At 53.7% G+C, this 118,226-nt stretch overlaps 8 protein-coding genes and 1 long non-coding RNA gene across 28 annotated transcripts in view; 4 read left to right on the top strand and 5 right to left on the bottom strand.

Annotated features, from left to right (window-relative positions):
• Positions 1-12,278: 12,278 nt before the first annotated feature.
• Positions 12,279-18,742, bottom strand: HINT2 (histidine triad nucleotide binding protein 2). The gene is made up of 5 exons (XM_083403248.1): positions 18,624-18,742; positions 16,724-16,867; positions 15,004-15,108; positions 12,766-12,838; positions 12,279-12,434 (listed from the first exon to the last, which is right to left on the bottom strand). The coding sequence occupies exons 1-5, from the start codon at positions 18,684-18,686 to the stop codon at positions 12,343-12,345; spliced, it is 477 nt and encodes a 158-aa protein (XP_083259374.1). The 5' UTR covers positions 18,687-18,742; the 3' UTR covers positions 12,279-12,342.
• A 638-nt stretch (positions 18,743-19,380) lies between these two features.
• LOC310659637 lies at positions 19,381-21,560 on the top strand. Its single transcript, XR_014502892.1, has 2 exons — positions 19,381-19,918; positions 20,335-21,560. It is a non-coding gene; the product is annotated as an uncharacterized lncRNA (long non-coding RNA).
• TAF1C (TATA-box binding protein associated factor, RNA polymerase I subunit C) lies at positions 20,618-35,242 on the bottom strand. 2 transcript variants are annotated; one of them, XM_083402749.1, is made up of 14 exons: positions 35,072-35,242; positions 34,806-34,905; positions 33,912-34,024; positions 33,716-33,811; positions 32,954-33,024; positions 31,906-32,144; positions 30,952-31,080; positions 30,735-30,852; positions 28,953-29,024; positions 27,417-27,552; positions 27,092-27,220; positions 25,568-25,745; positions 24,892-25,029; positions 20,618-22,944 (listed from the first exon to the last, which is right to left on the bottom strand). In XM_083402749.1, exons 1-14 carry the CDS (start codon positions 35,225-35,227, stop codon positions 21,773-21,775), a joined length of 2,847 nt encoding a protein of 948 aa, XP_083258875.1. In that variant the 5' UTR covers positions 35,228-35,242; the 3' UTR covers positions 20,618-21,772. The 2 variants fall into 2 exon arrangements, with proteins under 2 accessions (XP_083258875.1, XP_083258876.1); XM_083402750.1 differs by lacking the exon at positions 28,953-29,024.
• Positions 32,329-107,945, top strand: LOC310659500 (beta-1,3-galactosyltransferase 5-like). 3 transcript variants are annotated; one of them, XM_083403150.1, is made up of 3 exons: positions 32,329-32,511; positions 104,323-105,064; positions 105,583-107,945. In XM_083403150.1, the coding sequence occupies exons 2-3, from the start codon at positions 104,696-104,698 to the stop codon at positions 106,249-106,251; spliced, it is 1,038 nt and encodes a 345-aa protein (XP_083259276.1). In that variant the 5' UTR covers positions 32,329-32,511; positions 104,323-104,695; the 3' UTR covers positions 106,252-107,945. The 3 variants fall into 3 exon arrangements, with proteins under 3 accessions (XP_083259276.1, XP_083259275.1, XP_083259274.1); XM_083403149.1 differs by lacking the exon at positions 32,329-32,511 and adding an exon at positions 99,028-99,899; XM_083403148.1 differs by lacking the exon at positions 32,329-32,511 and adding an exon at positions 101,457-101,752.
• On the bottom strand, positions 38,202-45,753 carry FAM221B (family with sequence similarity 221 member B). Of its 11 annotated transcripts, none has more exons than XR_014503329.1 (7): positions 45,029-45,627; positions 43,853-44,041; positions 42,557-42,674; positions 41,771-41,881; positions 40,613-40,816; positions 39,359-39,478; positions 38,202-38,457 (listed from the first exon to the last, which is right to left on the bottom strand). XR_014503329.1 is itself a non-coding variant. In XM_083404588.1 (7 exons), the coding sequence occupies exons 1-7, from the start codon at positions 45,630-45,632 to the stop codon at positions 38,258-38,260; spliced, it is 1,542 nt and encodes a 513-aa protein (XP_083260714.1). In that variant the 5' UTR covers positions 45,633-45,753; the 3' UTR covers positions 38,202-38,257. The 11 variants fall into 11 exon arrangements, 10 of the variants coding, with proteins under 10 accessions (XP_083260714.1, XP_083260717.1, XP_083260719.1 ...); XM_083404588.1 differs by having other exon boundaries at positions 40,613-40,812; positions 45,029-45,753; XM_083404591.1 differs by having other exon boundaries at positions 40,613-40,812; positions 43,898-44,041; positions 45,029-45,691.
• TMEM8B (transmembrane protein 8B) lies at positions 53,098-80,136 on the top strand. 4 transcript variants are annotated; one of them, XM_083402791.1, is made up of 13 exons: positions 53,098-53,177; positions 58,860-59,046; positions 62,590-62,797; positions 63,901-64,034; positions 65,048-65,319; positions 66,560-66,912; positions 69,269-69,365; positions 69,541-69,664; positions 70,395-70,537; positions 71,716-71,894; positions 74,450-74,596; positions 76,343-76,459; positions 78,142-80,136. In XM_083402791.1, the coding sequence occupies exons 1-13, from the start codon at positions 53,102-53,104 to the stop codon at positions 78,484-78,486; spliced, it is 2,382 nt and encodes a 793-aa protein (XP_083258917.1). In that variant the 5' UTR covers positions 53,098-53,101; the 3' UTR covers positions 78,487-80,136. The 4 variants fall into 4 exon arrangements, with proteins under 4 accessions (XP_083258917.1, XP_083258916.1, XP_083258915.1 ...); XM_083402790.1 differs by lacking the exon at positions 53,098-53,177 and adding an exon at positions 53,889-53,994; XM_083402789.1 differs by lacking the exon at positions 53,098-53,177 and adding an exon at positions 53,889-53,994 and having other exon boundaries at positions 58,857-59,046.
• Positions 88,500-100,763, bottom strand: LRPAP1 (LDL receptor related protein associated protein 1). The gene is made up of 8 exons (XM_083403139.1): positions 100,525-100,763; positions 98,856-99,000; positions 97,294-97,418; positions 94,275-94,395; positions 93,105-93,269; positions 92,113-92,195; positions 90,162-90,338; positions 88,500-89,241 (listed from the first exon to the last, which is right to left on the bottom strand). The coding sequence occupies exons 1-8, from the start codon at positions 100,687-100,689 to the stop codon at positions 89,176-89,178; spliced, it is 1,047 nt and encodes a 348-aa protein (XP_083259265.1). The 5' UTR covers positions 100,690-100,763; the 3' UTR covers positions 88,500-89,175.
• On the bottom strand, positions 107,898-113,396 carry LOC310659504 (uncharacterized protein). 3 transcript variants are annotated; one of them, XM_083403156.1, is made up of 5 exons: positions 113,152-113,396; positions 111,344-111,715; positions 109,965-110,114; positions 108,996-109,145; positions 107,898-108,426 (listed from the first exon to the last, which is right to left on the bottom strand). In XM_083403156.1, exons 2-5 carry the CDS (start codon positions 111,687-111,689, stop codon positions 108,083-108,085), a joined length of 990 nt encoding a protein of 329 aa, XP_083259282.1. In that variant the 5' UTR covers positions 111,690-111,715; positions 113,152-113,396; the 3' UTR covers positions 107,898-108,082. The 3 variants fall into 3 exon arrangements, with proteins under 3 accessions (XP_083259282.1, XP_083259284.1, XP_083259283.1); XM_083403158.1 differs by lacking the exon at positions 113,152-113,396 and adding an exon at positions 112,765-112,834; XM_083403157.1 differs by lacking the exon at positions 113,152-113,396 and having other exon boundaries at positions 111,344-112,612.
• A 4,331-nt stretch (positions 113,397-117,727) lies between these two features.
• The window catches only part of LOC310659478 (B-cell differentiation antigen CD72-like), a gene marked incomplete at its 3' end in the record, with an annotated part of 5,830 nt that continues 5,331 nt past the window's right edge, over positions 117,728-118,226 (top strand). For both annotated transcript variants that reach the window (XM_083403106.1, XM_083403107.1), the window contains exon 1: positions 117,728-118,195. In XM_083403106.1, coding sequence (XP_083259232.1) covers positions 117,772-118,195 — 424 coding nt within the window. In that variant the 5' untranslated portion in view covers positions 117,728-117,771. The remainder of the gene's footprint in view (positions 118,196-118,226) is intronic.

Here is a 118,226-nt window from a genome sequence, read left to right as displayed (position 1 = left end):
CCCTCCTCTGGCTCTTCTCAGAGGGCCAAATATTATGTCCCTCTCATGTGGAGCCTCCAGTGTCCCGGTGTTTCGTTTAGTCTTCTTTGGCGATCGCTGATAACTGAATAAGATTGTCTTCCACGAACACGGTCTTAACGTTGAGTCTGTAAGTGACTTCTTGTTGTTTAGTCGTTTAGTCGTATCCGCCTCTTCGTGACCCCCAGAGCACACGAGGCCCTCCTGTCTTCCACTGCCTCCCGCAGCTTGGTCAAACTCATGCTGGTAGCTTCGAGAACACTGTTCCACCACCTCGTCCTCTGTCGTCCCCTTATCCTTGTGCCCTCCATCTTTCCCAACATCAGGGTCTTTTACAGAGAGTCTTCTCTTTTCATGAGGTGGCCAAAGTCTTGGAGCCTCAGCTTCAGGATCTGTCCTTCCTGTGAGCACTCAGGGCTGATTTCCTTCAGAATGGATCGGTTGGATCTTCTTGCAGTCCATGGGACTCTCAAGAGTCTCCTCCAGCACCAGAATTCAAAAGCATCCATTCTTCGGCGATCAGCCTTCTTGATGGTCCAGCTCTCACTTCCATACATCCCTACTGGGAAAACCAGAGCTTTAACTATACGGAACTTTGTTGGCAAGGTGATATCTCTGCTTTTTAAGATGCTGTCTAGGTTTTCATTGCTTTTCTCCCAAGAAGCAGGCGTCTACAGCCACTGTAAGTGACTGTGGAGGCCAATTCTGGATCCACACGTCCTTCCACAGTGGGGACATAGCACCAAGTGAAAACAGCAGCATAAAACATCACCATGTGCTGCTCTATGTTATTAATGTTTCCCTTAAAAAAAATTAAGCTAGTTTGTACTCACTAATGCCTGAAATAGAGAGCAATTTTATGTAATATATATTATACTACTGAGAAAATCTGTTAGAAATATTGAAGCCACAACAGGGGAAAGGGGCCAGAATTCTTGCATTTGTTATAATGGTTACATTTATAATCTCTGTATTGACAGATACCCTTTTGTATTTTTTCCATAAAATCAATTTTTAAAAATCACACAATCAACAGCTGAGCAAAACTAAATAAAAATGCACTCAGGGCTCCAACATAAGAAATGCCCATCAGAACAAAACAGTCTTAAGAGCCTTTTTAAAATCAGAGCAGGCTAATTGGTGGGTGACAGCCCCACTGTGCCAGACGGGCATCGCCAGAGTTTAAGGTGCCCCACTTTGAAAGCCCCCCCTCTCAGCCCAGGCTGCAATTCAGCTGCTTAAGGCACAGCAAACATTGACATCATGGTGCAAAACAATAAAAACTATTTATGCAAATATTTCAAATGGCAGGAGAGTGACAGAAGCTTCTGCCCTTGCAGCAGAATGTCAGACATATTTAGAGGCCGAAATGGGGGGCTCCCATGTGGTTCTTGCTGGAAAGACCCCCCCCCCAATTAACAGGAGAAGTGTGGCAAAGCTGCCTCTGGCTCCTGCTGATTGATTGCATGTGTGCACGTCATGAAAAATGGTGGCTGGGTTTTTGTTGTTGTTTTAATGGAGCCTAGAAAGAGAGTTCTGGAAACTCCACCCGTCTCCCAATTGTGCCCAGCATGGTGGAGAGGCCAGACAGCCCCACTTGCAGCCTGGGGGCGGTGGGGGGGGGCAGGGGCAGCTGTTTGGCAGTCAATTGTGTGCCTGGTGGAGGAGCCTGTTGCTGCTGCTGCTGCTGCTGCACTCTGGACCCCCCAGGCCTGTGGGACTAAGAATAGCCTGGCCTGGCCCTGCTGGGGAAATGTGGTCTGCAGAGCCTAAACCAGCCGCTCTCCCTCTGCTGTGGGTCGGAAGGAGGAGGAGGAGGAGGCAGCTGGCCTGGCACAAGGAGGTTTCCGAAGCCCTTGCTTCTGAGGCTGCTCCCTCGCTCGCCCCGCGTGCGCCACAAAAGTGGGATGGCGGGAGGTCCTGCAGGTTCTCCCTGGGAGGAAGTGGCCCTGGCAGAGGCTTGCCTGCTTGCACCAGGGGGCCACTGCAAAGCAGGCCATGGAATCTGCCCCTCGCACCTGGAAAGCCCTCTCTGGGATGGAGGAGAGTCTTTCATCTACAAGGACAGAAGCCACAAGAAGTTCACTCTTCCTCCACCTCTGCCATTGTTCTCCCAGTTCAATGACCATAAAACACCAAACCCCGTCCTGGGCACTGTGCATAAACAAGCAAGCCCCCCCAGCCCCCCCCCCAGATCCCGTGTCTCTGGCTCAGACTGCAGGACCACCTGAGTCAAAAGGGGGCTCCATGTGTGGCTTTGGGATCTCGAGAGTCCAGCTGGTGAGGGTGGAGAAGCAGCCACTCCTTGGCACTGAACTCATGCCACTCTTTCAAAGCACCCCCTCCCAGCACCCTTTGTGCCCTTTCCAGCTTCGAGTTAAGGAACCTTAAACCCACACACAGCACTTGGGGGGGGGGGTGCCTGTGGGGCAGGGGACTCACTCGAAAGGGAAAGGACTCTCCTTCACGGGAGATTTTGGATGCTTCCGTCGTGGTTCCTGAATTGCAAGGAGTCGGACTGGATGGGGATCCCCTCCCCCTCAGCTGCTGGCATCCATCTGTCTCGAGAGACAACGGAGTGTGCCTCTGGGGGCTGGGGAATAACAGCGGCTGCTGCGGCTGCAGAGACTTGTACCTCCTGCCTCCTGCATCGTGTTGGCTGCATTTGCAGCACCCAACTGACCACCCCAAGGGGCAAGCTTGTGTTTAGAGGTTCTGGGCTGCCAAACAACCAGCTCTCCCTCTTCCAAGCAGCCAAGGGAAAGCAGAGCAAGACGTTGGCACCAGCTCAGCTGCAGGAGTTGCCCAGAGGAGGAGGCATACCAGGCACCATCCCACCCCTTCAGGGACTCCAGGTTTCTGAAGAATTTACTCCCGAGCCTGTTCTTCTCCTGAAGATGTAATTACATAATTTTGGATGCACCAGGAAGCAGCCTTGGAGAGCCTCAACAGGGAGAGCTGCTGGAGGTCAGCCCTCCAAGCTCCCCATGCCGTGAAGTTTCCCTTTGGGTTGACCTCTGGGGGGCCTTGGCTCCCGGCTTCTCTTGCACAGGCAGCTCCTTCAGGCCTCTCCCTGCTCCCACCGTGTGCTCAGGGCTCTGCTATTTGTTGACTTTGGCTGGAGGAGTCAATGACCGATGGGGCTTGGCAATGCGTGTGTGTGTGTGTGCGTGTGTGTTGGGGGGGGCTGTTTGCCTTTCATTAGGAAACTCCTAACAGCTCACCAGGGATGACGCACGTCCCCAAAGGAGACTGGAGGGGGTGGGGGCGGAGTTCTCCCTTGGTAGCCTCAGCTGCTCCCAGACATCTCGGTGGCTGTCAGGGCCTGGCCTTGGACTGTGGGCAGCTGAGCGGGGGCGGGGGGGGTAATCTCTCGCTTGCCTGGCTCTGGCGCCAACCCCACTGCTTCCAGGGCTCTTCAGTGCTGGCGTGATTCTGCTGTGGCCCCTTTAAGTCTGTGGGTCACTAACCCCTCTCGTATTTTTTAGCTCTACTCCCCCCCCCCCCAATTTGCAGATGGTGTCTTGGCTGCCCCAGAGAACATGGGGTTGGACTAGATCAGGCATCCCCAAACTCAGCCCTCCAGATGTTTTGGGACTACAATAATTCCCATCATCCCTGACCACTGGTCTTGATGGGAGTCGCAGTCCCAAAACATCTGGAAGGCTGAGTTTGGGGATGCCTAGACTAGATGTTCCTTGGGGGTCCCTTCCAACTCTACCATTCTAGGATTGCACATCTGTGTGGGTCGGGGGTGGGGAGAACGTCTGTGCACACCTGCACACAAAACATATTGGAACTGGGACTGGATGCCGTCCCCCTGGGGGTGGGACCAACTTTTTACATCTGTTGAAAATGTGGACGGCTTCCAAGCCTCATGTCTGGGGGGGGGGAGAGGGACCCCATAACCCAAACCCAGGTAGTAGTAATCATAAAGATAATAATTTATTATTTATACCTCGCCTATCTGGCTGAGTTTCCCCAGCCACTCTGGGCGGCTTCCAGCAAAATATTAAAATACAATAACTCATCAAATATTAAAAGCTTCCCTAAACAGGGCTGCCTTCAGATGTCTTCTAAAAGTCAGGTAGTTTTTTATTTCCTTCACATCTGGTGGGAGGGCGTTCCACAGGGCGGTGCCACCACTGAGAAGGCCCTCTGCCTGGTTCCCTGTAACCTCCCTTCTTGCAGTGAGGGAACCACCAGAAGGCCCTCGGAGCTGGACCTCGGTGTCTGGACAGAACGATGAGGGTGGAGATGCTCCTTCAGGGATACTGGGCCCAGGTAGAGCTGTGGACCCCCAGTCTAAAATACTGGAGAGTCCCTGCCACTCAGTGTGAAGGATAGTCAGCTCAATTGACCAAGGGCCTGCCTTTGTATAAAGGCAATTTCCTATTACACCCCCCCGCCCTGTACCCCCAGATCCCCCTTCTCCTCAAGGGAGAACCACACAGCCGCTCCAGAGGTGAACTGTGGCTTCCCTTTGCTCAGTGCCTGGCAGAAGCCAGAGAAAACCGGCCTGGCCCACAAGGGCCTATTTTTACTTCTAAAAGGTTGCGCATCGATCGCTTCCTGATGGCAGCAGCAAAATGTCTCCTAGGTCAGGATTTCTGCTGGAAGGAGAGATGGGCCTTCAACCTGGGCTTGCGAGAACCAATCTTGAGGCGTCCTCAGCAGGCTAAAATTATCCTCATGGGCTTAGAGAAGGCAGAATTAAAAGCAGAAGGAGACCGGAAACTCTGCAATTGTTTGTCAGATTGTGAAAAAGGCAGTCAGCCCTGAACACGGCTGGACTGAGGCAACAATGCTACAACATGCAGGTTTAGATTTACAATCGTACGGTGCAATTATTATTGTACAATCTTGTAATTTTCTAAGCATGTTTAGAAAGGCAGTGATGGAAGGATGGGAGGCTAAAGAGGACGGGGAAAATTCATGGGGCAGAGGGATCTCGAAGGCTGGGAGCCACAGTGGCTGATGCTCTGTCTCCACAACTGGAAGCAGCGATGCGCCTGAATCCCCGTTGCTGGAAACTGTGGGAGGGGGAAGTGCTGCTCTTGGGCTGGGGTCCTGTGTGTTTCCCGTAATGAGCATCTGGTCAGCTTCAGTGAGAGCAGGAGGCTGGGCGAGATCCAGGAGGTTCCTCTGAGGCATCTGGGATCACACAAGACTCTTAATCTCAGGGTTGTGGATTCAAGCCCCACATTGGGCAAAGGATTCCTGCATTGCAGGTGGTGGGACTAGATGACCCTCGCGGCCCCTCCCAACTCTACCGTTTTAGCTGGCCTTGGCTCACACCTCACAGAACATCATTTGGCCTGCTGGGTCAAACCCAAGTGCCCCCCAGGCCAGCAGCACTCACCCTGTTTGCCCAGTGGCTGGTCTGGGCTTCAAGGAAGCCAACCAGCCCTTCCTGCTGTTGTCCCTCAGCAACTAATATCTGCAGGTAGGCTGCCTCTGCAAAAGGAGGTTCATGGCAGAGCTCACGGTCTCCTTCAGAAGCACAAACGGTGCATCTACCGTCTCCGAACTTTATCTGAAGCAACCCTTCCTGAATCCCAAAAAGGTTTTCAACCTTCTAGGGGGACAGGGGACATGATTTTCACTGCTTGACAGCTTCAAGAAAAATGCAGAGAGCCCAACCAACCCCTGTATACAGCTTTTATTGACCTGTCTAAGGCCTTTGACACTTAAAATCTTAATGCCCTGTGGACTGTCCTTCTGAAAATTGGCTGCCCAGATAAATTTGTGAACATCCTTTGGCTCCTCCATGATAATGCGACAGCAACAATCACAGATAACAATGGCTCTCAAAGTGAACCATTTACAGTGGGATCAGACGTTAAACAGATTGTGTTATCGTCTCAACTCTATTTATTATTTCCATTGCCATGATCCTACACTTTGTCGAAGGGAAACTCCCCACCAGAGTAGAAATACATTGAACAGATGGAAAGCTCTTCAATCAGAGCAGGCTGGAAGCAAAGAGTAAGGTTACCATAACTTCCGTCATAGAGCCTCAGTATGCTGATGACAACATAGTGTGCGCACGCTCAGAGGATGACCTCCACACCATCCTAAATATCTTCACAGAAGCTTACAGAAAGCTTGGCCTATCACTCAACATCCAAAAACCCAAAGTGCTGCACCAAGTACAAAATAACCCCTTTGCAGCACCACAAATCCAACTCAATGATGTAACGTTGGACAATGCCAATCATTTCTCCTACCTTGGCAGTTATCTTTCCACAAGAGCCAGCATTGATGCCAAAATCCAGCCTAGCCTGAGCTCTGTGAGTGTGGCTTTCTCCCGATTGATGTGCAGAGTGTTTGAGGTCTAGGGCATTTGCATGGAAACCAAAATGCTTGTTTACAAAACTATTGTACTACCAACCTTACCGGATGCTTGTGAAATGTGGACCGCTTATAAATGCCATCTCCAACCCCTCAAAAGATTCCATCAGTGGTGTATCTGAAAATTTTTACACATGACTTGGGAAGACAGGTGAACTAATACCAGTGTACTAGAAGAAGCAAAGATCACCAGTGTTGAAGCAATGATTCTTCAACATTAACTTCGTTGGACTGGTCATGTTGTTTGGATGCCTGATTGTCGTCTTCCAAAGCAACTACTCTATTCTGAACTTAAAAATGGGAAGCGTAATGCTGGTGGTCAACAAAAGAGGTTTAAAGGTGCTCTCAAGGTAAATATTTAAAAATGTAGTATAAACACCGACAACTGGGAAACACTGGCCTGCGAGCGCTCCAGTTGGAGAACAGCCTTTACCAAAGGTGTCATGGGCTTTGAAGACACTCGAACTCAGGACGCAAGGGAGAAACGTGCTAAGAGGAAGGCACATTTGACAAACCTTCACCGGGATCAACTCCTGCCTGGAAACCTACGTCCCCACTGTGGAAGGATGTGGGGATCCAGAATTGGCCTCCACAGTCACTTACACATTATTAAGACCGTGTTCATGGAAGACAATCTGACTCGGCTGCGAGTGATCGCCAAAGAAGATAAGATTATAAATACTGTATTGATTTGTTAACCATATAATGTGTCTTTTGCTTTAATTGTGATGTTTAGTTTATGTTTTAGTTGTTCCTTTGTTAACGGTGTTTTACAGATTGCTAAGACCGTGTTCATGGAAGACCATCTTACTTGCCTAGGAGTCGCCAGAGAAGACGACAGCTAAAGAGGCCGGTGGCCCGACTCTGAGCCCCGCAGCTTTGAGCCCTGCTCCGGGGCAGCCCTGAGTTGGAGGCGGAGGCGAATTATTATTAATAAAGGCAGGAAAGGGGTCTCTACGGGCTCCCCCCGTCCGGTTTGCCTTCGCCCCCTTTGCAAGGCAGAGCAAAGCGGACCGGCTCCGCAGCGCCACCTGGCGCCCGCTTGGCGCGCCGCCCGCCCGCCCGCCTTCCCGGTGGGAACAAGCGGGTCATTCTCCTGGCCGGGCTGCTCCCTTCCCGGACCCCCGACGAGACCCCGCCCGGCCCACCGCGCGCCCGTGGCAGGCAGGGCCCAGGCCTGGGCACCACCAGCTAAAATTAGGCGGCGGGTGAGGCCAGGCGAGGGGAAGAGAGCCAGCCTTGTCCCTCCGGGGCCCCGACGGCTCCGCGCGCCTGCAGAGTCGGGGGGGGGGGGCTCGCGGGGCGAAAGAAAGAGGGACCGAGGCGCGACTCCTGCCCTGCAGAGCGCGGACCCTCCAGACCTCCCGGCCAAAGGGAAGAGCGCTTGGTGCCGCGCGTCGACCTGCGGAACTCCTTGCCACCAGCTTCGGGGCGTCTCTCGCTTCAAGAGCAGCAGGGGGTCACCTTCCTCGGTCTGCGGGCCGCACCCGCCTCTGAGCAACTATCCGCAGGTGGGGGCAGAGACCAAAGCGGGAGGGGAAATGGATAATAATAATAATAATAATAATAATAATAATAATAATAATAATTTATACCCCGCCCATCTGGCTGAGTTTCCCCAGCCACTCTGGGTGGCTTCCAATCAAGTGTTAAAAACAATACAGCATTAAGTATTAAAAACTTCCCTAAACAGGGCTGCCTTCAGGTGTCTTTTAAAAATATGATAGCTGCTTATTTCCTTCACATCTGAAGGGAGGGTTTTCCACAGGGCAGGTGCCACCACCAAGAAGGCCCTCTGCCTGGTTCCCTGTAACTGCTCTTCTCACAGTGAGGGAAGCACCAGAAGGCCCTTGGCACTGGACCTCAGTGTCTGGGCAGAACGATGGGGGTGGAGACGCTCCTTCAGGTATACAGGACTGAGGCTGTTTGGGGCTTTAAAGGTCAGCAACAACACTTTGAATTGTGCTTGGAAACATACTGGGAGCTAGTGTAGGTCTTTCAAGACCAGTCTCAGCAGCCGCTCCCAGTCCCCAGTCTAGCTGCTGCATTCTGGATTAGTTGTAGTTTCTGGGTCACCTTCAAAGGTAGCCCCACATAGAGCGCATGGGTTTTGAAGACACTCGAACTCAGGACACAAAGGAGAAACATGCTAAGAGGAAGGCAGGCTTGGTAAACCCTCAGCGAGGAACGAGGGGGGCGTCAGCAAATGGGGGGCCTCATGGCAAAGTTGGGCTGTTCTAGGGAATGAGCAGGAGCCCCGCTTCGCCTTCCGCCCTCGATGGATTCCGGGCACCTGCATGAAAAAGTTCTTTAGAGCACGTTTCTAAACTGCTTGTAGTTGTGTTTTCTACAGGATTCGTCGCTGCTGCTGTGTCTGCACCCAGGCCCTCCCTCAGATCCAGCCAGTCACCCCTATACTCTGACCCCCCTCCCTATCTTGTGACTTCCCCACCAAGGGGAGATTTGGGACCCCAAATGTTTTGGTTCTTAGGAATACTCTGCCCCGGTGGCTCTTAAGTGTAGCTGGCAATGGAGATGTTTTTAATATTGTTACAATGTTTAATTCATAGTGGTGGCGAAGTTTTAAAATCTAATTTTTAAATATATATTAACTTGCTTGTAATTTTGAACTATAGCACCTGCGCTGTTTGGGGCAATGAACAAACTGGAAAAATAATCCTTTGTTTATGATCAGATTAGGACAACGGCTTCCTGTCCCACTACCATTAACAAAGCAAAATGGGAGGTTTTATGGCTATTCTTCATTTGACTTTCCCAACCACCTTTAAGGCAAAACTGCCTCTCAAAGCATTTTCCAAGCATACACAATGGAACTCCATAAAATCCAGCAATAGAATCAATGAACATCTAAAATATCCATTTTCATCCAGGGTACTCAGACCAGAGCACCTTTCAAGGAAAGAATAAGCCACTTAGCTTATAAACTAAGTCTAGTTGAGATAGCTTAGCCCTCAAAGGCCATGACAAAAAAGCAAGCTTTTAAGGCCCTTAAAATAAAATTCTCATTTATGTATTTATAATCAATCAATCTATCATCTATCTATCTATCTATCTATCTATCTATCTATCTATCTATCATGGTGGTGTACAATGTATTAGGATAAAACCCAACAAAATAAACGCCCAGGTTTTGGAGATGGAGCCAGATAGGCTCAGGATCTGAGCCCACACCTTGGATGAAGCATGCTCCCCCCCCCCCGCCCCCCGGACTGGAAAAGACCTTTCTCTGCCCAAGACCCTCCGGGGAGCACACCCCCCCCCCCCGGTCAGTGTAGGACACAGATCCTGAGCTGACGGCTCCTTTCACTCCCATCCACCTTCTAACACCACGTTGAGCCTGGGGGAGGGGAGCAGGACTCCCTGGGCAAGCAGTGGTGTAGCGCAGGTTGCCAGCGCTCGGGGCCATGCAAAGCGGGGTGGGAGGGAGGGAAAGGGTCAGAGTGCGTGTGCGCATTCAACTGCTAGATCATAGCAGTAGGGATAAGGAAAGTATTTTCGTGGTCTATAGAGGTCTCTTCCTGGAGAAGCAGTTTTCAACAGAGCCCAGTGACGGAATTACGTAGCTGTGTTGAGGCAGCACCGGGCACTGAAATTTTCGCCCCTAACAAATTTTGCGCCCAGGGCCACCACCTCTGTGCCCCACTATGCCACTGCAGGCAAGGCAGGTCTCCTCACCCCTGGTGAGACGCACATGACGGATGGTGGCCTTGCCTTCTGGTCATGAAGCTGGCCTGAAGCAGCCTCTGCTGCCCTTCCTCCACCCAAAGGGGTCCTTTGCCTCGCTGACATTTCTCAGACCGTTTGCTGTGAGCAAAGATTTTTGTGTGAGTGTACACAGCCAGGTGGGGCATGGGTGGCGCTGTGGTCTAAACCACAGAGCCTAGGGCTTGCCGATCAGGTCGGCGGTTCGAATCCCCGCGACGGGGTGAGCTCCCGTTGCTCGGTCCCTGCTGCTGCCAACCTAGCAGTTTGAAAAATGCAAGTAGATAAATAGGTTCCGCTCTGGCAGGAAGGTAAATGGCGTTTCCGTGCGCTGCTCTGGTTCGCCAGAAGCAGCTCAGTCATGCTGGCCACATGACCCGGAAACTGTACGCCGGCTCTCTCGGCCAGTAAAGTGAGTTGAGTGCCGCAACCCCAGAGTCGGTCACGACTGGACCTAATGGTCAGGGGTCCCTTTACCTTTACCTTAGCCAGGTGGCAACACACCTGTGAGCAGGACAGGGAGAGGGACCCCCTCTGGCAACCGCAGGACAACAGCAGCTGAATGACTTGCTGTTCAGGATGGAGAAGTCCCCCAGATCTTCAGGCGAGGGTCTGGGGGCAACTGTGGCTGACAAATAACTGACAGCACATCTAGAAAACGGTCCCCTAGGCATTCCCTCAGCACAGGCCCAGACTGGCACCCTCCCCAGCTCTAGAAGGGCAAAAGGAGCCACCCACTTTGGCCATCCCAGCTTGATTTGTTCCACGATGTTTGCAGAATGTCTGCCCCCAGGTGGCGCTGATGTCTGGCTTTGTGCTTCTGATCTCACGCCTGCACCTCTGGGTGCTGTGGCTCCTCAGGGAAGCCCAAGGCCGCCTCTCGGCTCACCCTGCTGACTGGGAGCTCACCTGACCTGAACTTCACTTGGTGTGCATGCAGTGCCCCCAGCTGGCCAAAGGCAGAACGACACCTTTGCCCCACAGATGTGGAAACTGGGCAGCTCCTAGGCCTTGCAGAGAGAGAAGCTCCAGAAGCAGAAAACCTTAATGGGGATGAGCCAAGACGATTCAGACCCACTTGGGACCATCCAACCCGGCCTCCCGCTTCCCAGAGTGGTCACTCCAATGCCTGCAAAAGCCCAGAAGCAGGGCAAAAATCTCCTGTAGCAAAGGCCTCTGGGAACTGGCATTCAGGGATAGACTGCGCCTGCGCCTGGAGGCTTGTCATGAGCTAACAGCCATTGGCAGCCTTCTTCCTCCTCCTCCATGGAGATGTCCAGTCCTTGCAAAGCCATCTCGGTTCCTGGCCGTCACCACACCCCTGGCCGTCAGTTTCACTGGCTAAGCCCCCTCCCCAAGCAATCTTTACAAGAGAGAAACGCAGGGGTCTCCTTTCTCCAAGTGGCAGGTCCCACTCCGTCAGTCTTCGCAATGGCGGCAGCTTTCCCTTCCTGCCCTGAATCCTTTCGGCCCCCCTCTTCTGTTTCTTTCCAAGCCCCACACTTTCCTTTTCAGATGTGGGGACCAGACCAGGACACCTTCGAGAAGGAATCGGACTTTGTGGTCCTGGGCTCTGTGTCTGGGCTGCTGCCTCTCAGATGAGGGGGCCTATTTTCCTGTCTGCTCATTGGGGGGAATTGCCGGGGAAACCTCCATGGTGTGTTGGGGGGGGAGGGATGGCACATCTCCTGGCCAAGGGTCTTCTTGTGGCCCCCTGGGGACGGGATGAGATTGCCAAGGGAAACCTGTAGGGACAGGTGGGCAGCCGGAGACAGGCCACTCAAGGGGGTAAAAGGAAATATTTGCATGCCTGGAGAGGGGCAAGGAAAAGGCTGCTACTCGAGAGTAAGGTCCTTGGGGAGTCCAGGGAAGGTGGATGAGTTTTAATATTTTGCTCTTTGGCTTTGATATTTGAAGCCACGGGAGGGAGAGGAGAAAGATCCGGGCAAAAGGTGCTCTAGCAGAAGGGAAGATTGATAAGTCCCACTGCTGGCATTGGACTGAGGACCCTCCCAACTCCACAGCGCCATCATTATCTGATTCTGCACCCTTCTCCGGGGGCAAGAGCAGGAGCTGTGAGCCAGATGAAGCCCCAGCTGCGCTAGGGAGAAGGACCCGTCCCAAAAGGGGGGAAAGCAGGCGCCCCCAGGACCCACACGAAGCAAAGACCAGCCGACCGGGTGCCAGGGCTGCTGCTGCGTTTATTCCAGGGTGGCTCCCTTGTGGCCCAGCTGAGGGTCTGGGGGCTCAGCCGGGGGGCCAGCCCATCTGACGCCCGCCCAGAACGTGGAGGTGGAGGTGGTAGACGGACTGGGCCCCCTGCTTCCCGTCGTTGATCACTGGAAGAGAAGAAAGGGCGGAAGAATGATTTGGGGGGGGGTTCTGATGCTGCAGGGAGAGCGCAGGGGAGAAGGGCCCCAGGGCCCAAGGCAAGGGCCCCAGCCCAGGAGGAGGGAGAGGGCCCCACAATCTGGCTCCCCTGGCAGACCCAGGCCCTCTCTCTGCGCCTGGTCTACCTCGCAGGGCTGCTGAGAGTCTTCACCCAGAGGGATACCTACAGGATTCCCGCCAGCCTCCAGGGCGGACCAAACCCCCTCTCTAGCCCAGGCCAGAGGGGCAGGATTTCGCGGGGCGGGGGGCAGGGGGCTGGTGTTCTGGGCTGCTACTCACCCACCCGGTAGCCGTCCTCCAGGCCCTCGGCCTTCGCTGTCTTGCTGGCCACCAGCAGCAGGTGGCCCAGGAGCTGGGGACAGGGGAGGGGAAGGGGTCAAGGAGTGGCTCTGAGACCCACAGGGCCAGGCGGGACCCCCACCCACCCTCTGCATTGCAGGCAGATTCTTATTCTGATTACTTATTGATTTTTATTTTATATATCTATCTCTATCTCTATCTATACAGTGGTACCTCGGGATGCGAACGGGATCTGTTCTGGAGCCCCATTCGCATCCTGAATGGAACGTAAGACGCGTCTGCGCGTCTGCATGTGCTGCGTTTTGCCGCTTCCGCGATGCGCGTGATGTCATTTTGACCGTCTGCACATGCGCGAGCTGCGAAACCTGGAAGTAATGTGCTCCATTACTTCCGGGTTGCTGCGGAGTGCAACCCGAAAGTGCTCAACCTGAAGCACATTCAACCCAGGTATGACTGTATATATCTCTAGATATCTACAGTACAGTGGTACCTCGGGTTAAGAACTTAATTCGTTCCGGAGGTCCGTTCTTAACCTGAAACTGTTCTTAACCTGAAGCACCACTTTAGCTAATGGGGCCTCCTGCTGCCGCCACACGATTTCTGTTCTCATCCTGAAGCAAAGTTCTTAACCCGAGGTACTATTTCTGGGTTAGCGGAGTCTGTAACTTGAAGCGTATGTAACCTGAGGTACCACTGTATATACTTTGTTGGTTTTAAAAGAAAAAACACATCAAATATGTAGTATTCAACCAAAAGTAATCCGAAAAAGAGTTTACACTTTTGACATCCAGAAGTGAGTTAATTCTTCACTAATTCTAGTCTGACTTCTGATCTCCTCACTGTGGTTCCCAAGTTTCCTTTCACTGCGCACTAAGATTCATCTCTCCTAAATACTCATTGTTTTGGCTCTGTAACTATCACGCAATTCATGCAGAAAATCCATCCAAACCTGCCACAGAATTTATGTCGTTACAATATTTTAAAAAAAGTATTCTCTATATACATTCCACTTAAAAAAAATATTGTAACCACATAAATTCTTATTCTCTATTCTTTTTATTTATTGAATTTATATACTGCTCTGTACCCAGAGGTCTCAGGGCGTTTCACAGAATAAAATCAAGATATAAAACCACAAAATACATAAAAAATAAAAACAATAACCCAATAGCTCCCCCCCCCGACCAAAAAACACATTTTAAAAGGGCATAAGTTGTAAATCGGATCAACCAAAGGCCTGGTTAAAAAGGAACATTTTTGCCTGGCGCCTAAAGGTGTACAATGAAGGCGCCAGGCGAACTTCCCTGGGGAGAGCATTCCACAGACAGGGAGCCTCAAATAAAGAGTCCTCAAATAAGGGACAAAAGGGCTTAGGGCAAATTGGAGCATTTATAATGTGCCCTTGGCAGGGCCAGAGTTAGGTTTGTGGAATATATGCTATATGGTAACTTAAGGACCTAATAGGCCATTTGCACATACCAAAATAAGTATTTTATCAAAGTAATTGTTGAACTGAAACTCAACTAAGAAGTATATTAATAGTGAAATATAGAAATGAGCAAAGCAGTGATATTTTAGGGAGCAGGCTAGCAGGCGGGGGCCGTAACTTACATCACAGGAGCCTACACAACACAAAACACTGTTGCTGGATGTAGGTTTCATTTTATTTGGTTTTTTATCTTATATTTTGTAAAGGGACATCCAGGTTTTTTTCCTTTAAATTTTTTTGGGGCCCCCAAGAGAGAGGGGCCCTAAGCTAGAGCTTGTTTAGCTTATAGGTAAATCTGGCACTGGCCCTTGGCGCCCGTGACGTTTGGCAGAAGCGTAAGGAAATAAATTGCAATGGCAGGTCCCTGCCCCAAGGAAACTACATGTGAAGTTTCTACAAATGGGAAAGAAAGGGCACAAGTGAAAGAAAAAGCACCTCACCCGGGACACTTTTTACTGCTCCCTCTGGAATACGGCCATAATAGAGACTGTTACAAGTAATTTGAGATTCTAATGAGGACTAGAACCCTCAGGCTCCTTTTAGATGACCTGGCATTCCTCCTTAATGAAACTATCATTTCCAAGACAGCTGCCCTCTCACTTCTATGCCATGATTGAGGGTTTCTGGTCCCCCCCCTCCCCGGATCTCTGAAACCAGCTCCCTATTGATCCTCTCCCCCACCCCCCTCGGGTCGGAACCGGGGTGCCCTCAGTCTTGCCCTCGCTCACCTGGGCATCGCTCTCTGCCACACGGCTGATGCGGGGGATGGGGCGCCGGGGGATCACCAGGAAGTGCACCGGAGCCTGGGGGGCCACGTCTCGGAAGGCCACGCACTGCAGAGAAGGGAGCGGGCAGAATCAGGAGCCCCGTGGGCGGGAGGGAGGGGGTGCCCAGGACCCTCAAGTGCCCGGTGCCAGGCCTCCTTTGCCTGACCCCAGAGGGACAGTAATGTATTTTTAATCTTTTGTTGGAAGCCACCCAGAGTGGCTGGGGAAACCCAGCCAGATGGGCTGGGTATAAATATATTATTAGTATTAGTATAATAATTTATTATTTATATCCCACCCATCTGGCTGGGTACTAATTAGTATTAGTATTTTTTGAATGTTCAGAGTGTGAATCTGGGCAACTTGGAAAAAAATGGTTCTACCAAACTGCTGGACTATGCTGAAATGGCAAAAGTGACCGGGAGACTCAAGATTCAAGAAGATAAAGACTTTAAAAAAGAATGGGCAAAAATTCATAACTTATTTAGGAGACCATTGTAAACAAATAAAACATGAGCTGGGCTTTAAAAATAACTTGTAAAAAGGTATCTACTAGAAACTTTACAAGTCTTCTTAAGCCATTCCTGACAGGGTTCTTAATTGCTTGCAATTGTCATTCAAATATTGTATGAATTTACTTCACTCTTTTTGGAATGTTTTTACATATCGTATTTCTCGCCCTATAGGACGCACTTTTTTCCCTCCAAAAATGAAGGGGAAATGTGTGTGCATCCTATGGGGCGAATGCAGGCTTTCGCTGAAGCCTGGAGAGCGAGAGGGGTCGGTGCGCACCAACCCCTCTCGTTCTCCAGGCTTCAGGAAGCTATCAGCAAGCCTGGGGAGCCCGCGGGAGGTCCCGCTGGGCTCCCTAGGCTTGCGAGCAGCAGCCTGCAGCCCGGAGCACGGGGCACCCTCCGGAGCACGCCCCGTGCTTTGGGCAGATGTCCGCAAGCCTTGTGCACCTGGCGGGAGGTCCCGCCGGGTGCGCAAGGCTTGCGGGCGGCAGCCTGTTCTGGGGGCTGGGGTCAGGGGAAGCTCGGGATTCCCCCGCCCCAGCCCCATGGCTGGGGGGGGGGGGAAATATATATTTTTTTATTTCCCCCACAAATAACTAGGTGCATCCTATGGGCCAGTGCGCCCTATAGGACGAAAAATACGGTAGTTATTTTAAAATATGGGAATTGATATGGACGAAATATAAACAGGAAAAAGTACAAATGCTATGATATAGAAAAGAATTGGGGTAAGCATGAGGTGGGAGGGAGGGAGGTCGACAGCTCATTTGAGCAAATACGAACGTGAAAAAATAAGAATGTATTTAATTAATACAAAATGGAAATTTAATAAATATTATATTAATAATAAAATAACTTGTAAAGAAACTAAAGACCTGGATCATTTAGAGAGATAAAAACTGCAGAGAATGTACTGATATGTAGTCTTAGAAAATGTACTTTAAGGACCCACGCAGGGGACGGGGGGAAGTCACAAGATTCAGAGAATCTCTTATATGGATATGGTAAAAGGTTTTTTCCCTTTTCGTTATTTTAAATTGGTTCTTGTAAAAACCAATTAAAAATATTTCACAGAGAGAGAGAGAGAGAGAGAGAGAGAGGAAAAAATGGTTCTGGCACGCCAGCCTGGCACAATCCCAGCCCCTGCCCCCCCCCCCAGTACCCACCTGGTCGTCCTTGTAGATGATGTTGGCAGGGATGGAGCCATCCAGGATCTTGCTGAAGATGGTGGGGCCGGACCCCTCGGCCGCTCGCTGGGCCTTCTCCACCTCCCCGCCGGGGGGCCCTTGGGTGGCCACAAACGCCCTCGGCTGCAGGCAGACAGGGGGGCAGGGGGGGGCATCAGCTGCCATGGGCAAAGGCCTTGCCAGTCTCCGGAGGGTGGGCAGCGCCAAGCCTTCCTGCTAAGGGCTAGGGAGGCTGGGGGGGGGGGAGCCCTCTGAGCCCCTCTCGACCTGGCAGAGGGGAGCACCCCACATTCTCAGTCTAGCCTCCCCTCCCACTCTGCACAGCACAGGATGGATCAAAATGATTTTTTTAAAATGGATTTTTAAAAATTGAATTGGATTTTTAAAATAAAATGCTTTTGGAGGAAAAATCTTTCCAAAGATTTTCTATTTAAATTACATTATAGTCCAAAGGCTATTCATCAGGAAATAAGGATTTGTTTTAAGTTTTTCATGTGTGCTGAGACTCAGTCTCAGTCTGTTTTTTTAAAAAAATGGTTTAACCACAACAGTTAACAAACATGGATACATATGGTATAATGTTATTGTTTTAGTTAAATAAATTGTTATTGGGAATTGTTAAGGGAATTATTATTTTTCTTCTTCCGATAAAGTACAGCAGAAAAGCTGTTCAAATCTAAACAGTTAACTTATTAAACATCACAATAATTTCATAATTCTCTGTCTTTGTATTTCTAATAGTACAACCAAAACGGTAATTTTAGATATAACTGGAAAAACTACTCTGAAATTTTATTATTCCAAAAATGAAACCTTCATCGGGTTGTAAATATTAAGATTATACCAGCAAGAAGGAGTCTTTCTGTAAAAAAATGATGGAAATCAAGTCTTACCGACTAGTGATTTAAACCAAGTCAAGGATTTAAACCAAGTTACCGACTAGTGATTTAAATCGTGATTTAAACCGATTTGATTTAAATCATATCCACTCTGTCACAGTAGTTTTGTTGCCTTTTCTGAGCCTTTCCCAGCTCAAAGAGGTCCTTTGGGGGGGGGGACACCTGCTTTGCATGCAGAAGGGCCTGGGCTCACTCCCTGAAGACCCTCCTTCCAGACAGGGGCTGGGTGAGACCCCCTTCCAGAACCCCGCAGCCCAAACTGCTTTCCCACGGGGGGCAGCGGTGGCCTAGTGGTTAGAGCGCCGGACCAGGGTGCAGATCCCCCCATGGCCAGGAGGCTGACGGGGCGACTTGGGGGGGGGGGCAGGTGCTTCCTCTCGCCTAGCCCACCTCCCAGCATGGCTGTCCACCTTTCCCTTTTCTTGCAAGGAGTCCTATTCGGAATAAGGGAATTTCCCTTTTAAAAAAGGGGAAAGTTGACAGCTCTGCCTGGCAGGGTTGTTGTGCGGACGAGAGGGCCGGGCTAGGAGCGAGCCTACCTCGCAGGACTGTTGTGAGGATGAACTGGGGAGGAGGAGGAAGAGGAAGAGGAAGAGGAAGAGGACCACCCAGGTCGCCTTGAACTCCTTGCAGGTGAGAGACGCAACAAATGAGCCTCGCGCGCCCCCGCTTCCCCGTGCGCGTGCCCGTGCCCGCCCCTCCCGTCCGCCGCTGGAGGCGCTGCAGCTGCCCGGGTCTCCCTCGGGGGGGGGGGAGTTAGAGACGCTTCCCGCGGAGAGTGAAAGGCGGACCACCCACCTCGCCCCGCAAGTGAGGAGGGTCTCTCCCCCCCCCCCCGGGTCTGGAGCAGCGGGGACCCCCGGCTGCCGGGACGGGGCGACCTTGGTGCCCCCCTCCGCCCGGGAGGAAAGACCCGGGGGGCGAGGAGAGAGAGCCCCGACGGGGCGGGAGGAGGACCCAGGCGTCCGGCGCCCCCCTACCTGCTGCAGCCGACCGAGCAGCCCTCGTCGGAGCGCCCCCCGCGCCAGCGCCGCCGCCGCCATGCCCGCTCTGCTGCCGCCGCCGCCGGAGCCCCGCCCCTCGGACGCCTGGGTCCTCCCGCCCCGTCCTTAACCCTTCGCTGGCCCCAGACCTCTGCAGGAGGCGCAGAGTTAACCTGCGGAACTCCCTGCGCAGGAGGCAGTCAGGGCACGGCCGGATTGAGGCCCTCAGCTCCTGAAGGGAATGGGGCCCATTATATGCCCAGCTGTCCTTTGTCAACAAGAAATGGTCGCTGCTTCTTGTGTTGAATAGATGCTAGATGGTCATTGATGGACCTAAAGTCATTTGCACATGCAGAGTATTGGCATCCTATATATAGAAATGAGCAAAGCGGTGATATTTTGGGGAGCAGGCTAGCAGGCGGGGCCCATGACTTACATTATAGGTGCCTACACAACACAAAACACGGTTGCTGTATGTAGGTTTTATTTTATTTGTTTTTTATCTCATATTTTGGAAATGTACATCCAGGTTTTTTCCCCCTTTAATTTTTTGGGGGGTCCCAAGAGAGTGGGGCCCTAAGCTAGAGCTTGTTGAGCTTATATGTCAATCCGGCACTGGAGGCAGTGAGGGCCTTGGATGGCTTTAAGAGAGGAATGGTGGAGGAGAGGGCTCTCGAGGGCTACCAGCCACTGCGGCTCTGCTGTGTCTAATAATAATAATAATAATAATTTATTTACACTTAGCAGCCATTTTCTCTCTGTGTTTTCTGTAAGATTTCAGAGTCAGTCTGCCTCAGTTGCGAGCAGTAAGTAATCTCAGTCAAACTGTTTGGAACCATGTTGTTTATGAAGAAGTTTATTTTAACTCAGTCAAGCTCTTATTCTTTCAAACTCTGCATTATTCACTTACGCTGCGCGTCAATACCCAACCCATCTGGCAGGGTTTCCCCAGCCGCTCTGGGAGGCTCCCAACAGAAGATTATTATTATTCATAATAAAGCAATAAAATATCAAACACTAAAAACTTCCCGTTTCTGTCAGAGGCAGCAATGCGTCTGAATTCCAGTTGCTGGAAACCTCAGGAGGGGGGGGGGGGTTGTTCCTGTGCTGGACCCTCCTTGCAGGGCTCCCCCCTTGGGGCAACTGGCCGGCCGGAGCGAGAAGAGGAGGCTGGACTTATTGCCCCCCCCGGTCCTGATCCAGCAAGCAGGCTCATCATACATTAAGGAACCTCCAGCTCCAGAAGCAGTCTATCTGTAGATGAGGGCCACTGGGAAGGAGAGGGAAGGTGGGTCCCCTGGGGCCGGATCCGGCAGCTCTCCTTATGCGCCATCATTACACAGCCCAAGCCACAGGGAGGGGGAAGTTGGTGGGGAGGAAATGAAGGTGGGAGCCGCTTTCCCAAACCCCCAAGCCTGGAAAGACCTGCTTTGAAGGGGGTGTCAAATCCTGCATCCCTTCACAGCACTCTGGGGCCCCCTAAGTGGACCAGCCCTCCCCCCCGGCCCCCATAAATGAAAGGGTTTTTTAAAGGGCAGAGCCAGGTGGAGGCAGCAGCCCATGGAAGCAGAGAGCTGTACAGTTGGAAGGGACCCTCAGGGTCATCTAGTCCAACCCCCCGGAGGAAAGGCTGGAAAGGGCAGAGGAATTGTTTATAATAATAATAAATAATAAAATTTTATTTATATCCCACCCTCCCCAGCCAAAGCTGGGCTCAGAGCAGCTAACAACAGTAAAATAATACAACATTCTAAAATCATTTCAGTATAAAATCAGTTGTATGCAACTAGGGCAGCAAGGGCTTGGTTGGCCCAAAAATGGAAGCCACAGGAATTGCCAACGAAAGAAGAGTGGCAGGTGAAGGTGATGGAATGGGCAGAACTGGCGAAGCTGACGGGGAAAATCCGAAAGCAGCGTGATCAGGCTTTCCAAAAAGGCAGTTGCAAAGAATTAACACCACCAGCGGGACTGACTGAAGAAGACTTGCAATGTTGGCGATTCATACCTTTTTATATTTATTTGAAAACATAATAATCAAAATGGATGAAATGTAAACAGGAAGAGGTACAAATGCGATGATACAGTGAAGAATTAAGCCAGGCTTCCTCAGCCTCAGCCCTCCAGGTGTTTTGAGACTACAATTCCCATCATCCTTGACCACTGGTCCTGCTAGCTAGGGGTCATGGGAGTTGTAGGCCAAAAACATCTGGAGGGCCGAGGTTGAGGACGCCTGAATTAAGGCAGGAGGGGAGTCGACCAGCTCATAGGAGCAAAAAATAATGTGAAAAATAAGAATATATTAACAGGTTATAAAATGGAAACTAAATAAAATATTATATACCTTATATACCTGACTATAAGCCGACTTTTTCAGCACATTTTTAATGCTGAAAAAGTCCCCCTTGGCTTATACTCGAGTGATGGTCCTTTCAGGCTGCTCCTTCCTCCGCCGCTGCCACTGCCACCAGCCTCTGGTGTGGTGAACCGGCTTATACTCGAGTCAATAAGTTTTCCCAGGTTTTTTGTGGTAAAATTAGGTGCCTCGGCTTATATTTGGGTCGGCTTATACTCAAGTATATACGGTGTATAAAAAAAGGAAAGGGCAGAGGAGGCAGGTTGTGGGCCCAGCCCACTGGGGTGGGGAGACAGGAGGGGAAGGCCCCACCCCACCCCAGGATGAGACTCCCGTGAGGAGGAGGTGGGAAGCCACTCTTAGGTTTCTGTGTGTTGCCACTGTGCAGTTGCTTGGAGTCACAAGACTCTGTTTTGCATTCCAGGGATTCCCGGCTGCTGGAAGTCTCACGGAAGACGGATGTGATGTTACTGTTTCCTGTTCCTTTGTTGTTCAGTTGGTTCTCTGCTTTCACAGAGAGAGCATGTATATTTCTTTTCTGTCTGCGTAGTTAGGAATAAACCTCTTTGCAATGTAGCTCATATAGTCTCGGCTCCTTCCCTGCGTGCTGGATACTCTGCGTAATGGGGGAACGTGCTTGGAGCCTCATCAAAGGCTCAGTTCGTTAATCATCGTCGGGGGAGATTCCGAAGGACTCGACCGGAGGAGGAGGAGCTCGGTCGTGGCGCAAGTCCGACAGCCATGAGGCCCAGCGGGGCAGAAAGTCAGCTTTATTCCATTGATGGGGAGGAGCTCAGAAGCCCATGCGGGGTCTCTTGCGGGGTCCCTGGGAGCCCTGGGAGGAGGGGAGGGGGCGCTGGCTCCCGCGGCTGGAGGCCTGGCTGGCTGGCAGCTCGGCCGGGGGCTCATCAGGCTCATCAAAGATGGCCAGGTAGTTGCGGAGGGTCTGGCGGCGCTCCTTGGGGATCCCGCGGGTGGAGAGGGTCTGGGACGAGAGCAACTGCGAGGACGAGGGGGAGCCCTGGGAAGCGTCACGGGGGCCCTGGGAGTCGGGCGGGGGGCCCTGGGAAGCAGTCGGGGAGCAGGGAACGGAGACGCGAGACTCGGGTGCCAGGCAGGGGGCTTTCTTGGCGGTGGTGGCAGAGGCCAGAGAGTAGAGGCTTTCTGAGTCGGTGGGGACCTCGCTGGGGGTCTGGCTGCTGGCTGCCCACCAGGAGGAGTCGCTGGCGTCCGAATGGTAGCTGGTGGTGGAGGTGAAGCTCCCCGAGAGGCTGGGGGTTCCCCGCGCCCTCTTGCGCCTCCGCCGCTGCTCCCGCAGCGCCCGCTGCTTCTGCGCCTTGGTGGCGCCCAGCTTCTCCTGCCACCAGTCGGCCCAGCCGCCCGCCCAGGAGGCGACCAGGCGCTGGCCCAGCTCCCCCGGGGGCCCCTCCTGCTCCGGCCCCGGGGGCGAGGGGGCCCTGCCATCCGGCTCCTGGGGGCACACGGCCCGCTTCTCCCGCATGGCCTGGCGCAGGCGCTGCCGGGCCTCCCCGTACGAGGGGGCCGCATCCCCGACTGGCTGCCGCAGCTCCCGGCGAGCAAAGAGGCGGCGCTGGCTGAGGACGGCCGGCAGCCGCTCCCGGCCCTGGGCTGCCTCGGGGAGACGCTTCCAGGCCTTCCGGAAGGCCCTGATCCAGCGCTGGTAAGGGGAGGGGGTGGCCACAGGGGGGGCGAGGGGTGCTGCAGGAGCGGCAGGCACTGGAGGGGAGTCTTCACAGGATCTGGCGGCTTCGTCAGGGCCTTGGTGGGCACCCTCCTCTTCCACCTCCTGCGGGGCTTCGGGGGCCGGCTGTGGCCCCTCGCAGTCTCCATCTTCCTCCTCCTCCTGGTGGAGCAAGGGCTGGTAGAAGATATCGCCGGCCTCGGAGAGCTGGAAGACCAGCAGGGTCTGACTCTGGCCCTGCTGACCCAGGGCGGCTGCGATGCCTGGGGGTGGAAGAGAACCGTCAGTGGGGGGCCGCACTGGCCAGAGGAAAGAGGGCGCGGCAGAGAGTCCGGCCCCTCATTTCAAGGGGTCAGGAGCCCCCAGAAGTCTGATTTTGTGCTGCCGTGATAGATATCCGACAAAGAAGGGTCTATGCTACAATTCAGTCCTAAACTGAAGGCCCATATTATTGGATCCGCACTTCTGAAGCCCACCCCATATAGCTGTGTTAACTGATCTTTTAATTTTTCTTATAAATTTTTACTCACCCCTTATCTGTGCTTAATTAAGTATTCCATGTATATGTTTAAATCTACGTTTGGTTCTTGCTCCAATTTACTTCATAATTATTTGCTTAGATTCATACTGTTATGCTATTTATTTTGCTTATGCTGGTCTATGACCGTAATAAAGCAATAAAGTACAAGGGGTCAGGTCTGGGCTGCGGAGCATCTTCCCACACAAAAGCACAGATAAATACATCTGTCCACACGACTCATAGAGTCACAGCATCTTAAGACTTGGAAGGGCCCTCCAAGGGTCATCTAGTCCAACAGGCTCAAGCTTTCCAAAGAGACACAAGTAAATTTATATTATATTTGAAAGAACATTGTCAGCAATTAACACCACTAGTAGGCTTATAAAATGACTTGTAATGTTCATGATATGTACCCTTTTACTATTACAGTGGTACCTCGGGTTTCAGGTTACAGACTCCGCTAACCCAGAAATAGTGCTTCAGGTTAAGAACTTTGCTTCAGGATGAGAACAGAAATCATGCTCCGGCGGCAGCAGGAGGCCCCATTAGCTAAAGTGATGCTTCAGGTTAAGAACAGTTTCAGGTTAAGAACGGACCTCTGGAACGAATTAAGTACTTAACCTGAGGTACCACTGTACTTAAACTTAAAATCAGAGAACAGAAGGAATAAGGTGAATGGGGAAAATAATAAATGCTAGGATGTAAAGATGTAAATTGAGAAACCATGAAGCGGGAGGGAGGGAGGGAAGTCGATGCTCGGATGAGCAATTTACAGTATAAAGTGGATGTCAAAAGTAGGTTTAAATGAGGGGAAATCGAAAAGCAAAAAAAAAAGAGTTTTTTTTAAAAAACAAACAAACAGCTCCTACATTTTGAGAGCTAAATTATACAGTGGTGCCTCGCAAGACGAAAAGAATCCGTTCTGCGAGTCTCTTCGTCTTGCGGTTTTTTTCGTCTTGCGAAGCAACCCCATTAGCGGATTAGCGCTATTAGCGGTTTAGCGGCTATTAGCGGCTATTAAAGGCTTAAGGGATTAGCGGATTAGCTGCTAAAAGGCTATTAGCGGCTTAGATCAGCTGTTAAGCGGCTTAGGGGCTTGGGGAAAAGGGGGGGAGGGGGAAAAAACCCCAGGAATCGCAAGACATTTTTGTCTTGCAAAGCAAGCCCATAGCAAATTTGTTTTGCAAAGCACCTCCAAAACGGAAAACCCTTTCGTCTAGCGGGTTTTCCGTCTTGCGAGGCATTTGTCTTGTGGGGCACCACTGTACTAGTCCGACATTTCAAAGCCGAATGGTAGATTGCTAATTAAAAGTAATTCCCTGATCTGTGCAGTGGTTTTCAGTTGCCCTAAGCCCTGAAAGCTTTTGACCCTGGTGGGGCCACCTCTCTCTTCTCGTTGGCTAATGGGACAGGATTTCCCCTTGCAAAAGCCACGCTGGTTCTGCTTCAAGCAAGGCTTGTTCTTCAACATTTTCTCTTCAGCAATACCTCCCACCATTTTCCTGGACATGGTCCCCTCCTTGTCCCTGTCCCCACCCCCCACCCCGCTTTCTGACGGATCAATGAAGTTCGCTTCTTTCGGTCGGATTTTGAAAGGACTGGTCTGCACACCTGCCCTTGCTCACCACTGGGGGGAGGGGCGTGTGTCTAAGCTGCTTCCAGTCTGGCTCAAGCCCCCCCCCCCCCGTACCTGCAGTGGGCAAGGCGAGACGCTGGCGCAGAGCCTCCTGCCGGATGGGCACTTGCACAGGGAAGTGGGGCAGGCTCTCGTGGATGGAAGGGACTTTCCGTGGGGGCCCCCAGAGCTGGCAAGGGGCGTCGGCGCCACCTGCGGAAAGAGGTGGGTCAGTCCCCCAGCCCACAACCGCGTCTCCCAGCGCAGCCGGCCCCTCGCGACCCCCAAGGATTCACCCCACCAGAAAAGCTCTGGAGCAGCAAGATTAGGCCAAAGGGGGGGGGGCACCCAATCTTGCATCACTGAAGTTGGGGGGCACCAGCAGACCTTGCCAGAGGGGGCTCTATAGTTTCAGTGCTGCGTGGAGTCCTACTTGGGGGCGTAAGAGCATAACGGCCTGGCCGCTGGATCAACTGGGATCCAGAAGCGTCGCTGACCACAGGAGCATCGCCAGGACACCCGCCCCCGATTTTGTCTCCTCCTCTTTTAAAGCCATCGCTGTCCTTCTGCTTCTTTCAACATCCCACTTCCTGGCAGGAGAGGCTTTTGGGCATCTCTGTTGTGCTAGCCGCCACAACCCCAAGGTCTCTGGTCAGCCGCCACCCACTCAGACCCCAGTAAGTGCCTATGCCAATGGGGGGGTACTCTGATCCACTCCCTGCACCCCCATCCCCTGCCTCGCCCCCCCCACCTGTGTACTGCAGCAGCACGAGTTCTTGGTCGTGGTGGGAGCCCAGGAGGAGCTTGTGGCTGCGCTGCGGAGCGAGGGCCGGGCTGAGGAGGCCGTAGATGGGCGGCCGCTGCATCATGTGCTCCCAGCTGAGGGCGGGCACCAGGGGGAAGCGTTCGTCCAGCACGTAGAGCGAGAACTGCAGAAGGAGAGAGCAAGACTCACAGCACACAGACTCCTCAAAGAGGAGAGCAGGGAGGGACCCCCAGGGTTTGAGGCTGAATCCTGACAAGACAGAAGTGCTGTTTTGGGGGGACAGGAGGCGGGAGGGTGTGGGGGACTCCCTGGTCCTGAATGGGGTAACTGGGCCCCCAAAGGACCAGGTGCAAAGCCTGGGAGTCGTTCTGGACTCACAGCTGTCCATGGAGGTCAATTCTGTGTCCAGGGCAGCTGTCTACCAGCTCCATCTGGTACACAGGATGAGACCCTTCCTGCCCGTGGACTGTCTCACTAGAGTGGTGCATGCTCTGGTTATCTCTTCCTAGGACTACTGCAATGTGCTCTACGTGGGGCTACCTTTGAAGGTGATCCAGAAACTGCATTTAATCCACAATGCGGCAGACTAGACTGGGGACTGGGAGCGGCCGCCAAGATCACATAACACTGGTCTTGAAAGACCTACACTGGTTCCCAGTATGTTTCTGAGCACAATTCAAAGTGTTGGTGCTGACCTTGAAACGGCCTCGGTCCAGTATACCTGAAGGAGCGTCTCCACCCCGGACACCAGGGTCCAGCTCCGAGGGCCTTCTGGCGGTTCCCTCGCTGCGAGAAGCCAAGTTACCGGGAACCAGGCAGAGGGCCTTCTCGGTAGTGGCACCCGCCCTGTGGAACGCCCTCCCACCAGATGTCAAAGAGAAAAACAACTATCTGACTTTTAGAAGACATCTGAAAGCAGCCCTGTTTAGGGAAGCTTTTAATGTTTGATGCATTACTGTATTTTAATATTTGGTTGGAAGCTGCCCAGAGTGGCTGAGCAAGCCCAGCCAGATGGGCGGGGTACAAATAAGAAGTTGTTGTTGTTGTTACTTTTCTCCTTCCAATAATGTACAGCAGAAAAGTTGTCCAAATATAAACAGTTAACTTATTAATCCTCACAATAATTTCATAATTATCGGTCTATGTATTTCTAATAGTACAACCAAATCAGTAATTTTTGATATAACTATAAAAACTACTCTGGAATTTTATTATTCCAAAAATGAAACCTTCTTCTGGTTGTAAATATTACCAGTAAGGAGTCTTTCAGTAAAAAAATGATTGAAATCTAGTCTTACCGACTAGTTATTTAAACCAAATCATATTGACTAGTGATTTAAAATGTGATTTAAATTGATTAGATTTAAATCAAATCCACCCTGGTTGCCCCCATGATTTCCACCTCAGGCATGATTTCCACACAAGTTCATGAACACGCCCCCCCCCCCCCCAGCTTGGGAAGTCTCAAGAGGACGCCTGTGCCCGTCTCTGGAAAGCCCTGGCACTCACCTGCGTGGCAACGAGGTGCTGGTAGGGCTCAGCCTGGCCCAGGTACTTGGAGAGGACCACGCGCTCCCCCCGCTGGCAGCCGGCCTCGCCCCCCACCTTGAAGAGCTCCACGCGATGTGGAGAGGACACCTGGGGGAACCGAGAGGAGCAGCCTGAGCCCCGGAGAGCAGGGTCCCCTGGCACCACCCCTGGGGGCTTCCCCCGCCCGACTCCGCTTGTCCCCCAAACCCGCCTTGGGTGGGGCAGCAGCAGGACGTGCGGAGCCCCCTTGCAGCATCTCCTCTCCCCGCCCCCCCTAGGCCACCTCCCCATCCCAGAGTCTCACCCTCTGGTCAATCCCCACCAGGCCGGTACGGTCGGCAAAGCTGAGCACCCGCGGGTGAGCAGTAAACTCGCTCCATCGCCAAGGGGAAGGGTCCCGGAAGAAGAGGGTCTCGCTGTCCTGGTGCAGCCGCTGCAGTCTGGCAAGGAGAAGGCATGGCAGACTGGCGCTTGGCACAGCTCTTCTAGCGGGGGGGCAGAGTCTGGCTCACCTGCACTCCATGCCAGCCTCAGGGTGCCAGCCCAACACAGCTCTGGGGGATATTCAGAGCCTGCTGGATCCGGCCAGTCCAGCATCCCGTTCTCAGAGGGGCCAGCTAGATGTTTGTGAGAAACCCACCAGCAGGATCCTCTTTTAAAGCCATCCCGGTTGGTGGCCATCTCTGCCTCCTGTGGCAGAGAGTTCCACAGTCTAACGATGTGCTGCATGAATACCGTATTTTTCGCTCTAGAAGACACACTTTTCCCCTTCTAAAAAGTAAGGGGAAAGCGCTCCCTCTTGCTGTTCTAGCTTCTGGCTTAGCCCCTCAGTCCCTTCCCCCACGCCCCGAAAAGCCCCCAAGAGCCGGGCTCCCTTTAAAGAGCAGCGCAGAGCGTGTGTGCCACTCTTGGGGGCTTTTCCCCGAGGAGGAAGAAGGGCAGCCTGTCAGTGACGGGCTCCTTGGGGGGAAGCCTGCAAGCGCCGTGGCTCTTTAAAGCGAGCGCTGAGCAGAGCCTGGGATGCATACAGGCTCTGCTCAGCCCTCCCTTTAAAGAATATTTTTTTTCTTGCATTCCCCCTCTAAAAACTAGGTGTATCTTATGGTCAGGTGCGTCTTATGGCATGAAAAATACGGTAACTTCCTTTTATCCATCCTGAATCTTCCAGGAAGGGGGCAGGAGAAGGGCTGGCTTCTGGGACTGGGCCCGGCGTGGCTCCCGGCACAGACCTCGCCCCGTTGCACTTGGGGGAAGGTCTCCCTTTCGAACGCCCCTGAGTCTGCAGGTCAGAAGTGCACAACTGCATCCCTGGGGCATCTCAGTACATTGCCGGGTTCTTACGATACTCAAACCTGAAGCCCCAAATACGAAGGTTGAGTCGCTGACCACTCCAGCACCTGACTCTCTTTCCCGGGAGGTTTTTCAACAGGGGTCAAATGGCCAGCTGCCAGGATGACTTCTTTAGCTGAGATTCCTGCGTCATGGGGGGGGGGGTCGTTGGACTAGATGACCCCTGGGGACCCTTCCAACTCCACAATTTTTTAAAAAACAGCCCTTTGTTTATTGGAAGAGAAAGTCACACAAGGAATTTCAGCATTCTCTGTTTTGCCTGTTTCAAGGGGGCAGAAATCGGAAGAAAGCTTTTGCAAAGTAACTTCTCATTCCCTTTCCTTTCCTTTCCACACTCCAAAATGTAATCCTCGGGGGCTTTTGAACCCTCCCTTTGCCCACCTCCCCTCCAGAGACAGGGCCAAGCATGTCTTCTCCCCCCCCCCCATATCCATCTTCATCTGCATACAAGACAAGGGGGGCCCTTATTAGTCCCTCCCCCAGTGCTCACCCTGTCTCCACATTCCAGGCATAGAGGGCTCCGTCGTGGGTGCAGAAGGAGAGCTCGCCAGGCAGGTGGGGGCTGCAAGGGAGACGGGAGAGGCATCGTGCGCAGCAGGGGAAGCAGAGACCCCCAGCCCCCTCCCCAGACTTAGCTCCAGCCCCAGGCCTGCCCCACTGCAGCCTCTCAAGTAGCAAGATTTAGTAGCAAGATCTACTGTATATCCCACTAGACTTGCTTGCAATAAAACTGCTAAGGAATATTAAAAGCATCAATTAAGATCAGTTAACCACGAGTAATAAAGAACATTTAAGAGATGATTAGCATTAGCAGTACGCATAAAAAGGGGTTCTGGAGCCACCGGGGGGATTGGTTGGGACGCAGCACAGCAGGGCCTTCTCTGTGGTGGCACCCAGACACCCCTCCCCAGGAGATTCTCTGTGGGCTGGCAATACTTCTCTCTTTTCTTTCCAACAGTTTGATCTTTTAACGAATTTCACAACATGGCGCTTCTTTGTTGAGATAAAAGGGTGATGAATCCAGTGTTCGGGGCATGCAGAGAGGGCCAGGGGGGTTGTTGGGGTGGGGCACAGGACAGTCTCTTGGCCCCGGGAAAGCTGAAGAGACCCCTTTGATGAGAGGTGGGGGGGTCAGGTGGGATTGCAATGAGGAATTATGAAAAATGGAGCACGCCATTGTGTCAGAGTTGAAAGAATTGCTTTGACTGGGCTTGGTTCATTGACAATAATTTCTGATCAAATCCCACAAGCCTCCGCATCTCTGCCCATCTTCTCTACTGTTCATTTTCTCTGCCTCACAGGAACGTGTAAGCATTCTGACTGGTTGCTTCACCAGGCATCCGGAGCCACAAATATAGTATGTAGCTTTGATGTGGTTTGTTAATCTTTAGGTAGATCTTAAGGGCCAGGAAGAGAGATCACAAGGAGATGGCAAATACTACCTGTCCTTCCTTTCCTGTTTACTCCTGGGGTAAACCTCCGGGGTTTGCTAAACGCATTCCTCCTTGATTCCTATTTTATTTACTCTGAACTATGTATGCATGGGACGGGGGTGGCGCTGTGGGTTAAACCACAGAGCCTAGGACTTGCCAATCAGAAGGTCGGCGGTTCGAATCCCCGCAATGACGGGGTGAGCTTCCATTGCTCAGTCCCTGCTCCTGCCAACCTAGCAGTTCAAAAGCACGTCAAAGTGCAAGTAGATCAATAGGTACCGCTCCGGCGGGAAGGTAAACGGCGTTTCCGTGCGCTGCTCTGGTTTGCCAGAAGCAGCTTAGTCCTGCTGGCCACATGACCCGGAAGCTGTACGCCGGCTCCCTCGGCCAGTAAAGCGAGATGAGCGCCGCAACCCCAGTCACGACTGGAACTAACTGTCAGGGGTCCCTTGACCTTTACCTTTGTATGCATGCTCATGTAGGAAATAGTTTCTTTGTAGTTACAAGGATTTCTCTGATCTGACTTTGTCCCACGTGTTTTTGAAATGCTCAGAGGAAATCTGATTGCAAGCGCTGTGCTAAAAGTTCTTTTGTTAATAAAAGGGGCCTGCACCAGGGTGTGACGGATTATTATTGGCACTTCCTCCCAGAGTCTTGCTGGCCAAGCCTCATGTGTATTTTATTAATCAGGGTCCAATCCTTCCTTGCCTTCGGAACGCAACAAGAGGGGCCAAAGAATCGAGGAGGCTGAACCCAAACATGACTTTGCCTCCACATCACAAGGGAAGGTTTTTTAAAAAATTAAAAGGTGGGACAAGCCCCCCTTGCTTCCCTCTTACCTGACTGCGATGGAGGAGCAGGGGGTCTCTGTGCCAACCACCTGGAGAAGGGAGGGGGCTCCTCCTGGGTTCACCTTCCATGCGCCGCAGTGGTAATCTGAGCGCACCCCAACAAAGTCTGCGCATGGGGGAGGCAGAGCAGAGAGACCAGGCTTAGCACCCTCGGAATAATACTGGGGGAGAAAGGGCAGCGATTTCTGGCGGACGCCTCACTCACCAATGCCGTCCACCTGGGCGGCTGCCACCTGCTGGACCCGGCTGTTGAGCTCAAACTGGGCAGGGTGGCCACGGGTTCGAGGCCTCAGGGAGCCGCTGGCGGTGGGCATCAGAGCCACATCTTGGAAGCCTGATGAAGGAGCAGCTAAGGAAGGGGTACGGGGGGGGGGTCCTCGAGGGAGAGGAAGAAGAGGTCTGGCAGGGGGAGGGACATGGCAGACAGGTGGGGGGGGGGGGAGACCACCCAGAAAACCGACATCCAAGATTCATGGAAGTGCATAGGGTCAGGTTCAAGGTGCTGGTCCTTTAAAGCCCTTTGTGGCTTAGGGCCCTCGTATCAACGGGACCGGCTCTCCTGGTCTGCCCCGCAGAGGACCTTAAGGTCCATGAATAACCATAGTTTAGAGGTCCTGGGCCCTAAGGAAGTCAGACTATCCTCCCCCAGGGCCAGGGCCTTCTCAGTGATGGCTCCGACCTGGTGGAATGCTCTGTCCCAGGAGACCAGGGCCCTTCAGGATTTAACCTCCTTCCGCAGGGCCTGTAAGACAGAGCTATTCCACCAGGCCTTTAATTTGAATTCAGCCTGATCTTTTATTTCCCTTCTCTTTCCTCCCCCCCCCCCCCCTTTTATGAAGATTACCCGCTCTGAGACCCCACAGCTAATTCTCTCCTGGCCTCCTCGCTGGCCCAAGTAGGACCAATTCAGCCAGCTAGCCTTGGGGATTATCTAATTGATTTTTGAATTTTATTGTTATTCATGTCTTTATACCGTATTTTATGCTGCTTTTATAATTAAGTGTTTTAAATTTGTTGGTAGCTGTGCTGAGCCCAGTTTTTGAACCGGGAAGGGCGGGATATAAATAAAAAATTATTATTATAAGAAAGGTCAGCGCCCCAGAGCTCTCCCTCGCCAGCTGGCTGCAACCAAGCGCCTCTTGCCCCCGGAAAAGGATACAGAGCTGGTTCATGGCCTCCCTGGAGGGGTACACCAGGCGGCCCCTGGACGACGGCCCCCCGCTGCCCTCTCTGGGCAGCCAGGCCAAGGCCCCCCCGGTTGGGGTCTCGTCGAAGGAAAGGCGCCTCCACTGCTCCGCCAGGTCCTCGTGCAGCCAGTCGGCCATCAGCTCCAGGGGCAGCTCAAAGAGCCAGTCCCGGCACAGGCGCATGATGCTCTTGCCCCCAAAGAAGCTGCAGCTGTCGGGTGGGATAGGAATTCTGAGGTCTTAGATATATGTTCAATGTTCATAAGAGTACCAACCAAGTACATACATAGATCAGCACAAGAAGACCGACCTGGAGCCATTTTGATTCCCAAACTGACCAAATGATTTCTCTGCAAGGTCAAAGTGGGAAACCTCCCCATTGTCTCTTTCCTAACAAATTCTGTCTTAAGGGCACATTTAAGATATGAATAGGGTGTGAGCCTGTGACTTGGCCCAGGAACTAAGTATTTATCATTACAAAAGACTGGCCAGGCTCCCCAGGCAATCCATTCAAGTGACCTGCCAGACAGGAGATAAACAACATTCAAATTTCTGTTTTAGACCGCCTTTTCTGTGATGTATGTATAATGTTTCTGGGGGTGGTCTTGATCTAAAAAGGTAAAGGTAAAGGGACCCCTGACCATTAGGTCCAGTCGTGGCCGACTCTGGGGTTGCGGCGCTCATCTCGCTTTAGTGGCCGAGGGAGCCAGCGTACAGCTTCCAGGTCATGTGGCCAGCATGACTAAGCCGCTTCTGGCGAACCAGAGCAGCGCACGGAAACGCCATTTCCCTTCCCGCCAGAGTGGTACCTATTTATCTACTTGCACTTTGACATACTTTTGAACTGCTAGGTTGGCAGGAGCAGGAACTGAGCAACGGGAGCTCACCCCGTCGTGGAGATTCAAACTGCCAACCTTCTGATCGGCAAGTCCTAGGTTCTGTGGTTTAACCCACAGCGCCAGCCCCAAGACCCGTCTGCCCCACTTTTGCCACCCACCCTGACCAAGGCAAGTCACTCACCTCACGGCATCAGGGGCATCGATGTGCTTCAGCAGGTGGCTCACCCGGCAGACGTTGCGCCGCTTTTTTCTCTGCAGGGGATGGAAGCAGCCAAGAGGGTCCGATGAAGCCCCGAAAAGAGTCTCACTCTCCCCCCCCCCCTTCAGACTAGCCTACCTGGCAGGGCTGTGGGGAGAGTTTGAGGACGCACAGCAGAACTTACTGCTGCTGCTCCTGACGGAGGAGAAGAGAGGGGCAGCCAGGAGGGAACAGTAGAGAACAGGGAAACCAAGCATGCCTCAAGTCAGGACGGCACTGCAGTCTAGTGGTTAGAGTGTCAGACTGGGAGACCAGGGTTCGAATCCCCCATCTGGACATGAAGCCAAGCAACCTTGGGCCAGTCCGTGCCTCTTGGCCCAGGCCAACCCAGCTCACTGGGCTATTGTTGGGGGGATTAAAAGAGGAGGGGGAGATCAATAATAATAATAATATTTTATTTATATCCTGCCCTCCCCAGCCGAAGCCGGGCTCAGAGCGGCTAACAACAGTAAAATAACACAGCATTCTAAAACCAATTCATTCTAAAATCAGTTCAAATCAAATGAATGGCAACTGTTGGGCTAGAGTTCTGTGAGGCTTGCCCTGTATCCAAAGGTGGGCTATCAATGAAACAAACTCCCCACCTGAAGGAGGCTCCTCCCTCCACCAGCATCCCTTTGCTCTGCCCCACACCAGAGGGGCAGGACCCAACTTTCTGGGCAGCGACAAGGGAGGGTCACTCACCTGGACTGGCACATCTCCCAGGTGGAAGTTGTCCTGGAGGAGCTGCCCCATGGTGCCAAAGGCCACGTCAGGATGGTCCACAAAGAAGGCGCCCAGCTGCGGGAGCAGAGAGGGGACAGGCTGGGCCTTTGCCCGGGGTCTCGCCCCCCAGAGATGCCCTCCAACCCACCCCCTCCGGTGGCCCCCTCTTGACTACCTGATCCGGGAAGCCCAGGGCAGCCTGAGCGCCAGTGTTGGTGGCTTCCGAGGAGCGCAGCATCAGTCCCTGCAGAAGGAGATCTTGGGGAGTCACGGGGGGCACCCTGCAGCCTGGGAGAGAAGGAGAGTCCGTCTGCCACCGGCACAGCGGGCACCTCTTGGGCACAGGCTGGGCGCCCTGCCTTTGGTCCCCAGTGTCTCCAGGCAAAGGCTTCCGCCTGACACCCCAGAAGGCAAACGGCCAGTTCACAGGAGCCTGGCTAAACTGTGGAACTCCCTCCCACCGGAGGCAGAGATGACCACAACCTGGAGGGCTTGAGAAGAAGACTGGATAAATTCCTAGAGGAGGAGAGGCCCTTAGCGGCCCCAATGGCTCCGCTCTCCCTCCGCAGAGGCAGCAAAGCTTCCCAGTACAAGTTGCTGGAAACCCACCGGAGGGGAGAGTTGTGCCTGTGTTCTGCCCCCTGGTTTCCCCTGGGCATCAGCTTGGCCCCTGGGAGAACAGGATCCTGGAGCAGGATGGGTCCCTCTGGCCTGATCCAGCAGCCAGCGTCTTCTGATGCTCTTTGGGAGCCTCCAGGCCCAGAGGCAGTCTATCTCAGCTCTTTGGGGCATTTGCCCGCTGTGCCAACAGGATGCGGGACTAGATGGGGCTATTCTAACATTCTGATCAGCGGCATCTATTGGCGCCCACTCCGAGGGGCCAGGGGCTTTTGCCCACCCGCAATAAAACATGCCCACCCAAGCTGATGGGCGTTGCCATTCAAATGACCTGCGTGCACCGTGTCGTGTGGTCTATTCACCTGCCCACCCCCCTTCTAGGATTCAGGTTGGCACCCCGGGCAGCAGCCCCAATGGGCTCCCGCGTTCTCCTGCCCGAGGGCGCGCTCACCGGCGTTGGGCGGCGTCAGGGGCAGCGGGGCGGCTTCGCTGGGCGTCCATCTCTCCCCGACGGCCTTCGGGAGGCGGCGGGGGACGAAGCGCGGCGGGTCCTGCGGGGCAAAGAGAGGGGGCCGTCGGTGGCGAGAGGGGGCTCCCCACTGCCCACCCCCGACGGCAGCCGGACAGGCAGAGGGAAGGCAGGGGGCACGACGGGGGGCCCGCCCCTCCCCCTCCGTCCTGACCCCTCCCCCTCCGTCCTCGGCCCCTCCCCCTCACCTGCCCGGGCGCCGCGGGGTCGGGCAGCACCTGCCCGTAGCAGCCCCACCCGGCCACCAGCGGGCTGGCCCGGGAGGCGCTGCTCCGGCGGCTGGGCGGCCCCGCCTGGAAGTAGCCCGGGAAGAGGGCGCGGGGGAAGGCGGACGCCGCCGCCATCGGGGATCGAACTCGCGGCGCCGGAGGAGGCGAAGGCGGAGGGAGCCGAAGAGCCGAGCGCGCTCGCGGACCACGGGGCGAGCCAGGCGGAAGGAGCGGCCAGGGAGGCGGCGCCGAGAGGGGCCGGGCGGGAGGGCCGCTGGCTCCCCCTAGCGGCCGGAGGGCGCCGCCGGGAAACGCGTCGCTGCTGGGCGAGGCGATTTGTATATTTCATCTGGATGCGTTGCAAATATCGTTCTGCTTGTGCAAACGTCCATTAGCAACCCGTTCATTAGTTGCGTGCGGATTGCTTAGAGAGGGAGACAAGCAAATCTGGAAATGCAGGCGGGGAATCTCAGCTGAAGCCCATGTTTGGCTGGGCCCATTTCACAGCAATGGCCAGTGCTATTTTTCAAGAAAAACTCACCGTGAGCACCTTCCTCATTCTCTTGGAAGGGCAAGGGGGCCCGCCTGGGAGGGGGCAGAACTGAGTTCCCACAAGATCCACCCGAAACAGCCCTGTGCCCAAGGCATGCCAGGTGCATGGAAGGGGGCAGGGGCAGCGGGCACAGAGCCATGTGGGTTCCCCTGGCAGCTCGGTGCTCTTTTCTGTCCCTCTCAGGTCCAGCCCAGACATCTCTGGCCACAAGCAATGTGCCATGAGTGAACCGGGGGGGGGGTCTCCTCTGATGGCCTGGGCTGCTTAGAAAGGGCAAGCGGAAGGTGCAAGGTGTTTGGCCCTTCAGCCCAGAAAGGGGCCCATCCCACAAGGGGGTCTCACCATCAGAGCCATGGCTAGGTGATCTTGCACTTCCTAGCCGATATTTTTATTTCTAGACATATTTTTAGCTGATTTTGCCCCCCTCCCACACCTGGCGGGGGCCTTCCTCACCACCCCCCAGCAACAGCCCTGCTTTCCATTAGGCAGAGGCTAAGCAGGCAGGGCCTCATCCTTCCCCTGCAGCCACCCTCCTCCCATCCTTCTTGCTCAAGAGTCCTGCCATTGTGCTGTTTAGGGTATCCAGTTTCATTTGCATGGCTCTGCAACCTGAGCGTAGGCTGGAGGGGCTCACAGCATCAACCCCCAAACAGTCCCAGCACAGAGCAAGCAGGTCTCTGGGTCTCCTGCTTCCAGCTCAGCTCTCCATCCAACTCTCTGGCTGTCGTGCTCCGAAAGGTAAAGGGACCCCTGACCATTAGGTCCAGTCGTGGCAGACTCTGGGGTTGCTGCGCTCATCTCGCTTTACTGGCTGAGGAAGCCGGCGTGCAGCTTCTGGGTCATGTGGCCAGCATGACTAAGCCGCTTCTGGCGAACCAGAGCAGTGCACGGAAACGCCGTTTACCTTCCCACCGGAGTGGTGCCTATTTATCTACTTGCACCCGGGAGTGCTTTCAAACTGCTAGGTTGGCAGGAGCAGGGACTGAGCAACGGGAGCGCACCCCATCGCGGGGATTCGAACTGCCAACCTTCTGATCGGCATGTCCTAGGCTCTGTGATTTAACCCACAGTGCCACCCGCATCCCTAGCAGCTCGTGAGAAAGGTGGAGGAAAGGCCCACCCAGTGCTTTTTTCCTGCAGCGCACAGTACTGGCAGCTCCTCCCCCCCAACACTCAGCCAAATGGGGAGCTGTGTCACGGGGAAAGCCTTGCTGGGACCAGGCCACTGCCCCCCCCTACCCCGGGACTGGCCAGAGCACACGTCCCACTCCGTGGGGAATTGGCAGTGTGGTGAGTGATGTTCTTCCCCTGCTATGCACTAAGTTCTGTGGCTGGCTGAGTGTACCCTGGTCACCTCGCTGGCAGCGCTCACAAGGGTTGGGGCAGGGCGGGTGCAGGAGCCACTGAGGCGCCCAAGTCACCAATGCCAGTGGGGCAGGAGCCCCGGGTAATATGGGGACGGGCAGGAGGGAAGCCATCTGACTTGGAGGAATCTCACAATGGGAAGGGACCCCGAGGGTCATCGAGTGCAGCCCCCTGCAAGGCAAATGGGGAGGCTGGGGCCAGGGCCAGAACAAGCCCTTCCTGTAACAACTTCAGCTTTTTTCTAGAAAAAAAGGCACTGGGCCCACCCATTGGCCTGGAGGATGGCACCCCCTGGCTCATTCTTTGGGGCCCTGCCCTAGCCCACCTGCCAGCTGACCCCTCTCAAAGGCTGCCATGGAAGCCCCAGCTAGTAGCTGGTTCAGAAAAAGCTGCCCATTCTCCCTGCAAAGCAGCTACTGCGGGAGCCTCATTGTGCGAAGGAAGTCCTTCACGCAGGACACTGTTAATCTGTGGAACTCCCAGCCACAGGAGGCCATGCTGGCCACCAACTTGGAAACGGGAAACTGATGGGGTGGAGGGCTATTGAAGGCTGCTAGTCACAATGGCTGCTGTTATGTACTGAAGTTCTCACCCTGGGCCAGCAGGGGGATACTCTAGATAGTTTTCACTTAGGTCCATATATGCAAATAAGGAATTGAAAGTGACGTTCAGTGATTGGATAGTTACAGAAAGTTGTTACTGTTGCTTTGTAGTTGAGCTCTATATAAGCAGGCTGGCAGAACCGTTCAGTTCAGTTCTGTTCTGGCCTGTGAATAAACAAGAGCTCTTTGAAGAATTGCTGTGTCGTCTGATATGTTCACCCACAACTTAACAGCTGCGCTCTGCCTCTGCGGCTTTCTGGAAGCCACAGGAGAGTTGCAGCTGAGCTCAGGTCTGCTTGAGGGTTTCCCCTTGTGGCATCTGGCTGTCAGAACAGGACACTTTGGCCAAGCTCTTCTCATGTTCCTACGGAACCTCCAGGGCCAGAGGCAGTCTATCCAGATCCCTCGGTTCTTTGGAGTATTTGGCCCCCGTGAGAACAGGACTAGATGATCCAGCCAGCTAGCCTGGTGTTCTTGCGTGGAGGAATCCCATCCTGACCCTCTTCTGCCCCAGAGCCCCCTCTGGCCCTGGATTCCCCGCAGAGCCCACCCCCCAGGGGCCCGGAAGAGACGCCCAGACGCGGCCGGCTAGAGCAGCCTCTCTTTATTGCCTCTCGCTGTGGGGGTCCCGTCCGCCGGCCACCCTCAGGCCTTCTTGTGGTCCTTCTCCACTATCCTCCGGGGCCCTGAGGGGGGAAGAGGCAGAGCGCGTGAGCCAGAGGGGGCAGGCAGGGCCGGGAAGGCCTGGCCCTGCAGGGCTTGGTAGGCAGAGCTGTCCTCGGAGCGCCCCGTCAGGACGGCATCGCGCAGTTCGGGCATCTCGGCAAAAGGCAGATAGGCTTCTCCTGGGGGAAAGAGAGGCAGGTGTGGGACGGAGCCCGGCGGGGGGGGGGGCAGGAGGAAGGGCCCCAGGAAGCCAGGAGCACACAGCACCCAAAGGCTGGCTCTCCAGGAAGGACCGGGGAGGCTTTGAAACCAGAATATTGAGTGGGAAAACGCCCAGATGGTTGAAGAATCTGAATTTGAACATGAGGGTAACTGCAGGCATGAAAATGAGGATGCTACTTTGTTCAAAGAATTGGGACCCCAAAGGGTCATCCAGCCCAGCCCCCTGCAATGCGAGAATCCCAGCTAATACGCAGAGTTCAGAGGCTCCATGGCAAGGCTGGCAGCAGTTTTGTGAAAAGTGAGTGTGACCTCCACAATCTCAGAAGGTAAATTCAGAGCACACAGCTCTGGCTTGGCTTACTGAAGTAAAATATCCAAGGAAAGAGAGCGGCAGAGTGTGTTAATCTATACCATAGGTAGGCAAACTAAGTCCCGGGGGCCGGATTCAGCCCCACCGCCTTCTAAATCTGGCTCGCGGACGGTCCAGGAATCAGCGTGTTTTTACATGTGTAGAATGTGTCGTTTTATTTAAAATGCATCTCTGGGTTATTTGTGGGGCATAGGAATTCATTCAAAATATAGTCCAGCCCCCGACAAAAATCTGAGGGACAGTGGACTGGCCCCCTGCTGAAAAAGTCTACTGATCTTTGCCTCTGCAACCTCAAGGCCAGGCTACTGCAATGCGCTCTCTGTGGGGCTGCCCTCGGTGCTTCATGAGCTTCCGCTGGAGCAGAGCCCCATGGAATTGGGGTGGGAGGACGGGAAACTGGCTAGCTTCAGTTGTGGGCACCAGAAGGATAGGCAGGGGGAAATGTGGCCCCCACAGTGCCCCCTCCCTTGCTCCCCTCCTGCTCGTACCGCACGGCCGGCCCCCCTTCCGCCTTGTCTCCTCCGACTCAAAGAAAGTCTCGTGCTCCTCCCAGCGCCGGTCGCAGGCAGCGCACAAGAAGTTGGAGGTGAAAGCCAGGCAGGAGCAGCCTAGAGGGCGGAAAGAGAGTGGGGTGTCAGTGCTTGGGGGGGTGGGGTGACAGTCTGGGGTGGGGGGCGTCTCTGCAGCAGGGAGAGGGTCCCACACAGCCCTGAATATCACGTTAAGCGGCTTCAAGCAAGGCAGGAACCAACCTTGCAGGGTTGTTTTGAAGAAAGTGGGGGAAGAGGCCCACTGGGGCCACCCATTTCCAGGCATGGGAGGATCTGGTGGGGCTGTGCAATACAGAGAGGGCTGTCAGGCTGAGAGGTGTGAACTGGCCCTCCTCTGGTCCCATACCCGCCAACATTTCCCCAATGAAATTAGGTACATGCCATTCCATCACAATAATTTTACTCTGTAAACCCCACACATCTTACTGGGTTTCCCAGCCACTCTGGGCAGCTTCCAACATATATAAAAACATTAAGCATTTTTAAAATGTCTTCCGGCGGCTCAGGGTCAGAGAACTCCATACCCTCCAACATTTCTCTGATCAAAATAGGGACATCCTAAGGAAAAGTGGGACATTCTGGGATCAAATCAGAAACCGGGACGGCTTCTCTAAGTCAGGGATGTCCCTGGAAAATAGGGAGACTTGGAGGGTCTGGAGTCCTGTCTGGGTTGGGGGCAGGACACCATGTGAGGGTCGGGCTGCCTGCCCCTCTCAACTCTCCTGGGCTCATGGGAAGACCCCAAAGAGGCCCCTTGGGGGGGATATTTCAAGGGTTTATAAACTGTGTCTCCCACAGCAGGAACAAGGGCTGTTCAGAGTGCAGGGCAACAAGGGATTTCTGTAAAACCAGAGGGCTCACCCACACTAAGCTTTTGCCCCACACTTTCTAGGCACAGGTCTACAATTTATAACGCTGTGTCTGACTGCCCTTTTCTTTTTGCCCCAGTCCTTTCTCCGTGAAAACTGCTCTTTAAATCTGAGTGGGAACAAATGGACATTCAGGTTCTGGTTCTCCTGAAATCCTGTTTCTTACAGGAGCAGCCAAGAGACCCTCAAGGATATGGGCTTTGGCAAAGAGAGAAATGTAGAATTGGAAGGGTCCCCAGGGTCATCTTGTCCAACCCACTGCAGAGGGCAGGCCTTCATGCCTGGCACCCTCTCCCCTTCCTTGCACCCCAGGGACACCCACCTCGGGCACCGCAGCCCCGGGCTCCGTTGGGCGTGTGCTCCTCGTGGGTGTGCTTGCAGCGGCATTTGGCCCGCCAGGCCGCTGGGTCAAAGCCGGTTCTCCTCCGCAGCCAGAATTCGCCCACCTCCTCTGGGCGGGAGGGGATGAACATGAAGGCTTGGCATTTGCACCCTTGCAGGGTGCAGGGCACGGTCGCCCGCCTGTCTGGAGAAAGGAGCGGCAGTGAGCTGGTCAGGAAGAGCTGGGGGGACAGAAGGAGCCCAAGGAGGGGCTGGGGAAGTCCTTGGGGGGAATTGAAAGAAGGTCAGGAGCCGCTCAGAGACGAGTTGTGGCAAGAGACAGATGCCCCACCCTGTGGAGCTGAACGTGCCCCATATCCCCTGTGCCATCACTTTGCAAGATTTGCCGCAGCAGAGCCAGCCCTGGGCGTGCCCTAGGTGTGCCAGCTTTTATCTACACTGTAGATGAAACATGACACAGTTGTGAGTTTGGGGTTGGGGTCAGTCTGCATGGCATCCCCAGCCCCTTCTCATTCTGGGCATGGGGGTGGGGGACCGCCCTGGGTGTCACCACAGAGGGGGGTGACAAAATGCCAGGCGGCGCTCACCACGGAGCCTGCAGCATGCCCAAGCCACCACTCTGCACTGCCCAAATGGTCTGCCCACTGCCTCCCCCCCCCCAGCTGTAGGGTGGCTGAGTGGGAGGAGGCAGGCAGATTCCAGAGGGCCTGCAGAGCGCCCCACCCCTATGGGGGGCTTGCCCCACCCCAGGCGCCTGAGCGGCTTCTTCCACCGCTGATTCTGGGGATCCAAGAATTGAAAACTCCTGGAGGATTCCATGATTGAACTCGCCATGGAGTGTTTCTTTGTGAGATGATGACTGCATTCGCCACCTGAGTGCCATCATTAGCACTGGACACATTGACGGAGGGCACATCAAGCAGGAACTGCCATGAGAGCTAAGTGGAACCTCCATGGACAGAAGCAGGAGACCTGCACATCAAGGGTTGTGGACAAACCAATAAGGGGGGGGGAGCTGCCACTTCTGCTTCAGGGCTCAGAATTGCCCTTGGTTCCGGTGCCCGCAGTTCCCTCTGTCCTCTCTCAGACAGGGCCAACGACTTGACTGCCAGCTCCTTACCCCCCCCCCATGACTTACCTACATAGACCTGGTGCTGCTTCAGCAGATGCCCGCAGAAACACTTGGACTCGTCGCCCACGCGGAAACAGTCCCACAGGTACTCTGGGCAGCGCCAGCCGATATAGAGGCCTGTGGGAGAGGCGGCTTTTCAGGCAGACGGGAGGCAGGGGAGCTGAGCCCACCCACTGCCTGGGCCAAACTGGCACAGGTGAGGAGCTTTCCCCCACACTCCTTCCCTGATATCTGGGCCTGGCCACTCCAGACCACCAGGCGCTGCCTCTACCAGGCTGAGCCTAACCTCTGTGGGAAGGACTGCAGCGGCTGAAGGGTAAAGTACAGTCGCTCTCTGAATGTGCTTGAAAGGCATATTGTAAGCTGCAACCTTCCTCTGGGAGCCCAAATGCCTCCTTGGCATAATCCTGACCCCGTGGGAGAGGGCAAGGGCTGCTGCTGCTGCTGCCACCATTCGGGCTGCCGAACAGCGTCTGGGCCGGGAGACAAAGGGGCATCCCATGCCAAGCTGTGCCCGCCCTTCTACACTCAAAGAGACATTGGGCGTGGGGGTGCTGCTTGCCTGAGGAATCTTTGAGGGGAAGGTCAGGGCCAGAGCCCAGCTCACGGGGTCTGCGTCTGCCCCCTGCCCCCTCACTGGATTTGGGGTGGGAGGCTGGGGAAAGCCCTCTCTCTCTGCCCAAGACCCCGGAGAGCCACAGCGGATCCTGCTGTGCCAGGTGGGCCAACAGACGGGACCAGGATCCATCCGCTTCCCCTGTTCATAACCCCACTGCTGGGAATGGGGATTACCTCCTCGGCCAGTATGGTTTGGGGGTGGCAGAAACACTGTGGGGGCCTGACATCTCCTCATGGGGGCTGCCCCTGCTGGCACAGCACAGTCGGCATCTAGGGTCCTCTCGTGTCTTACCTGGGGAGAGAGAAAAGAGGGTTCTTCAGCCCCCAAATGCTGGGCTTCCAGTACACCCACTGGCAGAAATGGTCCCCCCAGAAACCCTCGGAAGCGGAGTTTGGGGAGGCCGTCTGTAGTCCTGGCTCATCCTCGAGCAGCAAGAGGGACTCATACAGGACGAAGGGGATCTTGTGGGAATCGCCAGCAGGTGGGCATTTAGCCTCTGCTCAAGGAACTCCCGTGATGGGAAAGCCCGCTGGCTCCACTGGCAAACGGTTGCCTCATTTGCCCTCGCAGGCAGCAGAGAACCAGCCACAGCAGCCCCTTCTGGCTGTGAGATCCTGTCAGGCCTTGGGAGGAGGAGGAGGAGGAGGAGGAGGAGGAGGAGGAAGAGGAAGAAGACGACTCCTGTCGCCCCCTCTCTTTCTCTTCTCCAGGCTCAGCACACCCAGTTCCTCTGACCTGTCCCCACAGGACTAGCTCTCCATTCCGCTGGAGCCCTCCACCTCTGAAGCTGTTCCAGAACCGCCCAGAGGACTTCAGGTGAGGCCTGACTAGCTCAGAATAAAATGGATCTAATTCTTCTCCTGATTTGGAGACTACGGTTGTATTAATGCAGCCTGAAATTGCACTTGCAGCTGTGTCCCACTGCTGCCTCATAAAGGCAAAAGGTAAAGGACTCCTGGATGGTTAAGCCCAGTCAAAGGCGACTATGGCGTTGCAGCGCTCATCTCGCTTTTCAGGCCGAGGGAGCTGGCGTTTGTCCACCGACAGCTTTCTGGGTCGTGTGGCCAGCGGGAATAAACTGCTTCTGACACCATGATGGAAGCCAGAGTGCATGGAAATGCTGTCTACCTTCCCGCCACAGCGGTACCTATTTATCTACTTGCACTGGTGTGCTTTTGAACTGCTAGGTTGGCAGAAGCTGATACAGAGCGATGGGAGCTCACCCCGTTGTGGGGATTCGAACCGCCGACCTTCTGATCGGCAAGCCCAAGAGGCTCAGTGGTTTAGACCCCAGTGCCACCCATGTCCCAACCTGCTCCCTCATGTTCAGTTTGCAATTGGCATTGATGCCAAGATACTTTCCACATGTGCTGCTGCCCAGGCAGGTGGGTCCCCTCCTGCACAGGTGCCTCGGGTTTTGTTTGCCTAAAAGCGGAACTTTGCACATGTGCCTGTGCATACTCACACACACGTTACAGGTTGGAGCATCTGCCTGGCCTGCAGGCTCCGCCCACCTGTCTCGATGGACTTCAGGGCTGCCTCCTTCTCCAGGTGGAAGAGCTCCTTGACGTTCTTGCCAAAGTTCTCCCGGTGCATCGCTTTGGCCACCGATATTAGCTCTGCCTTCTCAGCTGGCACCACAGGCTTCACTGTGTAGTCTGGCAAGAGAGACAGGATCCGGCCCAGCAGGATTAGGAGAGGAACGGCTTCTGATGGACTGGTTGCCATTTACTCATAAACTCCTAAGCCCAGCCCAGCAAGAGTTGGTGCTTCGTGATCTGCTCAGTTCACTTCAGAAAGGCTAAATAGGAATGGTTTAAATCAGTGCTTCCCAAACTTTTTTGGGGCCCCGCTGCTTTGGTTCCACAAACTCACCCCCTGGGCCCCCACTCTTCAAAAAGCATTATTTGGAACAGCAGTTTGCCTGACTCACTAAGGAAGATGGTAAAGGTAAAGATAAAGGGACCCCTGGTCCAGTCATGGCTGACTCTGGGGTTGCGGTGCTCATCTCACTTTATTGGCCGAGGGAGCCAGCGTCCAGCTTCTGGGTCATGTGGCCAGCAGGACTAAGCCACTTCTGGTGAACCAGAGCAGCGCACGGAAACGCCGTTTACCTTCCTGCTGGAGCGGTACCTATTTATCTACTTGCACTTTGACGTGCTTTCGAACTGCTAGGTGGGCAGGAGCTGGGACCGAGCAAAGGGAGCTCACCCCGTCACGGGGATTTGAACCACTGACCTTCTAATCGGCAAGTCCTAGGCTCTGTGGTTTAACCCACAGCGCCACCCGCGTACCTTAAGGAAGATGGTAACACAGTAGAATTCTGGCACTAAGAGCTGCTCAACAGGGGATCGGTCTCCCTCGGGAAGTCGTGGACTCTTTTTCCTTTTAAGCAGAGGCTGGGTGACCATCTGCCATGTATGATCCAACTGAGATTCCTTCATTGCAGGGGATTAGACTAGTTGCCCTTTGGGGAGCCCTTCCCATTCTCCAGTTTTATGACGCTGTGACTCCCTGTCCTGCAGAGGTTCCAGGGGCCACATGTTGCTCCCCTAGAACTCTCCTCCCCTCCTCCCAGGCACAGCTAACCCCAAGTCCTCCCCAAGAAGCACCCTCCCCTGTGGGTCGAATCCCGCGCCACCTACTCGGAGCTCCCTTCTTGACCATGGGGCCCTTCTTCTTGGCCTTCTTCTCCAGGCTTCTCTGGGGAAGGATGCTGCTGAGCTCCGCCGTGGTCTCCTCCGTGTCCTCCACCTCCTCCAGGGGGTGCAGCTGGTTGTCCTTCTGCCTCCTCCAGGAAACGGGCGACGAGGAAGGTGAGGAGGCCAAGGAAGAAGAGGGCTCAGAGCTCTCCAGAGGCTGGGAAGAAGACCCGTCATTGCTGGGGCTCTGCTCCCGCGGGACCAGCGACTCGGAGGTCTCCCACTCCGAAGGCGGGAGCGACGTCTCCTTGCCACCATCTTCCCCTTCCAGGGATGTGGACACGGGCAAGATGGTTTCCTCATCTTCGTCATCTAAGGAAGTGGAAGCAGGCAGGATGATCTCCTCTTCCACCTCCAGGGCTGTGGAGGAGGTCCTCTGACCCCCCTGCTCTGGCTCTTCCTCCGAGGGCCCCATGGGCACGTCTTCAACGGGCTCCTCTTCCATGCTGGCTGTTTTGGGAGGCAAACAGGGCCAGTGAGAGCAGTGCAGGGGCTGGGCTGACCTGGATTCCCAGGGTGCAGCCGGGGAAGGGAAGGGGGGTGGCATTGTGCGTCACTAGGCAACGGTGCTGGAGACCAAACAGGAAGGAAGGAGCAGCAGCTGGAGACTGGCCAAAAAAGGCAGGGAGAAGACAGAATCAACCCAGGCATCTCACGCCCAGAGGGACACAGCCTGGATGTTTGAGCCCAGGGGGGGAGACCTTTCCTGGAGCCCAACCCTTGGCCACTTAGCTGGGCCTCCTCAGCTCTGATCGGAAGCAGCCCTCCTTGCTCTCCCATGGCAGCAGGAGGCTCAGTGGTCTTTCCCAGCCTCAGTACGGAAGGCCATTTTAGCTGGAGGTGCCGAGGTCCAACCCTGGGACCTTCTGCATACACAGCAGGATCAGAACATAAGAAGAGCCTGCAGGATCCGGCCAGTAGCCCCTTCCAGCCCAGCACCTTGTTCTTTCAGTGGCTGCCCCATGGGAAGCTTGCAAGCAGCGCTCTCCTCCTGTGGTTTCCAGGAGAACTGCTGTCTCCAACTGCATGGAGCAGTGGTCTTCAACCAGCGTGCCGTGGCACCCTGGGGTGCCTTGAATGGTGGTCAGGGGTGCCATGGGCAACACTGTGTCTCTGGCCTCCTTCCCTTCCCTCCCTCCTCGGATGCCCTCTTGTGTCCCAGCCTCCCCCAGGCTTGCACAGCTGTTTATTGCAGCAGCCCTGGCTCTAAGCCCCACAGGCGAATGGTGGCTCGGGAGGCCCCTCTCTTTGGGGCAGGAGGGCAGCTCAGAGACATGGGGCGGCAGCAGCAACTGCCCAGAGGACTCCCAAGGAGAGGGGAGAGAAGGCTGAGGGAACACTCTATGAGGGAGGAAGCTCAAAAAGGGGTGAGGGACTGCCAGCTCTGCAGGCAAGGAGGGCTAACTGGGCTCCTGAGCCCCACAGGGGAGCCGCAGGAAAAAATGTAGTTGGTCAAGGGAGCTGTGGACTCAGAAAGGTTGAAAACCTGTGAGTAGAGCATTGCCCTCCTGGCTAGTAGCCATTGATACCCCCCTGTCCTCTATGATTTTGCCTAATCCTCCTTCAAAGACATCCAAGTTCGTGGTCATCGCTGGAGGGAGTTCCATAGTTTAACATAGGATGCGCTCTGCCACTGAACTCTTCTTATTTCATTTATTTAATCTACTTCTTTTATACCCCACCTTTTCTCCAAGGTGGTGGACATGGTTCTCCTCATCTCTCTTTTATCCACAGCAACCCTGCGAGGTAGGACAGGCTGAGACTGAGTGCCTGGCCCAAGGTTACCCAGGGAGCTCCATGGCAGAGTGAGGACTTGAATCTTGCTCTCCCAGGTTCCGGTCAAGCACTAACCACTACACCACACTGCCTATTGTGATTATGAATATTATTTACCCACAATTCACCCTAAGGCCCCAAGTCTGAGACACAATATTGTAACGACCTAAATTTGTGGAAATGAGCCAACAAGGGGCAGAGGGCAGGGTAAGGAGGTGCGTCTTATAATGAAGGTGCCAGACACTCTGGGGAGGGAGTTCCACAGATTAGGAGCCACCACAGAGAAGGCCACTCTTGGGCCACACCCACCAAGAGCCTCTGAAGGGCCCTCTCTGCCCTACAGAGGGTCTGTAGCGAAGGAAGACGACCTCATGGGGACTGAGTCATGTTAAGCCCTGCTAAATAGATACAAGGGCTGTGAAAGGGCCGCCCCAGAGATGATCCCGTGCCGGGGGGGGTGGGCACAGGGTGCGTCAAGACAGGCTGGTCATTCCGTAGTGGGGGAGCTGGGTCGGTGGGGAGCAGGACTGCCGCTTGGTGGCTGGGCTTTGCAGCTCTCCTACCTCGGCTGGGCTTCTCACAGGGCAGGCCAGACCAGGCCAGCTGTAGCCAGGGAACCCTCATCCCATTGGCCGCAGGGTGGGAGGGAGGGAGGGAGCATTGCCATGGCGACAGAAGACTTGTTTATTGCCACAGCAGCCAGCTGGGTTCCAAGGGTGCCTGCACCAGAGCAAGGGGGTGCCGGGGTGCCCCTCTCTCGGTGGGTGCTGATGCTCTGCTGGGCGCAGGACCACCTTGCTGGGACACGTGTGGGATCTGGCCTTCCTCACCGTCTCGGCCATCGAGGGGTTGCGCATGAACTCCCTGCATCTGAGCATCTGGGCATGAGATCCCTCAGATGACTCTGTGTCTGCCCAGGAAGGTCTGCAGTCGGAGAAGCGAAACGCACTCTGCCAAGTGAAGAAACTTGCTAGCCCAAGTTAGGAAGGATATCATCAATATCTCCTCTCCTGCCACCCTCAACATTCCCACAAAGGGTTATGGGCCCCAGCATAGCGTATTTTTGAGTATTTTTGAAGGATTGCAAAGGATTGAGATCCTAAGCTGAGGAGTATTTTTCTGAGTGTACTTCCTGGTAAGCGCATGGATGTAAACCTGTTTGTAACTTTAAGCCTTAAGCCTGCCTTCAGGGATTCACACTGTCCTCTGTCTGATTGTAAGTAAAACTAGTTTTTGTTACTTATGAATAAGACTGTGGCGTCTTTGTTCTTTTAGGAGGGATTCAAAGGGCCCTTACCAGGAATATTAGAACATATCTCAATATGCACAAGCCAGACTGAATTGCTTATTGTCTTAAGAAACTCAGTCAAGTTTGCAACAAGTTTTCTGCTGTGTAAAGGGGAATCCACTCTGCTAAGGGAAGAGGCTTGCTAGCGCAAGTTAGGAAGGATAATCAATATATCCTCTCCTGCCACCCTCAACATTCCCACATTCAGATCCTTAGGCTTTTTTCGGTTCTAGAAAGGTGGCATAAAGCATGAGGGTGGGCGCAGCACAGACTCAGGAACAGCCACCACCAGCCGTCTTAAAGCACAGCTTATTGCAGATTTATAGATCAGTTTCTTTGCAGAGTGCCCCAGGGTGCTAGACGATTTCTTGTTCAACACACTTCTAGATGTGGGGGTGAAATCATATCACAAATGGGCTACACCGTCTGATTTTCCTGGTGCACATTTGGCACTTTTAAAATTGAATTTTAATTTATGCCTGCGTTGCAGGGGGTTGGACTAAATGACCCTCAGGGTCCCTTCCAACTCTACAATTCTACGGTTCTAATATTTAAATGATTAAAGTAGGAACACACCTTTCCACAATGTACAAGAATAAAGAAATAAAGATGATACAGTGGGATAAAAATGAAATTAAACATGCACATTGAAAATGAAAATTTGGATTGTTTCATTCCCCATCCCTGGGAAAAAGCATTAGTAGTAGTAATATTGGAGTTGCAGGGTAGTAACCTTTTTAAAAAGATTTGTTTCATCAATAAATATCAGGCTACTGTCCTCAGGGTCTTGTGCCATTCTCACTTACAGCTGAAACGTCTTAGAGAATGCCAAATAGTCATCTTTTTCACAGGGGTCTTTTGAACATTGTCATCATCATTTGTATTTAGAATAAATGTTTGCCAAACAGTCGGAAGTGAATATTCTTTGTTCACCCTCTAGTACAGCTTAGTTTTTGAGTTCATCTTTCAGCTATGGACCAGATTTGACTGTACCATAAATCCACCTTTACATTTAGCAAGGCTTGGGCAGTGCAAAGGGCCCTGGACTTGCATGATCAAAGCAAAATTAAAAACAGGGCAATGTAAAAATGCCCCCCGGGTGCTCTGAGGAAAAGTGTGATGAATTATGGGACTGGCAGCCATCCATCCTTGTAAGGTGAGGGGCCTGCAGCGTTCTTCTCCGTGGTTTAGATTGCATCACGTTACAGTTCCTCTGGGGGCTGGAGATGCCAAGGCCAGATTGCCAGGACCTGCTCCAAGCCCCCCCCCCCCCCGCCAGCCTAGAGTGGGTCAGTCATGCCCAAGTCCCAGCCCCCCCCCCATGCGTTTCTTGCTCTGAAGATGCAGGGACCATCCTGCGTGTCAGCCCAGCGTCCGCAGCACCAGGAGTGGTTACTCTCAGGCTCAAACTGCATATGCTGATGACACGAGATTGTTCAGGGTTGCTCAAACAAAAAGAGGTTGCGAAGAGCTCCAAAAGGACCTCTGCAAACTGAGTGAATGGGAAAGGGCAAATGCAGTTCTATGTACAGTCAAACCTTGGTTCCTGAACAGCTTAGCTGCCGAACAAATCGGCTCCCGAACACCACAAACCCGGAAGTAAATGTTCCGGTTTGCGAACGTTTTTTGGAAGTTGAATGTCTGACGTGTCTTCTGCTTGAGTGCAGGAAGCTCCTGCAGCCAATCCGAAGCCACGGCTTGGTTTTTGAATGGTTTCAGAAGTCAAACAGACTCCTGGAATGGATTAAGTTTGAGAACCAGGGTACCACTGTAGTATGCACGCTACATATTACATATGTACATATTACATATGCATTACATAATGCATGCTGGAGAGAAAACCTTCATTTCATGTCCACCCTCCTGGGCTCTGAACTGCAAGTGATGGACCAGGAGGGAGACCTTGGCATCCTAGTAGAGTTGATGAAGATGTCAGTCCAGTGTGCATTAGCCATGAAAAAGGCAAATTCCATGCGAGGGAATATTAGGGAAGTAACTGAAAATAAAACAGCCAGTATCGTAATGCCATTATACAAATTTATGGTGCAGCCACATTTGCAGTACTGTGTACAGTTCTGGTTGCCTCAACTCAAAAAGGATGTTGTAGAGTTGGAAAGGGTTCAGAAAAGGGCAACCGAAATATTCAAGAGGATGGCGAGATTCCCCTATGGAGAAAGGTTGAAGCATTTGGGACTTTTTAAAAAGGTAAAGGTAAAGGTACCCCTGCCCGTACGGGCCAGTCTTGACAGACTCTAGGGTTGTGCGCCCATCTCACTCAAAGAGGCCGAGGGCCAGCGCTGTCCGAAGACACTTCCGGGTCACGTGGCCAGCGTGACATCGCTGCTCTGGCGAGCCAGAGCCGCACACGGAAACGCCGTTTACCTTCCCGCTAGTAAGCGGTCCCTATTTATCTACTTGCACCCAAGAGTGCTTTCGAACTGCTAGGTTGGCAGGCGCTGGGACCGAACAACGGGAGCGCACCCCGCCACGGGGATTCAAACCGCCGACCTCTTGATCGGCAAGCCCTAGGCGCTGAGGCTTTAACCCACAGCGCCACCCGCGTCCCTTGGGACTTTTTAGTTTAGATAAAAGGTGAGTCACAGGGGTCATATGATAGGAGTTTATAAAATTATTCACAGCATCAAGCCTCTGTCTATAATCTGAGAATTCTTGGAGAACAGGTGATGTCCCTGCAGACTGGAGCTGGGCAAATATTGTCCCCATCTTCAAGAAAGGGGAAGATAGAAGACCCAGGTAACTACAGACTGGTCAGCTTGATGTTGATGTCAGGGAAGAGTGGGAACTTGCAGTCAAAATAACAAATGCATGTTTGCTAAATAAGGCTATGAAGGAGTTAAGGCTCACGGAATTCGTGATTACTAGAGTAGGCACTGTGTGACTCCCCTTCCCTTGGGCTTTATGGCAGATGGGAGGGGGAGGGTGTAATCCTTTCTACTTTCTCCTGCCTCACAACTCATTCCCTTTGCCAAAATACTTCTGAGACAGATGGATGTCTGTCTGGTCTTGGCTCCAGCAGAGACTCCATTCTTGAACTAAACTATGCATTTTGTAATCTATAAGTAGAATTTGCCTGCCTTGCTTCTGTTACTGACTGCTGGAATTGAGTGCAATACTTTATGCGAATAAATACTATTTTAATGTTTAATTTACTGTCTGTTGTGTAATTCTTTTATTAAGAAGGAACATGGAAAAAGAAAGCCTGTTGCCACAGCCTGAATAAATAAAAATAAGGTTACACAGCCTAGTCCCAAATATTCCACTTTAATGCTGGAAGGGGTGGTGTTTTAAACTCTGCTAACTAAGTGTATGACTTCTAAACGCAAAACTGATTACTTTAAACTTTATGCTCACAAACGTGAGTAATATGGAGGATAAATTGTAAAATATATCCTTTATTGCCTATAAAATCCATTCAATAGAAAGATCTTAGAACAGATCATTCAACAGTCAGCCTGTGAGCACTTAGAAAAGGTTGGTGTGATTACTATGAGTTTCTCAAAAACAAGTCATGTCAAAAGAATCTATTTTTTTGATAGTTACAAGTTTGGTGGATCAGGGGAATGCTGTGCATGTAGTGTATCTTAGGCTTTTGACAAAGTTCCCCATGATATTCTTGCAGAGAAGCCAGTAAAATGTGGGTTGAACGAGCTGTTAGGTGGATTTGAGGCTGGTTGACTGACTGAAACCCAAGTGCTCGTTAATGGTTCCTCGTCACCCTGGGGGAAAGTGACAAGGGAGGAGTGCCGCAGGGTTGTGTCCTGGGCCTCTTGCTGTTCAACGTCTTTATAAACGACTTGGATGAAGGAACTGAGGGGATGCTCATCCAATTTACAGATGACACCAAACTGGGAGGACAACTTAAGAGGTTGTGGACTCTCTTTCATTGGTGGTTTTTAAGCAGAGGCTGGATGGGCGTCTGTCAGGGATACTTTAGTTGAGATTCCTGCATTGCAGGGGGGTGGACTAGATGAACCTTGGGGTCCCTTCCAACTCTGCAATTCTGTGATTCTATGAAGAAAAATGGATAGAGAAAAGTGTTTATTCCTCTTTCAGAACACTAGAACTCAATGCAGCCCAATGTTGGAAGATTCAGGAGAAATACAGTGGTACCTCAGGTTACAGATGCTTCAGGTTACAGACACTTCAGGTTACAGACTCTGCTAACCCAGAAATAGTACCTCGGGTTAAGAACTTTGCTTCAGGATGAGAACAGAAATCGTGCGGCAGCAGTGGGAGGCCCCATTAGCTAAAGTGGTGTTTCAGGTTAAGAACAGTTTCAGGTTAAGGACGGACCTCCAGAATGAATTAAGTTCTTAACCTGAGGTACCACCGTAAAAGAAAGTACTTTTTCATGCAGCACATAGCTAAACGTGGAACTCCCTCCCACAGAAAGCAATGCTAGCCAACAACCTAAACAGCTTTCAAAGAGATAAATCCATGGAGAAGAGGACTATTCCCACAAGGGCTGTGTTCTGCCTCAGCAGCTGGAGACAGCAATGCTTCTGAAGGCCACTGGCTGGAGCCCAGAGGAGGGCAGAGGGCCTTGGGCTCGGATCCTGCTTCTGGGTTTCCCGCAGGCATCTGGCTGGTCAATGGGAGAGCAGGAGGCTGGATTGGATGGGCTGTGGATCCCGCAGGCTTCCCTTCCAAACACAGCGACTGTCACAGCTCAGCAAGAGACCTTCAAGAAGACCCTTTCCGGCTACTTGAGCAGGATGGTACCCAGGCCAAAGGAGGCTTCACAAGTTACTTTTGTTCGCGTGCGTGTTTCTTTCCGGAGCGTGGAGGGGGCGCGCCTGCCGTGGCGAGTCCCGTGCTCGACACCAGCCCTGCCTCTGCCTCTCTGCCACAAGGACTGGGCTGACTCGGGACTCCGCGCCTCCTTGCCAGGTCTCTGCAGCTGCCGGTGTCTCAGCCGGCGAAGTGAGGCAATGCTCCCTCGGGGGGGTCACACCCAGACGGGACTGTGCAGCTGCTTAAGTCATCCCCGCGAGTCTGGGAATTCAGGTGCCTCATGCTGAGCTGGAAGCAGGGAAGCGAAAGCGTGGAAGCGACGTGCGTGGAGGGGGGTGTCTGTGCGTCAAGCTCCACATATTCCCCTGCAATTGTCACGCGTGGGGGGCGGGGAGGAATCAGTCAAGTTGTTTTGCGGGGGCCGGACCAACCCATCCCCCCCCCTTCTTCAACGTTCATCCTCTGCATGGGCAGGACACTCCGGTTTTGGGGTAGCGACCCGGTCAAGGGAGGGAATGCCCTCCTGCTCCTTCTGTGGAGCTGGGAGATGGTGGGGAAGCCCAGACTCCCCGGTGGGCCCAGCAGACCCTCTCTCTGGGGCAGGGGGAAGGAGGGCTTGGCGGCTCACCCCCCCCCCCCAGAGCCCTCTCAGAGTCTCTCCCTTGCACCACGAAGGCACCCGGAACGCCCCCCCCCCCGAACTTCCCCCAGCCGGGCAGCTCCGCCAGGCGCCCCCCTCCTCCTCCTCCAGCATCTGGCCGGTCTCTGGTCCGGAGGCGGCCGGCGCTGCAGAGCGGCGAGTGACGGGCAGCTCCGGCGGCCAATGGGCCGTGGCCTCCCCAGGCAGCCTCGTGCGCTGGGCCAATGGGGGACGCGCGGAGGCTCCGGGCGGCAGCTGAGCCTGACGTCATGGCTGCTGCTGCTGCTGCTGCTGTTGCTGGAGCGCGGCAGCCCCAGCGTCCAGGCGGGCGGGGAGGCGGCGGCGGCTCGGCTCGGCTCGGTTCCGGGCGCAGCATGGGCCGCGCGGCTCTCGGGCGGCTCCAGCTGCTGCTCCAGCTGCTCGCCTGGCTCAGCTTGGGACGCCCGGCCGGTGAGTGGGAAGGGGAGAGCACGGGGGGGGGAGGGAGGGCGCCCCCCCGAAAGGCGCGGGCAGCGGGGGAGTCTCGGGACCAGCGCCGCCCCCGCGGGAAGAGAAACGGGCGCGGCGGCCGGGAGCTGCTGTCCGAGCGCGGCGTGGTGCTGAAGGCGTCGCTCCGGTGCTGAAAGCGAGCGAGGCCGCGGCTGGGAGGCCCGGGGTGCTGCTGTCCCCCGCCCTGGTGCTGAAAGGGAGGGAGGGAGGGGGCGGCCGGGAGCCGGAGCTGCCTTCCAGCTGGCTGGGGGAGGGGAGGCCGGCCGGCGGCGGGGAGAGGGTCGCCACAGCCTGCCCGACCGGCCCCCTTTGCCCTCTACCCGGTAGTTCTCTGGGGAGTTGCTCGCCACTTTCCGACCGCTAAGGATTTACGCCCTTCTCCTAAAAAAACAACAACCCCAAAGGGCTTTGAAATAATCGAGCAGGGAAGCCTCAGAGGTGTCCCTCTGAATTGTAAACTCGTTACCTGCAGTTCGCGTTTTGTACTGTAAACCGCCCTGTGATCTTCGGATGAAATTTAATGAATAATAATGTTGTTTTCCAGAGTAAAACAAGTGGGCAGATGAGCGCGCGCGCGCGCCAGGTCTCTGCCCTGAGGACATTACAGTGAGGGGAGCGATGCAAAGACCCTCCACGGGTCGGAAGAAGGGAGGGGGCAGCGGTCGAAGGATGTGCAGGGGGGGGGAGCCCCGGTCGCCACGGGGCTTAAGCTTCCCTTTCGCCTGATGCGCGGGTCACACGGACCAGGTGGGCTTTGGGAAGAGATTTACAGGCAAGCGCCTTGTCCTCCTCCGAGCCGCCTCTCAGTACCATCGCTTCTCTCTCCCCCGTGCACAGAGTCCCCTTTGTCTGTAGCCTCGGTGGCCCCTTCCTGTCCTCTCCGTCTAAATTCAATCACGGGAATAAATTACCCGTCATTACGTTGCTGGTTAAATAAACCACGAGGGCTCTCCCCCGGCGCTCTCGTCGCCTGTTCCTCTCCTGGCTCCCGACTGGGGAGCTGCCGCCTCCGCTGCTTTCGCTGGCCCATTTCCCACTCTCCCCGCCCGGTCTTACTCCCCTCCCTCGCTAAATAGGAGGTCATGCGCGCGCGGGGCGGGGGGGCACATTTGCCATTTTTAATGGACACCCTCCTGCCTGGGTCTTGCCCGCCGATCGTTCTCTGGAGCCGGCGGCGTCCGCGGCTTGCCGGGCTTCATAACTCCGGGCGTAGATTTAGTGATACTGTCACTAACATCCCAGGACATTTAATTACCTGGTAATTGATGGCTTTCAGCAAGAATAATGAGATCATTTTCATGGAGAGGGAAATGGCTGGCAGAATATTATATGTGCTCCCTTGAACTTACAAAAAAGTATTTTATGGCGGAGGCTGACAGCACTTAGCCTGATTTACAGCCTGGGCCCTGCGCGACGCGCGGGCTTTGTTCGGAGGGAAGCCCCGCGCTCCCCGGGCAGTGGGCATCCAGCTGGAGCCTCCTCCTCTGTTTACATGCATGCGCTTCCCAACACGCCTCGCCAAGGACGTGCCTGGGCGGGGGGGGCTTCCGCTCCTTTGCTCCTGCAAAGCCCCCGGCTGGGCTGTCTCCTCCGCGCCCCCGGGAGGCTCCGGAATCTGGGCAGCTCCTGCTGGGATTTCCCATTAAGGCCGCTCGCCTGCAGGCTCGGAGGGGATCGCCCTCATTAAGGCATCTCCTCTTTGTCTTCTCTGGAGACTTGGAATGCGCACGTCGCCGCTCTCCGCTCGCTCTCAGCTAGAAGGTGGAGTGTGCCTTTGCCCAGCAAATGCCAGGGGGAAGAAAGGGATTGCCAGCATCGTGGCTGTGAGGTAGCCATTCAGAAGCCATCCTGTCATCTCCTTTCCCCAAATCTGGGTACCCTAAAGGCAGCAGATGGCCTCAGGAGAGGTCGCTAGATTCAGATGCAATGCCATTGCAAAGGGGCTCCAGGCTCGCTTGTTTGTTATATAAAATCACCTAGGTACACTGTGCTTCACAGAGAAGGGAGGGGGTGGCTAGGAAGCTGCCAAGCCAGGCCCTCGGTCTAGCCAGCTTAGTGCTGTTGGCACTGCCTGGCAGTGACTCTCTAGGGTTTGCCCAGCCCTACCTGAGGAAGCGGCTGCTGGGAATTGGCACACCCTTGGCCATCGAACTGAGGCAGCCATGCCCATGCGGCTCAGTGTGGTGCCTTCCATAGTTCTAGTTACAGGTAGGTAGCCGTGTTGGTCTGCCATAGTGGGGGGGGGGAATTAAAAACTCCTTCCAGTAGCACCTTAGAGACCAACTAAGTTTGTTATTCGTATGAGCTTTCGTGTGCATCTGAAGAAGTGTGCATGCACACGAAAGCTCATACCAATAACAAACTTAGATGGTCTCTAAGGTGCTACTGGAAGGAGTTTTTTATTTTGTTTCCACTACGGCAGATCAACACAGCTACCTACCTGTAACTAGTTCTTTTCTGTTGACTCTGCTGGCTGGTGCAGATGGAGGTTCCCCACAGTCAGAGGCAGCAATGCTTCCCAATCTCAGTTGCTGGGAATTTCTGCCCTCCCTTCCCCACAGGTGGGCAGGGTTTGCGGCACCCAGCGGGGCTCACCTGGGCGGGTACCACCCACTTGCTTGAGTAGCGGCATGTAGGTCAAACTCCCGGGACGAGGTCGGTGGAAGGGCATCCTGCGTAAGTTTGCTCTTTTCAGTCCTCTCTCACTGGGCCTCATCTGCCTGCATATCCTCGGCCAGGCGGGCTGAGAGGGTTGCCTGCCAAGGCCTGTGCCAAGTTCCCCACTTCTGAAGCTCAATCAAGTTGTGGCCAATTTGAACCCCTACTCTGGTCTCTGGTCTCATCATTTGGGGTGAAGGGGTGGGCACCACAGACAGGGTTTAGCAACTGCAAGAGGGGAGAGTTGCTCTTGCGCTCAGATCCTGCTGGCCGCTTTCCTACAGGCACCCAGTTGGCCGCTGTGAGAAGAGGATGCTGGACCCGCTGGTCAGAGGCAGCAGGCTCTGTGTTTCTTCTTAGGGGCTCCTTGGGCTGCAAAGCTGCCGGTCTTGGCCTCCCCCTTCCTTGCTGCCCACTTGCAGAGAGAAGCGGAGCAGGTTCCCATCCGTCTTCTGCCAAACAAAGGAAGCCGCTCCAGAGCCATGCTGCTTCTCTCTTCCCACACACCAGCCATGGCAGGGCTCCTCTCTTTGTCAGCTGCTGCCTTCTCTCATGTCTGAAGCTGGAGCATGTTTTTTTCCACCCTCTGCCGAGTAGGAGAGAAATCTCGCTGCTCTGCACAGAATGGCCTTGCGATTTCTTGCTTGTTCCTCCTCCTGCTGGAAATGAGATAAAATGGAGCAGGGAATGCCAGGCAATGCCCACCTCTTAGGCAACAGGTGATCTGTGGAGGCTGTTTGTGGCTGGCTAGGGCAGGAGGCTGACAGAAGGCTCTCTGCCCTGAGGACTGCTGAAGGAAAGTCTCCTTACACTAAACGGCGTTTGAGTCTTATGTCAATGCCACACCTGAAAAGCAGAGGGGCCCCTAAGCTACCCTCGCCAGAGGAGCCAGGGGGGAGAGGTGCAGTTTTTGCGCCCTCCCCTGGACCTGTACCCTTGGTGGGAAGCAAACTGGCCACCCCCTAGGAGGACCTCAAAGTCCCCTCTCTCTCTCCGCTGGAAGGAGACCTGTTAATCTTCCAAGGAAGAGGGCAGATTTGGGCGGGAATGAGGCGTTGGCACCCCCCCCCCAGCACGCTCATGGCTGCGTCTCACACAGGTACACAAGGGGTGTGGTGGGAGGGGCAGCAGCTGGGAAGGACAAGGTTTGTGTATTAATTAATTTGGGGGTGAGAGGGATTCTCATTTCTAGCTTTGGTCTGCCATTTGGGGTTGGCCTACGCAGGGGCGTATGGCAGGGGGTGGGTCAATGGGCCTAATTCCTGGCAGGGCTGGAAAAGCTCATGGGTGGGGCTCACTGACTGTTTGCCCCTGTGAGAGATGTCTGGAGAGGGGCTGGCCACGTGGACAGGGCATTGCAACATAAAGGGGGAGAATTGTTGGGATGGATTTGGAAAGTATAATAGGATATATTATTTATTTATTATCCTTCTGCTTACTCACTTGAGCAAGATTAGAGTCTGGTTTAACAGAGTTAAAAATATACCACCCTTTGCAGCGTTAACACGGAAACGTGGGACAAAGCTATGTCACTTTCTACAATTATCCCTCTGAACAAAGTAACAACACAGAAGTCTGCAATGTAAGAATATAAAAATATTGCTGAATCACATAAAGTTGCAGCTGTGAATCAAGCTGAAAATAACAGTGAAATAAGTCAGGCAAAACAGATTTCTAGATGACAAAATATATGGTTTATCAGGCATCGGCAAACTCCTGCCCTCCAGATGTTTAGGACTACAATTCCCATCATCCCTGACCACTGGTCCTGTTAGCTAGGGATGATGGGAATTGTGGTCCCAAACATCTGGAGGGCTGGAATTTACCTATGCCTGGTTTAGATCAAAGATGGTGTCTGTGCCCAGGCCCTGTATCCTCTCCCTGTGGCTGCATGACGAGAAAGAAAGAAGCTGTTCCTCCGGTGGCAGAAAGTGATATTCCTGTTGTTTCCCTTCCCACCTGGGCAAGCAGAGGAAGGACCTCACAGAGTGCCTGGGACTGTGCAGGAAACGCCATGTGTCTTAATCCTTTGGTCACCTAGCAAACATGGGATTTTGAGTGCTCTGTGCAGACTGGTGGAGAGGGTGGGGGAAGGAAGGGCTACTCTGAGGAGGTGTTCAGTAGCCCAATGCTGATCCAGTGTTGCCTCTCCTCTCCTCTTTCAGAAGGCCTCTTTGTCACCGATTATTTCACCCGGACCCCCCGCAAGCTGAACCCCTTCCGCTCCTTCACCAGCATCGAGCTCTTCCATTTCCGCATCCCAGAGGACACCGTCGTGGCCGTCTGGAACCTCATCACCTTCAAAGAGCAGGGGGGCACCTTTGGGGACCAGTGCCCAGACCGAAGCATCACTGTGTGAGTCAGGGAAGGAGGGAGGGAGGGAGAAAGGGAGGGGACCTCAGCCTCTTGGCTGCACAGACTCCTGCCCCCCCCCCCGTGCCCACAGCTTTCCCAGAGTGGGCAGTGCTGGGTTTGGGACAGGGTCCCGGCTGCTTCCAGGAGAAAGAGCTGGGTGTTGCCTCTGCATTTTGCATCCTCCGGTGGTGTCTGTGTTGCAGTGAGATTGGAGAGGGTTCATGAGCCTGAAATCCGTTAGCCAGGCCTGTCCTGCAACGCCATCCCTCCTGAGGTCAGATGGACAGCCAAGTGCTTCTTGATCTCTTGGGGAATGCTCAGAATGGGGCAGACCTAGCGAGGGAACCTTGTACTCTGTGGTGTAGTGAGAGCCAGTGTGGTGTAGTGGTTAAGAGCGGTGGACTCGTAATCTGGGGAACCGGGTTCGCGTCTCCGCTCCTCCACCTGCAGCTGCTGGGTGACCTTGGGCCAGTCACACTTCTCTGAAGTCTCTCAGCCCCACTCACCTCACAGAGTTTTTGTTGTGGGGGAGGAAGGGAAAGGAGAATGTTGGCCTCTTTGAGACTCCTTAGGGTAGTGATAAAGTGGGATATCAAATCCAAACTCTTCTCTGTGTAGTCCAAATTATTGCTCATTTCATTTTATTGAAACATAAAATTGAAGCAGCCTTTCACCTCGGGTCTCAAAGCAGTTTACAATATTTAAGAGACACACATCAAACTTAGAAATGGCAAAGGCGTGTCAAATGCAGCTGATGACACCTGGTGGGGGCATCTGCCTGGGGAAGGCTGCCCTCATCTCTGATGGTGGAGGCACCTGGAGAAATGTCTCTGATGAGGCTCTCAATGCACAAATGGGGACAGAATCCTTGAGGGGCCCCCAGGCCAAGCTATGCACTGAAAGGTGACTGAGCCTGGAGAAGGACCTGAAGCCAGTGGGGCTGCTGAGGCCCATTCCTTCAAGCTGCCCCAGTGAGGATTCTGGGCTTATGGAAATTTCTGGTAAGACTTCAAAAGCAGCCCTTTGTATAATGCATTGCAGCGATCTACCGTATTTTTCGCTCTGTAAGACGCACCCGACCATGAGACGTACCTAGTTTTTAGAGGAGGAAAACAAGAAAAAAATACTCTGAATTTGCTCAGCGCTCCCTTTAAAGAGCCGAGCTGAGCCTGTGTGCGGCTCTTGCTGGCTTTTCCGTGAGGCGGGGAAGGGACAAAGGGCAGCCCGTCTGTCCCCTCTCGCACCTCAGGGAAAATCCAGCAAGAGCCACACACAGGCTCTGCTCAGCGCTCCCTTTAAAGAGTGCACGGAGCGTGTGTGCAATGCATGGGGGCTTTTCCCTGAGGAGGGAGAAGGGACTGACGGGCTGCCCTTCTCCCTCCTCGGGGAAACGCCAGCAAGAACCACACACACGCTCCGTGCACTCTTTAAAGGGAGCGCTGAGCAGAGCCTCCCGCCTGCATTTGCTCCATAAGACGCACACACATTTCCCCATACTTTTTAGGAGGGGAGAGTGCGTCTTATGGAGCAAAAAATATGGTACTGGAGATTCTGGCGTATTAGGCGACTGGGCGTATTAGACAACCCCCCAAATTGGCAGCTGCCAATTTGGGGGGTCGTCTTATACGCTTCAGCAGCTTCGCTGGGCAGCAGCAGTGGGTGGTGGGCTCCGCACCAGGAGTTAGCCGGCCAGCGAAGCCAGCTTAGCATCCCTGGGCAGCTTTGCTGGGCGGGTTCCTCCCGGTGTGGAGCAGAGCCTGCTGCCCACTGCAGCCATACCTGGCGTATAAGATGACCCCAGACTTTTTAACCTCTTTTCCGGGGTTAACAAGTTGTCCTGTATACCAGAATCTACGAATATTATGGATAGCTATGTCAAGGAGATTTCTGTTGAGGAGAAGTCCCAGCTGTCTCACCACGTCTATGCAGCAGGAGGCGGGGGAAAGGACCTGGGCACCTGAAGCACCCTTGGCCTCTTCGGTGGTCATGGCTTCCCCCAGAGAGGTGGCTCTGGTGGGCATCTCCAGCCAGGCTCAGAGGGTGGAAGAGGCATTGGCCAAGTGGACCATCTGTTGCCTGGAATGTTTCCTGAGTTTTCCAGATAGGGAACCATCTTCCGCATGAGTCATCTTCCTGCTCCTTCCCTTCCAAGCCGCACACACAGAGACGTGAGCACAAACACACAAACACACACACAAACACACAGACCACGACGCTGAAGATCAATATTAATAACCCAGCACTGAAATGAAATTTCGAAAGAATAAGGGGAAGGAAGAAGCGATGGTTGCTTCTCCAAGGCAACCGGAGAGCTCCCCTCCCCCTCCCATCGCCATCTGCTTCCCCGCAGGAGAAAATGGGGATGGAAAATCACTTCCTGCCAAGTCCCCAGAAAGGGGGAGAAGAAACCAGAACCCCACTCCTCCCTCCCACAGGGGCTCACGGCGGGGGAAGCCAGGCCAGGCCGGGGGGGGGGGGCAGGGGAGATTGATGCATGGCAATGGGGGGGGGATCACAGGGTGGCCCACCTGTCACACTTTTGGCATCGCCTGTCAGGCAAACCTGCAGCAGAGGTTCTGCAGCCCCCCCCCCAATGTTGAAGGAGATGGGACTGAGAGAGGAGTGAGCTTCCACAACATTTCCCACACTATTCCAGGCATGGGGGGGGCATGAATGCCCCCAAAGACTCTCGTTGCCCCCAGCAGCCCTGATGGCCTGAAGCTTGGCTGGAGGTGTTGATGGGATGGCAAGCAGGCAAGCATCTGTTTGTGGGATGGAAAGAAGGGGGGGGAAGATGGACTGTACTTCCCTCAGACTAGATTGGCATAGGGAGGGCTGTCAAGGGGGCCATGGCCGGCTTGGAGACTCTGTCCTGGGAGCCCCTCCCAAAAGGAGATAGGCTGGACAGGAATCTGCTCAGGATACACTGGGGATAGATTTCCCCAACTCAAAAGAGAGGTTTAGGAACGCCAACGTTGCAGGTTCGATTCCCCAAATGGGACAGCTGCATCTTCCTGCCTTGCAGGGGGTTGGACTAGATGATCCTCAGGGTCCCTTCCCACTCTACAATTCTAGGAGTCTATGACTCAGTCACCCCTCATTTGAGCTTTGAATGTGTTGCTGTTGCTGTTTTGTAGCTTGCTGGCCTGGGCACAGAAGGGAATAAATACCGTATTTTTTGCTTTATAAGACTCACTTTTTCCCTCCTAAAAAGTAAGGGGAAATGTGTTTGCGTCTTATGGAGCGAATGCAGGCTGCACAGCTATCCCAGAAGCCAGACCAGCAAGAGGGATTGCTGCGCAGTGAAAGCAGCAATCCCTCTTGCTGTTCTGGCTTCTGAGATTCAGAATATTTTTTCCCTTGTTTTCCTCCTCCAAAAACTAGGTGCGTCTTGTGGTCTGGTGCGTCTTATAGAGCGAAAAATACGGTAAATAAAGACACCCACCCACCCCTTATTTTCTCCATTTCCCCCCTCCCTCTGAATCCCCCCCCCTCACACACACACTGGCTCGGCTGCTCACCTTCCCCCTCTTTCCTTGGCAGGTACTTCCGCTCTGGGGCGCCCCCCGTCATCAACCCTCTGCGCGCCCACTTCCCCCGGGACACAGCTGTGCCAGGCTCCTTTGCCCTCACGCTCACCTGGACCCTGCCCAACCGGACCACAGGCGTCTTCAACATCACCAGCCCCCTGCCTGGGGACTGGTTCCTGGCTGCCCACCTGCCCAAAGAGCAGGGCAAGATCTCCGTCAAGGTGAGGAAGACGCTCAGCTGGGCTGGGGAAGGGTCACAGAGTTTCCTCACCTTGTGGCTGCCTCACCTTGCCTCATGGGTGGGCCGGCCCTAGGTGAGGATGACTCCTTCATTATTATCTGTTAAATAGTTTTTATTAAGGCTTTTCCTTCAGTTAAGAGAGTCTCTTGACTAGGGCTGAGGAAGACCTGAAGCAGTGAGATGTGGCAAGCAGTCAAGGTGAAAAGCCCTGGGCTGTGAGGACAGCTGGTCTCATAGAGTTGGAAGGGACACCGAGGGGTCATCTAGTCCAACCCCCTGGATGCAGGCATCTCAACTAAAGCATCCCTGACAGACGGCCATCCAACCTTGGCTTGAAAACCTCTAAGGAAGGAGTGCCCTTGAGCTCCAAGGGAATCTGGCCCAGCACAAGGCAGCTCATCTTGGCTCGACTCTTGGGGATGAATGCCAGCAGCCCAGCCCCACTCACAACCTCCAGCCCCCTCTGTGGCCACTCCTTGCCTTCAGCCCCAGCTCTAAGCCAGCCCCTCTACAACCAAGCACCCAACATCTTAGGTATAGGGCTTCCACCTACCCACTTACTGTATTTTTATATTTTGCTGGAAGCAGCCCAGAGTGGCTGGGGAAACCCAGCCAGATGGGTAGCTTATAAATAATAAATTATTATTATTATTATTATTATTATTATTATTATTATTATTATTATTATTATCAGCACAGGAGGTTTAGGGAGAGGGGCAATTGGTGCAGCCCTGTGGAAATCTGGTGAGGCCCAGAGGGTGATGGGGAAAGGGGGTTGCCAGGGCACAGCCCTGCTTGCCCTCTTTGCAGACCACAAGAATAGTAGAAAAGTTGGAAGAGGCACAAAGGGTCATCTAGTCCAGCCCCAGGAATCACAGCTGATCACCAGGCTGTGCTGCTGTGATTGGGCAGTCTATAGCTTGCTGGGGGTGGGGTGCCTGGCTGCCAGCTTGGTGCCATCCTGGCACCTGTGTGCGTGTGGGTCCTCCTGAAAGTTCTGGTGGTGAATCTGGGCCACTCGCCCGACTGAGGGTGCTGGGGGTCCCCCTTCTAACTGTGTCCCCCCCCCCCCCCCGCCAACAGGGCCTTGCTGAGGACTGCCAGTACCTCTTCCAGCCCCAGCTCATCGTCCAGCGCCTGGTGGGGATTGGGGTGCTGTACCCCGGCTATGTGACGGAGCACGTCCTCTCCCCCCACAACCGCTCCCTGCTGTACAAGTGAGTGCGCAAAGGAGACAGCGCCCCCGCCCCCCATGCCCCTCCCCTGCTTGTAGGGAGGAGGAGGAGGAGGGGAAATGCTAGCAGGGTCCCCAGGGGAAGAGCAACTTGATTTGCATAATTAATCACGCTAAAGGGGCACCTATGGGAAGAATAAGCTCTTTTGCATAGTTAATAACGCCAGAGGGACACCTATGGGAAGAGGACTTAATTTGCATAATTAATAATGCTAGAGGGGCATATACACAAAGAGTGACCCCATTTGCATAATGAATAATGCTAGAGGTGCATCTGCATGAAGAGTGACCTCATTTGCATAATTAATCATGCTGTGGGACACCTACAGGAAGACTTGCTTGATTCTCATAATCAATTAATGCAGGTCCCAGCCTTCCTGCTGGATTCAACCTTGCCTTTCCTTGGAAGTCCGCATGGCAAAGAGGAAGGGGTGATGCAGGGTCCTGAGGTGCCCCCCCCAGTAATCCTGCCCCACCCAACACTCAACACTTTGCAGTCTCAAGGGCTGGAACTGCATCCCTAAAGAAAAGCCAAGGGTCTCCTTAGTTGCCCCCTAGTTCTTCCCCAAACGCCACCAGCAGGAGGGGGCCAGTGCCAGACACATGGCAATGGAGAAATGCCCCCCCCCCCCATTCTGGCCAGACTGGCCCTTGACTCTTCCTCCCTCCCTGGGAGTGGGCCAGCAGCTTCCTGCACCGAAAGCTGGCATAACCAGCCCATGGTGCACACCCAGCAGTCTGTTCTTCGCCCCTCTGCATCTGTCACCTGAGGCAGACACCTCACATGGCCTCCTGGTAGGGCTGGCCCCCTGCCGGCAGCCTGGGATGAGCTCCTCCTGGCTCAGAGCCCCCACTCCTCCCCCCAGGAATGAGTCCTGGGGCTCAAAGGCACTTTGCTTCTCTCTGAAGGGAGAGCCAGGGCTGACGGGCAGGGTGGGAGCCCTTTAGATCCTTGGACCAACCAACCAACCTCCTCCTCATGCCTTCCTTCTCCAGGGTCTTCATCCCGAGCTACACATCCCGGGTGCTGGTGCAGCTGAGGAACTGCCACGGCGCCAACCAGAGCGGGGAGGGCTGCCCGCTGTGGCTCAAAGTGCGTGGCAAGGCGCCCCCCCTGCACAACTCCACCGCCGTGGACTGCCGGGGGCGCCCCACCTGCCGCCTGGCCCTGGACCTCCCCTTCTGGCAGAACTGGTACTACATCCTGGTGGAGAAGTACCTGGGAGTGGCCTCCAACGTCAACTTCCAGCTGGTGGTGCAGCTGAAGGGTGAGCGAGGGGCTGGGCTGGGTGGGGTGGGAGGGACTGGGGCAGGATGGGCAGAGCAGGCGGGGGGGGGGGGTCGACAAAGGCCTCCTGGGAATCTGCCAGCGGAAGAGGAACAAGGCAAGCTGCAGAGAGGCTCCTTCAATCCTCAGCTCAGGAAGAATCAGGGGCCGGGGGAGGAGGAGGAGGAGGGCCGCCCAGGAGGGTGCAAATAACATTTACTCAGAATACTCAAAACAAAATAATTAAAATAATAATAATTTTAAAAATTCCTTCCAGTAGCACCTTAGAGACCAACTAAGTTAGTTATTGGCATGAGCTATCGTGTGCATGCACACTTCTCCATGCCAATACAGTGGTACCTCAGGTTACATACGCTTCAGGTTACAGACCCCACTAACCCAGAAATAGTACCTCGGGTTAAGAACTTTGCTTCAGGATGAGAACAGAAATCATGCTCCGGCGGCAGCAGGAGGCCCCATTAGCTAAAGTGGTGCTTCAGGTTAAGAACAGTTTCTGGTTAAGAACGGACCTCCCGAACGAATTAAGTACTTAATCCGAGGTACCACTGTAACTAACTTAGTTGGTCTCAAAGGTGCTACTGGAAAGAATTTTTTATTTTTTATTTTATTTTATTTTAATTATTTTGTTTTGTTTCAACTATGGCAAACCAACACGGCTACCTACCTGTAATCAGAATACTCAGATATAGCAGCTTTGCTCAGACAGGCTTACAATGGTAATTTGGGTACAAAGGAATCCTTAAGTCTAGCTTGAATTGGAACTCAGACTTAGCAGATGTCCTCACATTTCTGGCTTGGTGGTGAAGAGGCGAGGAGAAGACCTTGCAGGTAAGCAGAATATCTGCAGCTCTGTGCCTGTCAGGGCCCAGTGGGAGTCTCTCTCACAGAGTTCCCCCTTGCAAACTCCATGAGCTTCAGCTCCTATCATGTGCCTGTCTAGCAAAACATGGATTGCTGGTTTGACTGCAGATGGGCGGGTATAAATTTTAAATTATTATAATCTTATTATTACATTGAAATAATACCATTGCACATCACCACAATCTGGGGGGGGGGGGGTTCCTGGCCCTTGCCCAGCGTGGGTTCAGAGCCTGGGAGGTCTGGGAGCCAAGGGAGGGGACAGACAGACAGACAGACAGACCTGGTGGGGGTGAGGGGGCCTTGCCAGCACCCGTCCCCTGACCTGCCCCCCCCTCTCCTCCTTCCTCCCCCCCCCCCAGACTGCTCTCGGACTGGCCTGGTTCGCGCCCTTTTCCAGCTGCCTGGCTCCAGCCTGAACATGCCCCACTCCTTTGGCTCCATGGGGGGGCTGCCCCTGGCAGAGGTCCTGGCCCCCTCCGTGCTCAACAGCACCCAGCGCCCGGCGCCCAGCCCGGGGCCAGCGGCCAGCGAGTGCTGCCGGCCCATCCGCCCCACCCTGCGCAACGAGCTGGACACCTTCTCCGTCCACTTCTACATCTTCTTTGGCCCCAACGTCTCGGTGCCCCCCGACCGACCGGCCATCTTTGCCATCAACCTCCTGCCCATCCTGGACAGCGGAGGAGCCCTCAACCTGGAGCTCAGGCTGAATGTGGTGAGTCTCCAGGCGGGGGGTGGGGTGGGGGGCTCAGATTGTGGGGCCTCAGGGTGGGCAGGGGGCAAGGGAAGCGCTGGCAAGGAAGCAGCTAGTGGGGAGCGGGGAGCTCAGGCCTATGGGGCCCCAGCTGGAGTGTGGGGGGCTGAGGCTGAACATGGAATTCGATCCCAGTCATGGCCCCAACCCCAATGGCTTTCAATGAGACAAATCCATGGAGGAGGGTGTTGTATACAAAATCTGCCCCTTTCCCCTTATGGGGGACACAAGAGCCCATATAGAGTCCTTACGTAGGTTCCCTATTGGTAGGAGAGAATAACAGAGGCCAACCAGAGAATATTGAGAAGCAAAGCAGCTAGTAAGCCTGATCTTTATTGATCTGTTGCCGCAGGGTCCTCACTCACCACACGCAGGAGGGAGGAGGAACCCAGAACAATGGCGCGCAAGGCCTTATATAGACTTTTGAAATTGCCACCCTGTAGATTCAGACATCCCCTGAAACATCATACATATATCACAGAAAAGGCTGCCTAAAACAGAAATTTGAATGTTGTTTTTCCTGTTTACCAGGTTATCTGATTGCCTTTCCTGATTGTCTTTCCTGATTGTCCCCCATTAAAATGCTGATTACTCAATTCCTGAGACAATAGGAAGGCTCCCTGACACCCCTCCCCCCTTGCAGGGAAAACATTTGGTCAGTTTGGGAATCAAAATGGTTTCAGGTCGGTCTTCCTGTGCTGATCTATGTATGTGCTTGGTTGGTACACTTAGGAACATTGAACATATATCTAAGAGCTCAAAATTCCTATCACAAGGGGAGGGCTCTCGATGGCTTTGTTATAGGAATTCTAAGGTCTTATATATATAAAACAAATGTTTATAAATGTACACACACATACAGAAGTATATAAGCCACGTGTCTGAAATAGTACAGGAGAACAATCCTGAAGCCATTTTGACTCTCCCAAATGGACCTCAACTATTTCTCTGCAAGGAGGAAGGAAATGGGGAAAGCTTTCCAGTGGTCTTTGGACTGTAGGGGCTGCTTACACCTCCCTTTTCAGATAAAGTCTGGCAAGTATCTGTTCAGCTCAGCACACTCTCAATATGAGTAAGAGATTCAGGAACTAAGGATCTACCATCTCCCAAGGAATGGCCAGGCTACCCAGAAAAGGCAACCAAGGAAGGCCTTATCAGGTATCTTGGCAGACAGGAGAGAAGCAACACTCTCAAATTTCTGCTGAAGACCACCACCTTCTGTGATATATGGATGGTGTTTTGGGGGGTGGTCTTGGGCTACAGGGTGGGCAATCTCAAAAGTCTATATAAGAGCCTGTGCACCGTTGTTCTGGGTTCCTCTCCTCCCTCCCTGCGTGGGGGACCCTGTTGTAACAGTTAATAAGGACTCTGTACGGGCTCTTGAGTATCCATAAGGGGAAAGGAGCAGTTTTTCTTATAACAGCTACTAGCCATGGTCAGAGGAAGTGATGCTTCTGAATCCCAGGTGCTGGAAACTGCAGGAGGGGGGGGGGGCTCCGGTGCTTGAATCCCCCTTGTGGGTTTTTCCTCATTGGGGCATCTGGCTGGTCGCAGTGTGAACAGGATTCTGGACTTGATGGGCCACTGGCCTGATCCAGATACAGGGCTCTTCTTTTGTCCTTACTAATAGTCTGTTGCACCAGCTTCAGGAAGGGTTCCTTCCACAATTTTAAATTTTATTTAAAATATATTAAACATCCATCTGTTGTGTCCTAGCTCAAGTGTTCCCAGACCGTGGTCTGTTGACGACGAGCGGTCTGTGTTCACCTTCTTCTTCTTCTTCTTCTTCTTCTTCTTCTTCTTCTTCTTCTTCTTCTTCTTCTTCTATTAAATTTGTAGACCATCATTCGTCCAAAGATCCCAGGGCTGTTCACAACAGAAAAATGCAAAATGAGAATACAAAATACGTAATATAAAATCAAAACAGAAACCAGACCTAGAACCCATTCATTCAGGTAGTCTGTGATGCGTCCGCATTAAATACCCACATTGATTTTTTAATTGTATTTTTATTACTACTTTTCTTTCTTATATTGGATTTAATGTACTAAAATGCAACATAAGAAAGAAGTGAAGCAATGAAAACTGAAATTTTAAAATCACACATCTGGCCCGGCGCATTACAATTTCTACGACAGGCAGAAAAATCTGTGAGTGGTCAACGAAGACCCTCAGCAGTTCACAAGTGGTCCAGGGTAAGTGTGGGTGGGTTTGGGACACCACCCTGCCCCCCCCCATGGAATAATGCTTGAGGCAATGAGCTCAATGGCACATTTGACAACTCAGTAAGACCAGAGGCTGCTGTCTCTTTCCACAGTCCTCTCTGCGAGGGGAGAACGCCACTGTTTTCGCCTGCCTGAATCACGAGGTCCCGTTGGCGTCCGAAGAGAACTCCTCAGTCACCTGCCAGACAGGTAAGGCTCAGGCCAGGTTAGTCTCCCCCCTCCCCCCCTTGGCTTGCCAGGGCTGCCCTCCCTGCAGAGTGAAGGGGAGACACCCCTGCCAGGCGGGGAAGGTGGGTGGGTGGCCAGCGGGTGACGTTCTGGGCCACCCTTGGGGCTCACCTGCTGCTTTCCTCTCCCTTGGCAGAGCTGCTGGCGGGGTACCTCCTGTCCATCAACGCCACGGCCCCCCTGACCCGCTTGCGGATCCCGTACCCCCAGACTGGGAGCTGGTACCTGAGTCTGCGCTTGCTCTGTGCCGCCGACCGTGGGTGAGGCTGCCAGCAGGAGGGACGATGACCCCCCTGCCCTCCCCCCAAGGCTCCTTCTTTTCTAGCAGGGGCTGGCTGGAACGGGGTGGGGGGGTGTTCCTTCCAGGGACACACATGGGGGGGGGCTTAATGCCACTTCTGAAGCCACTTCTGCCCCCACCCCAGTGGGATCCAGGTGTGCGTTTGCTGTCATTACAAGCAGAGCTGCCCCACTGCACCCCACTGGGCTTGGGGTTGACACCTGCAAGACGAATAAGACCTGACCCTTGTCTACGGGGCGGGGTGGAGGGGCCCAGAGGAAGCGGGGGGGGGGTTCTTCCAACACTTTTGCCCTCCCCTCCTTCTGCAAAGGCTTTCTTCCATTTGCTTGTTTGTTGCATTTATAGCTTGTTTGTTGCATTTATCTTTTATTCTCCAGGGGCCTCCAAGGGCATATAGAATGGTAGAGTTGGGAGGGCCCCAGAGGGGTCATCAAGTCCAGCCCCCTGCAAAGTGCCCCTCCCACTCTCATTTAATCCTCACACAACAAGCTGGTGAGGCAGCTTAGGCGGAGAGGCAGCGCCTGGCTCCAAAGGCACCCAGTGTGGATTTGAACCCTGTCCTCTCAGGTCCTAACTCTAACCCCTACACCACACTGCCTCCCTCCCTGTCAGGCCCCTTCCCACAGGCACCCTGCAGTGCCCCTGATCCCTTGCCCCGTCCTCAGCTGCCTTCCTTCTCCCCCTGCCAGGCTGGAGCCCTGTGGCAATGTGACGGCCGAGGTCTACCTGCGCACTTACCTGTCCCCCTGCATTAACGACTGCGGCCCCTACGGCCAGTGCAAGCTCCTGCGCACCAACAACTACCTGTATGCAGCCTGCGAGTGCAAAGCGGGTGAGTTGCTCCGGGAGTCTGGGTTGCGGAGCAGGGAGCCTGTCCCACCTGCGACCCCAGGGAGGCCGGGCGATGCCACCGTCCTCTCAGAGCAAGCTGCCTTGCTCTGCCCAGTCACCAGAGCCCGGGAGGAAGAGAAGGGGCCACAGTTCAGTCCCAGGCTCAATCCCTAATGGCAAAACAACAAACAAACAAACCTATGGTCACATAAAGCATAATAAACACATGAGACGTACCGGCTGTGTTCTTAGATAAATAAAGTATTCTTTCATTTCATCAGGGACGCGGGTGGCGCTGTGGGTTAAACCACAGAGCCTAGGGCTTGCCGATCAGAAGGTCGGAGGTTCAAATCCTCGCGGCGGAGTGAGCTCCCGTTGCTTGGCCCCTGCTCCTGCCAACCTAGCAGTTCGAAAGCACACCAAAGTGCAAGTAGATAAATAGGTACCACTCCGGCAGGAAGATAAGTGGTGTTTCCATGCGCTGCTCTGGTTCGCCAGAAGCGGCTTAGTCATGCTGGCCACAGGACCCGGAAGCTGTATGCCGGCTCCCTTGGCCAGTAAAGCAAGATGAGCGCCGCAACCCCAGAGTCAGCCACAACTGGACCTAATGGTCAGGGGTCCCTTTACCTTTATCTATTTCATCAAATCGTAAATTTCAACGGAAGTACCTCATAATGTAAACAAACAAACAAAGCAGAAAACCCAGTGGATCAGATCATTCTCTAGTGAGTTCATGCATAAGGTCCATCTGTCTAATAGTGTCTATTCCACCTGTCTGTTCATAAGTTCCAAACAATCCACATAGAAGGTTGTTACAGAATCCTTTCACAGAGTCGAAGACAAGGGTTTCCGGAATATTGGCCTTGTTTTGCCATCCTGTAATATCACATATGAGCTTTACCTACTGATGAAGCCCAGACACTATTGCACAGATGGACCTTATGCATGAACTGATGAGAGAATGATCTGATCCACTGGGTCTTCGGCTTTGTTCGTTTGTTGAACTTTATGAGTTAATTCCTTTGAAATTTGCGATTTGATGAAATGAATAGTATACTTTATTTATGTTATTTACCTAAGAGCAATCCCTAATGGCAGCATCTCTTGTTCTGGGCCCCCCCTGTGGCTGCCAGCCCTGACTCCTCTCTCTCTCTCTCTCTCTCTCTCTCTCTCTCTCAGGCTGGAGCGGCTGGGGCTGCACGGACAACACAGCCGCCTTCTCCTACGGCTTCCAGCTCCTCTCCACCCTCCTTCTCTGCCTCAGCAACCTCATGTTTGTGCCTCCGGTGGTGATCGCTGTCCGGAGCAACTACATCCTGGAGGCTGCTGTCTACATCTTCACCATGTTCTTCTCCACGGTGAGTGGCAGGAGGCAGGAGGGATGGGTGGTCCAGGCCCAAGAGGTCTTGCCAGGAGCCCCAACAGCGCCATGCAGTGAAAGTGATCGCAGGGGAACAGGTAGGCCCAGAGGCGACGCTTGCGAAGGCAGTTGGGGTTTGTGTGTCAATCAGAGGATTGCACCTCCTGCCCTAAAGCTGAGCAGAAGCCTCTTGGGTTTGGGGAAGGAGGCGCTAGGCTTTAATACTCTAATTTCCTGGGAACATTTAGGGGACCAGCCTAGTCCCCCAGGCCACTGACTGCACGACACTGAGCCCCAATGCATTAAAGAGCAATAAAACTTGGGGTACCCCTGCAAAAGGGGTTTCCCAAGTTCACCAGGGTCTAGCTCTGCGGGTCCAGAAATCAGTCAGGTTCAAAAAGGAGTCTGCAGCCAAGTTAAAATGAATAAAAACCGCAGCAGTTACACTGGGGGCAAAGCGCAGCTCAGCTCCTGTGCACCTTGTTAAGGAAAAAGTCTGGGTGCAGGTTTGCTCCACTGCCCAGCTCATTGGGGTGCCACTCCCCATGGGTCTCTCCTGGTCAGCGAAAGGAGGAATCTCCTGCCAAGTAAAGAAGCAAACAGCAGTCAGTAGACCGGATCTTTATTTGTTTCAGCAGGGTTCACACACACATGGAGTAAGAACCCTGAACATGGGGTTGCGTGAACTTTTAAGACCTCTCCCCATTTCCCATAATACATTCTTCAACAGCATCATTGTGTTATGAGAATTTTAAGGTCTCATATATATATATATAGAGAGAGAGAGAGAGAGAGAGAGAGAGAAATAAAATGTTCATAAATGTACCAATGTCTGGAGCAGCACAGGGAGACCTTCCTGAAGCCATTTTGACTCCCTGAAGCCATTTTGACTCCCAAACTGACCAAATGTTTCCTTTGCAAGGAGGGAGGGGGTGAGGGAACTTTCCCATTGTCTCAGGAAGTGGGTAATCACCAGGCAATCAGATAAGGCATTATCAGAAAAACCTGCCAGAAAGGAAAAACAACAACACTCAAATTTATGTTGTAGACCGCCTTTTCTGTGATGTAGGTATGATGTTTGTGGGGGGTGGTCTTGGGTTACACCCCTTCTGTGATGTATGCATGATGTATGGAGGGGTGGTCTTGCACTCCAGGGCAGGGAATTTAAAATGTCTATATAAGGGCAGCCACACCTTTGTTTGGGGGCCTTCTCTGTCCTCCTACGTGTGAGGGGAGCACCCTGTGGCAACAGTTTAATAAAGATCAGGCTTACGAGCTGCTTTGCTTCTCAATATTCTCTGCTTGGCCTCTGTTATTTTCTCCTACCAAGAGAGAACCCACTTAAGGACTCTCTACGGGCTCTTGGGTACCCCATAAGGGAAGAAGGGCAGGTTTTGTTTACAACAGATGGCGACCACGAAGGGACTTTTGGTTGCCCAGATTCTGGGAGCGAGGAAGGACTGATACATCACAAATATGTCACAGAGTAGGATGTTTGGCATGTAGAAACGTGAGCCCACCCCCCACCCCTGTCAATAACTCCAATTCCCAATACCTTTTAAGTGCCCTCTTTCCTAAAGAACACTAAACGTTTTCCCACATCCCCCTGGCTGCAAGGCTTTCCTGGGCTTCTCCTTTGAAAGTATCAGGATGCAATCCACCATCCTGATGGGTTTCTGTCTTGATCACCTCCTGCCTCCTATTGTGTGGCTAAGTTCCCACCTTGTGGAGGGGGAAGGAGGGTGTGACCTTCTGCTTAAGGGATTATGGAGCCAGGGGAGACCTGGTTTCCCCTCTTCCAGAGGAGTCATTAGCCCTTGGAACCAAGGAAATTGGTCAAGCCATTGAATTTTGGAGATTATTTGATTCTATATTGGATTGTCAAGAGTACCATACATGGTATCTGCTTATGGATGGATTGGTTTTCTGTTGTGTATGTCTGGTGCCTGTGTCAATGGTCATTGTCCTGGCCTTAGAGGCTGTGGTGGGGACTTGTGTTTTTTTGGGAGTTGTTTAAGTGCCCCCCTCCATTCCTGGTTTTAACAACCTTCACAGTGCCATAGCCCTCTCCCTTCAGCGGGGCAAGTTCCCTGGCACCTGAGCTGATCAGTGCAATGCCAGGGCCTGCAGTCTCTGCTGCTAATGCAATGCCCTCCCTGGGCCTGCAGCCTTGGCACTGCCAATCTCACCAATAGCTAGTTCTGTCCCTGGGGCGCCTTTCAGCTCTGCAGCCTCATTTTCAAAGCAACGAGAGAAGAGGACTGCTGCCTTCTTGGTGGGCCCTCACAGCTTGCTTTGTGTTCAGCCACTTCCCAGACACTTTCCTTGCTCTCACATGGGGAGCTGGCATTTCCCTTGCGCTTCCCACACTGCCCAACCCCCCCCCCCGCCTCCGCCTCTGCTCCTCCTGCTCAGTCAGTGCCAGCGCAGACCCCATCAGGGCATCGCAGGCAGTGAGAACAGCAAAGACGCCATGTGCCAGCTGAAAGTCCCGCACAGCTTTTGCGTGACAAAAGTTAGCTTCCGGTCCCCTTCCCTCTTCCGTCCCTCCAGTTCTACCACGCCTGTGACCAGCCGGGCATCGTGGTCTTCTGCATCATGGACTACGACGTGCTGCAGTTCTGCGACTTCTTGGGGTCCCTCATGTCCGTCTGGGTCACCGTCATTGCCATGGCCCGCCTCCAGATGGTCATTAAGCAGGTGAGGTGACCAAAGGTGTGGGGAGTCACTAGGTGTGATTCCAGCATCATGGGGGTTGGACTGGATGACTCTTGAGGGTCCCCCTTCAACTCTACAATTCTATGATCTGCAACAAGCTTGGCAAGAAGGACAGGGGAAGGGCTTCCTTGCGAGACTAGTGCCACGCGGGATGCCCACAGTGAGTCACTGGTGTTTGTGGAAGGACCAGTGGGGCCACTTATGTGGCTGGGGGGCGGGGCGCTTCCTTGGAAGAAGAGGGGGTAGCCTTGTGGGAATGTTCAGGGATGCAGGAGAGGATATCTTGTTTGGTTATATCCTTTTCCAACTTGTGTAAACAAGTTCCACAATTTAGCAGAGTAACATTCCCCCTTTTAAACTAGCAGTGGATGCGTTTGCTCAGGCTGGCCAAAGCCTCTATAATAACTGCTCTGGTATTTCCCCCTTATTCCCTCATAAAAGATAAGACACGACACAGTCTTCTATAAAAGTATAAAAAGGTTTACTCACACATCATTCTGTTCACAATAGGATCCCAGAAGGCAGACTTAGCTTAGAAAAGTAACATATACCTGGAAACTATCTCATAAGGAGACAGTCCCTTTCTCCTCTCTTGGCTGGAGGCCAAGGGAGCATCTTTGGCTAAGCAGATGCTGCTTCTTCGATGCATGTAGTCAAAAGAGAGAGGTGGCTGCCCTGCCCTGTGCTTTTGTCGTTACCTGCACAGGTGAGACCACGCCCACCTCTCGTCACATGCAGAGGAAGTCTATCCCAGCCCAGAAGGAAACAGGAAGTTGACCTGCTGGCTGGACAAACATTCCTCCCCATGTGTAAACATGTTCACTCTAGGAATGTTGTACTTGACTGCTCTTGTGTTTCACATCCCACAAGCCTCACCAGGAGAGGAGGCAGCCAGGGCCTTGGTGGGGGAGAGCCAGGTGCGCTGAGTTGCCCCCAACATTTTGGAGGGTGGCATTGCACACTCATGGCATCACATGTATAAGACCCCCCCCCCCCAGTCTGGCCAGTCCAGCCAGGCTGACTCGGCCCACCATCCCTGCCCCCCACCAGCTGGTAATGGACGCTTTGCCCCACGCATCCCTGGTGGAGATCCTCAGTGGGAAGGGGGGCACATGGAGGGCTCCCGGGCACTTGGCTGGCAGCAGCAGGGCATAGCAGCCCCATCAATATGGGGGGGGGGGATTCAGCTTAGCGCCCCTGGGGAGAACTTCTGCAAAGCCTGGACAATTGGTGTTTTAGGGGTTGTTTTTAAAAGCCTGGAACAGATTAATTCATTTTGCCTTACTTTCTATGGGAAAGTGCACCTTGGTTTTGGAACGCTTCGGTTTTGGAATGGACTTCCAGAACAGATTAAGTCTGAGAAGCAAGGGACCACTTCTTGCAGTTCTGCTTGCTATGCGACTTAATTTCTGCCCCGGAATCAATAGCTGACAGCCGCATCGGATGTCCGGCTTCCAAAAAACGTTAGAAAACCGGAATACTTACTTCTGGGGTTTTGGTGTTTGAGAACCAAGGCATTTGAATACCAAGGCACCTCTGTAATTGAACAGAGCAAAAAGCAACTTCTCAGGCACACAGGAAGAATCCAGTTCAGGACATTCCTCCCCCCATCTTTGGAAGACCTCTCGGCTCCCCCCTCCCAACATGGTTTAACCCTTTCCCTGCCTGTGCATCTTCAGCATCCATACCAAAGGGTTCACCTGCCCCCCCCCTTTCTCCCCTGGGCAGGTGCTGTACCTCCTGGGCGCCATGCTGCTCTCCATGGCCTTGCAGCTGGATCGACACGGGCTCTGGAACCTCCTGGGCCCCAGCCTCTTTGCCTTAGGGATCATGGCCGTCGCCTGGGTGAGTAGGGACTCTGGCCAGAAGGGCAGCTTGGCAAGGATTTCTGGCTGGCTTACATACCTGGGGTTGTGGCCCCTGAAATCCTGTCCGTCTCTCGTTTGTTTCCATGAATAGAGAACTTATTTGTATGGCACCTAGAGAACGTGTGTCTTACAAATGTCATAAATCAGTAAACGCAGATCCAAGTGGCCTGGAAGCAGATCCACAGCTCCTCGAAAGATCAGGGCCTCTCCTCTCACCTCTTTCAGCCTGGAATAGGACTGACATCCTGGAGACCCGATGAGCACTTCTGAGGGACCATGCAGAGTCCGTGAGGAAATGGCTAAGGCTGCCATCTGTGGGAGGGGGGGCTGCACACCGGACCCCTTTGACCCTCAGCGGGGGCATTGCACAAGGAAACTGATTACTAATGCCCCTAACTGCTGTGGTGCAGAGGTCAGTGATCTTGGGATCACCCCCAAGAATAGCAACTCGGAGTTACCCCAGAGTGTGGCCCGAAGTCACAGGAAGTCACTGCCTTCGAAAGCTCAGCTGTTCTGGGTCTGATCAGCACCTGGGAAATGCAAGTGCCTTGCCTTGGGTTGAATGAGGAAGGCAGGATGTGGTCTTATGCCAAGCTCTGTAATGTTTATACCACTCTGGAAGCTACATCACACCAAGCCAGACTGTTGTCCTAGCTAGCCCACAATGATCTGCTCTGGCCGGCAGCATCTCTCCAAGAATGGAGGAAGCATAGTCTTCCTCATCCCGACCTGCAGATGCCCCCAGGGACTGAACCTGGGATCTACTGCATGCAGCACATTGAATTGTGGGAATGTTCAGGGTGGCAGGAGAGGATATATTGTTTATTAATATCCTTCCTAACTTGCACTAGCAAGTTCCTTTACTTAGCAGAGTTACATTTCCCCTTTTTATATGCACAGCAGATAGCTGGTCGCAGGCTCGTGTGAGCCTCTCAGATTGAATTGTACGTTCCTGGTAAATTCCCTTGAATCCCTCTTAAAAGAATAAAGACACCACAATCTTATTCAAAGTCAATAAGAGAAGTTTACTCACATCAGATCACAGTTGGATTCCTGAAGGCAGACTTGGTTACAAATATGTTCATGTGGATCTACCCCATATGGGTGAATGATCCCAGTGCTTCTGCTAGCTGAGATCTAGCAGAGCAGTCCTAGCTAGAGGCTGGTCACATGATGAAGGAAGTGAAAAAGAGAGAGGTGTGCTGCGTGACTTGTCCTTTTGTTACCTGGACAGGTTAGGTCACGCCCACCTTCTATCACATGCAAAAGGAAGGATGCTCCAGCCAGGAGGAACAGGAAGTTTCGACTGGCTGGACCAAACATTCCCTCGCGTGTCTTCTCTAGCGTTGCAAGGAATGTTGTACTTGACTGCTCCCAGTGGATTACATCCCACATGAACCACTGGAGCTCTTCCCTACAATGGGAGGCACAAGGAAGGGAATGGAGGTTTTCAAGCAGGGGTCAGTTGGCCGTCTGCCCGGGGCTCTTTAGCTCTGATTCCTGCATTGCAAGGGGGTTGGGCTAGATGACCTCTGGGGGTCCCCTTCCAATGCTACAGTTCTAGGATCACAAGGTGGAGGGCATGAGGGAGCCCTGCCTCTCCCCAAAGCACCTGGACTTGGGTCGCCTGGTCCTGACGCCCCTCTCCTTCCTCCGCAGACGGCACGTAGCATCCGCCGGAGGCACTGCTACCCTCCCACGTGGCAGCGCTGGACCTTCTACCTGCTGCCCGGAGCGCTGATCGCGGCCTCGGCGGTGCTGCTCTACGCCTTTGTGGAGACGGAGGAGAACTACTTCTACATCCACAGCATCTGGCACATGCTCATCGCCGGCAGCGTGGGCTTCCTGCTGCCCCCCCAGGCCAAACCCGAGTCCCCTGGCCTGGCCGGCCCCCTCCCTCGCCGGAAAGGCTGCGGCTACCAGCTGTGCATCAACGAGCAGGAGGAGCTGGGCCTGGTGGACCCAGGGGCGGGGGCCTCCGTCACCAGCGTCTGCACCAGCTGATGGGGGGCCGCTCTGCCCGGGGAGGGGGGCAGGCGGGCAGGCGGGCAAGCGTCCCTCTCCCGGGGCCCCGGGGCCAGAGACATGCCCACCTGCCTGGACGCTTGCGCCCAGACCCACCTCACCAGTAACATTCCAAGGTTCCTCCATGGGATGCCCACTTGGCTGCCTGCAGGGCCATGGCAGGAAAGGAGGAGGAGCTGCGGCTGCAGAACCACCACGTTCCATGACAAGGAGCTGAGTCGCCCCCTTGTTGGCTCCAGGGCTGCTGGAAAGACCATCTGATATGCCAGCGGTGCCAATGGACCTATAATCCTGGACAGGCCTGGAGCAGGGCAAGAAGGGCACAGAAAGAGAATTGGGGGGGGCAGCTGTGTGCTGAGCAACCCAGCATCAGGACTCGAGGGGGCAAAGCAGCCCCAAACAGGAGTGGGGCAAGGTTTGCAGGAGCTCCTGAATGTGCCAGGACTTGTGGGTGGGACCCACGCTGCCCTTTGGGCACTGATTGCCCCACAAGAAGAAAAGAGCAGCCTGTCTAGGGGTGGCCAAAGGGGTGCCTCCCCAACGGAGCTGGCCCACTCATGAGGCAGGTGAAGCAGCCTCCTCGGGCGGCAGAAGGACCAGAGGCGGCCCCCTGCCCACACTGCTGCTTCCACCGCTGCCAGAATGGGAGCAGACAAGCAGCAAGGCTTTGCGGAAACCCTCCTCCTCACATCATGTGGCAGAAGCGGTTGGGTGGGCAGGGCGTGGGGAGCAGAGGGCGGCACGTTCCCTTGATGCCTCAGGTGGCAAAATGGGACAGGCCCCCCCCTGCTTCCAGGTGCCCAGCTCCCCTCATCCTTGGCCACTGGCAGGGAGTGGGGGGGGGGCACGACACTCACTCCCCCTGAGCGCCACTCTGGTGTGGGACCACCACTGGCTTTGAGGGTGTTTCTTATGTCTTTTCTCACAACTGCTTCCCTTTTCATGGGAGGTCAGCGTCTGCGCACCTGGCTAGGTGGGCATTGGAAATGTACCAGTCAGAGCTGGCTCAGTCAGAGGGTCAGGATGCTTGCTGAAGACCCTTGCCCGCCTGCTGCCCAGCCACTCCTCCCTGGACTCACCAGGTGGCACAGGGCATTATGGCCTCCTCTCCACCTCAGCCTGGCTGCCTTCAGAAAGACCCAAACTGTGCCCAGGGGAGCCTTCAGGAGGGAGTTCATTCTTGGTTTTGGCAGGAGAAAGGAGAGAAGGAGGAAAGCCTGGCAGACTGGGGAGGAGGAGGAGGAGGAAGAGGAAGAGAAGCATTGGAAACAGACCCCCAGGGCTGCCCACACAGCATTCGCCTCTGGGGGTCTGGAAGGCTTGTGTGGGTCTGGAAGATCTGGGTAGCCATAGGAGGCTGACTCAAACAGGAATGTTCCCTGTCCCCGTCCCCCGCTTGCCTTCTGCTGGGCACTCCTCTTTGCCAAGCGTGTCACAAAGCCTTCCACCTTCCCTCTCCAAGGTGCCTTTGGCTACACAGTGAGCTACGCACATGCAACACTCTCACTCAAACATCCTGCCTATGCCTTGGAAAGTGCCTGGCTGGTGGGAGTGCAGAAGACCCCCCGCCATGTCCCTCTAGGCCAGCGGTTCTCAACCTATGGGTCCCCAGATGTTGTTGGACTACAACTCCCATCATCCCAGAGCTGACCCACAGGTTGAGAACCGCTGCTCTAGGCGTTGAGGGACTCTGATTCCCAGCAGCCAGCAATTGTGAGTGAAGTCAGGGAGCTGAAGGGCTGGCGATGTTCCCTGCCCCCGTGCTGGAAGGTCCCAGGCCAGCAGTCACAACTGGCAGCAGAGCAAAAGCTAGAAGCCCCACAGCCCAGGGAGTCTGCCTCCAAGATCCCGGGGGGCAAAGGAGAGAGGAGAGCTGCTTGCCGCCCTTCCATGCCTTTCCAGGTTGCCCTTCCCCACCTCTGGGCCTCCCCAGGCCGCTGCTGCAGATGGATGCTAGATGGACCATTCTGGCCAGCTCCACACAGCCGGCCAGGAGCAATGCCAGGGGAGCTATGGGGTCCAACCCCCCAGGTGAAAAGGACAGTAGCTGCTTGGAGGGGAGTAAAAGCAACAGAGCGTTGGATGGATTCAGAGAAGTGGGAGAGGATATTTTATTTGGCAGTTATACTTCCAAATATCTATTTCTGCAGGGTGAAAAATCACCATCCTTATTTCTAGAAGCTATAAGGGCAAAGGCTGCATAACATTCCAGAATAATTATGATATCCAAGGATTCTTAGGTAGACTTGGATTATTTTCTCACATTATGTTTCCCACTTAACAAAGACATCGCTCTCAGATTGTCTAGCAAACAAGAAAAATGCAAGGTTTACTCACATCAAACATCTTGCCGGGGTTCAGCAGATACAGTGGTATAAAGACAGGCAATAATCCGGAAATGTTACAAATATCCAGTTCAAAATGGAGATTTTCTCTCTGGAGGAGAGCAAAGAAGCGTCTTCCCCCATTGCAATTAGGAAAAAGAGCGAATAGTGACAGGAAGAAATAGAGCAGGCCATCGCCAAGGGTGCTGCGCATTCACCACACTTGCCGTCTCCCCCTCCCTCCCTCCCTTTTGGGCCTTCGTCTTCTTCCCCAGGATTCTTGCTGGCACTCGCCTGACCCCTCCATTTCTCCTCTGGAAGAGGCTTGAGGGCAGGAAGGGACACTGGCAAAGCCCTCCTGCACAGCTGGGCATGGCTCTGGCAGCTGCCAGTCACACTGCAGAGGAAACAGGGAGCAGAAGCAGGGGCAGTGTCTGTAAAGTGCCCCCCGTCCTCCGTGGGACCACAACATCCCACCCAAAAGGCTGAGGGGCAGGGAGGAGAGTTGCCTGTTGGAAGAATTGGGGGGGGAGGGGACACCAGCTGTTGTTGTGGCATTTCAGGGCTGCTTGCTGGAGCCCACCAGAAAGGCTTGTGCCCAGGCAGGAGCCCACTGGCGGCGATGGGGTTGGAAGGGGAGGACAACCACCAGGAGCTTTTCTGCTAAGAACCCCTTTTAGCCTCCACTGGGAGTTCAAGGGGGCTCCCCACTCACAGACACCTGCCCACAGACACCTTACCCAAGCGGGTGCCCCCTTCCCTGGGTAAAGGCAGCTGTTCTCCTGGGCAGGATGCTGGGCTGGGCAGGCCAAAGAGGCGGCTGTGGGAGGCTGCCACCCCCTCACCTCTTCCCCTGCCAGCCCCACTGAGGGAGAGGGGCTCATGTCAGAGCTCAGAGCAGAGCCCACACCACTTCCCAAGCACGGAGGGGGTGTTTATTTTTTATTTTAGAGCTAGATTTGTATCCCACCCAATCCCCAAATAAACCGCTAGAACAAAACAGCCAATGAAAAGCAAAAACATGGTCTGTTGGGGTGAAATGTCTCCACAGCAGCAGGAATGCAGGCGTTAAAATCCACGTTGGCCGAAGCAAACCTGCTCATCCTCTGGGCCTCTTTCCTTGGGGGCACAGCAGATGGCACCGGACCTGCCCTTTGCCCACTGGTTGGCACAGGAGACACTCTGGTCCTCCTGGGCATGGGTGGGTGAGAGGGGCAGCATAGGGGCAGGCAAAGGGAGCCCCTTCTTATGCTGATCAGGGCTGCTCCAGCCCCGCCGCAAGTTGGCATCTCACGCAGGGCAGCAGCAGCAGCCCCCTGACCTTGGGTGTAGGAGGGGGTTGCTGTGTGGGTTGCCCTCCCAGGGGGGAGGGGGCTGGGGTAACATCCGCTGGAGCTGCTGCCTCTTCCCCACCTGCAAAGTGGAAGGAGCCCCTTCCTTCAGAATGGCTCCCTTGGCACAACAAGGGCTTCTTTGGGTACAGGAAGATCATGCTGGAGAGAAGCATGGAGGTGGCCCTTGGTGGTGGTGGGGGGGGGGAGTGTGATGAAGGCTGGCATCCTGCACAGAGGGCAAGGGAACCACAGACTGTGGTCACAGAGGGGACTGGCAGGCAGATCAGCCCCTCGCCTCCCCATAAAAGAAAATGCAACCCCTCCCTCCTTCAGCCATATCACTTCACATGGTGGTGGTGGTGGAGGGGTTAACTGGCCTGTCTGGGCGAGGGGGGGGGGAATTGATTGAGGGAAGGGGCAAAGGCAGGAATGTAGGTCAGGGCTTGATCCCGACATGCTGGGCCAGCCTGGTGCCTTCCAGATGTTTTGAACTACAATTCCCATCAGCCCCTGCGAGCACAGCTGGCCCCTGTGGTCCAGAATGTCTGGGGAAGGGGAGTAGGACTCGCCCTTTAAATAATGCTGTTTCCAGTCTGAGCAAAAGACATTTCAGAATCCAAATATTTGCAGGATTCCAACCTGGCAACAGAAAGGCCCACATTTATTCCTTCTGGGAGGAGCAGCTGCCCCGTTTCAGGAAGGAGGTTGTGATCCAGCACTCGCCAGCTAAAGAAATCTTAACACGTCAATTAAATCAAATGGGTTCCAGCTGATTTATGCATTCAAATGCACCTCTTTCCATGCAAGGAGAAAGACAACTCTAAGGGGTAACTCAGCCTCCTGCCTTCTGTTAGGTCATTTCTCCTCCTCCAAGAGGGCATCCCCTTTCTCTCTCCCACGGTCAACTGCAGTTTTTATAAGCTACTTGTATTTTGATTTTTTTATTTAAAATAAATCTGCTGCCAAAGTAATCGGGGGGCACCCACTGTATTAAAATGGAGCCATCAAGTAACCTATCAATGGATCAATTGATTATACTGGGGGGGGGGCAGTAATGCAGGAGAGGAGGGGGAAGGAGGTATTAATTCAGCAGGGGCAGCAGCAGCAGCAGAAAGGAAGATGGCACCGCAATTGGAGAAGCAGCACCCCTCACTCCTGCTCCCCACAAAATGGCAAAAAGTCGGCGGTCAAGGGGGGTGGAGTAGGATTTAAGTGATGGAGAGATTCTACGACTGGTGGGAGAGCAACCACATACAGCTGTGCTCTGGGAAGCAGGAGGCTTGTGCCTGTTCCAGTGGGCAGGGTGTGCCCTCCTTCTGAAGGGAACCAGATCCAGGCAGGGATGCGGGTGGTGCTGTGGTCTAGACCACTGAGCCTCTTGGGCTTGCCGATCGGAAGGTCGGCGGTTCGAATCCCCGCGACGGGGTGAGCTCCCAGTGCTCTGTCCCAGCTCCTGCCAACCTAGCAGATCGAAAGCACGCCAGTACAAGTAGATAAATAGGTACCACTGCGGCGGGAATGTAAAAGGCGTTTCTGTGTGCTCTGGCACTCGTCACAGTCCTCCGTGCGTCAGTAGAGGTTTAGTCCTGCTGGCCACATGATCTGTGGACAAACACCGGCTCCCTCGGCCTGAAAGCGAGATGAGCGCCGCAACGCCAGAGTTGCCTTTGACTGGACTCAACTGTCCAGGGGTCCTTTACTTTTACCTACCAGGCAGGACGTGGTAGGGGCATTCATCGGAGGGTCTCGGCAGAGCAGCTTCCCCCAAGCCACCCAACCTGGGCGGCCCTGACTAGTTTGGCAACCCAGGAGCGCCCAGTTGTTCCACGGCTTCCTCCTCACACCTTCCTGCTAACTTTAGCGTGCGAAGATGATGAAATCATGTGAAGAGGACAAAAAAGGGCCTGCGTCACCCTGAAGCATTTCCCCTCCCCTGAGCGGATAACAGAGGCCACTTCCCTCTCCAACACCAGCCGGCTTAAAGGCTTTGGGTGTGTATGAAAGGGACCAAAGAACTCAACAGACACAAGTTTGGATAATAGGATGGCGGGGAAATTACCCCACCAAACCTGACATTCTCTCAGCAAGCTAAAAACAGGATGTTCGCTTTCAGGCAGACGAGACGGTGAAGAGGCAGAACAGAAGAAATATAAAGCAATGCACTTGTTTTATATTTGAATGCGGTTCGGTTAGTTCTGTGCATAAGGTACATTTTGCAGGGATTATGTCAGTATTGGAGAAGCACGACGGTAAATGCGCCAGAAACTGGGGTCAGGGACTCATCCAACTGGGCCCAGCAAGCACCTGGGAGGATATTTGTCTCTGGTCTACCAAACAAAGAAAACAGCTGTGCTGTGGCAGAGACCTGGCCTCCCCCCCCCCCTCTCTGGCCTCACCAGGTCCCTGGAAGCGGCAGCAGTGACTGCTCTTCCACCCCAGACAACAGAAGCGCCCAGCAGCAGCGGGAGGCTTTTAGCAGGTGCCGGGAAAAAGTGCAGGGAGGGCGCCCACCTGATGTCAATAGGCAGGGAGTTCCCAAGTGTAGGTGCTGCCACACTAAAAGACCAAATTCTTACAAATGCAGCTGAGTGGGCTATGGTTTCTTAAAAAATGACATAGCAGTATACAAGTATTTTAGTAAAGAAATTACGGCGGAATAATCTCACAGGCCGGACGGTGTCTGTGCTTTTCTTCCTTGGAAAGAGGGAGATGTGTCACAGTCAAAGCAAACCTCTGGGTGGACGAGGGCCAACTGCAGCAGCAGCCTCTGCGCCCCTTGGGCCCTGAGATGGCAGCAAATTCAGCCTTCCCTGCGGCACAGTAGATCCTCTCTCTCTCTCTCTCTCTCTCACGCACAGACGCACACAGCACCCGGTGGGTGGGGGACAATCCATCACTGCAAGCAAGCCAGCTCCTTCTGGCAGTCCAGCAAACCAAGTCTGACAGGAAGCCCATGCACAGTAAATCAGGAGGAGAGAATTAAACGGCAGCCCAGAATCCAGAGGCTCCCTGGGCAGCCATTGCAGGGCTGCAAATGCACAGAGAGTGTGATTAAAGACGTTCTGTGCATCCTGCCAAGGGCCCAGGCAGCTGGGGCTCGGAGGCCAGCGCCAGCAGCTCCCACAACCCGGCCTTGACCACTGCCTCCTCCTCCTCCTCTGTGGGGGTGAAGCTCACACCCAGGAAAACCGGGCCTGTGCCAAACTCACGAGAGGAGAGGACCGAGCGGGTGGGGATCACAGAAGCAGCCCTTTCAGTCAAGGCTCCCTGAGCAGGCAGTGGATCTTTGCAGGTAATATTTCTCACCCCCAGGCCCAGATTTCAAAAAGGATCTTCAGGCAGGCTTGGATTCTGGACTCAAGTGCATCTTATCACCTTGAATCAAGGGCGGCCCCAGGACTGGCGGACAAAGGGGGTCGGTGGTCTCCCCTGGGTGCCATCTCTGAGGGGGGTGACAAAAAGGCACCCCACGGGGGGCTTGCCCCATCACCCCCGGGAGTGGCGGTGCGACCTGGTACCATCGCGCTGTGTGCAGAGAATCGTGCCGCGCCTCTGCAGCTGCGGAGGATCCTGCCACCGCTGTGGATTGCCGCACCCCCATGTGGCAGATCACCTCCCCCCCCCAGGTGCACTGCATGGCCCCTGCTCCGGGTGCCCATGCAGCTAACTCTGCCACCTCCAGCCTCCACCTGCAGCTGCTTTCTGAAGAGAGAGCAAACCCTCCTCTTCTTCTCCCGGCAGGAGGGCACATGTGCTGCCCACCCACCACCCCTTTGTGGGAAGGGAGGAGAGCAGATGGAGAAGGCAAGGCAACCCCTCCTGGGCCCAGACTCTAGTCCGGGGGGGGGCAGTCTGAACAAGGTGGGGGGGCTTGGAGAAACCAAACTGAAAATGGGAAGCACTTCAGGTGAGGAAAATGCAAATGACCATTTGCAGGGTGGTGCCAATTTGCAAGAGGGGGTCCTAAACCAATTGGCAGACGGATAAATACACTAGACAGGAAAGTCCTCCAAATGGAGACAGGGTGGAAATCTGAAGGCAGCCCTGTTTAGGGAAACCTTTAATGCTTGATGTATTACGGTATTTTAATATTTTGTTGGAAGCCTCCCAGAGGGCTGGGGTAGACCAGCCAGATGGGCGGGGTATAAATAATAAATTATTTATTATTATTATTTATTATTATTATTAGGGCGCCCCCCCCCACCTTTTCCACCACGCAGCTGGAGTTCAGTCTCATAGATCTGGTCCTCCTCACCACCAAACCTCCTTCACCTCTCTCAAGATCTGTTGCTTCTGAGGTCCTTTTTGCAACAAAACAGCTTTCCCAAAATGAAACTGGACACCTGCCCATCATAGGCCTCAGCCCAGGGATCAGCATCTGAGAGAAGCATCTAACACTCTCTGTGCCAAGGGATGCGCCAGTCGTACAGCGGGGGTGGGGTGGGGGGCTCCCTTGTGCCAGGACGGGGGGGGGGGGGGGACGGGGACTGCAGAGCTCAGCATCTTCAGGGCAACCTGCTTCCCACTCAGAAACGGCCAAGCAATTCAACTAACTTTGTCACTAAAGCTGTTCCCTGCTGGCGGAAATATGAACCATAGATCCATTCCTTAATGTTGGCTTTTGATCTTACAGTGGCACCTCGGGTTACAGACACTTCAGGTTACGGACTCTGCTAACCCAGAAATAGTACCTCGGGTTAAGAACTTTGCTTCAGGATGAGAACAGAAATTGTGTGGCGGCAGCGGGAGGCCCCATTACCTAAAATGGTACCTCAGGTTAAGAACAGTTTCAGGTTAAGAACGGACCTCCAGAACGAATTAAATTCTTAACCTGAAGCACCACTTTAGCTAATGGGGCCTCCTGCTGCCGCCACGCCGCCGGAGCACGATTTCTGTCCTCATCCTGAAGCAAAGTTCTTAACCTGAGGTACTATTTCTGGGTTAGCGGAGTCTGTAACCCGAAGCGTATGTAACCTGAGGTACTACTGTATTGTAATTCAATTGTGCTTTGGAAATCAATACGACTGAACACCAGGCTAAAAATATGGCCTAAATAAATACAATAAATATATTAAACTGGGGGGGAAATAATGGCCAAGCCAAGAGGACAGCAGAGAAGAAAACACGTGTGGCTCAGAGCCAGCCTGGCCACAATTGCTCAAGGCAGGCCACACAAATCCTGGCTTCCTAAGGCAGCGCAGGAACAGCAGGAAGGCTGCCAGAAGCCAGGCCTTGAGAGGTAAAGAGGGGGCGGCTGCGGTGGTTTCCCCCCTCTAAGTTTTCAATTATTGAAGAACACTAAACAGAACTGAAGCCCAGTGGAGCGGCCGGCCAGAAGGCTGTGCCCCAGAATGCCCTCTCGCCCGGTTTCTTTTTCTGTCTTCCACAACATCTCCACCCGGAGAGGCGTGAAGAAGGGCGGGCTCTTTTTTTCACGGGCTCACACACACACACCCTTGCACGAAGCAAAAGGAGGGTGCTGTCGAGCAGCTCCCATTCATTGCAAGGCGGATGGCCTAGAAAAACAGGCCCTGGGGAGCTGGGTCTGCTGTCGTCCCTGCCTCTGTCTGCTCCCCCCCCCTCCTGCCCACTTTGCTATTCAAGTGATGGAGGCAGAGAGAAATCTCCTTGCACTGGGGGAGAAATGGGCTTCTGTTGCACCAGCAAGACTGTGGCCATTTCAGACCCTTCTGTGTATTCACAGCAGTCAGCAACTACCAGATTTTCCCATGTGTTAGATGAGGTTTTTTGACTCAAAAATCATGTAAAAAAACTGGGGTCATCCTATACATAGATAGTGGGGGGGGGGGGGAAGCTACCGCTGCTAGTAGCCAGCTGGTTAGCAGGCGCACAACTCCCCCCCCATGCCGTTGTGAGAGGTGTGTGTGCTCTAGGGAGCATGCGCGTAATTCCCCCTAAAAAAAGCTCAACAATTTTGAGCCTCATTTTCTTTAAATTCAGTCCCCCAAAATCGGGGGCCTCTTATACATGGAAAAATACGGTAATCGAAACCACAGAGATGCTAAAACAAATTAATTAATCAATGCAAAAATGGCTAGAACACCAAGACTAGGATGCTCCGTATGTGTCTGGCTAAAAGGTACCTGACTGAGCTAGCCTGGATGCAATATTTTCGTCACAGGGGTCTCCTCAAAGCACAGCTTCCTGCTGGGAGGGGCCATCCAGGGACCCTGGCCAGGACCCCCCCCCCAAGTCACCTTCCTGTTTCCCCCAACTGTGTCATCTTGCCAGCCGCTGGGAGATGGAAAGCCCAGAGAAAACGACAAGCCCTCCAGCGCAGCGAAGCTCCTGCAATCATTACAAGACCAAGACCTCAGTCGGACCATTTATTTCGCAAAATGTAACAGAAACACAGAATTAAACAAAAGTGCCCAAGCTACTCAGTGTCATTCCTAGCAGTGCAACTCCCCCCAGTTCCCAACATGCTCTCAAGGGAAACCAGCCCACAGGCAGCCTCAGTTACCCCAGGAGTCAGCCAGCCCCCCCTTGGAGGAAAAGGTCTGCCCAACGCTCTCGGGGATTCTGCCTATTTGGCCAGTCGCTCTGGGGCCCTTTTGTACCGCATACTTTGCACACACAACAACTTGGTCCTTGCAGGTGCCACAGCAAAGGCACACATTATCACGGTTCTTCTAGGCTCAGGGGCTCACGGCTATTTTGCTCCTTTATTCAGGAGGAGAAATCAACACAGTGCATGAAAATCTTTAGCAACCTGCCAATGTGCTTCCTAGCAGTTAAGTGACTTCTCCGACCCTTCCCTTCCCTTCCACACCCCTCTCTCACACTTCAAAGCCTTCTGTTCTGCAGTGCTTGGAGGCCTGCATGCCCAGAGTCTTCAAAGATTCACCGATATGAATGATTAGGAGAGAAACTAGGAAGGCGGTGGCTGTACCAAAGACAATTTGCACCAGAATCTGAAGTAATTATATAAACCTCGGGATATACTGATTTTGATCACTGTACAGAGATCCTACGAGAACAAGGAAGTTTCAAAGTTCATTGTGCTGAAGGCCTCTGGAAATTCTGGTGGACAAGTCCTGAAGATGTTTCTTGACCTGAGAAGACAAGAGACAGGTGCATGTCAGCGTACAGGAATGGTTTGTTGGGAATCTGAATACGGGCAGCTTCACACACAATTAGTCAATTAGGGTTTGGCAGACAGCCAAGGCAATGTGAAGGAGTAAGTCTGCCTGGTGATACAGAGGCATGGAGACAGCTCCCTCATTGGTCAAGCTCTCTCACGGCAATGATGATTTATGGCCTACTGACTGGAATGTGAGAGTTCGGGAGTTCTGTGGTTCAGTGTCAGTGTAGGAGTTGTGAGTCATGTCTGAGAGAGCTAGTCAAAGATCCGTGTTCTCTTCTGTTCCTGTAACTAGTCCACTGTATATAATAAACATCTAACTACAAGTTCCTGGTTCCTGCTTCGTCCATCCTGTCTGCAGCCAAGTCGCCAATTGCTGTCATGAACTCTGCATTTACTCTGCTAGGTCTGGCTAAGGTCCTGCAACTAGTCAGAAAGTTGCAAAACACCAAGAGGTTTTGCGAATATGGGTGCAGCTCAGCAAAGAGGCAAACAGCTGCTTGCTCCTGCTACTTGAATACGGCTGCCCCAAGGAATCCTGCCCAGACACATGCAAGCAGTGCAAGGCCAAAGCCATTCTGGAAGGGGGTCTGAGGAAGAGCAGCGAGGTGTCGAGGGGGGGTTGGGGGGAGCAGTTCTTAGGATCTTGGGGTGCTGGAAGGACATTGCCTTGGGACCAGCAGCGCCTGTGCATTTGCAGACAAGAAGATCCCTGAGGAAGGCACTCACACCCCGTTCCATCTCCAGCGCTGTCTCCCCTCAAACAAGGCTGGCTCAGATTTCCCGCCTCTCCCTGAGACCACAGAGCACCCCCAGATGAATGTGCGGGGGGGGGGGGTGAAGAACGGGGGCTCCTGGACCCCCTCCCCTCCCAGAGGCTCCCCTGTGCACCTTGTAGCCCAGCTCCTTGGTCTTCTCCTCCAGCATGGCGGTCTTCTCCTTGTTGCGGCTGAGATGCTCCTCGTCTCCCAGCCCTTCAATGTGCCTCATCTTCTGGTGCGAAATCTCCAGCTGCTTCTGGTAATGGTGGTGCTTCTCCACCTTCGCCTCAAAGTGCTTCAGCTCTTCCTAGAAAAGCAGGAGACATCGCTTCCTTTTATCAGTAGCTGAAAGAGCTCAAAGGGCTTTACGATAAATACGCAGGTGGGCATGGCGGCGTCCCGTGCCCTTGAGGAGGTCCTCAGCACCCATGTCACAGCAACCCCCCAAACACACACAATCCTTTGCACCCAGAGAACCAAGGAAGGACGGAGAACACACCCATGTCAGGCAGGAATGTTGAGGGTGGCAGGAGAGGATATATTGTTCATTAATATCCTTCCTCACTTGCTAGTGATGCAGGTGGCGCTGTGGGTTAAACCACAGAGCCTAGGACTTGCTGATCAGAAGGTCGGTGGTTCAAATCCCCACAACGGAGTGAGCTCCCGTTGCTCGGTCCCTGCTCCTGCCAACCTAGCAGTTCGAAAGCACGTCAAAGTGCAAGTAGATAAATAGGTACCACTCTGGCAGGAAGGTAAACGGCATTTCCATGCGCTGATCTGGTTCGCCAGAAGCGGCTTAGTCCTGCTGGCCACATGACCCGGAAGCTGTACACCGGCTCCCTCGGCCAGTAAAGTGAGATGAGCGCTGCAACCCCAGAGTCGGCCACGACTGGACCTAATGGTCAGGGGTCACTTTACCTTTAACTTGTGCTAGCAAGTTCCTTTACTTAGCAGAGTTACATTCCCCTTTTTACATGCACAGCAGATAGCTGGTTGCAGGCTCGTGTGAGCCTTTCACTATTACACAATTCAGTCTGTCTCAGATTGAATTGTACGTTCCTGGTAAATTCCCTTGAATCCTTCAAAAGAATAAAGATGCCACCATCTTATTCAAAGTCAATAAAAGTTTACTTACATCAGTTCACAGTCGGCTCCCTGAAGGCAGACTTAGTTATAAATATGTACAGTGGTGCCTCGCAAGACGAAAATAATCTATTCCGCTAGGCTCTTCGTCTTGCGGTTTTTTCATCTTGCGAAGCACAGCTAGTAGCGGCTTAGCGGCTATAAGCGGCTTAAAGATAAAGGAAACAAACTCGCAAGAACTCGCAAGACGTTTCGTCTTGCGAAGCAAGCCCATAGGGAAACTCGTCTTTCGGAACGACTCAAAAAACGGAAAACCCTTTCGTCTAGCGAGTTTTTCGTCTTGCGAGGCATTCGTCTTGCGGGGTACCACTGTACATGTGGCTCTACCCCATATGGGGGAATAATCCCAGTGCTTCTGATAGCTGAGAGCTAACAGAGCAGTCCTAGCTAGAAGCCGGTCAAACAAAGAAGAAAGTCATAAAGAGAGAGGTGTGCTGCGTGACTCGTCCTTTTGTTACCTGGACAGGTGAGGTCACGCCCACTTTCTATCACATGCAAAGGAAGGATGCTCCAGCCAGGAGGAACAGGAAGTTTCAACTGGCTGGACCAAACATTCCCTCGCGTGTCTTCTCTAGCATTGCAAGGAATGTTGTACTTGTTGCCTCTCATTGATCACATCCCCCATGTCACAGCACTCCCCCCCCCCATGATCCTTTGAACCCTCAGCCACCCAGAGAGAACCAAGGAAGGACAGAGAGCAAGGAACGCAAAGCATTTTTCAGACGGAGGCATTTGTTACAAATCAGTCTGGGGCCCCTTCGAAACGCAGCTCTTCCAGATCCCAGCCATCGCTCCCGATTACCGCAGCGCAAGGCACCCAACCGGAGCCCCTGCTCCCTCCAAATGTTGAAGCAAGAAGGCATTTGTGTCTCGGCCAAGAGGATGGTCAGAATTAGGCCAGAAAAGCCCCCAAACCAGAGAGGTTGACGCCAACATACCCGAAGCGATTCCAGCTCTTTCTCTGTGAAATTGGTGGATTTCGCCAGATCCCACAAGTCAATCACCCGGGGCTCCTCAAATTCTGGAGGGACAAAGGAGATTTCTGTGTGGAAACTCAAACAGCGGCAGCTGGATTGCAAAAAGGCTTCACTGCTCTTTGTTCTGCACCCAGGAAATACTTGTGCACGAAAAGAGAAAGTATCTCCCCTCTATTAACCTCCAGCTGAGAAGCTCCTGGAGTTCTGGCCATCTTATTTCAATTGTTCAAAGAGTGAGAGAGGGAAAACCTCAGGAGAGCGGCTGGCTGCATCAGGATCAGGCCAAAGGGGGCCCACATGGTCCAGGATGCTGGCTCCTGCAGTGGGCAACCAGGTGCCCCCAAAGAGAAGCAGCCCCCAAGCAAGACAGCAGCCCCACAGCCCCCTGCAAGCCCCCATCCTGCGACTTCCAGCCACAGCATCCAGGCACATCGGCTTCCCTGCCCCGTTGCCTAGACAACCACCCTCCCTGCTGCCTCCCTCCCAGCCCAAATGCCGCCGCTCCTCACGGGCGCCCAAGCGGTTCCCCCAAACGATCACCTGGAATCACACAGGGCTGCCAAGGAGGGGGGGGGGTCAAAAGCAGATCTTTCTCCAATGCGAGAGGACAGGTGTGGAATTTGTGAAGGCAACGATGAGGGATTGGCCAAGACCAGGGGTAGGCAAACTATGGCCCGGGGGCCGGATCTGGCCCTATCGCCTTCTCAATCCGGCCCACGGACAGTCTGGGAATCGGCGTGTTTTTACACGAGTAGAATGTGTCCTTTTATTTAAAATGCATCTCCGAGTTATTTGTGGGGCATAGGAATTCGTTCATTTCCCCCAAAAAATTATAGTCCGCCCCCCACAAGGTCTGAGGGACAGTGGGCTGGCCCCCCTGCTGAAAAGGTTTGCTGACCCCTGGCCAAGACCCATAACTCACAGGTGCAAGCGGGGGGGGGGGGGAGACCTACCGCTGGAGTCGTCATAGCCCTGGTGGGTGACCCTGCGCAGCCGCTCAAAGCCCTGGTTGATGCTGTGCAGCTTCTCCTTGAGCTCAGAGTGCTTCTGGTGCAGCAGGTCGTGCTTGCGGGGAATCTCCTCCTCTTCCAGGCCGGAGATCAGGTTCTTGTGGATGTCTGGGGGGGGGGGGCGAAACGGAAAGCACCATCAGCCGGAGGAAGCCGCAGGTGGGAGAAGGCTCCCAAAGCAGGGGGGATAAAAATCAATGGTTTTTTAAAATAAATTTTAAAAAAATCTAATTTTTTTTATTTAAACCGGATTTTTAAAATAAAATGCTTTCAGAGGAAAAGTCTTTCTAAAGATTTTCTGTTTTTATAGTCCAAATGCTATTCATCAGGGAAAAAAGATTTGTTTTAAGTTTTTCATGTTTGCTAAAACTCAGTCTAAGGCGTGTGTTTTTTAAAAAACATTGTTTAACCACATCAGTTAACAAACATGGATACATATGCTATAATGTTATCATTTAGTTAAATAAATTGTTTAAATTGTTATTAAGGAAATGATTATTTTTCTCCTTCCAATCAAGCACAGCAGAAAAGTTGCCCAAATATAAACAGTTAACTTAATTTCATAATTCTCTGCCTATGTATTTCAAATCATTTTCGATGTAACTGTAAAGACGACTCTGAAAATTTATTGTTCCAAAAATGAAACCTTCATCTGGTTGTAAATATGGAAGAATGAGTCTTTCCATAAAAGAAATGACTTAAATCAAGTCTTACTGACTAGTGATTTAAATCATGATTTAAATCAATTTGATTTAAATCAAATCCACCCTGTCCCAGAGTGAGGGGTGGGATTACCTAAGGGGGTCAAGGGGGGGGCAGGAGGTGAAAGTCTAACACCAGCGGCTGTTAAGATAAGATAAAGGATTAAGATCGGAACTATGATATTGGGAATAAACAATAGAGAAAAAGCAGTAACAAGAAATAAAAAATTTTCTCTTGACCAGCCAAAACATGGGAAGTCTAATTAAAATATATAATTTGGATTGTATAATTGGCTTTATTATTTGTATTTTGATGTGGTAAGATATGATATTCTATCAATTGGAGTGTTATTAATGAAAGATGAATAAAAATTATTTCCAAAAAAGGGGGTGGCAGGAGGGGTAGAAATACCTTCCGTCCGACTGACGGTCTCCAGCAAGATGTTGTAGTCCTGGACTTTCTCTTTGTGGTGCCTGAACTCCCGCCACAGCTTGTCCAGCTCTTCCTCGGTGAACTTGCCTGAAGTTTTGGCCTTGAAGAGAGATCCAAGGAAGAACAGTAGCAGGAGGGGGTTACGGAAATTACGGAGGAGGGGAGCATCTTTAAAGTTGTTAAATGTTCCAAATATTATGCCTGAATGTATCCTTTCAACTTGACAGCTCAGGGAAGTTACCGAGCTTTAACAATCATACAAAATGAACTCCTTTGCCAGCTTCCTCCATTCCAAAGCTGTTTTCCCCTTGAAAAAGGACTCCAGGAAGTGCCCAGAGGACAATTGCTGAGCTGATTGTTGGCCAAGGAAAGCCTAATCCCATCACCAGACATGCAAAGGAAGTTCTATTGTACTTTGGGTGGTGGGACTTCAGAAGTGTTTGTCTATGCTAATCTTATACCTGAGTCTTGCCCTGCCATGTCTGCTTAGGCTAATCTTGTACCAAGGACTTGTCTGGACATGTTTGCCAAGATTAACCCCTCCCCTTTTGTGACATGTCAATGATGTAGCAATGATGCTGTACGAACTGTATTCTGGGATATGGTGGGAAAGTTCTAAAAGTCCTTGTCACCCCATTCTCGGGGTTCAAAATTCCTCTTTGAACCTGATGCGCAATAAACTACAGCTATTTGCTCTGGTAGGTGGCTGGAATCCTTCCTTTATTCTCTGCCCGACCAGCTGGGTGACTGAGCAGCCTCACACCTAGATTTTCCCCGTAACAAGGGTAATCCCACACTTTGCCAACTGGGCAGAGACGCAGCGTTTTGTGGAATATCCTGTTTTGGAAGGTGTTGGACTACAATGTGCGGCACACAAAATTTCTTTGAGTCCCGCTGCTTTGTCCTACAAATTTTCTCTCCCTGGAAATCCTCTTTTGAGGCACCTGATTCTGGGGCGAGGCAATTGCAGGCCAGATGCCTTCAGTTCCCCAGAACAGCCAACAGCAAGAAGAACACAACTGATCAGGGTGAGAGAACGTCATGGAGGCGCAATGTTTCCTCTCTCACCTTTGCGGACAGAAAATTGCCACTGGTTATGTTGGAGCTGAGGAATCAGCGCTGGGAGGGACCTCAAAAGTCATTTAGTCCAGCCCTCCCAGTTGGTGCAGAAAATCCACAACTGCCGTTCCTAATTTCCACGGTCCCTGACTCAAGGGAAGCAAAAGAACTGGGAACCAAGGAGAAGGGCAGGAGGAACGATGTCCCCCTCACCCCTCCCTCGGAGAGACCGGGCGTAATAATGCAGGAGGAGCCTGCAGGATTAGGCCAAAGGGGATTCCCAGCAACCCAAATTAGGGGGTGTTATGGGACTTCTAATGTTCATAAATGTTCATAAATGTACAAGGCAAACTCGTACATAAGTATATAAACCACGTGTCTGAAATAGTACAGGAGAACAATCCTGAAGCCATTTTGACTCTCCCAAATGGACCTCAGATATTTCTCTGCAAGGAGGAAGGAGAAGGGGAAAGCTTCCCAATGGTCTTTGGACTGTAGGGGCTGCTTACACCTCCCTTTTCGAATACATCCTGACAAGTATATGTTAAGCTGAGCACACTCTCAATATGCGTAAGAGATTCAGGAACTAAGGATCTACCATCTCCCAAGGAATGGCCAGGCTACCAGAAAAGGCAAGTGATAAGGCCTTATCAGGTATCCTGGCAGACAGGAGAGAAGCAGCACACTCAAATTTCTGCTGAAGACCACCTCCTTCTGTGATGTATGGATGATGTTTTGGGGGATGGTCTTGAGCTACAGGTGGGGCAATTTTTTTTTCTTTTCTTTTTTGAAATCGTTTTTATTTGATTTTACAAATGCAAACTTGTAACAATACCAAATACATATCCATATATAGAGATTTCTATGAACATCAGGACTTCCCACCATCCCAGGTGGGGCAATTTCAAAAGTCAAGCCATTTGCAGGCAAACTAAGGCCTGGGGACCAGATCCGGCCCAATCGGCTTCTAAATCCAGCCCACGGACGGTCCAGAAATCAGTGTGTTCTTACGTGAGTAGAATGTGTCCTTTTATTTAAAATGCACCTCTGGGTTATTTGTGGGGCATAGGAATTTGTTCATTTCCCCCACCAAAAAAATATAGTCCGGACCCCCACAAGGTCTGAGGGACAGTGGACCGGCACCCTGCTAAAAAAGTCTGCTGACCCCTGAGTCAAGCTATTTCAAAAAGCTTGCACATGAATGTTCTGGGTTCCTCTTCTCCCTTCTTGCGTGGGGGGAGCGAGGGACCCTATTGCAACACTTTAATAAAGATCAGGCTTACTAGCTCCTTTGCTTCTCAGTATTCTCTGGCTGACCTCTGTTATTTGCTCCTACCAACAGGGAACCCACTTAAGGACTCTACATGGGCTCTGGTATAAGGAAAAGGGAGCAGTTATAATAGGCATAGAGATTCTGGCAGTGGAGAGAGAGCACAGCCGTCAGGGCCAAGAAGCTTCTTCCAGCTAGCAAAAAATGTGTGAAGTGGAACTGTCACCAGAAAATAGGGGGTGCCCCTTTAATGGACCCACTCCCCTTCTTAAAGGACTCAGGAGTCTCCCAAGGTCACTATCCGTCAGAGATGAATTTCCCTTGCAAGACTTAGGCTGGGAGGCATCTTCAGGGCAGAATTAGGGGAGGGCGGAATGCTCCAAAAACTGATGGTTCCCCTTGATATCTATCTATCTATCACTACAGCCGAGCTCTGGAATCAGATGTGAGTCTTTCTGGGGTGGGGGAGGGGCCTCTGCATTTGCAGGGGGGAAATCTGCAGGTACAGCATTAGGGTTTAATGCCCCCCCAACTGCTGATCACTTCTCCCTGTGCTGGCATTCCTATTAGACTAGCAATTCAGGGGCTGGATCCACACACCTGCTGACATTGTGGACACAACAGGATCACCCCCCCCCCAGCAAAAACAAAGCACATTCAAAGGCAGACCTTGTTCCAGAGCTTCTCCAGCCGGGGGTCATCGAGCACGTCGTTCTCCAGGCTGTCTTTGACGTAGTTTGTGTCTCCCAGCTGCGTGTCTTTCTTCCCATCCATTCCATACTTGGCCAGAATCACTGGAGGGGCAACAGAAGGGTTGCACGAATTTCAAAGAACACACACATAGCAGGCACCCCTCCCCCTAACCCCCCCCCCCCGGGATCCTTCACCCTTCAACAATTTAAGAAATGTTTTCTGGTAAAACAGACACTTTATTTGAGAGTATTAGACAGTTCAAGAGCAAAAGCAAGGCCATCTTTAGCCTCCAGCTAGACTGGGAGACCCACTTCCAAACAGACAGAAGGAAGTGAAGTCCTTGCTAAAACCTTCCTCCACAGCCAGCAGTCTTTATATTTGAAAGTCTGAAGCCCTGTTAATAGACAAACATCTTGTTAGGATTGGGACCCAATCTTATGTCAATAGATTCTGTACCTGTGCATGCAGCATTTCAATGGATGCTCTGGCAAGCCAGGAAAAACAAGGATCTGGTATTGTTCAAATCTCAGACTTGCAAATGTGTTGCTGAAACCTGAGCTCTCAGCTTGGCATGAGTTACATGTGCAACCCATTTTTGTGGTGCATGGTGCTTTTGGCTGGTCTTTGGCTAAGGGGCTGGGCAATTTATAAAGCCTTTGAAAGTTGCTACACACCTTTGTTCTGGGTCCTCACCTCCTTGCAAGTTCTGGGGGGAGGGACTCTGTTGCAACAGAAAAATAAAGATCTGCCTTGCTTTCTTCCTTGCTCCTGCCTCCAATGATTCTTCTCTGACTGATAATGAACTTGGGGGGGGGGGTACCAGGTCCCTTGGTGGGGAGTTGGACCTTAAAAGCCAACACCCTTTTCTTTTTTTTGTATATCAGAAGCAAGATCAAAAAATATTCAGGGACCCTTATCTGCCAGGCCTGTTTGTTCACTTTGCCAGAGGTGGGAAAAGCCACAATTAGTGGACCACTGGCCATTTTCCAGGGAGCAGTCCATTGCCCCCATAAGCATCTAATGTGCCATTATGGGAGACAGAATCCTGGGTTAAAGGGACTTTGGTCTGACTCAGCAAAGCAACGCCCAGAAGCAGCCAGCCAGGCAGACAATGGGACATTTGCCTCCACCTGGGAAAACCTAGCAGAACGAAAACTCAGGCAAGAGCTGAACTTGAAGCAGCCCACAGCTTGCAGCCAGCTCCACAAGAGCCAGTGCTTGCTCAGGAATTTTTGTAGAACACAGAGCTGGTTAAATTGCAAAACACTTTGCAGGAAGTTCTGCAGTGACTCAGAGGGGAGCTTCCATGCAAAGAACCCAGATGAACGAAAGCTGCTCCCACAGCCTCTTAGATCTTTTCACACCAGATGCATCAGTGAGTTTGTAGCCAACAGGGTTCTCAATTATCACTGCACCACAGCCTGTCTGAATGCATTAGACAGCTAATGGGAAGGGGTAGTTTTCCTATTTATTTGGGGTTTCTTTTAAAAAGCCTCAGTGACCCAAAGCCAGGTCTACAGAAGGGAGCAATTCTTTACCATTTAGATTGCGCCTGAGCTTGGCTTCCTTCTCTCCATCTTCATCCAGCCCTTCGGCCTTCAGTTTCTTCCAGCTCAGCTCATCCTTCTCCTGAATTTTTAGATCGCTGTGTAGCTCTGCCAATTTAACAGCAGAGAGGTGGAGCTGCAAAAACAGAAGGCATTTGGGGAGAGGAGGGTCTGAATCAGTTGAACCGAGAATCAAATTCAAGTGGTGTTCAGCTTCCCTAGAGGAAGATCTGCTGCATGAAGAGTCTTCTCCATTCTTCGGGTGGGAAAAAGCATGAACAAGACTCCCTTCTGGGGAGGTATTCAGCTGTGGCAGTGGGGAGGGGGACCGGCGAGATGGAGGAAGGGGCCAGACTGCCTTGATGCTGCCTCCCTGCTTGCCCCCTCTCCCACTGACAAGACCTCTTGCCAAAATCACCCCGCAACCGGACCTGCCCTAAATGGACGAGAAAGATGCAGGCTTTTAAAAAACAACGACGGAGGGACCCTACTCATTGCTCGCCTGTTCAGACTGGATTTTCGCCCCCCTTGTAATGCGCCTCCTCCCCTCCAGACCAGTCCATCGGAGGGCGACCAGGCACCTTGGAGAGACCACCAGCCGGTGGGGCGGCTGAAGATTAACCCCTCCGGGCGCCGTCCAGGCGGGATCCGGCTAAAGATTAACCCAGTGATCCGCCATCGAGCGGGGCGCCAGCCCCGTCCGGCCTCGGCCGCCTGGATCCAGGAGACGTTGCCGGACCCTCCCCCAGCACCTTTCCCAGCAGGCGGGGGGGGGGGCAACTCTTTCCCCGCTGGGGGTCTTCCAGAGCCGAGCCGCCAAGTGGCCCGAAGGAAGCCAGCAGGGGCCGCTCCTCCGGGGAGGGTTCGTTGCGAGAATGGAGGCTCCGACTCGGCGTTAGGAGTAACTTTCTGAATACGAAATCGGATTTCTTTTGCATTCCTGCGCCGCTTTCCGTTCCAACGAACCCCAGAGCGGCTTACAAATAGCAAAGAACCCGAAAGACACAAGCAACGCGCCCCTTCGACGGCGGGAAGGTGCCGGCCTCCCCTTCCTTGGGGGTTTCCCAGGCGAGGTCGGAGCCCCGCATTTCCAGGGGCTGGACTAGATGCTTCTTGGGGGGGGGGGGTCCTTTCCCAGCTGGGCCAGCTCCGCTGGGAAACCCCCCGAGAAGGAGAGCCCGACGTCACGGGATACCCCCTCGCCCCAGAGCGTCGGAAGGGAGCCCCCCAAGAACCACCAAGCAACGCCCCCCCCCTCGACGGTGGGAAGGTGCCGGCCTCCCCTTCCTTGGGGGTTTCCCAGGCGAGGTCGGAGCCCCGCATTTCCAGGGGCTGGACTAGATGGTTCTTGGGGGGGGGGATCCCGTGACGTCGGGGGCGCAGTAATCTCAGCAGGACGATCTCCGCTGGGAAACCCCCCGAGAAGGAGAGCCCGACGTCACGGGATACCCCCTCGCCCCAGAGCGTCGGAAGGGAGCCCCCCAAGAACCATCAAGCAACGCCCCCCCTTCGACGGCGGGAAGGTGCTGGCCTCCCTTTCCTTGGAGGTTTCCAGGGGGGGCTCCCTTCCGAGGGGGGATCCCGTGACGTCGGGGGGGGTTTCCCGGCGGAGCTGGCGGGGGTTGGGCTGGATGCCCCCCGGGGTCCCTTTCCGACTCACCCGCTGCGCCTTCGCCCACACCTGGCTCAGCTTGACCAGGCGGAACTCCGCGGGGGGCGCCTCCGCCGCCGCCGCCTTGGCCTCCTCGTTGGCCTCCCGCGAGTACTTGCCTCCCGCCGCCGCCTGCGCGGCCAGCAGCGCCAAGAGGAGCCGCGCCCGGAGCATCGCGGGGCCCAAAACGCGCCGAGCGGAGAGCGGAGGAGCGCTCGGGCCAGGAGAACTACGCCTCCCGGGATGCACCGCGCCCTCTCTCGCCCGTCCCAACAGCCGGACACGGGCGGCTTGCTGATTGGTTAAGAAGGGGAAAGGAGGGGAGGAAAGGACGTCCTCCTCCTGCCGTCACCCATAGAGATAGGAAAAGGAGAGAGAGAGCTGCTGCTGCTGCTGCCGACGCCTCCTCCTGCGCGCAGCCTCAGAGTGGGGCGTCTTCCTCCCCCCCCCATTTTTTAAATTGATTTTCGACATTTACCCCCAAAATACCCTAACAAAACACTCAACAAAGAAAACCACATTACACAATAATAAATACAAAGAAAAAATGTTTCTTCAATTACCTAATTCTCACTACATTGATAACTGACTTCCTCGAATCCCCTCTAACTGAAGCTCATTATATCACCTGTATAACAGTTCTCCAAATTCACATTTCTAATAATATTAACTCCTTTCATTTACTAACCTCTTCTCCTTTATTAATAATCTAGTCCTTAAAGTTTACTATCCTATATTCTTGTTCTACCCCTAAGCCTATTTATTAGTTCCAAGAATTTTCTCTTTATCTTCTATCACAATATTGAGCTAGATATGCCTTAAATTTCTTCCAATCCTCTTTTCTTTCTGGTCGCGGATTATTCCCGTCTGGTCAGCTCCAAAAATCCAGAATCTTCACCCGCCATTCTTCTATTCTTGGCATTTCTTGCGGAGCCACTTTCATTGTCTCTCCCGCAACGTGAACATTTGAGAGGGGAGTCTGCCTCACACGCAGCCGGCGCTGCTGCACCTCTACTTTCTTATCTCTGCGGCGTCCCTGCCGCTTTCCGATTGGGCGGGATCCCCGACAGGCGCCCCTCCCTCTCCTCTCCCCAATTGGTCTCTTGCAAGAACCTCGCGGCAGCTATTGGCCAAAGACCCGTCCATCTGGGCCTCGGGAGCGGCAGCCCAGCCAGGGGCCTCGCTCTACCTTCGGAAAGGAGTGGGCGGCGCCGCCTTTCGTTGCCGGGGCAACCAGGTGCGCCGAGGGAGGAGCAAACGTGGCCCCGCCCCTCGTAAGGACTCCAAGCCCCGCCCCCTGTAGATAGACTGCCGCTGCAGCTGGAAATTCACTGGGAGCCTCAGAAGAGCCTGGCTGATGGATAATAATAATAATGATAATAATAATAATATTTATTTATACCCCGCCCTCCCCAGCCAAGGCCGGGCTCAGAGCGGCTTACAAGCAATAATAAAACAAGATGAATGATTACAACTTAAAACAAAAGTAAAGTACAACATTAAAATAATGGAACATTAAAATATTAAAATGTAGCCTCATCGCAGGAGGAGAAGGAAAAGAAAAAAGAAAGAGAGGGAGGGAGGGAATCAAACTGGCTCCAAGCCAAAGGCCAGGCGGAACAACTCCGTCTTACAGGCCCTGCGGAAAGAAATCAGATTCTGCAGGGCCCTGGTCTCACGAGGCAGAGCATTCCACCAGGCAGGAGCCAGAGTTGAAAAGGCCCTGGCTCTGGTTGAAGCCAATCTAACTTCCTTAGGGCCCGGGACCACTAGGGTGTTGCTATTTATGGACCTTGAGGCTCTCCGTGGGGCATACCAGGAGAGGCGGTCCCGTAGGTACGAGGGTCCTAGGCCATGAAGGGCTTTAAAGGTCAAAAGCAGCACCTTAAATCTGACTCTGTACTCCACCGGGAGCCAGTGCAGCTGGAAAAGCACTGGGTGAATATGCTCTCATGGCAGAGACCCCGTGAGGAGCCTCGCTGCAGCATTCTGCACCCACTGGAGTTTCTGGGTCAGCTTCAAGGGCAGCCCCACATAGAATGAATTACAGTAGTCAAGCCTGGAGGTGACCGTCGCATGGGTCACTGTGGCCGGGTCAGGGATAAACTGCCTCTGCAGCTGGAGGCTCGATGGGAGCCTCAGAAGAGTGTGGCTGCTGGATCAGGGGCCAAGCAGGGGGCCCCAGGGGGAAGCCCCCAGGCAGGAGCCCAGCCCCAGAGACCCCTCCCCGCCCAGGCTCAGGGGCCGCCAGCAGCCGCGTCTGTCCAGTGGGAGGGAAGTGTCCCCCAGGCAGGAAGGGGTCCTCCTTGGGGCAACCTGGCCCTCCTTGTGGATGTCCTGGTGCAGAGGAAGAAGCAGGGCCGGGTTGACGTCTGAGCTAAACAAGCTCTTCCTGCCCACCTAGCAGTTCGAAAGCACGTCAAAGTGCAAGCAGATAAATAGGTACCGCTCTGGCGGGAAGGTAAGCGCGGTTTCTGTGTGCTGCTCTGGTTCGCCAGAAGCGGCTTAGTCCTGCTGGCCACATGACCCAGAAGCTGTATGCCGGCTCCCTCGGCCAGTAAAGCGAGATGAGTGCTGCAATCCCAGAGTCGGCAACGACTGGACCTAATGGTCAGGGGTCCCTTTACCTTTTAAACAAGCTCTAGCTTAGGGCCCCACCCTCTTGGGGGCCCCCAAAAAATTTAAAGGAAAAAAACCCTGGATGTACATTTCCAAAATATAAGATATATTAACATACAGCTTCTCAATTGTATTTCAGTTCAACAACTACTTTGATAAAATACATATTTTGTTAGGTGCAAATGGCTTTAGATACCTATTAGGTAAAGGTTAAGGGACCCCTGACCATTAGGTCCAGTTGCGGATGACTGGGGTTGCGGCGCTCATCTCGCTTTATTGGCCGACAGCTTCCAGGTCATGTGGCCAGCATGACTAAGCCGCTTCTGGTGAACCAGAGCAGCGCACTGAAACGCCGTTTACCTTCCCACCAGAGCAGTACCTATTTATCTACTTGCACTTGGGACGTGCTTTCGAACGGCTAGGTTGGCAGGAGCAGGGACTGAGCAACGGGAGCTCACCCTGTCGCAGGGATTCGAACCACCATTCTAACCCACAGCGCCACCCGCGTCCCTATATTATATTAATATACTTCTCAATTGTATTTCAATTGTATTTCAACAATTATTTTGATAAAATACATATTTTGTTACGTGCAGATGGCTTTAGATACTTATCAGGTCCATATAGCACAGGCATAGGCAAACTCGGCCCTCTAGATGTTTTGAGACTACAGTTCTCATCATCCCTGACCACTGGTCCTGTTAGCTAGAGATGATGGGAGCTGTAGTCCCAAAACATCTGCAGGGCCGAGTTTGCCTATGCCTGGTATAGCATATATTCGACACAGAAAACAGTGACAATTCATTGTTGACAAAGGACAGCTGGACATAGAAAGGGCCCCATTCCCTTCAGGAGCTAAGGGCCTCCTCAAACCTCAATCCAGCCCTGGTTAGAAGAGCCCCCTGGATCAAGGCAAAGGGGGCCCATCGGGTCCAGCACCTTGTTCTCACGGGGGCCAAGCAGATGCAGTCATGGGAAAATCCAGAGGCAGGATTCCAGCACAAGAACAGCCCCCTTCTCTCTTGGGGGTTCCAGAAGAATTCTGGAATTCCGTCTTCTCCTCCAGGAATGTGTCCCATCCTCTTTTCAAGCCATCCAATTTGCAGGAGGGAGTTCCATCGTTTGACTAGGCGCTGTGCGAAGACGTATCCCCTCCTCGTGAGATTTGCCTTTTTTTCTTTTGCTTAGGAAATGCAAGAGGAGCAGGACAGGCCCAGGCCAGGAGCATCGATGACCATCACAGATCTGCCGCCCAGCCACACAAAGCGTCCTTCCTATTTGCCCTCCCTCCGGGCAGCCGAAATGAAGGGCCTGCAGGTGGCATTCTGGAGAGCCCCCTCTCGGCCTGCCTGTGGCGCCCCAATCCCCCTTGGGCCTTGGCTGCCGTAGTCAGAGGTCGGGTGGCGCTTGGCCTCGGCCCCTGCAGATCTCCTCCCTCTCGCAGCTGCCCTTTGGCCGGCCAGCCTGCGCCCAACAGGCGAGAGCAAAGGCCAGCACTCCTGCCCAGCTGCGTCTCCTTGCCTCGAGCGGCAGGATGTGACCAGAGGCTGCCGGGACTGCCATGCCCCACTCCCCATGGCGCCCCTGGGGCTCAAAGGGTCTGGCCTGCCTCTGTCTCCTGCTCTCCTCCATCCCGCTCTGGTGCCTCCTGCTCCTGGCCGATGGGGCGCAGAGGCTGCTGGGGGCCTCCAGCCCTTTCTTTGCTGCCTGGCAGGAGCCCCCCCAGAGGACCCACTCTGGAGCCGGAAAGGCAGCCCCCCAGGGGGTGGACTTTGGGCCTCTGTTCTCAGAAGCTGCCTGGGAGCCGCACTGTGAGCCTGGGCAGGTGCTCTTAATCCTCGTGACGTCGGCCCCAGGAAACGCGGAATCCCGGCAGGTGATACGGAGGACCTGGGCTGCACAAGAGAAGCCCCAGCCTTACCCGTGGCAGGTCGTGTTCCCTTTTTTAAAAAACATTTTTTATTAGGAATTTAAACAAAACATATTATCTTAAAACATACCATCCTTAATTTCCCCCCTCATTTCCCCCCACCCCTCCCTCCCATAAACAACCCCCCCCGCCCCACCCCCCTTGACTTCCCTCAGTTCCAATCTCTGGTTTCTCTATAAATGCTATTCTCTGCATGTTACAAAATTGTATGAATCCTTAATTTGTCTAACTGGTTATTATCAATAAAAGGTTTATGAGTGTTTATTCAAAACCTGCCAAGGAGTCCAATTCACTTTGCTGCATCTTTAGATACTTTGTAAAGGGTTCCCATTCATCTTTAAAGTCACAGTTATCCTTGTCCCGTAGTTTATGTGTCAATTTGGCCAATTCTGCATAGTCATCAGTTTCCCTTGCCACGATTCTTTAGTCGGGATTTCCTCAGTCTTCCATCCTTGTACTATTAAGACTCTCGCCGCCGTTGTCGCATACATGAAGATATTTTTCAACTTCTTTGGCAGGTGGTGTTCCTGGTAGGCCAGGGCGCAGGTGAGGGGGCCTCCCGGCAGATCCAGCAAGAGCAGGAGGACTTTGGGGATGTCCTGGTGGGGAATTACCTGGACACCTACCGCAACCTCACCTTGAAGGTCCTGCATGGCGTCCGGTGGGCCCTCGGCCACTGCCGGCCCAGCTACCTCCTCAAGACGGACGATGACTGCTTTGTCAACACTGAGCGGCTGCCGGAGTTCCTGGCCAGGCAAAACACCCTCCGGAGCGGCCTCTATGCAGGCTCCGTCTTTCCCCGGGAGAAGCGGAAAGTCATCCGGCATCCCTCCAGCAAGTGGTACGTGCCGAGGGAAGCCTATTCCCCGGAAGAATACCCGCCGTACGCCAGCGGCATCGGCTACATCCTGTCCCTGGACGCAGCCGCGAGGGTCCTGCGGGCGGCAGAGAGCGTCCCCCCCATCCCGGTGGAAGACGCCTACGTGGGCATCTTGGCTCAGCGGGCCGGGCTGCGGCCCAAGTCCAGCGCCCGCTTTGCCAAGCAGAACGCCAGGTGGCGAGTGTGCAACTTCCGCTACCTGATGGTGGTCCACAGCCTGAGTGCGCCAGAGCAGGAGCTGGCCACGCAGAGAATGCGGGAAGCCCAGCACGCCTGCAGAGACAGGCCGGAGGTCACCAGGTGGTGAGCTGGAGAACGCAGCATTGGGGGTCGGGGGCCTTGCCCTCCTCCTGCTCCGAGTGCGGATCGCAGCAAGAGCCTAGCGCTGCCCTCCTCAGGCTCCTTCCCCAACACCAGTCTCCCGCTAGAGAAAGCAAGTCCAGCTGGCATTTTGGCAGAAAGGTGGGATATGAAGGAAACAAACAAGATTCTGTGGGCCCAGCAGAGCCCAGATGTGCCAAGGGCCTCTTGGCAAGAAGGGGAGCCCCAGGAAGAAACGAGGCTCCACCTTCAAGGCTGCCAGGCACCCTTGGCCCATCTGGCCCAACACGGCCCACTCTGACCGGCAGCAGCTCTCCAACATCCCAGGCAGATGGAGGGCTTTGTCACTGGACTTGAACCAGGAGCGTCCCATACCTGGAGGATGTGATCCAGCACTGGGTGTTTTGTGCCTGTTGCAGCAGCCAGGATGAGGACTGCGAAGCCTGCAGAAACTCTGCATCAGCCAGCAAAACGCCCTCCCCTCACACGTATAGTGGCACTTCAGGGAGCAGAGGGGGCGGCTGTTTTGCCAGGAGCCACTCAGGCACACGCACACCCGACCTATTTCAGCACAGCCTACCTCCAGGCATGTGAGAGAGGGACTGAGAGGCACTGAATAGCTGCGATTCCCACATTTTAGCTGCATTTCCTGCATTTTAGCAGCAATTCTTGCATTGCAGAGGTCGTACTAAATGAGCCTTTGAGTCCTTTCCCAAACTACAATTTTGAGATTCTACAAACAGGCATTATTAACAACACATGCTAATCCTAACCCTAATCCTAATCAACAACTAATCCTAATATTACTCATTAGGATTACTAATTTCAACTAGAAACTCATCTCAGCTCCTCCCGGTATTTTATAGCCCAGTTGTGGTTTCTAATCAGTAAAGTGGTTCTTTCCAGGAGGAGACATCCCCACCCCCCATCTTGGAACAATCAGCTCAGCTTGTTGCTGCTGCAAGCTGGAAATGAATGGGGCAAGATATTCCCTCCCCACGCTGGGGGGCTGGGGGGCAAGCGCACACAGCCCTTGGCCCTTCAGTGCCACCAGAAAGACCCAGAGTCATGAGTCCTGGTGGACGGAGGGTTGCTTCCTCCTTTGGGGGGTGCTATCTGCCTTTTATTGCCTTCAAGGCGGGTAACTTTGCAGCAATAGCTTCTGTTCAGAAACGGTTCGGCTTCTCCTGTGGAATAAGCCTGTGTCACACCACTTCAGACTGTAGGCAAAGGCTTGTAAAATTGAAGTAAAACCAATACAGTGGTACCTCGGGTTACAAACACTTGTACGTTATGTGTTTTCAAGTTGCGGACCATGGGAAACCCGGAAGTACCGGAAAGGACTACTTCCAGGTTTCACCGCTCATGCAGAAGCACCAAATCGCGCCATGCACATGCGTGGATGCGGTGCTGCAGGTTACAAACGCTGCGGGTTGCGGATGTGCCTCCGTCATGGATTATGTCCGCAACCCGAGGTTCCACTGTAAATAAATAAATCCCTGCACCTTGAAAGCTAGGATGTCAAGGAGAAGAGTAGACAAGCACATCCCTCCCAAGCATGCCAGGATATTCTCAGCCCTCCATTTCTGAACACCACTCTGATGTTTCTGCGCAGGAAAGAGGTATAATGCATTTCCTCATTTTTAAATTTTATTGAAAAAATAAAATTTTACAAAAGTCTGGAGGCTTTTCTGTAAGGGTACAAACACTGACCTTGGAAAATGCCCCCCCCCCGGCACAGAGGGGCAAATGGAGTCCCTCGTGCTGCGCCTGCCCAACTCGGATGGAGTCTCAAAAACTTGGGAGAGGGAGGGGGCTCAGGGTGGGGCCGAGCCGTGAGGTCGGAAGCCGGCGGCAGGTAGCAGCCAAGCTTCTTCCTTGAGGAGGGGAGAGGCAGGTGGGGCCCCCGGGGAACAGGGCTGGGATGGGCCCCCGTGGAGAGGGGTGCACATGCCGTACGGATCGGCCGAGTGCGCGTGGCTGTGGAGCAGCAACTCGTGCAGAGTCTCGCCCACCTGCACCAGGTTGTCCGAGATGACGTGCAGGTGGGAGACGGTGTCGCTGGCCAGGCTTTCCAGGAGGAGCTGCTGCTGCCGCGACGTGCGCAGGATCTGCACCAGGATCTGCTGCATGCTCTGCAGGAGGCTGACGATGCCGGACCCTGCGAGGGGAGAGAGGAGGCGGGAGCAAGGGTCAGGGGGTCAGGGAGCCAGGGCAGAGACACCACCCAAGGGGGACCTCTCCAAAAACACCAGAGAGAACGGGCACCTTTTCTGTAGATTTCAAAAGGAGATTTGGAAGCTTGGGGGGGGGGGTCCTATGCCATTTGTAAATGCACCAGGGAAGGCGAGCAAATTGCCTTGTATGAATGCATTCTCTTCCCGGAAGAAACGGAAAGAAGGGGTTCTGAGCTGAGATCTGCAGACATGAAAAGTAAATAAGGAACTGCAGCAGTTGTTTCTGGGGTCACTTGGGCCCCAGGCAGTTTGTGTACATGGCTTCTTCATTTTTCTCATTCCCTCCAATAGGACCCCAAAATCTGTAAAAACAACAACATAAACTTTTCCCTAGATGGGGCTGAAATGCCACATGTCAAATCACACACAATCGAGGGATATTGGGAGAAAGTGGAGTTGCAGAAGACAAACACAAAAGTGTTGTTCAGTGGTGTTGGGGTGCTTTCAGCCCCACCTGTTTTTGGAGCACTCAATCCAAAGAAGTGACGCTCACCTTGACTGTCTGGCCCAGAGGGCTGCCCATCGTCCGCTGCCGCCTGTTCCTCTCCCACAGTCTCAGGCGAGTCCTTCTCTGCAGCGCAGGCTGGCCGGTCCGGGCTCTCTGGCAAGGGCCTCAAGGAGCCCTCGCAGGCCGAGGGGGAATCTGCAAGATTCGGCAAAGGGCTCGTGATTCAACTCCGCAGGCAACCCCTCTCTCCTTAGGAGCAGAAGAAGAGCCTGCTGGATCAGGCCAGGGCCCATCTAGTCCAGCAACCAGCTGCCCCACTGGGAAACCCAGAATCAGGACCCAAGAATAAGAGCGACTCCCTTCCTGTGGTTTCCAGCAAATGATACAGTGGCACCTTGGTTCTCAAACAACTTGGAACCCAAACACTGCAAACCTGGAAGTAAGTGTTCCAGTTTGTGAATTTTTTTCGGAAGTTGAACGTGCTCCGTTTTGAGTGTTATGCTTCTGATTTAAGTGCCACATTTCCGTTTTGAGTGTTACACTGAGGTCTGTGTTTCTGCTATTTTGCGTTTTTGTGGCTCTTTTTGTGTGTGTGTGTGTGACTGTGTGGAACCCAGTTTAGCTTCTGATTGGTTGATTGTGTGAACTGCATTGTTTATTGCTTTCATTTTTCAGTGTACATTGTTTATTGCTTGCATTTTATGGATCGGGGGACTCTTTAGATAGTAACATTCATGTTAAATTGCTGTTTGGGAGATTGTTTTTAAAAGTCTGAAACGGATTAATCCATTTTGCATGACTTTCTATGGGAAAGCGAACCTTGGTTTTGGAACACTTTGGTTTTGGAACAGACTTCTGGAATGGATTCAGTTTGAGAACCAAGGGAGCACTGTATTCAGAAGCATTGCAGCCTCTGACCACAGAGGCAGAGCAGAGCCAACACGGCTTAGTAGCCACTGATCTCCCTCTCCTCCTCCAGGAGTTTGTCTCATCGTCTTTCAGCTACACACCTACCAGCAGCCTGACACGCAGAAGCTGAGCAAGTCAACTGTCTCCCACCGCACAGATCCTGGGTTTTGCTGCCTGCCATCTCTTGAGGCAAGGATGGAGACGGCTTGGCCTCTGGGTCGCCCCTGTCCTTGTAGGGAGGCAGTTTCCCTAGATCTGGAAGGAAAATGGACTTGTAAAGCAAATCTCATAGGACAGCCATTGGCAACCTGGTGTCTTCCTATGTCCTCCCATTGGTTTGGACTACAACTCCCATCAGGCACAGCATGTACGGCCATAGGATGCTGGCGGCAGCAGAGCTGTGCTGCCCAGAGCTGATGGGAGCTGTAGTCCAACACAATGGACTAAAGGTAACCAGGTAACCAAGCAGGACAGCAGTTGACAAGCCCAGATGTGAGCAGGACATTTGATCAGGATGGGCACTCTGGGATTTTTTAAAAAAATACATATTTCAACGAAGGAAGTGGGGAATGACAAGCAAATAAAAAAGGACAAGGAAGAGGTAAAGAAACAAAATAACTTAAAAAAAAAAAAAAGTGGTCTACAAGGCCAAACAGGAGATTGTTCTTGCAGAGAAAAAGACCCATGCCAAGCTGAGCAGAAGCAGGGCAGGTCTGGGGGGCTGAGGGCGGGACAGCCCCTCCTCCTCCTTGCATGCAAGCCATAAAAGCAGCCCCTCAGCCCCACTGATCTGTCTCCCCCCAAGGTGGCAAGGGGCGCTTGGGTGGAGGAAGAGCCACAAGACAGAGAGAGACGCGAGCAGAAGAAAAAGGCTGGAATGGATCCGCCTTGCTGCTGGGTGTTGGCGCAGGTCACAGCTCCAGATCCATTCCAGCCTTTTTCTTCTGCTCGCGTCTCTCTCTCTCTGCCAGCTTCACTCGATCCCCATTTTTTAAAAAAGCATTAGGCCTGGGTACGCCCCACCCCCACCCCCACATGCACCCCTGTGTTCCCAAGCCATTCTCCAGGACCGGGCACTGGCATTCCCAGTTACCTTCAGATGGGGCCAGTAAGTAGAGAAATTTTCATGGCTTGAGGCCACACAGCTCCATCCTTTGCAAATCCAGGGCATTTCTGGTCTTTCTCCTTTTTTAAAAAATGAGTCTCCCCTCATTCTTGTAGATAAAATGTTTGAACCTGTACAGGTAATGGCAGCTGCTCAAACTAAGAGGGTTTGTTCCTTCCTGTTCCTGACAGAAAAATACCCCAGGAAGCAAGAGCAGCTGCTTTCTCACCCCTCCTCTCCCACCACCTGCCTCTTTTTGCCACAGTACCTGTTCAAGTACCCCAAATCCTGGGTGGTGCAGAGAGGACCAGGGCTCCCCTGAAGCCCACCCCAAAGCTGGCTAGGGAAGGGGGGCAGGGGGGAGAGGAGGCTCCCTTACCTGGCAGGCGCCTCTCCCCGAAGACAGGTCTCCCCGCAGCTTCCCAGATCCTCTTCATGGTCTTGTAGTGGGGGGGTGCCTGTGGGGCAGGTCGCCCCCCAGCCTGCTGCCTCCGGGTCTCCCACTCGGAGTAGAAGGCCTGCTTAAGGGCCTTCCACTTGGAGCGGCACTGGGCCACGTTGCGGCTGTAGCCAGCCAGGGCCAGCCGGCGGGAGATTTCTCGCCAGAGGGCCTCGTTGGGGCGCGAGGTGGAGGCCATCAGCAGCGTCACCTGCCGGCAGCCTCCGATGAACGCCAGGAGGCAGGCGATCTCCTGCTGGGTCCAGGCACGGCCCCTGGGCATCATTCAGGGCGGCTCCGTGGGGTGGGCACCTGCAGGGAAGGCAGAAGGAAGGGGCTCGCAGGACCAGGGCGGGCACCAGGAAGGAGCCAGATGGGGCGCCAGTCCCAGGGTCAGCTGGGAACCAGGGAGCTCTGCTGGAGTGGGGGGGGGGGGACTGCTGCTGCCATCAGGCTCCCTCATGCAGGCAATGATGAGACCCCTGTCAGCTGCAAGACCCTTGACCCCAGACAGCTCCCTCCTCTGGCAGCCTGCCTGCCTGCCTCCCTCCCTCTTCAGCATCCCTGAATGTGGCTCCTGGACTCCCCCCACCTCACAATTCCCAGTTTCCCAGCAGCAGGTCCTGCTCACCTGCTTCCCACTGGGGTGACAATACTGAGCCAGCCGGACCTGCTGAGCCTCTGCCTGGCCCAATGGCCATTTCCCACATAGGGCCCCAGCTCAGGGGGTCTCTGCTGGCATCTCCAGGTGGGCTGGGAAGGGGCCCTGCCTGAAACCTGGGAGAGAGCCTCTGCCAGCCCGTGTCATTAATGCTCAGCGGCATGGCTCTGACTCAGCACAAGGCCAGCCTGCTATGCCCCTCCGTCTGGAGGGAAGGGCACCTGTCTGGCATGCAGAAGGACGCGTTCTGAGCTGGAGGGACCAGGCAGAGGAATAAGCCCCGCCTAGCTGCATGGGGGAATCGCAGTTCATGGAGAGCGGCGCCCGCAATTGCGGAGGAGATTTCCCCCTGCGACTCTATCTGGGCTTGGCTTGGCGAGCGGCAGCCTGGGGCCACCTTCTCTGCCCACCCGACCCCGGCCAGGCCTCCTTGCGCCACTTCTTGGCCCCCGAAGGGACTGAAGGCCCGAGGCCGCTTCCTGCAGTCCTTTGTTTTTCCAGAGCGCGCAGCAGCTGGCGGGCGCCGCTCTGCACACGCTCAGAGGCCCTGTCTTACACGATTCCCTGTCTCCGCCCGCCCGCCCATCCTCCTCCTGCCGGGGCTGCAGCTGAGCTGCCCGGCCAAGCGCAAGGCGCGCGCCCGGTGGGGAAGGGAGCGCGAGCGCGCCCGCCCGCTTCTCCCGGCTCCGGCTCGCCTTACCTGCCGCTCCGCTCGGGGTCCGGCTGGCCAGCGGCGGCTCTGCGGATGCCCGGCCGCGCCCGCTCCCCCGCCCGCGGCAACGAGGCTGGGGGCTCCGCATGGCCGGGCCGGGCGAGGCTGCGCAGGACCAGGGCGCGCGCGGCGGCGGCGAGGGCAGCAGCAGCAACGACGACCCCGCCCGGCCTGTCGGGGGGCTGCACCCGCCGCGCCTCTGCCAGCAAGCAAGCGCGACGGGACCCTTTGCCGGGGGAGCCCCTTGGGGTGCGGCATGGGGACCCCCTGGCTGCGCCCCGGAAGCCTCCCTCCTCTCCCAGCTGCGCAACGCGGCCGCCCTGGCTGGACCCCAACCCTGAATGACCAAGCCCTTTTCCTCCCGTGCCAACCTACCTGGACCCCGAGGCCGCCCCGGGAGGCAGCCCTGCCTGCGCCCGCTGCCAAGGAAGCTTGGAGAGGGTCCTTCTCCGCGCAGCGCAGCGTCAAACTGCGGAACTCGCTCCCGCGGGAGGCAGCGATGGTCGCCCACCTGGACCGGCCGGGTATCCCCGGAGGAGGCGGCCGGCTTGGGCTGCAGCCACAATGGCCGGGCTCGGCCTCGCGGGCCAGAGGCAGCCGCGCGCCTGAAGAGCAGTGGCTGGAAAGCAGAGGGAGGGGGCGCTGCTTGGGGGCTTCATTGGGGGCATCTGGCTGGCCACTGGGAGGACAGGACAGGAGGCTGGGCTAGAGGGCCACTGGCCTGATCCAGCTGCAGACTCGTTCTCAGGGTGGCAAGAAGGGAGAGGGCCTTTGCAGCTGCTTGCTCCCTGCAGCTCACCTGGCACCTGCTCTGCCAAGGCTCCAGGGTGGGACTGTTCCAGAAGCTCTGCGAACACCATCCTGGTAGTCAAGATAGCCCCACAATTAACTGGTAGTGGTTGCAGCAATGACCTCATGTGTATTTATATTTATTTGCTTTGATATTCTTTGTTTTTAATATTCTGTGGGGAGCCGCTCAGAGTGGCTGGGGAAACCCAGCCAGATGGATGGGGATATAAATAATAAATATTATTATTATTATTAGCTGGCTTTGCCTTATCTCTGAGCTTGGGGTGCTGGGCTCTGAGTCCAGAAAGAGGAGCCACCTGTAGGATTGGGGCATTTGGCACCTATGCCCTCATCTGGTCAGGTGAAGCGATGGGAAGTCCTGGCCAAAGCGATGTCTGCTGCTTTCTGTCTAAAGAATACCTGCACATTGATTTGGGTGTGGACAAGCCGCCTCCTGGCTTCTGTGTCCGTCCTGCATCCGTAAAGCCTGGGAGACCCGGCTGATTTGCTGCAGGTCTGCACCTGTCTTGAACAAAGCACTAGAACTGATCACTCCAATGTTTCCACATCCTTTTTTGGTATCCCTGCACCCAGCCACTCCCATGAGTCCTCCTTTGGGTCTGCAGTTCAGAACACCGGGACGGGTGAAACCCCTATGGGATGTTGTTGCTCCTGTTCTTGGGCCTGGAGTCAGTGGGGGGGTTCTTTAGCAGGGACGCTGTCACGGTCGCCATGTGTGGGGGTTTGGTTTCAGCTGAACCCCATCCCAAAGCAGAAGCTGTGCGTTAAGTGGCGCACGCCTGTGGAGTGCATCAGAGACACAGGCCTCATCGGTCCCCAGAACCATATCTGGTGCCAGCACACGTCTTCATTCCAGCAATTACTCTTGTCGAACCAGAGCAATTCCAGCTAAATAGTGACACCCTCCTTGCACTGCAATGCTCCACAGATGAATTGGGTCCCAGAGGCACCCACAGATCAGGTGTTCATCCACAGCACAATGCAGCAATGTAACAATTAGAGCTCTGCCCCCTCCCCAAATGGGAGGGGGTCTCGACTTACAATATCGCAGCTGGCACACTCAGTGAAAGTGCAACTAGCAAAGGTTGCAGAGCAGAAAGCAGCCCTCCTTTCCGGAGGAAGCACCCTCAGGGCATGTGAAAAAGGAGCCCTCCAGCAAACTTCCTGTTTCAAAAGAGGCAAAGGTGGGGGCAGGCAGGGGAGGATCAGCGCTTATCCTGGGTCATCAGATGTCCCCGTTTCCCGGGATCAGTCCCCGGATTTGCGACTAAGTCCCTGGACAAACTCCATCCCCGGAATGTCTCTGGATGTCATCTAATGTCCCTAGGAAACGCAGAATTGGCAGTCACAGCAGCCTGGAGCAGTTGGCTCTGGCTGGCTTCAGGAGCTGCTTGGAAGTCCCCATATGATGGTGGTGCAGGGGCTCCAAGACGCAACTTCCGGGCTGCCTCCACCTTCCCTGACCCCAGCAACCAAGCTGCGAAGGGAGGCTTCACGCTGCCTATCAGAGCCTGCATGCCAGCAGGAGGGGGCAGGGATCTCTCAGTTAGGCAACAGGAAGCCTTTCTTCCCAGCTGAGGGATCCCTCCCCACTCCTGATTGCACGCAAGTAGGAATGGGATTGGGGCTGCTTTGATGGGAAGGGAGGCATCACGCTGCCCAAGGCTCACTGCTGCTCTCGGCCCTCCTTCTCCGCCTTCCATGCCTGACCCACTGCCTGACCCCCCCCACCCACCCACCACAGAACCAATAGCTCAGGGGCTGCTCATGGAGAAAGGAGATAGAAGCCTTGGAGTAAGGGGAAACGTGGCGGTTGAGGTCAAGGCGGCAGCTGCCCCTCTGCCACCACCATCACTACAGCATCAATGTCCCAAATGCATAGTATTTAGTTAGTTAGTTAGTTAGTTAGTTAGTTAGTTAGTTAGCTAGTTAGTTAGTTAGTTAGTTAGTTAGTTAGTTAGTTAAAGTGTCCTCAGATTCATTGGAAAAAATCTGCTAAGCTTAGCTTATCCGCCATGCAGTTTTTGCAAGCAGGATCACTCCACCCGTTGGCATCCCACAATCTTCCCCTGCAGGTGGGGTTGGGGGATGTTTTGATCCTGGGGGTGGTGTCTGAGGGCAAAAGAGGCAACCACCTTTCTGAAATGAAGCGCTGGTGCTAGACTTGATGGACCTCCAATGAAGGTGAATGTGGGAAGGTTCAGGGCAGACAAGAGAAAGACCGTCTTCACGCAGCGCAGTTAAAGTGTGGAACCCCCAGGAGGCAGAGATGGCTACCAAACTGGGCGGCTAAAAGAGGAGGAGACGCATCCCTGGAGGGGGAGAGGGCTCTGTCCATGGATCCTGGCCACAGAGGTCACAACTGGGGGCAGCAGCGCTTCCAAATCCCAGTTGCTGGAAGCCATAGGAAGGGGGTATTCTCTGGTGCTCAGATCCCGCTTGCGGGTTTCCCATAAGAGGCATCTGGTTGACCACTTGGAGGGGGGGGGCAGGATGCTGGCCAGGATGGGGCGTTGGCCTGATCCAGCTGCAGGCTCTTCTTATTTTCAGATTTGTTTCTGGCAGCACCTGCCTGGGAGCCACATCTGCATTGCCTTGGGCTCCAGGATGGAAGAGGGGGGGGGCAGGAATGAGAGAAAGGGAAAAAGGGAAGGAAAACAAACACCCGAGGGGGAGGTTAACAACATTTCCCTTCCCTAGTGCTTGCAGGGGACTATATGCCGGGGGGGGGGGGCAGCATCCATTCCATAAGTGGTCAAGCCTTTGATGGGGGATGGACTGCAGGTTGTTATGGCAAAATCTGGGTGCGAGGCTGCTCTGCCACCCAGCTCGTCGGACTAAGTCCGCGGGTCTCTGTGGAGGAAAATGAGTTCAGCCGGAGACAGGAGCAAACTGCAGAAGATCCATGTTTATTGCGCAACAAGGTTCAAGGTTGAACAGCGAGAAAGGGGTGACATGAACTTTTGAAACTTCCCTCCATGTCCCAGAATACAGTGCAAAATACATCCCAGTTACATCATGAATACATTAAGAAGAGGTTGGGTTACACAGGATTAACATGTGGAGGAGGGAGGGGGGAATATGCAGAGCTGGAGATATGCGTAGATAAGCACATCCTGAGTCCAGGTGATGAGAAGACAATGGTCCATGTATGCATAGTCTGCCACCTGGCATTGCCCAGAGGAAAGGCCAGGCAGAGTGATTTGACAGGATTAGGGTCTTAACACCTTGCTTGAGGGATTATGGAGGACAGGGAAGGTGTCATGGAGTTCTAGAGAAATTGAGCAAATTGGCACGTTGATTTTCTATGAATTTTATAGATTTTAGTCCCTTTTGTCATTGACAATTGAAATAAATGGATATATTGTAGCAAAGGAGGTGAAGAAGACATGCCCCCCCCTTCCGTATCAAGGTATAACCATTTCGGTTATTTAAAAAAATCAGGCCGCATGTTGCCTTCAATTTTTAAAGTTCCTTTTGTTAATAGAGAAATCTGAGGGCTCCCTTGGACAAAAAGCAAGGAGACCAGCCAGGAATACCAGAGCAAAACAGCAGCCAGGAGGCTTGGTCTTTCTTGAAGACTGTCGCAACAGGACTCCCACCTGCCCCCAGGTGGAACAAGATGGAGGCCCCAAACAAAAGAGAACCCAAACTTTTATTAGCTGCACATCCCCATGTTACACCCCCCCCCAAAAAAAACTACATCATGGTTACATCATGAAAGGGGAGGTCTGGTGGCAGTAATCTGAGCATCCTGGACCCTGCCCCACGGTTCCCCTTGCCCTCCACCAAACACCCATCAAGTGGAACAAAAGAGATATTTACATTTCCCTGTTTCCCAGCCAAGTTAATCACACCCTAATAAGTTGAATTCATAATAATACCATACAGCTACTATCATAGGAAACATAGAATTTCAGAATGGGAAGGGACCCCAAGAATCATGTAGTCCAGCCCCTACAATGCAGGAATCGTACCTAAAGCACCCCTGACAGATGCCCAGGGCTTGAAATATCGCTCTGTACAAAAGCACCACCAACAAATGCATCCAAGTTGGGGAAGGAAGCAGCTGAGAAAGAGGAAGCCTCATGTTTTCTGCAACACTCTGCTGCTCCGCTGTGCACCGAGGGGGCCATGCATCTGCCTAGGAACCCTTGAAGGGCTTGCATGAGACTTTGACTTTGCATGCCAAATAGACAAGACACCATGTGCTGTAGGAAGTCTGGTGCTTGTGGTTGGTTGACAGACCCTATCAGATTTCAGTTTCTTTCACTTGCCATCAATTTCATCTTTTCTTCAGACAGCCCAGGAGCTCCCAGCCAGCCAGGCCTCTCCCTTTGCCATCAGTTCAGGCACAGCAGGGCCTCCCCCCACCCCAGGATGGCACAGGATGTGACCTACGCTGACCTGCAGTTTGTGAAGACCCCTCCGGAGAGGAGCCAGGAGAAAGGTGCATGGAGCCAAGTGGACCAGATCCAGATGTCCCCCTCCGTGACTCACCCCTCAGCTCCTCTTCCAGACCCTGGAGAGGGAGAGCTGACCTATGAGAACGTCCAGGACCCCCCTTGCCAGGGGGAGAGGAATCCCACCCCCACTGAGGGCACGAAAGGTGAGTGCCGGCCAGGTCTGAACCCACCTGG

This window comes from Podarcis tiliguerta (genome assembly GCF_965153285.1).
Source record: "Podarcis tiliguerta genome assembly, chromosome: 11".
NCBI classification, from domain to species: Eukaryota; Metazoa; Chordata; class Lepidosauria; order Squamata; family Lacertidae; genus Podarcis; species Podarcis tiliguerta.
Note: the sequence above shows the minus strand (reverse complement) of the source record. Positions and strands in the feature narration are given on the sequence as shown.

What these genes read in the sequence shown, in the direction of transcription:
- HINT2 (XM_083403248.1), bottom strand. Translation starts at nt 18,686, where the DNA reads ATGGCGGCGGCGGCGCTGGCGCGGGGGGCGCTCCGACGAGGGCTGCTC. An exon ending in TCATCTACAAGGACGACCAG is followed by an intron (nt 15,109 to 16,723) that starts GTGGGTACTGGG and finishes CCTTCTCTGCAG; the next exon opens with TGCGTGGCCTTCCGAGACGT. An exon ending in TGGCAGAGAGCGATGCCCAG is followed by an intron (nt 12,839 to 15,003) that starts GTGAGCGAGGGC and finishes CCCTGTCCCCAG; the next exon opens with CTCCTGGGCCACCTGCTGCT.
- TAF1C (XM_083402749.1), bottom strand. Translation starts at nt 35,227, where the DNA reads ATGGCGGCGGCGTCCGCCTTCCCCCGCGCCCTCTTCCCGGGCTACTTC. An exon ending in TGGGAGATGTGCCAGTCCAG is followed by an intron (nt 33,025 to 33,715) that starts GTGAGTGACCCT and finishes CATCCCCTGCAG; the next exon opens with AGAAAAAAGCGGCGCAACGT. An exon ending in CGCCCAGGTGGACGGCATTG is followed by an intron (nt 30,853 to 30,951) that starts GTGAGTGAGGCG and finishes CCCCATGCGCAG; the next exon opens with ACTTTGTTGGGGTGCGCTCA.
- FAM221B (XM_083404588.1), bottom strand. Translation starts at nt 45,632, where the DNA reads ATGCCACCCCCCTTCCCTTCCCCGGCTGCACCCTGGGAATCCAGGTCA. An exon ending in AAACCATACTGGCCGAGGAG is followed by an intron (nt 41,882 to 42,556) that starts GTAATCCCCATT and finishes CCTCTCCCACAG; the next exon opens with GCCTCTATATCGGCTGGCGC. An exon ending in GAAGGGGGGCCGGCCGTGCG is followed by an intron (nt 38,458 to 39,358) that starts GTACGAGCAGGA and finishes TCTTTCCCCCAG; the next exon opens with GAGAAGCCTATCTGCCTTTT.
- TMEM8B (XM_083402789.1), top strand. Translation starts at nt 53,919, where the DNA reads ATGGGCCGCGCGGCTCTCGGGCGGCTCCAGCTGCTGCTCCAGCTGCTC. An exon ending in TGGAGCTCAGGCTGAATGTG is followed by an intron (nt 66,913 to 69,268) that starts GTGAGTCTCCAG and finishes CTCTTTCCACAG; the next exon opens with TCCTCTCTGCGAGGGGAGAA. An exon ending in TCCAGATGGTCATTAAGCAG is followed by an intron (nt 74,597 to 76,342) that starts GTGAGGTGACCA and finishes TCCCCTGGGCAG; the next exon opens with GTGCTGTACCTCCTGGGCGC.
- LRPAP1 (XM_083403139.1), bottom strand. Translation starts at nt 100,689, where the DNA reads ATGCTCCGGGCGCGGCTCCTCTTGGCGCTGCTGGCCGCGCAGGCGGCG. An exon ending in GACCGTCAGTCGGACGGAAG is followed by an intron (nt 93,270 to 94,274) that starts GTATTTCTACCC and finishes CCCCCCCCCCAG; the next exon opens with ACATCCACAAGAACCTGATC. An exon ending in CCAAGGAGCTGGGCTACAAG is followed by an intron (nt 89,242 to 90,161) that starts GTGCACAGGGGA and finishes TTGTCTTCTCAG; the next exon opens with GTCAAGAAACATCTTCAGGA.
- LOC310659500 (XM_083403150.1), top strand. Translation starts at nt 104,696, where the DNA reads ATGCCCCACTCCCCATGGCGCCCCTGGGGCTCAAAGGGTCTGGCCTGC. An exon ending in CCCAGCCTTACCCGTGGCAG is followed by an intron (nt 105,065 to 105,582) that starts GTCGTGTTCCCT and finishes CTTCTTTGGCAG; the next exon opens with GTGGTGTTCCTGGTAGGCCA.
- LOC310659504 (XM_083403156.1), bottom strand. Translation starts at nt 111,689, where the DNA reads ATGATGCCCAGGGGCCGTGCCTGGACCCAGCAGGAGATCGCCTGCCTC. An exon ending in CGGGGAGAGGCGCCTGCCAG is followed by an intron (nt 110,115 to 111,343) that starts GTAAGGGAGCCT and finishes TTTTCCTTCCAG; the next exon opens with ATCTAGGGAAACTGCCTCCC. An exon ending in CTCTGGGCCAGACAGTCAAG is followed by an intron (nt 108,427 to 108,995) that starts GTGAGCGTCACT and finishes CTCCCCTCGCAG; the next exon opens with GGTCCGGCATCGTCAGCCTC.